The sequence below is a fragment of the Lissotriton vulgaris genome, chromosome 7, assembly GCF_964263255.1.
Source record: "Lissotriton vulgaris chromosome 7, aLisVul1.2, whole genome shotgun sequence".
Classification (NCBI taxonomy): Eukaryota; Metazoa; Chordata; class Amphibia; order Caudata; family Salamandridae; genus Lissotriton; species Lissotriton vulgaris.
The window spans coordinates 1,305,277,881-1,305,422,059 of NC_141695.1; the positions used below are offsets into that span (position 1 = coordinate 1,305,277,881).

Sequence of the window (144,179 nt, forward strand, 5' to 3'; positions counted from 1 at the left end):
GGACTTAGCAAAAACCTCTGATGACAGCGAGCCCATGAAAATAAAAACCCTATGAGGACCACTTTCTTTTTAAAAAAAAATCTTTTTATTAGCAGTTTTTACATAATAAACACATTCCCACCCATCCCTACCCCATCTCCCTGACCAAGATCATGTCATAAAAAAATAAATGACTTATTACATTCATAAATCTGAAATTAATCCATTATAATTCGTCAAGCATATCCTGAGAAAAAAACTGTCTTAATAAAGAAAATGGACTATAAGTGGATCTGCAGAAAAAAACAGTCATAAGTTACCTCCTATATACCAACATTTTGCAAGTGTTCTTGACAAAGGGAAAGCTACTGCTCTTCCTCTGCATCGTCCTTTTGACTGTAGGATTGACCTTCAGCCGGGTGCACAAATCCCATGCAGCCAGATGGAAGCCTTAACCGAGAAGGAGACTAAACACCTTCATCAGTACCTTGATAAAATGCTGGCTATAGGCTTTATACAACCATCTTGGTTCCCAGCTTAATCTCTGTTGTTCTTTGCCCCAAAGAAAGAGGGAATCTCAGGAACTGTATTGACTACACTGCTTAAAATAAAGTCACAATTAAGAACAGGTACCCTCTGCCCTTGATCTCTACCCACATTGATCAATTCAAGAATGCACGCAAATATACAAAACTGGGTTTGCAGGGTGCTTACCATCTTGTAAAAATCCAAAAGGATGACAAGTGGAAAACAGCCTTCAGAACCAAATTTGGTTCATATGAATGCCTTGTCATGCCTTTTGGACTCTTCAATTCACCCTCAGTCTCAGTGTTTTTTCAATAAGGCACTGTGGAACTTACATCAATCAATGTGCAGTTGCTTCTATTGATGACATACTGATCTACTCTACCCATCTTAAGACCATTCTACAAATATTACGACAGCACTGACTCTTCGCCAAACTTGAGAAAAGTAGCTTCCATACCCAAGAAGTGGAGTTCCTTGGTTACATACTGACTCTTGTTGGGTCCAAATGGATCCAAGAAAAGTTGAGGCAATAACAGAGGGGAAGGCTACCCAAAATGTCAAGGTGGTGCAAAGATTCTTAGGCTTTGCCATCTTTTACAGGCGTTTTATTGACCACTTCTGCATGATTGTCTCTCCAATCACCAGATTACTGCATAAAGGAGTTACGTTTCTGTGGAGAGAAGAAGTTGATCAAGACTTTCACCTTCTAAAAAACAACAGGTTTAGTAAGGCCCAAATTTACAACACACAGACACTACACAACCATTCCTTGTAGAGGCTGATGCTTCCCAGGTAGCGGTTGGAGGTGCCTTGTCGCAGCATGATACCCACACAGGCGAGTTACACCCAGGGGCTTACTTCTCACATAAACTGACTCCAGCCAAAGTAAATCATTTAGTAGCACATCGTGAATTGTTGGCCATGAGGAGAGCCTTTGATAGACTTGAAATATAATACTTGTTATATTACTCATATTTTACCCAATGTTATGTTAGCATTTATATGGCTAATACATTATATTTGCATATTGTGTGTAGACATGATCAGTAAATACAGATGTTGCACTAGTTAGGTTGACATCTGTGCCACCATTTTAGTTCTTGTAGACACCATTTTGTATTATCATCAAAACTTGTTTATTTACGAGAAATGGTCCTTGGTAAGTTTAGTTTCTGTATTGTTAAAACTTGCTCATTAACGAATGCCTTTTCTGGTACATAGAGGACTTCTCACACATGTCTAGAGAGGAGGAAAGGCCAGACGACCTTGGATAGTAAATAGCTTGAGCCAGGCTCCAGGAATCGAAACGTATGTTCTGTATCCCTATTGTATTACGGCCAACCAGTGCTTTTTCTTAGCAGGTGGATCTTATGGGCTCTGCAAAATACATAATGTAACTTTATGCTTGTTAGAGTCAGTCCCTTGTCAGCCATCATAGGAGGCTGGTCTGATTGGACTCCACTGCAGTGTACTTTGTGAATAAACTAGTTTGCTTGCATTCGCTACTGCATCATCGACTCTTCATTTCTTGAAAGGCTAGAGGAGGTACAGAGTGACCCGGGTGACCTAGAGAACCACTTCCTTTAGTTGGCGCCTAAACAGGAACTTTACCAGGTGTCCTATCCTGCCCGTAACCGGGTAGTGTGGTGTAGGGGTTGCGTCTGGTCGGATGGGTGGATCTGGATCCCCATATGATAGAGCTTGGTTCTCATGGCTGCCCTGCCTGTCTGATCGGGTGGCTCCTTGTCTAGTGGTTATAGAGGCTGGGGTCCTGAAATGGTGAAACCCTTGGATCTGTTCTGCCAGGCCACTTGTTGAATTTGGTCTATTCTTGAAAAGGCCTGGGGCTAGAGCCTGACTTGTCTTGGTGCAGTCTGAGGACTGATTTTTCTTGGTGCGGTCTGAGGACTGCTTTTTGAGAGCTCTTGGTTTGTCTGTGTGTGGATTGCATGTGTGTGTGTTGATCGGGTGAAGAGTGTATGCGCCTGATGCTAGAATGCCTTATTGGAGTAAAGCGTTGTGCTTGAGGTGCCATTGTTGTTCTGTTGAGCATCGACTGGAGGAAAGGCAGCCTGCACCTCCAGAGGTACTCCATGTTTTGAGATGTATCAGAAGCACAGTATTGGCCCTATTATGTTTCGTAAATTATGGCACAAGTATACGAGGGACAATACTGAGATTCAATGGCCACTGGATGGTACTTTTGATGAAAAAAAAATTAATTATATGCAGGACAAATTTTTGCAAGGAGAAGTAGGCAGTTGATGTTTGATACCTTGCAGGTATGGCAGCAGGAAGATAAGCAGCGGCGTATACGAGCTGAAAAAGAGTCTAAAAAAGAAAGCAATGCAGACAGTGGTTCAGAAAGCTGTAGCTTATGTTAGAGAACAAAGAGAAACTACGAGGTGAGGACACCTCTTGCCCGCTCCAAACGCACTGCAAAATGCCCACCATGGGGGTATTTATATTTTCCATTTTCCATTTATATCCATGTACGTCATATAAACCATATTCTCCACTTCAAGCTATCGTATTCTTCTTTACTTGACCAAAGAAGAATGATCAAAAACAGGGATATCACACAAAGGGGCATTATCAAAATGGGCTTCAAGATTACTCCCAATATTTCACTACCCAGATTTCCAAACCCATGACCCAGAGCAGACAATCCATTTCTGATAGTTCCCAGACTCCTTAGCATTTAACCTTTCCAAATCCTTCATCAACCCAGAAAGTTTCTGGATATACTTATCGAGATCCTGACTCCCCTCAGTTATATAAGTACAGCATTGTTGAACTTTGAGCATCCAAAAGACTCTGCCGTCTTTTGCACGCAGAATGTCTAACACAAATTTATTATGATTAGGGCTCCCGATTTTATGGCATTTATTTTTTGACATTTCTGTCTGTATTCATCCATATTAATTTTTTGCTAATTTTATCTGGATTTATCCATATTTATTTTGGGTTTTGTGAAAAAATGAAGTAGAAATATGGATATTTCCAGGTTTATTTAACCAATAAATATGCACTCATGCTTCAATGCATGCCAGATTTCAGTGATATGGACTCCCGCAGAAGATTAATCAATGCACTTATGTGAAATATGCACATTTCAGTATCAACCTTGTATATATCTACTGGTGTTAAAGCCTCTATACTAAAATTGCTTTCTTTTTTTAACACCCTCACCTATCAATTCACACAGCTATTGGCCTGGCAGTCATAGCAAACAGTATTTAGAATTACTCAAAAACCAACACAATTTCGGTTTTTATCCACATTTAAAAATAAATACAGAAAAGAAAATCATTTTTTTCTGTCTGTATTTATCTGTATAAATCAGTAAAAACGAAAAACAGGGAGCCTTAATTATGATGAACCATTGATCTACTTGAAAACATTTCTGTATTTCTGAGTAGTAGTGAATTAGTGGTCAAGTAGCTAACTTAGCCACTATCGTGGACAGCTTCCTAATCTTCAGACTGTTCAAAATCATATCTACAAATAGAATGATGGCATAAAAAATAACACCTACCACTTTGGTTGCACTAACATTTTGTTTTGTCTTGTGTTCTTTCCCATTCCGCATTATCAAAATACTCCAAATGACAAATGATCGGGAAAATCATACCAAGATAGCATGTGTCATGCCATCTATATGGTAATTTAAAATATGCTTGCTGGGGGCGTGGCCAAGACGGCGACGGAGTAAGACGTGCCTGCGAGCTCCTCCGGCACCCCGAGCCTTTCATAGCTTTGTGTAGCTGCACTGGGGCGATTTCAGCCCCGGTCTTGACTCTCCTGGGGTCACTAAGGTGCCCTGAATTCGTTTGACCCTTCTCCCGTCGAGCTACGACCTAGAACGGCGGACTTAGCCGAGGTGTTGGAGTGGTGATGCACGAGCGCTGGAGCGGCCTACGGAGCTTCGCCTGGGTTGTATCGGCTCTTAGCACGAGGGGATCCTGAACTCTAGCAAGTTGACTAGTGAAGCGCTTGCTTTGCGGGTTCCCCCCACTGGGATTGTAGCGAGCCTGCCTGGTGGCCCGGCGACCCATCTGGCTATTGACGCCTGAGCGGAGGTGATGAGGAGGCGCCGATTTGTCTGGCGGCTGCTGGACAGCGCAGAAGGCTGTGGGAAGAAGAGGTGGTGCCATCTTGCCTCTAACCCTCTATGCCCTGGGGGCGATTCAACGGGCGTTGAGCGACACGGCGAGTGCTGCCTTTTGATCGCATCGGCCCCCCGGTGTCTACGGAGCGGAGATCGCGGAAGGTGTGGAGGAGCGTGGCTTGCTACCCGAGACGCTCTGGGAGGTCGCGAGGAGCCTAGAAGTAGGCTGAGGCGCCACATCATGACGACGAGGAATCGCACGAATAAGCCAGGGAAGGATGGTCCTGGGAAAGGGCCGTCCGGATCGCCCCCCGGCCCTAGCAAGTCCCCGGCCAAGGATGACGGAGAGGGCCCAGTCACGAAGGCCTTCTTGATTGAGCTTTTTGCATCTATCAAAGACGATATCACAGAACTGAAATCGCAACTGGCTTCCGATCTCCGCGAGGTCCGCCGGGACGTGGACGGCATCGGTGAACGGGTTGCGACCCTGGAGGACCACAATCTAGGCCTCAATGGTGATATCCATCAGCTACAGCAGGACTTGCTCCAGCTGCGCGAGCAAAATTTGGATCTTCAGGCCCACTGCGAGGATTTGGAAAACCGGTCCCGCCGTAATAACATTCGGATCCAAGCGGTACCCTGGGAAGGAGAGGGTGAGAACCTGCGGGAGAACGTGGAGGCCCTGTTTCTGCAAATTCTGGCAGAGGACGACCGCACGGAGGTCCGCATGGACAGAGTACATCGGGTTGGCCTGCCGCGTGGCGCGCGCTTGCCGCCTCCCGACATTCTTGTTTGTGTCTATGATTTTCAATTGAAGGAGACTATCCTGCGGAAGGCGAGGGACACCAACAACTTGCTTTTTCGTGGGCACAACCCTCAGCTTTTTCAAGACCTGGTGGCTTCCACCCTGCAAAAACGACGGGACTTCCGCCTGATCACAGCCTTCCTGAGGGAGCGCGGGGTGTCCTACTCCTGGGGTCACCCCTTTCGGCTCATTTTCAGGTGGCAAAATAGACTGGTGCAAGTGAGATCTCTAGCAGCCGCCAGGGAACTTCTGGGCATGGAGGAAGCAGCCGCGTCGGCAGGCGCCAGCGCCTCCCCAAGAAGACGTCGCCGTTCCCGCTCCCCAGCGTGGCAGAGAGTGGGTCGACATGGTGTGGCGGAGGGTCCGACTCCATCGGCGAGCCAAAGTGAAAGGGGAGAAGTTTTGGCTTCGCTAGCCCTGGTGACTGAGTCGAGCCGGGTGGACAGCTCATCAGCGGCCTAGGCTCCCCCGACGGCGGCCCGTGGGGGCCGGGGGGACTCTACCATCTCAGGTACTCTGTGAGACGGTACTCCACTGGAGGGTTACCCCGACCCTGAACTCGAGGGGGACATTACCCGGGTCTTCTACCCCCGACCCTTAAGGTCATGTCCGACTTTCATTGTTCCTTTTCTAGTTCTGACTCTTTCTCTCTTGTATATTGTTTTGAGGCTCCTTTGGATTGTGGGAGGGTTGTTTGGGAAAGGGCCCAGTGGTGGCGGCTGGGGATTTGGTGTGACTGCGAGTATGTTTGGTTTGATTCTGGCATTATGGGGGGCACTGATTGGAGCGGTGGGGGGGGCGTTGGCTAAATGTTGCCTGTTACGATAGGCTCCTGGAATGTTAAAGGCCTTAATTCTCCTCAAAAGCGTCAGAAAGTGTGGAAGTATATTCTTGATAATCATTTGGATGTGGTGGGTCTGCAGGAGACTCATTTGGCCCGTAAAGATGAATCTAGACTCAAGCACAGGCAATAACCCCTGATCTACAAATCCTCTGCCACTACTAAGCACCGGGGGTGGCACTTCTGTTCCGTTCTACACTTCAATTTCAGCCCGTGGGGGTGCGGGTTGACAAGGAGGGGCGGTGGTTGATGGTGAAGGGGATGCTCCTGGGTAAGCTTTGCACGTGGGTGGTTGTCTATGCACCGAATGCGGGCCAAAATGGGTTCCTTGAGGCCTTTCTGAGGGTGGTGGGGGACTTTGGGGAGGGAGCGTTGATAGTGATGGGGGATTTTAATTTGGTTTGGGACAAAAGTCTTGATTGCTCACATCAGCAGAGGACGGAGGCGGGAGGCGGGTCTCTTCTCCCCTGAATTGCGCAACACTTTGCTCAGTCTGGGCCTTATTGATAGCTGGCGCTCCCTCCACCCCCGCACTAGGGATTACACGTTCTATTCCCATGTTCACCACACATATTCACGTCTCGACCACATTTTTCTACATCAATCTTTGCAGGGCGACTTGCGGGACAGCAAAATATTTCCGCTCTCGGTGTCTGATCACAGCCTTTTGGCAACGTGCTTGACCTGGGCCCCAGAGTCGTCCCCTCACCGCAAATGGTACTTCCCTATCTCTCTTACGTGGGATGAGGAATCCTGCAAAAAACTTAGGTCAGCCATTGGTGAGTTTTTTGAGCTTAACAAAACTGGAGACACCTCGGTCTTCACCCAATGGGACGCCTTTAAGGCGACGACACGGGGCACGTGCATTGCGCTGAACTCTGCCCTGAACAAGCTTAGGCGCGAGGAGAGGGAGGTGCTGGAGGCGGAACTGGCGACACTGGAAACTGCGCATAAGCAGAATCCTTCTCGAAAGACCCTTCGCCCTCTTGCTGCGGTGCGGGGGAAACTCAAGGCCCACTATAATAATCGGGCCGAGTATACCCTCTTGCGCTTACGGCGCCCCTCTTATGCTCAAGGCAACAAAGTGGGGAAACATCTGGCACGGCAGCTCCGCGATAAGCGTGAGAGGGAAAATGTGGGTGGCATTCGGACGCCCTCCAGCGCTGTGGAACATAGGGATGCGGTCAAAGCCGAGCTTTTCGGCGACTGTTATGCCGCCCTCTACTCGGCAGACCACCTGGCGCCGGCCGATCAGCGGGAATACTTAGAAGCTTTGCCACTCCCGCAGGTTTCCAAAGAATGGAATGACCTCTTGGAGGCCCCCTTCACTAGGAGGAAGTGTTGACTGCCATTCGGTCCCTTAAACCGCAGAAGGCACCGGGCCCGGACGGCTTTACGGCTCCCTTCTATCAGACGTTTGCGTCTGAGCTGGGGGACTATTTGGTGACGCTTTTCAACAGCATGAGGGAGGCGGGCCAAACTACGGGCACCATGGCGGAAGCAATGATCTCGATTATTCCCAAAGCCGGGAAGGATCTCTCTAAATGTGAATCGTACCGGCCCATATCCCTGTTAAATGTAGATGCTAAATTGTACTCTTCTATCTTAGCTGCCCGGCTCCAGGACCTCATGCCGGCCCTCATTCACCCCGATCAATCGGGCTTCATAAAGGGTCGCCAGACCCATGACAACACCAGAAGGCTGATCCATCTGATCGAGAAAGCTAATCGCTTTAAGATACCAGCGGTCTTGGTCGGCCTCGACGCTGAAAAGGCGTTCGATCGGGTGGATTGGAACTTCCTCTTTAGTACTTTGCAGGCCTTTGGTTTTTCCCCTAAATTTATAGATATGCTTCGGGCCAACTACCATGGTCCACGCTCAAGGGTTATGGTGAATGGCCATGTTTCACCCTTCTTCACACACTCCCGGGGTACGAGGCAGGGCTGCCCCCTATCTCCTCTACTTTTTGCGCTCAGCATCGAGCCTCTTGCCCTTAGGGTACGGGAGGACCCGGATATTGTTGGTCTCCCCTTTTCTGGGGAACAGCACAAAATATCTCTCTTTGCTGACGACGTCCTACTGTCACTAGCTGACCCAGGGACTTCCCTCCCACGTGTGCAAGATGTGCTTTCCCAGTTCGAAACGGTGGCGGGTTTTCGGGTCAATCCTGGCAAATCCTACACCCTCAACCTCACGCTGCCGCCCGCTGAGGTGGTTCGCATCTGAACGCTCATGCCCCTGGCATGGTCTAGCCCCTCCATACAATATCTTGGGGTCCGGCTGACCTCGTCCGTCACTACCCAATATGCGGCCAACTTCCCTCCCCTGCTGACCCAGATACAGACCGAGCTTAATCGTTGGAAGCCCATGTTTATCTCCTGGTTGGGACGCGTGCATGCCATTAAGATGACGATGCTCCCCAAGCTCTTGTACCTGTTCCAAGTTCTCCCTATTACCTTGGAGGGTTTTTTTTTAGGCGTCTTAAAACTATGATTCTGCGCTATATCTGGCAGGGAGGCCGAGCTAGACTTTCCTTTCTTGCGCTACGCCGGCCATTGCGGAGGGGCGGGCTGGCCTCCCAGACATGCATCTTTATTATAAACCGGCGCAACTCCGGGTGCTGGCCGAGTGGACCCAAATGGAGTCGGAGAAGCATTGGTTACATATGGACAGGAGTGTGGCGGGAAGATCAATATGGGACCTGGTTCGGAAGGCGAAGGGGGATCGGCCTCGCAACGCCTACATTAGCACCCCTACTAGTACCACTCTGAAGGTCTGGGACTCGGTCTCTGGTGACGAGAGGTGGACCTCCTTCCCCTCCCCCTTCATGCCTATCCACTTTAACCCGGCCTTTCCGCCGGCTCTTGTTGAGGGGCCCTTTGATGGGTGGAGGGCGGGAGGTTGCCACGCACTCACACACCTGTTCCATGGGTATGAGCCGCTCACCTTCCATAATTGCATGCGTGATTACGCGGTGCCACCTACTGAGCGTTACCGACACGCCCAACTGCTTCACTGGGCATTGTCACCTGAGGTACGGGATGCTGCGACGAGGCCTCCCACAGATTTTGAATCTTATATCACCCGCACATCCTCTATGAAGGGGGTGATTTCATTCCTCTATGATTTGCTATTGACCACTGCTATCTCGCCTCGCCCTAGATACGTGGGTTTGTGGGAGGAGCACCTGGGGCGAGATATCTCCGACGAGGAGTGGTCCCGCCTCTGGCGTGATCTACACAAATTCAATCACTCTATTGATCTTCGGGAGGCCCATATGAAGACTATGCTAGATTGGCATCTGTACCCGACCCGATTGAAAAAGATCTTTCCCTCTGCATCAGATAGGTGTTGGCGGGGCTGTGGTTTCCTTGGGGACTTTCGCCATATCTGGTGGGACTGCCCCATCATACGCCCCTACTGGGAGGAGATACTGTCTCATATCAGGGAAATGCTGGGCCACCCGATTCCGGATTCCATAGGCTTCGTGCTCTTGGGTCTTCGGGACCTGCTTTTGGAGCACCAGACCAGGGCAGACAAACAAATCCTTTGGCTCTGCATAGGTGCTGCCAAGTTGACCTTGGCTGCGGCATGGAAGAAGAAGGAGGCCCCTGCACTTTCCCTCTGGTTTGCTAAGTTGTGGAAGCTGTTGAGTGTGGAACGTGTGGCGGACATTTTCAGAAATGACTTTAAGAACTTCATTTTCAGGTGGGGCCCGTTAGTCCGCTTTCTTTCTCGAGGGTTGCCGTTGGCGGTCTGCCCACCCACCATACGCGCCTTACATCTGTTTCAGGTGTGAAGACTGTCTGAGCGAACGCCTGATGCTAGGCTGCCACCACTGGGAGGAGGGGGGTTGCTAAAAGGTTGGAGCCTCTGGGGGGGGGGGATTTGGTTGGTTTTTCTTTTTCAGACGGGGTGGGTTTTTTTTGTTTTTTTCCTTGTTCGACCTCGCTGCAATGTCTATCTCATGGCCAAGACACAAGGAGGCGTTATTGGACCTGGTCGACTGAGGGGGGTTCTATGCTGTTATGGGCGGACTTATGAGCCGTATCAGCTCTGCTTGTCTCAGGGTATCGAGAAACTGGCGTAAGTGGTATAGGTGAGCTTCCCAATTGGGACTGTAGACAACTATGTCATCTAAATAGTCAACAGCATAATCTTGGTGGGCCCTGAGTATTATGTCCATCGGCCTTTGAAATGTGGTGGGAGCATAGTGAAGCCCAAGGTGCATCACTTTAAAGTGATATAGTCCGGACGGTGTGGAGAAAGCTGTCTTTTCCCTAGCTGTTTGTGAAATTGGAATTGCCAATATCCTTTGGTCAAATCATTTGTTAACATCACTGGGGCTCTCTTTATTTGTTCCATCAGTTTGCCTACCCATGGTTATCAGATATGTGTCGAATTTAGAGTGGGCATTTAGCTGAAAACCGATGCAAAAATGACCTATCGGGTTTTGGGACGAGTACTACGAATGAGCACCACGTACTCTGGGATGGCTCTATTATGTCTGCCCTTAGCATGGCATCTATCTCTTGGTTTCTATCGCTTATTCGATGGCGTGACGTTGAGCTGCTTGGATCCTACACGGTTTTAGTTTGATAACCTGGCCTTTTTTGCTAACACTATCATGGGTTATCAGAGAGGTTCAGAGAGGTTTCCCCATGCAAGCTAGAGCTCACACCTGGAAAACTGTCTAACAGCTGTAGTATTTATTGTCTTTGCTCAGGGATCACTTTAGGTCCCAATTTTGGCAACTCTCTGGAAGAAAGTGGAGATGGTTGAGGAAAGATTTCTAAGGCTTGAGCAAGGTTTATGTGACTTATCTGCACTTTGTCAGGGTTCTCTGATTTTGGAGGTTCCTCCCACTTCTTTAACAAGTAAATGTGGAAGACCTGTCCTACCCCATGTTTCGGGGGGACTACTACCTTATATGGTACTGTTGTCTCTTTTTCCATTACCCTGTAAGGGCCTGAGCAGGTGGGCAAGATTTTCTTTCTGAGCTGGGTATGAGGACTAGGACTTTGTCTCCAACAATCAGTTCCCTTAAAATACTCCCCCTGTCATGGACAGTTTTCTTGGGCTTTTTCAAGATTGTTATGTACTTCTTCCCATATGGTGGCTAGGGTTTCCTTTAAGGAATCACTATAGGCCAAAATTGGTTCCCCATCTTCTTCGGCCCATTGTTTGGCTGCCATGTGAAGTACATTTCTGGGCTTCCGAACGAACAATAGCCCTAAGGGGGTGAACCTGGTCGATTTTTGTTTGTGTGTTTGGATAGCAAGCAAAACAAAGGGTAAATTCCGGTCCCAATCCTTTCCATTCTCTGCAACTAACTTCTTTATAGTTTTATTGTACAATTCCACCAGTTCATCCATTTGCAGGTGGTTTACTGTGGTATGGATCTGGCATACCCCTAGGATCTTACACACCTCCCTCATCAGTCAGGACATGAATGGGGTGCCCTGATCGGTTAAAATCTCATGAGGAAATCCTACCTGGAAAACGAAAAAGATTATGGCTTGTGCCACTGCTGATGTAGTCGTGCTGGAGAGGGGTATAGCTTCAGGTGTCAGGTGGCATTATCAACGAGCACCAATATATATTGGTGCCCTTGTGTTGATGGGTGTAGGGGGCCCGCCAGATCCTTTGAAAAGGGGTCTCAATAATGGGAGCTTTCTTTAGTCTAGGGGGATTTATGAATTGACACCTAGGACAGGCAGCACAATACTAAGCAACTTCTCGAAATACTCCCGGCCAGTAAAATCTCAGCAACTAGACCATTCTTGGTGGAGAAAAGGGTGCGGCCGATTGTGAGTCTCTGTGAGTTCATGACCCCGGATCACAATGCCCTTGTAAGAGCAATCAGCTCAGCCACTTCCGCCGAATATATGTCTGGGAGCCATGAAGTTTCTACTACTCCTGAAACTGTAAAAACCACATAAGCAATTTGCAAATTTCCTTCAATGGTCTCACAAACATGAGTCATCCATAATCAATGAAAAAAAGCAGATCCAGGTAGTGGCTCATCTAAAATATCAGGTCTCTGCTTTATGCATAGTTCAGTGACATTAAGACAGTCATGTGCCACTTCATTTACATCAACATCAGTATCAAGAATGAGTAACAAAGTGGCAGGATTTAAAACAGTACATCTTTAATGGTACATTTTCAGCTGCAAGTACGGCTTGTTTATACCGGGTCACGTCAGCAATATCTCCACAAAGTGAGACACCTGTTAATGCAACAGCTTTAAGGCAGCCAGACAGAGCCTCTGCTACTGGGTCCAAAGTAGCAGAATAATAGGGTAAAGGCCTATGAGCATTTCCTTGTGTTCGTGTTAGTACTGTGAGAGTGCAACCCTCCTTCTCACTACATAAAAGGGAACATGCTTTATCGTAATCAGGCATTCCTAGCTCAACAAAGCTTTCTCTCAACTCTAGGAATGCAGCCAAACAGGTATTGTCCCAAGGTAAAGGATCCAACACATCTGTAAGGGCTTGGCCACTAGAGAAAAGTTGAGTACCCACTAGCAACAGTAGCCCACCATCTCAGAAACATCCTGACCTCTTTCTGTCTTGATGGCAGTTTCATTTGCAGAACCACCAAGATTCTTTCTTTTAACACCTTTCTGACTATTTTCTAATATGATGACCAAGGTACTGAACCTCTTTCAAACAGTAATGCAATTTTCCAGGAGATACTTTATGTACATTTTCAGCCGAATTGTTCAGCAAGTCAATGGTATAAATATGACATGCTTCTCCAGTATTTGATGCAACCAACTGATGAATATCATCCTAAACCAGAACAAAATTGCAAGGCATAGCTAGGGACTCCAGATTCTTTTTAAGAATCTGGTTAAAAATTAAGACACTCTCCATATTGCTTTGAGGAACTCGGCATCAAGCCAAAATATGATTTCCCTGCCGGAACACGAAAAGGTAATGGAAGTCCTCTTGCCAGGGTATGGAGAAAATGCTTGGCCAAAATCAGTAACAGAGAACTCTTCAACCTCACATGGAATTTGAAACAAAATTACAGAAGGAATCAGTACCACAAGACAACAGGAAACCACTAACCACTAGGCTTCTGTAAACCCATAATGGGTGAGAGACATGGACTTCCCATCATCTCCTTCAATATTCCTAGTTGAATCTGACGTTATTCCAGCAATTGTTTCTGGGGTCAAATTATATTGTGGGGTTCAGAGATATTCAGCATTAGGCTTTATCTGTATGCAAGCAGGTTCAACTCCTTTAATAAGTCCAATAACCTTTCCTGAACTAAATATTGCTAATACATGTGCAGTCATTTTTAAAGATTAAATGCATTTCCCACATTTATATTCCATTACACATCAGAACAAAACATTTGCTTATAAACAGACATATAAACTATAACTCATTATTGCTATAAACATTAGTAGCACACAAGTAAAAATATCATGAATACAGTACATGTGCATGTCACGTGTAACTTTAAGTGAACTTTCCTATAACAGATTACATACATTTTTCATGAAAGCATGAGCCCATAATATACATTTGTGACCTAAACCATAATAATAATGAGGGTAGAGCCAATTTTATGCTACTCCAAGTGCAGCAGTATATACATAATCTTTGTTTAAGGTTACCAGACTTTATCACAGGTGATGACGTTGATAAGATTGGACTCAATGTGGGAAGTGGATGTTGGTCATCATTATGAATCACAGACATATGTGTACACACTTCTTAGTGTATTTATGTGCTGTCACTGACTATTGATGATGTAGATTAATGCCAGCATTTGACAACACGAATGGAGATGCAAAAAGCAGTAAAATGGAAATGAATAATGAGAAAATGCTGAGTTATATAAATCATTGGAAACCCATGAGTAATAGCATATTGGGATAGATACAAAATGGACGCTGCATTATTACAGGACACCCATTTGGAGTCTGAACGTCCCACACAATTTGCCAGTAGACGAGGAACTTAAAGATACTTTTCTGCTTATTATACTTTCTCTATGGAATCTCCAGTAATGGTGAACTGGTGAGGTAAGGCGCACAATTGAGGCCCATTGATATTGCAGCAGATAATGAAGAATATTTTGCCATAGTACAGGGTGGGGTTGGAATACACCAAACAACAATAATGAACATATATGGAGCTAACTTCAATGCCCTAAATTATTTGAGGAAGTAAGGAAGAGACTGATTGACTGTGCACTACATACTCTCCTCCACTCCACACTACGCTGCTCCACTCTATGAAACACAACTCTAAGACACTCCACTCTATGAGACTCTACTCTACCACACTCTACATCACTCTACTCCAATTCAACTACGACAGTACAATCTACTCTATGCCACTCCACTGTACGGCACTCCACTCTACTCCACTCCCTAACACTCTATACCATTCTATGACACTCAACTCTTTGCCACTTTATGCCTCTCTATTCTATGAGACTCTATGTCACTTCATGACTCTCTATACCCCTTCACTTTAGGCCACTTGACTCCACTCTACGACACTCCACTCTATCACATGCCATGCTACCACACTCTACACCACTCCACTCTGTGACACTCCCCTCTATCACACTCTCTGCTACTACACTCCAGGACTCTTTCATCCACTCTGTGACATGCCACACTACACCACTTCATTCTGACACTTTGCTCCACTCTACGATACTCCACTCCATGACACTCTATAACATTTTGCTCTACGATGCTCCACCCTACGACAATTCACTTAAGCCACTCACTCTACTCTATGCCACTCCAGTCTACTCCCCTCTCTCCACTCCACGACACTCAACTCTATGATGCTCCACTCTACAATACTCTGCTCTACGACACTCAACTCTATCACACTCCACTGTATCATACTCCACTCTAATCCACTCCACTCTACAGCACTATAGGCTACTCTATGCCACTCCACTCTATGACATTCTATGTCACTTCACTCTAGGCCACTCTACGACACTCCTCTCTACCACATGTCACTCTACCACGCTCTACGCCATTCCATTCTATTAAACTGCACTCTGCCACACTCTATGCCACTCTATGCCACTTTACTCTACTAGACTCCGCGCCACTATACTCCAGTTTAGGACACTCCATGCAACACCACCCCACTTTAGCATTTTATTCCACTCTACTCTAATCCACTCCATGCTACTCTATAACACTCTGCTCTGCACCACTCTATGCCACTTTGCGAAACTCTACTTTATGCCACTCCGTTCTATTATGTCCCATGCCACTTTACTCCACTCTATGCTGCTCCACTTATGCACCACACCATTTATGACACTCTACTCCACAGTATGCCACTCCACTCTATGACATTCCACTCCATGCCATTCTTGTTTATGCCACTAAGTTTAGCAATGGTAAACAGCAGCCACAATGATGTACAACATGACTAAAACACCTTGGCAAAGCCAATAGCTTTTGCCAATTGTTGTTATGATTGTTCTTCACCCCCCCTTGAGAATGTCAAAAAACTGTTTTAATTTGGAAAGCTTTAGGAATAGTTTTTATATTAAGCAGTTCAAATGTTTTAAATGTACTTACATATAATAATGAAATCTGAATATGTTCATGTTATTATAAGGGAATGCCTTTTTCTGTTAAAAATACACTTCTGCATAATCTAGGTATAACATTGCTTTAGTTCCTGATAGAATGTTGCCCATGCCACAATATAACACTAGTCTCTCACTCTCACTCATTCATTATCTAAAAAATATATTCGATGGGGCAATATTAATATTTAATCAAATGCAATACAATACAAAGACTCTGTATTTCTGCTACAATTAAAATGTAACAATAGGCGTTGATGCCTCCTGGTGCTTGCCAAAAGCGATCAAGTGTTTTTTTATTGTTTCGCATTGTTTTGCACCATGATTCTTAAATTGTTAATAAGAACCAAGTAGCAATAGTGAAGTATTCAGGAATTTGAAACTGACCCAAATTACTTTTAGCAATGTTTATGAATCCACTAACCATGTTTAGACCCAAAAAGTCTAAAGTCAATAGCTTCAGGTCAATAAGGTTTTGTTTTAATAAATAGAGATGAGGTTTGTCTGGATTAAAAAATATTTGCATAAACACAGGGTTAAGCAGCTTTTACTTTGAAATGTCTATAATTTCTTCTGCTAGTGTGTTTCTGGTGAGCAAAGTGTGTTTAAATGCAAAGTGTGTTTAAGATTGCATACTGCCTCTTGGCTTCAGGGGCACAGCTGAGCAAAAATATAACATTCTTAATGAAACACCGGTCCCCACAAGACATCTTTTAAAAAGTTGTAAAAATTGACACAGATGTTCCTTAAGTGATTTTTTAAATCATTTACAAGACATTACCTTGTGGGGACCTCGGTTCAGGTCCCCACAGTGTATTTAAGTTCTCACAGTGTGAGTGTGTTACACACCCAAGTGTGTATGTGTGTGTGTGTGTATATATATATATATATATATATATATATATATATATATATATGTATTCTCACACACACACACACACACACGCACACGCACACACACATACACATATACACCACACACACACTCTCTCTATCTTTCTCTATCTCTCTTTCTCTCTTTTCCCCTCTTTCCCATGGTAGGCTGTTGTTGCCCTGTTATTAGGGCATTGGCTGCTATTGCATCCTATTTTGACCTCTTGGGGTTATCATTTCCAATTGGTTCTTGTGATATGATATGATATTGTATGATGATATATAGTAAGATATGGTTTGTGACCAAAAGAACAGCTTATTTGTTATTACCTATGTGCTAAATATAGACACATATTTGCAATCGATGCACCAAAGTATTTAAAATCAAAGTACCACACATGTACAATTGTTAGCATTTTTACGTAATTTTGAAACTTTTTGATTTGGAAATTAAATACTCTTTCTTGTTTCTTTCCGGTCTCCAAAATATTATGAATACTTTGGGGGCAAATATACAAAAAAGAAGTCCAGCACTAGAGGACAAAATGGCAAAAACCTCAACAGCAATCATGTACTTTCCTTTTGTGCTGAGATACGCTGGAATGAATGACAACCAGACACTGACAAACACTAGCATGCTAAATGTGATGAACTTAGTCTCGTTAAAGCTGTCAGGTAGTTTTCTGGCTAGGAATGAGATCAAGAAACTCGCACTAGCTAAGAGTCCCATGAAGGCCAACATGCTGTAGAACCATCCAATGGATCCCTCATTGCATTCCATAATTATCTCTTGCATGGCAAGGTTAGTGCTAAGTTCTGGAAAAGGAGGGGACACTGTCACCCACGCCACACCAATAATCACTGGAATTAATGTGCAGGTCAGAACAAAAGTATAGGCAATCTTTGGGCCTAAGAACTTCTTGAGCTTGCTTTTGGGCTTGATGGCCTTGAAGACAATCACCACAGTGATGGTTTTAGCAAGCACACAAGAAACACAAAGGGAGAAGATGACGCCGAAGATTATTTGCCGGAACATGCATGTTACTTCCATAGGGCGGCCAATAAAATTTGTGGCACAGAGGAAGCACAACATGAGCGAGATAAGCAGCAGGTAACTGATGCCACGATTGTTAGCTTTCACCACTGGAGTGTTCCGATACCAAACAAAGATTCCAAAGACACAGGAGGCATTTAGGAAGAAGAAAATAGACAGCAATACTAATATTAAACCAAGGGCTTCTTCATAGGATAGGAAGCTAATAGATTTTGGCATACATCTGTCTCTAAAGTCATTGGACCAGTGATCATAGGAGCACTTCATGCAGTCTTCAGAATCTAGGAAAGACATTAAAAACTTAGGTCAGATGATCATCAATACATGAAAAACAATGTAGTGTTATAGATGTCCTAATGATTCTTAAAAACAAAAACACAATATTCAAGACATAGTATGCAGTTACTTTTTTCACAGTACCGACTGTGCGGTTATAATTACATCATATTCCCCAAAGGACCAATGTGTTTGAATTATTATTCACTTAGGCAAAAATGTCCAAAACTTTTCGAAAGTTCGCTTTATCAATATTGACTTGATTCTGAAGAAACTTGTGAATACTTGAAATGGGGTTATAAAGTGGTGTGAGGGAATATTCCAAAAGTCCTGAACACCCTGCTATTTTCTGCTACAGTTAAAGGTGAATGTATTTTCACTAACTTGAATGTGGTGCGGTATAATATAAATTGAAGATACTTTTTGGTTTCGTAAAAAATCTCTTCCACCCTTTTTTTGCAAAAATGCAAAGTTCTATGGGTAAAAGATGTCAGAAAATATAAGAATATCTTGACAGTTAGGGTGCCACAATGGATCTGCCAAGCAAGTCAATGAAATTGGCAAATCAACGAATTTGATTGGATAAAAGAAAATATATCCATTTTGCCCTATGCAGGTTCACTCATTCTATTCATGATCGACCACAATGTTGAAGTCCAAGTGGGTTGTAATTTTCACCAGAACCCTAGTTTTCCATATTTATTTTCCGGCAGTTATCTCCCAAAAGACATGTTTTTCAAACATCAACCAAACAGGGAGTTAAATACTGGCCTATACTACTTAAACATTTTCCATATTTCAATTGAAATATGTGTTTTCATACCAAACATTTATTACATATCTGTTGTGATGTAATAAGGAATATCATAAAAATTCCTTTTGAGATGTCATTGACAAAGTCATTTGGACAGTCATTAATTATGTAATATATAAGGCCATGAGTAATGCATGGAGGAGAAAGTTGTGGTTTGTAAAGAATACCCTAACTGGCAACTTTCAGTGTTTTTATATCTTGTTGGGAAACAGTAGTCCTGATTCACAAACTGCAATTTTGAGTAACTTTAAACTTTTGAGTACATTTTCTACTTTTTCAGTATTCAAAAACTGCTCTCTGGTAGTAACTTACACTTTTATAGTACGTCAAGCACCGCAATGGTACTACAACACTCTCCTTTAGAAAGTAATGGAGGTTGGGATTTAAAAGAAAACACCATCAGAAATAATGTTACATTAAATTACATTATAAACAAATATACATTAATGTTGAAAAATATTTGAAAATAGTGTATATTCATTATGGGCATATAAAATATATAATACCCTATTTGATTTGTAATATAAAAATATAAAACGTTATAATTAAATAATCAATATGTGCTAATGTTACATTTTTTAATACTCATTTAATATTTATTTGTATGTTTAACTATTTGCAAGATTTATTTTAATATAACATTATGCTGTATTAGGTTTATTTTAAGACCCTACCTTCATGATTTTCTATGGGAATGTCTTGTAGTACCACTGGGTGGCCATGTGTAGTGATGGACTTACTAAAAAAGTGCAGTTTGTGAATATATGAAAATAGTAAATTTACTAAAAAGCATGTGTTACTTTGGTGAATCTGGCCAATTACATTGTTTATTTTAGTGCAATATTTCTGTTTGTTTTTATTTACAAATAATAATTCCTTCTGAGCAAAGGTAACTAAAATGCACCTTTAACAACTTTTTTTCCGATTAATTATTAAAGATGTTTATGCTATGATGCATCCAGCACCCATGCTGGTCTAATAAAGCATTCAGAGCAGTCATTTATGTGCAGCCAGTCCCTGCAACAGTCCACTTTCCATGGCACCCATTTGGTATATCTTTCAGGTAAGTTCTTTGGGCTCTGTGTGCAGGGCCTGTCTGACCTGCAGCCATGCTCTTCTTCACCCCTGCATCACAGTGTCCACTGCCCACAGCCTTCGATGTGTGCAGCGGGATCCGTGTTACCCTCGCACTACTTGTCCCAATGCACACAGCCTCCTTTGGTGCACAGTGGGCACAGGACATTGCCAGCCCAAATGCCACCAGACACTCTGTGCATGGCATTTTGTTCTGTGCAGTGGGCCTGACCTCTTCCAAGACCTACGCCCTGATTCCATTATGGGGTCCTGTGTCCTCAGCCGTCGGGCATCTGCAGCAGGCTCTGGGTTGAGGCCCTGCACCAGTGTTTGTGCCAACCACAAATGTGCTTTAGCCATGAACAGCAATCACCAACCACAGGGCCTTTCCTACAGCAGGGCCCATTATCGGGCACTGAAGCATGGATCCTGCTGCACACTTTCTTTTCCTTCGCACAGTGGGCTTTAGATTCAGGGCGTGGGCTGTGTCCCACCAATCCAACTGTGCTGGGCCTCCGGCCTAACACAGCAACCTCTGAACTGAGTGGGTGGGGGCTCGGGGCAACATGTGGTGAATGTGCATGTAATGTGGAAGATCATGCGCATATAGAGCTCAAGTCTGCCATTTTTAAGCAGGTTCACTGAATATAGCATCAACGTTATTAGCAATTCACAGGCATTCCTTTGGTTTGCTAAAAACGTTGGCACCGTTTGGAGAATCTGCATGCCATTTGGCACTCACTCAGTTCATCCATCGTGTTTTGGCATTATAACATTTCACTTTAACCCAGCATGCATAATGTTGCCTTTTTTTGCAGCAAAATGGTGCTGAATGGAATTACACCGAACATAGGATAAAAGCAAGACTTTAGTATTGGGTGTCAATAAGTCAATCATTTCTGAGATATGTGTGGTTGATGAATGTTGTTGGTGGGCTTCAAAGTATTAAAACCTTTGTGTATTTTTGGTTAGTTTTGCCGACATGAAATGGCAAGTCTGAATTTTTAGCCAGACTTTTATTCTCTTCCTTCCCACTCTTTTTTCTTCTCAGGCCTTCTCCTGTCCCCTACCTGTTCTCTCATCAAAACATCCACCATCATTCACAAACACACCTATCGTCAGGCGTTCATTGAATCAACTTCACATTCCAATACACTGTGCATCCTATCATGCCACAGAACCAAAATATATGTGAAGAAAATAACTGCTCAAGTATAAATAAAGACAAACTCAGAAGTGTATGACAGAGAAAGAAGTATATGAAAGAGTACGGGTGAAAAAGAAGCAAAAGAAAGTTTAGAAAACGTATTGAAAAATACGTTGTTTTTTAAATTAAAGTACTTCTCCCACAGTCAACTTGTTGGCCCAGAAACCTAACTTTCATATGCAAAGTCAGCCATCATTATACGTCTGCACAAGCAACATGCAACACATATGTGCTCTCACTAATATGCTGTCACACACACAAAAAAAGAAGTAAAACAATTAAAGGACATGATACAGGAACAGAAAAACACAATTACGGGTATAAAACACAAACTGAAAAGTATGGATTACAGAAAAGTTGGATGTGAAAAAGTAAAGTAAGCAGTTGATAGTAAGGAGTGAATGAGAAGGGGGTCACCTAAAAAGCAAAACAATAAAACCAAGATAGGCCAAAAAAACTAATTCCAACGGTATAATAAAAGTGAGCGCCAAAACCTGACCTACACAAGATTAATTGGAAAAATGGTGGGTGTCTTAGTGCAATGCCACCATTTAACTATATCACAAGTGTGTAGGACTGTAATTGCAGTTCCAATCTTCTTTTACCTGTGTCAGGCGAATGCACATCATATTGATGATGCAGAGGTGGATTTGTATGAGGTGATTAGCCGGGTTGGTTGTGTGTAAGAATACATCCTTGGCTTGCTATGTCTCAAAATAGCCTTGCAGAGACTACACTGAACAAATGTACATTCACAAGACCCCTGTGACTAAGATAGCAACAAACATTTTCATTGTTGGCATTGTTGCATTAAAGCTGTGTTATTTAGCATGCCTCCTTTGTCTGGCCAGTGTGTGAATGTGTTTGTAATGGTTTGCCAGCATTTGCCTTGGCTGAGCCCCCATGTGTCCAGAGGCCATTTTGTAAAGTCTGTGTCCGTTTAGGCCTGCTTGAGTTAATTGTTTTCCAGGCTTCCTGCTCATTGTTGTGAGTGACCATGTGGCTGGTGGCCATTTTGTGGTGGTGGTAGTTAGTGTGCTTGCTTTTGTCATAGACCTGCTTGTGTTCTTTCCTTTGTTCCTCTTGGCTTATTGCTGCTTGTTGTGGTAGCCTGGCCATATGGCTGGTGGCCATTTTGTGAAGGCAGCCAGTGTGCTTTCGCCATAGGCCTTCATTATCTGTCTTTCCTATCTTCTTGTTGTGGCCTGGACATGTGGCTGGTGGCCATTTTGTTAAGGCAGCCACTGTGCTTTGCCATAGGCCTGCATTGTCTGTCTTCCCTTTCTTGTTGTTGTGGCCTGACCATGTGGCTGGCAGCCATTTTGTGAAGGGGCAGCCATTGTGCTTCAGAATTAGGTGTTGTTCTTCTTTCCTATCCTTTCTGTGTGTACTGTACACAAATACACCAACCATGAAATCCCTTGTTGCTGTCAAAGTCTCACAAATGACTACACTGTATTGTTATGTTTTTTTAATGACTGAGGTAATACATTTAATAATATTATCAACACTAACAAGTGTGACCACGCATTAAGTTATATATTATATTTGTTTGTTTGTACTAGTAGTAATTGAACCACAACAATGAATACCACGCTTCACTGATGTTCTTCTTGCTTCTTTGCTATTAGGTGTACAAAATAGGAGGAGGCGTCATCATCAGTGATCACCCATTGTACTGCCTGACAAAAGTGCTGCTGTGCACAATGTCACGTGACGTGTGACCACAGACATCTATTCATCTTGTGCCACTGTGTGCTGCTGACATCTGAAGGTGATGGCCCCAAAGAAAGGTACCAGGTCCTCCACTACCAAGAAAGTTGACAGTGAAAAGAAGGAACTGCCACTTACCTAGACTGGTGTGACGCCCACGGTCTTTTTTGGGAATACAAAAAGCGTGCCTGCAGCAGGGGTGACAGGGGAGCAAGCTGGGAGCAGCACCCCAGCACGAGTGGATCCATCCCACCAATCCAGGCACAAGCCCATGTCCGTCATAGAGGCAGCCAGTCTAATCACGACAACGCCAACAAGCGGTGATGTTGAAATTGACTTATTGTTACGGCAAAGTAGTACCAAATCAATGCAGGAAACTCAGATAAGAGGACAAAAACAGCCGCACACTGCCCACAATAGTAGTTGTTCCTCCGAAGTAGGGCCAGTTAAGGAAATCAAGCTTCCTGCAGAGGAAGAAGAAGAGCAAGAAACTCTTTTAGAAGATCCATTGTCTACCAGATGCCCAGCAAGGAAAAGGAGGGTCAGTCCATCAAATTCTTCTCAAAGTCCCCCTTCTGATAATCTAGACGCCACTTGGAAACCACCACCTCAGTCTAAGAGAGAGACATGCCATGAGACAAGGCTAGGGAGAAGGAAGGTTCCAGAAAGCCTTAGAGTTATGTAGGTAGATGTAGAAGAGGAGGATGATGTTGATGATGAGTCAATCAGCATGGACATTAGTCCCGCCCCAGTGGAGACCAACATTACCCTATCTCAAATTGCTGTGAGGGATATGGCACGGATACCACCAACACAGATAACACCACCTCTAGCTTTCATATTTGCATTTTCAAAGGCCCAGCAGCGACCAATATCCTCCACAACCACTGCATTAGAAGAAAGTACTGCAGAGAATCAAACTCCACGCCCCCCTACCAGTTAATCTGGCATTGAAAGTGGCACAAGCAGCTCCAGAAAGTTCAGCTCCCCAGTTTTGGACTTCTTTTCGGTTAGCAGGAAGGAGGTGAACATTACGATATGCTCCATTTGTGGACAAGGTATTAGTTGGGGTAAGCTTGGTACAAACTATGGTACCGGAGGCCAAACAACCCATCTGAAAAAACATCACTTGATCTAGTGGGAGGCGCACCTTAGTGGCCAAAAAACTGCAGCCATTGTTGTTAGTGGGGATGAAGAAGTAGAAGATCTGATCATGGTCGAAGGTGAACAAGAGGGAGACATTTTCTCTGGTACACAATGTAGCCCTGTCCCCAGCAGTGCAGTGGTACCGGCCAGATCCGCATCAGCAACATCGCAGTGGCACAAGAGTAAGAGTCAGGCTGAGACACCAAGGGGTCCCAGGCAAGAGATTACCGCAACAAAACGTGTTGAGCCTAACAACATCTGGCATCAAAAAGTTGTCACCTGCAACAGTGGCACCAGAAAAGAAAAAAAATCTAGGCTTCCAATGTCAGCATGTTCGGGTCGGAGGGACAGTATGAATGCAACCACCCAATTGGAACGTTTGAACAATGCGAAGTTGGCTAAAATGTTAGTACTCTATCTTCTCCCTTTTTCTCTTGTTAAAGGGGCGGATTTTCTTGAATTTGTACCAACCATCTGCACAAAATGGAAGGTTCCCAGCTGGTCCTATTTTGACAGAGTTGCTGTTCCCGCACTACATCACAACATGCTGGAATTGCTGGACAAGCTTTGCAGCAGAGTGCTGTTCACACTATCCACCTGACAACAGACATGTGGACCAGTTGCCAAGCCACTGATTACATATGCATCACTGCATACTGGATCTACTTTGGGGGGGTTAGAGAAAAGATATCTGCAGGTGTTGACACTGCTGAGATTTTTAATGCCACTCGGAAACATGCAACTGTAGCCATGTTGTCCAAGGAGAAATCTCATAGTGCTGCAAACATGTTGCAAGAGTTTAACACTTAGGTCTTTGAATGGCTTCACCCAAGAGGGCTTAACATTGGTTTTGTTGCCACAGACAATGGCAGTAATATAGTTAAGGCCATGTCTGATGGTGGCTATTTCAGGGTCCTGTGTTTGGCGCACTGCATTAACATCATTGTTCAAGACTTTCCGACAAAAGAAGACACAGTCAGAAACTCACTGACTACCTGCAGAAGAATCTGCACACATTTGAGCCATTCTTTTAAAGGCCGGAAGCAGCTGAGAATCATTCAAAGTGCTCGAGTCCCAGTTACAGCACTCATCTAGGAGGTGCCAACATGTTGGATCTCAACTTATTACACGCTTGAACATCTGTTTGAGCAGTACAGACCAATCAATGAATATGTCATGCAAAGAGGGGATGCTACTGGGAATGGCATGACCGTTGGGATGGACCAAGGGGGCCCAGTTAAGTGCATGACGGAGAAGCATACTTCCTTTTGAGCTATTCATAAGAGAAGTCAGCAAGGAGGACTGTACTATGGCCTAAGCTATCCCATTGTTGCACATGCCACGGGAACAGGTGAAGGGGGTGTCTGCAATGTACGCAGGTGTGGAGAAAAAAAGAAGCATATGAGTTGGTGGAGAGATTAGCCCTTCACTTATCTTAAAATACAAGAGTGCAAAGAGGCATTGTGTCATCCAACCATTACATTTCTGCCACAATTCTGGATCCACGTGACAAAGCAGTATTGAACACTAACACATTGATTGCTTTTTCAGAGGTGGATGTTGCCAGGTACAAAACTTGGATAGCTGTGGAAGCCAGTCGCTTAGAAAAAGAACAGCTGGGAATTAGAGGCCCGCAACTCCAGCCCACAACAAATACTGCAGGGCAGACGAAGTTCAACTTCAGAGCCTGAGGACAGTACGGTTGGCTCACAGCAGTCAAAACCACCAACAAAACCAAGAACAACATCAAGAACAGGATCATCAGCCCCTGTAAAATCAGCAGAGGAATGTTATGTACAGCAAGGGCTTGTTAGATCCAGTGTTGAGGCAAAGGTAAAAGAGGCCGAGCAAAGCGGAGCACCCCTGTGCATTGAGCGAATGGTCCAGGCCTATCTGAATGAACCAACAGAGGTCTACATTGATCAAAACTCATTGCTGTATTGGTATAGGAAAAGGGGTCAATGGCCAGTGCTCAGCAGGCCGGTGATAAATGATCTGGCTTGCTCTGTAGTAAGTGTCTCTTCTGAGCGTGTTTTCAGTGCTGCTGGTGCAGTTTTAATAGTGAAAAAGTCTCTCACCCCAAAACGTGGAGAGGTTAACCATGATCAAAATGAATCAGCACGTTATACCACCAGATTACACATCCCTAAGTGGAACAGCAGGATGATGATGACAGCGACTTAGGTCATGGAAGTACTAGTAGTGTGTTAGATGGCCTACTTCTGGGTGAACCACCAGAAGTTGAGGACAAGCTCTACTTCCCTGAAAACTAGGCTTTCAACTTGTTAAACACTTTATTGTCTTCCTTATATTTGTGGGCGACTCTGTCTTTCTGGTTCGAATCACAACAAATCCATCACCACCGCCCTACTCTTTTATTGCTGGACTGGAGTTGAAACTGTGAGCAGTCATTCAAGAATTAAGTCCACTCCTCTGAGTCCTGCTCCATCTTGACTCGCCCAAAATCCATTTACCTCAAGCCAGACATTTGATGGAGAATATTAGTACAAGAAATGTGTGCCTGCCTTGTCAAGACCCTCCAAAGTAAGAACATGACTATAGCTATCCTCCTTTCAGAGCCGAGAGGGACTGCCCCTTAAGAACTGTTAATGATGATGGCATGCATTGGACACTGACTTTGTGTGATTGGTGTTTGTGTTATTGTTGTTGTTCATTAAGTGTACTAGCATTTATTCTTCTACACATAAAACAATGACTCAAGTCAATGTTTCCCTTCTTGTTGTTTAATAACAAATTGTACTTCTATTGTTGGAATCTGGACTCAGTCGGTGTACTACAGGGTTGGACACATACATGATGATGACCATACTATACTCATCACAGTCAGGCAGTAGGATCAGAGATGACTAATTGAATAACTTGGGGCGCTTCATGAAGTGGCCTAAAAGGTAGACACAACAACCACAGCAGACCTACATGTCTGTGTAGTGGGGAGGCGAGTGTAGTGGTATGCCTGACAACGGTGCATTCATTTAGTTACGTAATTTGAAAAATGCTATGTTGCTGCATATGTGTGCTCTGTCTTGCTCAAAACAATCTAAGCTAAGAGGAGGTTAGGTGGGCGCTGCAGGCCTGCTCTGTCCTGTTGTTGTTGTTGTAGGTTAATGTTGGAAACAGAGTAGACATGGTTTATCCATGCCACCGCCGAAAGTGATCTCGTTGCACTCCTCCATAATTTATGCATTTTTTACTTTACTTTTCTCCTTGATTTTTTTATACCCCTTTTCTTTTTTCATCTACACTTACAGTTCGGCCTTTACCTTGTGCTATACCGGGAAAAACAACTCACACTTGCCTTACCAATCCGCATCTGCCCGGCAGGCAGTGACACCCAAGATTGCCAGACGGAGCGTTCATGGAAGGAAGGACCAAGAGCAATGCTGAGATGCAACTCCCAATTTGAACCATAACACAGTAACTTTTATAGTATTGTCTTCTTTTATTTCATTTGATTCAAATCATTGTTATTTTTCAATCTCATTTTACAACTGTGTGTGTTTTTGTTTATTATGTTTTCTTTTGTATTTGATCCCTACAGCTATTTTTAAATTTTCTTTGCTAGCTTTAAAAGAAAGCCCAGTACAACAGAATATAAATGTATGTAAATGGGTTTCTCTGGGGGCAGACAGGCAAGGTAATTGCATAATAATATTAATACTAATAATTAATAAAATACTGCTGCCCTGGCCTGTACTATGAGTCTAGTACTACTCATCATTAACCATGAAGTCATCATCATGCATGCATTTCCTTTTTCTCCCTTAACAGATTTATGATGGTGGTTGTCTGCCAATATTATGTGTTGTCCATGTGTAGTGTTTGTCTTTGTCAAACCTTCCGCTCAAAATCCCCTTCGCAACCATTCATCATACCCTAACCCTCTTCCCCAGGGCTGTGTGATTTATTGAGGTGTGACTAAATTGATCACACACTTGCTGGGACGAATGTGGTGAAAGGAATACTAACTCAAGGCAGGGCGAGGATCTTCTTCTTCTCTTTACCCACCCATGCTCAGTATTTTCAAGTCAATGTTTTTTACAGAGGAACATAATCCATCATAATATTTAATTGCCGGCATCGATTCATTATCCTTACAGCACTAAAGGTTACGCTTGACCACTTTATAGGTCGAGTCAACTACAGTTTGTAACTTGTACTAGGCTATCCCGGCCACCATTATGTTTTACTTTACTTTACCATTGCTTATCATCATTGTTTATTGTTTGGCAGTCTTCTTGTGTACTTACTGTACTTCATTCTACTACTCCTTCCAGAGACTCCCTCATATGATTAAGTGTCGCATTTTTATTTGCAAATGCTACTGCCAGTGTCTACTACTACTACTACCACCACCATGGCATCATGGGAAAACAAACCATCATCACCATATAGCCATCAATTTGCCTAAGTTTAAATGAACATCAATTACAGGTAAGAGAAGAAGTTTGGGGGAGGCATAATTAATAATATGGAAATTAATTCATTAATTCATACACCCACACCCTTCCGTTGCGAGCCCACTAGTAGACTGCATAGACTGGGATGAGAGACTGACAGTACTAGCAGGTGACAAGTGAGGGTACTGCATCAATCTTTTCGTTATTACACTATCAGCAGATTCATTAAAATATAAACTGGTTTTGGCCCTGCAGCAACAAAGGATACTATGTGAAGTAAAATAGTAACCCCCTACAAAACAATTACATTGCATTTCAACTTTAATTATAAATATTGTGTCACCCTAACAAAAATCCCACAACACCTGACCCACCCTTCTCCCTAACCCCAACCAATGTCTAACAAAAAAAAAGTCCAATCAAGAATTAATGTCCACTCCAAAGTCCATTGTCCATCATAAATAATATAAACCCTAACTTTTCCAAACGCCCAAGTTTTACCCACCAAACAAAAGATTGAAAAAGGAGCAATGCAACGGAGTTCTCCATCAGCCGCCTTGCTTTTTACCTCCCAGGACCTTTATCTGCTCCTCTAGGCACACCATCCATTGGAGCATGCGGCGCTGAAATGCTTTGCAATTGCATCCACGGAGGGGGCAGCAGTGTTAAATGAACCGTGGCGGGTGGCTGCCAGACCGTGGTACTGGGCCACTAGGGGGGGCCTGTCTGGGGCTCGGGGTATTGGAGGAGGCTGCAGCTGCTGCTGCCTCCTCCTCCTCCGCCAGAACCACCAGCCAACGATATTCCTTGCAGATGGCCTCCAGTTTCCAGGGTGGGCCATGACTGCCAACTCCTTCCTGTTTGGTCCTTTGGTTTTGGTTGGTCAGGAGTAGCTATATCAAGAAAGAAAATAGAGAATTGTAATCAATACTCTTGGCAAAACAGTAACACAAAATTAATTCTACACATAGTGGCACAGTAGCACTAACAAGCACAGAAATTAACATTTGTGGTATCCTCCCACTTACTTGGTCTCTAACATTTGTGGAAGTTTCAGGCATTACTACTAGGCACTATGGAGTAGACAAGTCTTCTTCTTGGCACTGGTGGTGGGTACGCCTAGAAATAACATTACACATATTTTAGATGCCATAAACACCTCCCCCTATTATTCTTTTTCACTAGCAAGATTCAAAATAGTTAATACAATACATTCATACACCACATACATCACTAGAACAAATCAGGTACTAGAGTAGAATAGACAGTAGTAGTATGTCCTATCATATTAAAAATAGTAAAATATATGGTAGGCATTTTGTTGGTGGCAATTGTCGAAAAGCATCTCAAGATTAAGAAGAGGACAACCCAAAGGACTGGAGTCAGTGGCTAGAGCTATTGGTGAATCTGAGTTAAAACAATTTTAAAATAAGGAGTGGCCACAGGGCAAGCTACAGACAGACTAATAGTAGTAGTGCAGAGCAAGAGGCAGTTAGAGGTAGGGATAACAAGAATTTAGAAACAGATAGATCGAAGAAGATTTGGTAAAAAATAGAATTAGGAAATGGAAATAACAGTTCAGAAGAAATAAGGTGCAGTAAAAGTTAGGGAAATATAATTATTAATATTACCAACAGGGGGACTTACTGGGACCAACAGCAGAGTCAAAGTAGAGGAGCGGTGCTGGCCCTGGGAGGCATCTCCAGCTCTAGCTTCAGATTCCATCTTCTTACCCCGGGATGCTGATCATGTAAGATACAATAAAGAAAAAGAGAAACATTGATGATTGGTGTTAAACAAATAAAATATTTTTAAGAAATGCTCTATAAACATTTTTAGAAACAACAATTGCAATAATAACACATTGACCTATCTAATCTGAATGACTAGTAGTATCGCCGCATTTGTGGGCCGTCTAGTTATTAGTTACTAATCCAGTGTTCCATTGTACACCCTGACCTAGCACACTTATTTCAAAGACATAGGAAATGATTTGCCAAAAATATATTTGCTTCTTCTAACTTTCATTCTCATTCAAAATCATCTATGAATCAACACCCTTTGACAGGACAATTGTTCACTAAGTCTGCATTTCCATTTAGTCCTCAAATATGGCATAGATAGACGCATACATAAAATTGCATACTCCAAATTGTTGGTTGGTTAATGCTGATGACATGCTGGTGACTTAGTTGCTATATTACTCACTCACTAATAAAGTACAAAAGGTTCTGCTAAGGACTGGGGTAATCACTCAGCAGCATGTGAGTGAAAAAACAGAGGACACATCACGCAGACCACTACAAAATTACCAACTAATACTAAGTAACTAAACTACCTATTAATCCATCACTTTCTTAGTGACAGGAGGACAATTGAAATTACTGGAGTCTATCTAGCATTACCTAGCTTAAGTTCTCTAAACTGTCTTACATAATGATCAGACCAAGCAAGCACAAGATTTCAAACAAGTAAGATTAATATCGCCAAGCACCTGTCTAGTGTCTAGAATAACAATCTCATGAGATTTTTGAACATACCTTACCTGCATGTTTGAAGCTGCATTCTTGTTATTTGGAAAACAAATAATATTTGCATTAACACATAAACACACAATACTACTATAATTAGCTGCTCACCAAGCCCCACAACCTCAACTCCTAGCAGGTCCAACAGGTCCTGCTCCCGGTCCAAGATGTCTAACCACCGGTGAGTCAGCTGGTTATGGGTGCGCCGGAGCCCAGAGCATCGGAACACTGCTCGGCATGCCCTCGCCTACCGGCGGTGACGCTCCTGGCTAGCGTAACCAGTGCTGGGCCTGCCGCCTGCTGCCAAGGTTAAGGGGAGTTGGCAGTGTCCCAAAAAAAAAGGGCGGCCAGCTCCGCCTCAGTAAAACGGGCCCGGGACTGCACCCCTTCCGGGTGCCGTCTGCTGCAAGGAAGGCAGCTCCTGGGTGCAGGCGCCTTCCCCTTCCCCTTAGAGCCACCAGAGTTTGGCTAAGCAATAGTTCTGGGTGGAAACGGGGCGGAAAAGAAAACGTAGGAAAGTCAGGAGAAGAAGTAGGAAAGTAAAAAAGCAAGAAATATAAAACAGTAGAAAAAAGTAAAAAAAACACAGTAAATGTTGAAATAAAACATAAAATATACATTTAGGGATGGGGATAGATAATAAATAAAAAAAAGATCAGAAAAACAGTGTAAAAAACAAAGGATTGAAAAATTAGAGAGGTATTGTGAAACAGGTGCTCAAACCATGCAAAGATTAGGAAACAAGATGGCCGCGCCTATTGGCGACCGCGTGGTGAGGTTTGCGTGATATTTCCCCCCGAACATGCAATCCGCGTTGCCGAACGTCAAATACATCTTGCAAACATACGTGAGCATGCGAAATAAGCGCGTAACTCAGCATAGAGTTACAGAGTTTTTACTGCTTTGCGTGGCCTTGCGCAGAGTGGCTACGCGAACTTCCTCCAGGGTTATTTAATTCTATGCCCGGACGGCAAACTCTGCTCTGCTCGAATAGGTTGCAAAATTCAGGCACTCCGCAAAAAGTGCAGAGTTCCTGAATTTCACCTTCCGGGCAAGAAGCATAGTTTTGTTTCCATTCACACTCTCAGGATTTGTTTTTGTACTCACTTTCGAGCACCATGATACTCTCAGGACATTGGTCAGCATGAGCAAGACTTCATTCTTGCTCCCACAAGCTCCAAGGAGACTTCGCGCTCAATCACACGCCTTCCTTACCGCGACGGAACAAACGATGTGCCGATTGCGGTCATAAATGCAGCCATCTCAGGTAGCTTTTGTGCTCGAGAAGCAGCTACAGAGGATTTGTCGAGTGGATTTTCTTCTCCAATATGCTGTTGGAGGTTTTTTTTGTGCAAGGAGCCTTTTTGTCAAACTTTTTTTTCCAGAAAGGAAGGAAGTTCCCTAGAGATCCCAGCTTCCTGTTCCTGTCCAGCAGGCTCCTCCCAGTGCTATGTCCATATCCTGGTCACATTTCATTTGAATTTTGACCTGAAATTATCATTCTCCATGTCTGCTGCATATATACCATTTGATTTAAGGTCTTTGTATTTGACATTTCACAAGTTCAAAAACGCTTGCATAAGGGTGTTGTTCGTTTGATAAAGGTAATTCACCAGTATTTGTTTGTACTTTTATTCAATTTTTCAAAGTTATTGTGATGGGTGCCCAGCATTTTTTCAGTAGGGACCTAATTACATTTTTGCACAGTTCAGTACATTTTCTCCATGTTTGGTAAATGTGCAATATTTATTTATTTCACTATGTGCCCCAGTCTGCCTGGGTTTCTTTTTGTATTTCAAATTTTTTGTGTACAAAAAGTGTATATGTGGGAAAATATTTGATGCCTCGGGAGGATGTATGTTGTTGTAAAAACAATTATATAGCTCAGTTAATTTGAATTTTTGGCATTACTGAAATAATGGTAGTGTTTTCCTCAGTGTTACCATGCCTCCTTTGTCTGTCCTGTGTGTGTGTGTGTTGGCCAGCATTGATTTGTCTTTGTTATCGATGCCATGTGGACGGGGGCCATTTTGTGGAGTCTTTGTCCATAGGCCTAAATGTGTTCTCTTTGTTCCCCATGCCTCTGTGCTTGCTGTTGTGTTTGGCCATGTGGCTGGCAGCCATTTTGTGCATTCTGCCAGTGAGCTTTTGACATAGGCTTGCATGCGTTCTTTGATCCTCATGCCTCCTTTCTTAGTGTTGTTGTTTGACCATGTGGTACTGACTGGCAGCCGTTTTGTGCATCCAGCCAGTGTGCTTTTGCGATAGGCTTGAATGTGTTCTTTATTCTCCAAGCTTCCTTCCTCGGTGTTGTTGTTTGGTCATGTGGAACTGACTGGCAGCCATTTTGTGTATCCAGCCTATGTGCCTATGCCATAGGCTTGCATGGATGGATGTGATATCAGTATAATATTATGCTTGAGGATCATTGTAGTATGTGCACTAAGAATATGTTTTGATGAACACTGCTTATATATTACAGGCATTTTTGGTATTTTATTTTATTTTGCACAATTATTGATAGTCCATCATCCTCTTTGGTATCGCTTTGTTTGCCCTAAGTTGCCAGGGTATGCCCAGACGTGGGTCCCTGGCTCACTTTGCCACTTTATTCAAGCTAGCCCGCCTGATGATGGCTGATTAGCCAGAAGCGGGTCCCAGTATGCTTGTTTCCGGTCGAGGGAAAACATGGCTTGGCAGTTCGGGCTAGACTGCCCCCATGAGGCACAGGGACACACAGATTTGCATATGGCCATGTCTGAACTGGGGTGGTGGAGTGAGCTAAAGAATGATGATGGATTAAACCCAGAACAGTTGACTGGGGGTGAGTGTTTGATTTGCTCCAATGCTCCGTCCATCATCCCCTTCAGTAACATAGCAGATGGCCATAGCCATGGCATAGCCATGGACATAGCAGATGGACATAGCCATGGCAGACAGTTGCTATTTGTGTTTGGCTAATTGCATCAACCTGGTGGTGCAAGGGCTTGTTCAACCAAGATGGCGGATGCACTCTAGGAAGGCTCTGCCGACAACCCCCAAAATCTACTTACTATCCTACTGTCCATCGCCCTTCTGCAGTAATAGGACCCCCCGGCTGACGCCCGACACTACGGCATGTTGAAAGTGATGTTCCCAGCCCTGGAGCTTGGCACTGTGGACTGGAGTCGAAAGGGGTCAGCCTAGCCCTCCCATTGCATAGGGAACTGTGGCCTGGTCTGGACGTCCCGGAACCCAGAGCGGAGGAAACTGCGACCTGGTTGCTGACCTGCTGGGAGGACCTGCGGCGGGCACTGGTGGCTGTTGCTTCTAAGTACGAGACTAGAGTGCTCTCCTGGGTGCAGCGATGAGGCTGAGGAGTATAAAGGAGCCTGATGCCTCGGTGACCCATCGCTGTGTACTTCCTACCTGGTGAGTCGGGCATCCATTGTTGAAGAGACCGGAGAGATGGACTCGGTACATGATGACATCTCTGCGGTGAAACGTGCTGGTTGTCTGGCCCTGGGGGAGCTGCGGGTGCTCCAAGCAATCAGCACGGCCCTGCATGGGCATGGGGGCCTGCAGAGAAATGGTGCAGTGCCTCCGCCTTCAGATTCTTGAGGCACAGCAGATGAGGCTCCTGTGAAGGACAGGACATATTCCTGTAGTGGCTCTATACGCTGCCCGTATCCTGATGCGAGTGTGAGTCCGGATCTCTATTTGATCACGCTGGGGGCCTCCCCATTTTCTCTTTAACATTGTGCCAGCTGAGTGGGAGTCTTGGGGGCTGGCCCTGGGTCAGGGCCTCAGTGCATCCCTTAGATACTTTGACAGCAAACTGGTTGTAACCACAGCGGGGGCACAAATTCTCACTGCCGTTTAGCGGCACACCTTGTGGAGAGATTATAACTGGAGTCCCCTCTGAATGTGAGTGCTACATCTTTAAGAGTGCCCTGACTATGCCAGTATGACACCCGCCATTCTCCCGAAATTCAGTCATCCATGGAAAGTCACTGTCTGCTCATGCTGTGGTACTCGTGAGAGACCCCAAGCACTCACAAGCGGCCCTGGGTAGACCCGGGGATACAGCCCCCCTGGACCCACACACCATGGGGAAGGATAAAACCACCATACCGACACAGTCTAACAAAATAGAAAACTATATGCATATGTTTACTCTGGTGGGGAATGCCACTGGAGCCCAGATGGAGACTGTTGAGCAGCAACCCATAGACACCCAGGTGGGTGAGCACAACCAGCCTAATTTAATGGTATCCATCCAGGGTACACTAACAAGATTGGTCACCAAAGTAGACATTTTTGCCATTGATGTCAATTTGCTAGAGAAGATCCTCATGGAGAGGCGGAGCGCCTACCATGATGAAGGCGAATGTGACCTACAAACTGAAATAACAACTCTACGCGAGGCGGTGTCCTCTTCACAGAAGTTAACCATCCATCTGGAAGATCGCACTGAAGATGCAGAGGGCCGGTCCCAGAGGCGTACCCACGATATGTAGGCTTTCATGGAAAGTCGGAAGGACAATCAGCAGTACTGTTCAATCAGGATTGGATTGGTAAAATGATGAGCCCACAACTGTCATCCAAGTTTTCACGATTGAGCCAGGGCACAGGGCCCTGACCCGGACACTGTGCCCGGGTGCATCACCAAAAGCCATTATTGCCTATCTATTTGATTATAGGGACAGAAACACAATCTAGCAGCACAAGCGAGTGAAGGGCCTGCCGAACTTTGAGCACTACCCCATGTTTATTTTCCCAGACTACAATCTAAAAGTCCAGGAGCAGCGGCAAAATGTTTTGATGGTTAATAAGAGGCTCTGTGAACTTGATCTATGGTATAGCCTGATGTTCCCAGCAAAAGTCGTTGTGGCCTACCGGGGAAAGGTGCACTTCGTTTTTTATGGCATCTGAAGCTTCTGAATTGGTAGACACCTTGCCGGGTGCTCCTTCACAGAAATTGGACGAAACTATGTCACTGACACCGATGGTGAAAAGAAAGTCCTCACAGCACCAGAAACAGTCCAGGAGATGTACAGAGGCTGGTTCCCAGACCAGACTAGATCAGGACACATAGTGGTGTACTCGGAATGGTACACTGCAGGATTCAGAAACGATGTTGCTGCAAAATGGCCGACGGGATGGAGGCTCAATCCAGGAGCTCCGAGGCTTAGGATAGCAATTCTTTGCATTAATCCCGAATTAGCCAAGGAATGAAGCACAATTTGAGGGAGACAAACTAGGAGCAACACACTCACTGGCGAAGCGATTAGAAGTCAATGGCGAGCACAGAGAGCAACCTACAACGGAGGACAGGAGATCGACCATCAGACAAGTAGAGGGCAGAAAGTGTCTCCATTTCAGTGGTCCAGGTCCCGAAGCTCCCAGTAATGACCGTGCATCACTCCAGAGGTTGAGACGAGGCACGAAGCGGGAAAGGAGGTAAGCGGCACAGCAGGAGCACAGAGGGCTGCTCTGATTTCCTCACCAGACCCCAGCAGCGCCCGGGAATCTTCCAGGCTTTCCCCCACGCAGGGACGAGAAGTGGTCCAGTCCCCGAGGGTCCCAGCAGTGAAAGGAGGGAGCCGGTGGCAAGAAAGCAAAGGGAGGATCCGCTTGACTCTGCAAACCCCCCCAGCATCTGTGAGGCGATTCTGACCGCAGACGCCTGCTGCGCCCAGGAGTTACCAGGCTAGTCTACATGCAGGCAAGCGGGGGAGAAAACGAGACCCAGGGGACAAGGAGAAAGCTAGAGGCAATGAAATAATAATAGTACATGCTTCCACCCGGCCCAACACTCCAAAGACAAGAGGAGAAAAAGCACTCAGAAGGATATTAAGGAAAGGCGACAAGAAAGGAAATGAACATACACATAGGAGGTATTAAAGGACAATATTAAAGGAAAATCAAAACACTAATAAAGCAATAGTACAATAGAGAATACTAAACATACAAATAAAGTGGTGGTGTTTACACATCTGGAAACAAAGGACTCAGGGGTCGGAAAAATAGTCAAACCAGGACCCCCTGAAGACAAGCCACACCGTCAAGGATAAACAAGCAAAATAAATGGCCGACAAACAATAGAAAGGGAAAGAAGTCTTAAGACTGCTGTCACTGAAACTAAAATAGGACTAAAATAGCAGGATATGCTTAGCTAGCAAATCGGCAGCCAAATTGGAATTGGCAAATGATCTGAACAATCAAGACTACAGAATCAGTCAACAGGTAATGACCACTACATGTTACGAGAGAGGAAGAAATAGAATAAGAACAACCAGAAGAAAGAATAACAAGAGATAAGTATAAGAGAGAGAGGAAAAAGAATAAGAACTACTAGAAGGAAGTAAAGAAGAAGAGAAAAAATGGGAGGATACTGAAAAGCAGCAGGAAAGAAATCTCACAACATTATTTACCCTCCCAACATCTCCATGAACGCATCTAAGACTTTTAAGCACAACCTAATGAAAACAACACAGAGACACTGATCTCAGACCCTTACTTCAACATAAAAAAGGGCATATTCTTCACAAGAAAGCTGTCAAAATGGCACTTGACCATAACCAAACTATTGAACACACAAGTTATTAAAAAAATTACCATACGGCGTCAAGCTTCTAATCGCTCCCTCGCAGAGACTAAGAGCTGTTCCGAATATAACAATCTATAAAAATGGTACGGTACTCATTCAAGCTAATGACAAGGATCTAAACAAATTTGATGAATACTTCTCCACGCTTAAACAAAAAGTCTATTACTCCACTTGTACAAAGAACCAACAAAACCTTGGTGCAAGTACAATTACACTCCACAATAATGCAACAACGAGAAAGGAATGTTAGAAGACAACGGTCCCACAGAAGTCAAACCTTTCCCCAACAAATGCTACAGAGCCGAACAAACGCTGCCCATAATTAATGGGCCAAGTACCGAAGTTCACGGGGAATCCTTCATCAACATCCCTCAATGAAAGGCAAAGTCCTGCACAATGAACAAACATGTCAATGTCCATGCCAGGAGCCAATCGCCACATTCAGCAATAAATAGTGGGAAGAAAGTCAAGAAAATCTGCTATGCCACCCCATTTAGGGGAATATTCTGCAACATCCACCCAACCACCAGTCAATGCTCTGCGTACATTCAACTCGCCAGACAACAAGAGCCCAACTCCTATTCTATTAAAAAGCCTGCATATCTCCCCCTGAGGTCGTATCCCAGGTACTCAGAAGCCAAACTCCAACAACCTTCTACAAACCATTTACAAAGCTATACTGGATCTGAAAAATATTGCGCACCTCACAGAAAACGCATTCTCCAAATTCAAAAATATGCAAGAGACAGTACTCTCACTACATAAAAACATAAAAACAACACCAATGTCTCTATCAACAGACATATTCGAACTACCTTTTTTAACTTCACCTTTTTCCCACACACCCCCGCCGTCTCACACGCATGCACCATATGGCCGGAACAAAAGATCTCTGATAAAGAGCCCCGGTTTCGGGAGCCCGTCAGACATTGCAGCGCCAGTCTGACGAGGAGCAGAACCCATATGATGAAGCATGACACCTAGCTTGCTGGGTGTGTGAGGGTTTTAGTTCCAACAAGGGGATTCCCCCTCCTTCTAATACACGCACTTCTTCACTCTTCCCGGGGAACTTTGTACCCTCTTTGTGTTACATCTACCCTTCCCGATCAGACAAATGCCTGCGATGCAACGCAGCAAAGACATACCTCCTCCATGTGCTGTTGAATTGTTCAATCATAGAGCTCTTTTGGAGAGAGGTACTACAGAATATGAAGATGGCCATATGGTGGGGGATCGAAAACATCTCTCGAGTAGGGTTGCTGGGCCTAATCCTGTCCCCTGCAAAAAATATACTTAGCCGTAAATTTCTACTACTGGGATTAGTGCTGGCAAAAAGGTGGATAGCCATTAAATGGTGAAACCCCCAACCACCTGAATATAAAGAATGGCTGTGTGACATGTCTGAGTGGGCAGTGGCTGAGGAAGTCAAGAAGAATCATGTATGACTCGGGCTGATAGATTGGAGGACTATTTGGCAGCATGGAGACAAATGCTTATAGATCTACGTGTGATTGAGACTGGTTCAGTTTTACCACAGAGGATACATGAAAAATTTGAAGTTCATAACTTACATACTGGGACACCAGATAATACAGGGTTGCCATGACCATGGTCGAGACTACTCTTGGTTACCAAGTTAACATTATAATAAGTAATAAGACTTTGAAACCGCCACATCACTACAATCTTTTGGACTGCATTTGTTCTATCTTTTACTGATTGAAAATCCAATTGTTTTATAATTTTATATTTGGTGAAGTTGTATCTGCCTTTTTGTAAGATTTTAATTAATCAAACAAATAAATAAACTTAACTTGCAAAAAAAACCCTATCTTTTACACTCTATCTGTGCCATATGTGGAGAGTGGGTGTATTTGGGAATGTTCTTTGCATTAAGCAATATTAATCTAATTTGGACACTTCTTGTGTGAGGTGTCATGTAAACGATGGCTATGCAATGTATTATTCTAAAAACCTAATAAAATATATATTTTTTACAAACCTGTTGGTGCAAGACTCGGCAACATACTGACCACCTCCAGAAGAATTTGCACTATGTTCAGCCATTCTTTCAAAGCCCATAAGCAGATGCAGATTATTCAGCATGCTAATAGAGTAACAGTTCAAACCGTGATACAGGAGGTGCCAACATGATGGAACTTGACCTATAAGATGTTTCAATGTCTGTTTGAGCAGTACAAACAGATGTGATGCAGTTGGAAAAGATATGACAGTGGATGCAGAGAAATGGGGATCAGTCAAATGCCTGACACAGATGCTACTCCCTTTTGAAGTTTTCACACAGGAAGTTAGCAAGGAGAACAGTACAATTGACCAAGCAATCCTGTTGTTGCATCAGCTACAGGACAAGCTAAAGAAGGTGTCTGAAAGGTTCGCCCCTAGAGGTGTGAACAAAAACACAGAAGTGCATGTCTCCATTGAGAGCTTTCGCTTATGATTTGCTTCCAATGCGTGGCTGCAAGAGAACATCACCTCATCCAAAGAGTACATCTGTGCCACACTAGTTGATCCATTGTACAAAAAATCCTGCCCACTTTCATTCCTTTTTCTGAAGGGGATGTTTCAAAATACAGAGGTGGATTGTTGACTGCCAAAGACCTGGTAGAAGAATAGTTGTAACTTAGAGTCACACCCTGCAGTCCTAGGGTGCCGCCTTCATTTTCCAGAGAGGGCAGACTTTTCTCACATCAGGCAACAACACCATCAACCAGAATACCGGCAACAACAGCAACCGAAGGACCAGACCACGCCTCTGCATTGTAATGATTTCAATCAGCAGGGCTTAAGTCCAGTACAGAGACTAAGGCAAAAAAAAGGCCAAGCATGGGGGAGCACGAATGACAATCCAGAGGATGTTCCAGGAGTATCTGGATGATCCAAAAAGAGAGCCAATGGCCAGAGCTCAGCAGGCTGGCAATAAAGTATCTGGCTTGTCCTGTAGCCACTTTTCTGCTGAGCATGTGTTCAGTGCAGCTGGTGAAGTTGTCACAGTGAGCAGGACCAGTCTCTCACCTCTCATGTTGAGAGATTGATTGTGACAAAAAGGAACCAACATTTCATATAACACAATTACACCATTCCAGAAACAGCACAAGAGGAGGAGGGTGACTGATCAGAATCAAGTGTGTTAGCTGGCCAACGTCTGGGTAAACCACCTGACTTTGAGGACGAACTCTACTTCACCCATTCAGTATGCATGTGCCACTATAGAACGTTTTAGTTATTTCTTGTTGAACTTCGTTCTTTGCAACAAAAAAGCAGCTATTGGAACATTATGATTGTGTCAGATGTATATGCTGCCCACCATTGTTTAGTGATATATATTGCCAGATTACAGTTGTACCAGTGTGAAGTGAAGAAGACTCCACAATTCCTTCATTACGTTGGAGACAACGCCCGCCTCCCTCGTATGCCTATCCATAGCAGGGCTGCCCCCGAAAATGGTTAATTTGCAAGAGTGCCAATACTCAATTCCAATGTGTTGCCTACATCACAGATGCAATTGTGTCCCCACTACCTAACCATTTCATGCTTGGATTGGAAAAGGTAACTACCATTGCAGCAGTGAGTGAGGGATTCTTAATGATTGATGAGCCATGTGGTGGCAGACAGTGAGGGAGGATCTTCAGTTGTAATTTGGGAACTTGTTTGAGATGATTTGCAATGTTTGGGGCCTGAATGATGGGTGATTATTTTTTTCCTGGAGGTGGTTGGACTATACAAAGTTACTTTGTGAAAATTAACCTGTACTGTCCACTCCCATGATCGTTCTATTTTTTCATCACCTAGGAGGGCTGCCCCTGATGATCATTTGATTTACAAGACTGTCAATTCCAATCTGTTGCTTGCATCAAAGAGGAGATAGTGGACCTACCAGCGTGCTTGGATTGGAACAGGAAATCATTGCACTAGTGAGTGACTATTGAGTGATTGCTTGTGAGTGATGATTGATAATTCATGTGGGGGTTGACAGTGAGGGAGGGTGTTTAACTGTAATTTGTGAACTTCATGATTTGCAAATTTTCGGGTCTGAATGATGGGTGATCATTTTTGCCTGGAGGTGATTGACCCTTTCATACTAACCAGATTTACTTGCAAGGTCCACTCCTTTATTCTAGTTCTTCAGAGACCAAAACAGTCAGACCAGTTAACAAATAAAAACCAATACAAAATACTGCAAATTTGTTTCTCTACTTATTCTTCAATAGCAGTGCACTACATGTCTTTCTTGCGTGGGTTATGACTAGGACAGAGATACTCAGAGTCAGGAAGAGGATAGAAGAACTCAGGGCAGTACTACCTCATCAACAGCAAAGAGCAAGAAGTTATTTACCTCAAAGGAAAACCATGAGTCTGACGCCCAGTACTCAGCTATGTGGAATGGAGAGAGGTATATTGATTTGTGAAATGCTGCTGAGTGTGTATGTGTTGCACTGGTGACAAAATTGAAACTCTAAGTTCTCTTGTTTTTTTGCTCTGCCTTTGAGTCTTCTTGGTACACTCCTCCTGAAACTTACCTTCCTTCTGTCCTTCTTAGTGACTCTAAAATACAGTTTCTGTTTTGCAATCCGCAGGCCTTCTCATCCCCTGCAAGAGCGAAAGGCAAAAGCTGAGCTCAACACTCCTGCTTACCTACCAGACCAGTTCAGACAGGCACCCAAGAGTGATGGGCATTCCTGAGGGGAATGCAGATGTACCACCTAATTTTGTAATACAGTGTAATTTTTCTTTTAACAATCATATTAGGAGAACTAGTTGGATGGGTTCACTCCGCAATAATTTATTTTTTCCAACCTAGAAGACAGAACATTTGGATATCTGATAACTTGGGTCTCTGGGGCAGAAGAACTGTCTGCAATGCATTTAACTGTACTATGTCATAATCATTTCTTCCTTTCCTTCCAAAACAGATTGATGACAATGATGTGCTGCTCATCGCCCAGATGAATGTTATCCTTGTTTAGTGTTTGTCCTTGTCAAACCTTTCCCCAAATCCCCTTTCCCATCCATTCATCAAACCCCTAATTCTCTTCCCTTGGGCTGTGTGATTTATTGAGGTGTGGTTTAATTTACACTATCAATGGATCACACACTTGGTAGGGCGGCTGTAACAAAAGCAACACCAACTCACTGCAGGATCTTTTATTTACTAAGCAATAGCCCACACTGGCTCCATTTACCTACAGGCACATACAAGTGATACATATTTTATATATAGAACAAAGCACATCAGTCGTCATCATCATTCAGGCCTTGTGTTCTGTAACTGTAAATGTCTAACCTTGTCCACTACAGACTATGAGTACAGTTTTCATGACTCGAGGATTTCACAACTTTAGTTTTAATTAAATAGTGGCTCCCCATTGCTCAGAAGTTACTATTTCTATGTTTTGTTATTTTATCACTATCAGGAATTCTTTGTTCTGCCATGTGGTAGTCTGGTCTCTTCTTTGTTAAGCTTTGATATAATTTATAACCCACTAACTCAGTGTCTATATTTGCATTTAGTTGCCTGCGATGGATAATCCTTCTGATTAATCCTACAGTTGTAGTTCACATGGGTGGGAGTGGGACTTTGCTTGTGAAGCTGTGATGCTTTCTCTGTTATTACGTCATCTATATTCAGGTAAGGCAACTATGGAGCGAAGTGAACTAATTAAGTTAGTAAGTAATTAACTAACTGCTACTGCAAGTAATCATTTTTCTAGGTTTCTGTGGACAATAATTGCATAACTTTGGATACTATCCAACACAAATCCTGATTTGCGCTTTCTAGCAAATCCCACCATAACACTTTGGGCCTCATTAGGATGGCGGGCGGACTTTGCCCGCCCGCCATCCTCATGGTAAATGGGACACCCTGCCATAAGGGCGGGGGTCCCGTAGGGGGTATTAGGATGTGCCCGCCACTGTTTACCTCTGCACCGCTCACCACAATACTAAAACTGCTTTGCAGCATTTACATTAAAAAAAAAGGCAGGCACCGCGAGGTGCCTGCCGCTTTGTTTATGTAAATGTGGGGGGGTACCACAAGTACCCCCCGTGTGCATGTCCCCACTCTGTTTCACTCTGGGGGCCCGCATTGCCGCAGCGGAAAAGCATGAAACACAGCCCATGTTTATATGGCTAGTGGTGTCTAATAGACACCGCCACCATATTAATCGTTTTCCGCCCCGGCCGCAAGGCGACCGGGGTGGAAAACAGGCGGGCGGTGTTTTCTCCCGCTGCGGTCCCCCCCGCCATTGTAATATGGCGGGGGGAATTCAGGGAAGGATGTCTGGCGGATTGGCTCCCCTAGGCTGGCGGTGGTCACCGCCAGCTTGGCAGAGGCAATCCGCCAGACATCCTAATGACCCCCTATGTGTCTGGTTTACTTTACAAATGTGATGCAAACCTGGAGCAAAGCAGTAAAAAACTTTGACCTGAGTGCACGTATGAGTGAGTAGAAATGAGTACAATTAAGAGTGAATGAAAGTATTTGGGGGAGAATGAATAAGGAGTGTAAAAGAGTGTGAGTGGGAAAGAATGAGTGAGAGTGAGTGAGTGAGAGAAAGAGTGTGAGTGAATGAACATGAGTGTGAGTATGAACGAGAGTGTGATGTGAATCTTGCAAGTTTTTCCTTGACCCTGACATGTTGGATGTAATTGTTGTTTGTAGAAATACCAGGGCAAAATATTGGTGCTGGTAAACAATTGTTTGCATGACAGACACTTATGATAAAATACTTATACACTGGAAGTAATTCTAGACTTGAAGGGCATCAATGGTAAAATACAGTTACTGGCATATTAGAGCTAATTCAAGACATGCATGACACCCGTGGAAAATACTGTCATGCTTGAGAAAAGCACGTGGACACAAGTGGAACAATGCTGATGTTAGCTCAATTAAGGTCATTCTTGGAATAAATGTGGAAAACGTGGCATTTGGGAGGGTGACAACCATTACAAATTACTGTCACTGAGGTAACTTTTGATATAGGGTTTATCTGTGGTATATGGACAGCATAAATTGCAGAATAACTCTACTGGCATATTTTATGCCATACTTTGATATAAGAGGGCACCCACTGAACATGGGAGCACCCGTGATAAAATTCTGGCCCGGGCACAATTTAGGTAAATGTGACATACAGGGCACTCATACCACATTTTTAAAAAATGAGGTGAACTATTGGGGAACAGCAGGATTCATTGGCTTGGCACATCATAAAACTATTTCAATATTTGATTATATCAAGTCAGCACCATAATGTATGTGGTATCTAAAATAGATATTTGTCTGTTTATGCTGGTATACTAATCCTGCAGTTATTATGGAACTTTCACGTCAATCATTGTGAAATTACGGTCATGTAGCCTGACTTTTTTTTCAACGTTTTATATGGAGCAAACGTCACGAATTTATCAGAGCGCTTTACATGAGCAACATTTTCATTACAGATGGACACATTCATATTTTTTTGTTAGGCACAGGGAGATTAGGTGTTTTTTTTTTTGTCCTCATATATGCCACCAGAATTCGTATGCTCTAGATGGGTCTCGCTGTTGCCTCTTATACTGGTATTTTCGAGTCCGCCCTGGAAACAGTATCATAGCAAACAGGGATGTCCCAGAGGTAGGCTGTTTTCCTTATCCTACTCCCCCTAGCCTATTTTGGGAGCCCTAAGCCAGGGGGAGGACAGGACCGACACAACCTCTGGCATAATCATCGGACCGTTTACTTGTTTAGCCAGACCACCAATTTAGACCAGACATTTTCAGTGTTCTCATTACGTCCAACCATGTCCATTTAACATACTTCAATTATATATTTTAAGCATACTGCAAATCTGGGGGGAGCTGTTGACTTCCACTCCATACAGAGTTGTCTCCTAGCAATGACTACTACGTAGAAGATAAACTGGGTATCTAGACTATTAATGTTATAGTCTTTCAATAAACCAAAGAAAACATGTCTGGGTGAACATACATTAGTTGTTAACAGTACATCACCCAAAAAATCAATTATCGCTCTCCAGTAGTCCTGAATAGCTGGACAGTCTAAAAAAATATGAATATCGTCAGCTGCACTGTGGTTACAACGGGGACAGTAATAATTATTATGTGTTATCTTGTGCAATTTGGCCGGGGTCCAATATACTCTATAGGCTGTGAATAGATGGTTACGTCTTAAATTGGCTGGTTTAATTAGCCTCTGAGAAAGGAAAAAGGAGTCTGACCACATTTTACTAACTTCTTCGGGAGGATCAGCTATACTGTTTTCCCATAATTTTATCACCTCCAAGTCTAGTTTGTTCTCCTCATCCTTAATTATCGATTTATACCAAAACGATACTTCTTTTATCCATTTCCCCCCTCTACCAACTGCATCAAGAATATCTGGATCTTTTTCCCGTTGCAAATTCTGACTTGACCACCAAGCAGATAGTTGATAATATTTAAACCTAGTCAGCTGACCATTTGTGAGTTGTATTAAAGAATTCCAATTCATAAGACCTGAATCTACCCAAAGATCTCCCCACTTTTGTAGTCCGGCTGTTTTCAAGGGTTGTGAAAGTTGATCTTGGAGACATAGGGGTGTACCCGGGGAATCCCAGATTGGGGTGTGTGTGTGATAGTATGGAATATCAAACACCTTCCGGATAAACCCCCAATTTTTAAGTGCAGTCTGCAGTATCTTAAGTCGAATTTTTTTTTTAATTTCTGGTCTCCGAACTTGAATGGAAAGTAATCATGGTCATAAGGTAAGTCATTTAATAAAGCTTGAAACAAGCGGCCCTGTGATGATGCGTCTAACGTGTTCGCAAGTAGCCTAAAGTTTTTAAAATGAAACGCATGACAGTATGATAGTAGATCCGGAAGGGCTAAACCTCCAATTTTTAAACCCCTTCTCAATTTTTTCCAAGCTATTCTCGATGACCTACAGGCCCATCTAAATGATCCGATCTTACCCTGTAAAGTATTGATATCTTTTGGAGAAAATGATAAAGGGATGCAATTATATAAAAAGGTCAATTTGGGAAGAATTGTCATTTGGATAAGGTTAACACTGCCATAAATATTTAAAGGCAGGTTCCCCCATCTTGTTAGAGTTTTGTTAATATCTTTGACCACAGTCTGACAACTAAATGATGTTATATTTTTTAGTGCTTGAGTTAAATAAATTCCCAAGTATCGCATTTTATGTTTTACGCCCTGTATGTGTATGTTATTATTCCAGCCCATTATCTCCGTTTTCTCCTTATTAATCTGATAACCTGACATCTTCCGAAATTCTTCCGATAAAGAAAATAACCTAGGTATTGCCACTGAGTGATTAGAGGTATACAAGAGAAGGTCGTCTGCATACAAAGCAACTTTCAGTGACATATTACCAAGCTTAAAAGGTTGAATTATATTATCATCTCTGATTCCACAAACAAAAGGCTCCATGTAAACATCAAACAAAAGAGGGAATAAAGGGCAACCTTGTCTAGTACCTCGGGATATGTCAAACCAATCAGATAGTATTCCGTTAACTAATACCTTTGCCTTTGGGTTATAATATAGTGATTTAACCGCCTTAATAAAAGTTAGAGGGAGCCCAAATGCCGACATTGCGGCCAATAAATACTTCCAGTTGACCTGATCAAAGGCCTTAGCCGCATCAATAGCAACCAAGGCCAACGGGAGGTTTTTATCGTTGGCATAATCTATGGCACCTATCACTTGGAAAGTTAATTGGTTTAATTGTCTTCCTGGAATAAAGCCTCTTTGATCAGGGTGGATTATAGATTTTATAATCTTCGATAGTCTGGTAGCTAAAATTCCGGAATAGATCTTCATATCTGTATTTAGCAGTGAAATTGGTCTATAGGACTCTATTCTCTTTGGGTCTTTGTTAGGTTTTACTATAAGCGTTATAGAAGCTTCTGCCCAAGAGGGGGGAACAGAGTAACCATGAATTAATAAGAGATTAAAAAGTTCCCTAAGTGTAGGTATTAATTGATCTTTATTATCCATATAAATCTCCACAGGCAACCCATCTGAACCTGCAGCTTTCCCTCGTTTCATTCTCTTCAATTGATTTAGTATTTCCCCTTCTGTGATCTCACTTTCCAAGTATACCTTATCCCATTCAGACAATTGAGGTAAGTTTTTTGATAGCAAACAAGTTTCTAAGTCATCCCCCTTAGGGTCTTTATCTTCCGTATAGAGGCTTCTCATAAAGGACCTCGCTTCCTCTCTAATCTCTGCATCTGTCTCTATCAAGTCTCCTGTCTGCTTTTGTAATAGGGTTTTAATATTGTTCCTCGTTCTCTCTTCTCTAGATTTCCAAGCTAAGAGGGCTCCACATTTTTCTCCGTATTCGAAGTTTTTTAGTCTACTGGTCTCCCACTTTTCTTTAAGAATTTTCTCATCCGAGATTTTAAGCTGAAGTTGTAATACAGTAAGTTCCTTCTCTATCAAGTGACCTCTCCTGGAGTTAGTTAAAATTGCGTTTTGTAGCTCTAGATCCTTTCTTGTTATTGCCACCAGGTCTTCCCTTCTTTTTGCTTTCATACTCTTTCTCTTGTAAGTCATTAAAGAGCCTAAGATTCCTCTCAGAAAGGCCTTATATGCCTCCCATACTACCTGGGGAGTAGAAGTACCTGAATTTATTGTAAAAAATTATACTGTTTTATCTTTGACTTCAATTTTTATTTGATTATCTAATAAGAGTGATCTCTCTAGGGTCCATCTTGTTTTTAAAGGAATTAAGTTCAGTTCAATTACCATTTCCAGTACTGCATGATCTGACATCCCTGTCGGTAGAAAGGAAAGGTAATTGATATCTGTGAGAAGATGCTGGTCAACTAAAAGCTGGTCAATCCTAGAATAATTCTTATATTTCTTACTGTAGTAGGTAAACCCTGGTAAGGTTCTTTACTTTTTTCTCCATACATCTAAGAGACTGAAGTCCTTCATTATAGCGTCTAGGGTAGCGAGTGATTTCGAGGGGGCGTGATATTTGGCTTTAGATGTTCTGTCTAGCTTTTGGTCAAAGACCAGATTAAAGTCGCCTCCCAAGATTATTGAGCCGGTTGTCCCTAATAATGCTATCTCTAGCTTAGATAGTGGGCCCGGGTTATCATCATTCGGACCATAGTACGCTGCCAGTGTATATGGGATGTTTTGAATGTATATTACTGCTACCAACCATCTTCCTGATTTATCTGTCTCATATTTTTTTAGACTTATATCTCTATTTGCTCTGATTATGATGGAGACTCCCCTTGTAGTACCCGATTGCCTGGAACAGATTATTTCCTGGACCCACCTTAAATTCTTAAAGAGAGAATTGCAGTTATCTGCCTCTAAATGGGTTTCTTGTAGCATTATAAGATGTGCTTCTGAATTTTTTAAAAATTCACAAATTCTATTCTGTTTCCTTTTTTCCCCCAAGCCGTTAATATTCCATGACAGGACTTTAAGCTTATATGGATTACTCATAAGTCTATTATCCTCTCATACCCATCCATAGCTATGTACAAAATGTGTATATGAGGATTTTTTATTTTTTCCCCTTGCTCCCTCCACTTAGTGAACACCCTCCCCCCTGAGGAACCCCCCCGACATACCAGATGATGGCTTCGCCTTTCGGAGCACCTAGGTGAGTCCCCTGACCAAATCAAATATGTTATAGCAAGTGAAAATTAAATCCTTAAAGAAGTCGTGTCCCCTATACTGTTGTTTAGTGTTTCCGTGCTTCAATTTACTCTCTCCTTTTTTTTTTGTAAGGAGTAATAGCAAAATCTGCCCTTTATTGATCTTCCTGATCACTTCTCATTCGGTCTAAAAGATTATCGACCTCTTCTGGCTGAGAAAAACTATAGGTCTTATTCTTCCACATAATCCTGAGCAAGGCAGGAAATCTCATCTGAACGTGCGCCCCCAATGACCTCAAGTCTGGCATTCTGGTGCCCAGCTCCCATTGTCTCTGTGCAGTTATTGCACCTATATCAGACCTGATAAGATAAGGACTGGACCGATAACGAAGATCTGTTTTTGAAAGGCATCTCCCCAGAATAAGCTCCTTGATGCTTTATGTTTGAAAGTTTACTAATATTTTTCTAGGTGCTTTCCTGTGTGTGCGTCTCTTATAAGGATCTCTATGCACCCTTGAATTTCGGCTTCCAAGTCTATGTCTGGGCGATCTTTTAAAACGCCTTCTCTCAGGAGTTTACAAACAAATCCCTTTATGTCCTCCAACTCTTCCCCCTCTGGTATTTTCAGAATCCTTAAATTGTTCCTTCGTGCTTGAGTCTCCAATCTCTCGATGTCCATAGCCAATGATCTATTCTGGGCCTTCAAAGTATCTATTTCTTTTAAATTTCCATGTACAGTTTTATTCAGTGCAGCTGCTTCTGTTTCCAGATTCCCTGTACGAAGAGTAACCTCCTCTAACTTAGATTCCAAAAGGTCGAATCTATCATGTATTGTTTTTTGATTATTTTCTGATATCTCAAATTTTGACATCATATCGCTTCTCAAAGATCCAAAGAGATCCCCCAAGCGATTGTTCTCTTGCTCACACGAATCTTCAGAGCCTCTCCTCGTTCCATTAAGAGCTGGAGCCGGGTCTGATTGATTAACCTTATTAAGATCCTGTCTCCTAATTCCCTCACCTGCTCCCTTTGAACTACATTGTGCAGGTTTGGCTGTTACCGGCTGACTCTTGGGTCTAGTGTCCTGCTTTCCTTGCACTTTATCACCAGAGGGTGCTTTATTTAAATTAGCAGTAGTAGATGGTGCGGGGGGTACACTTGGATTTTTAAACTCAGGAAAATTCGACTGAGCCTGTTGCTGCTCTAAACCATCTAATTTCAAAGTCTCCGCACCCCCCTCTTCCTCACATGTCACTCCACCAGCATTTTCCATGTTACCCAAGTTCTCCAAGGGCCCAAAACGATTTTTTAGAGATATAGTGCTAGTACTATCCTGCATTTGCGCGGAGGAACTCCTAGCCTGATCTAGAACCTTAAAGTAGGATTTGAGTGAGGGGGTGCTCTTCACCACTTGATTTTCAAGGGTAACTCCCTTAGATTTTTTTACTAAGGTAGTTTTTTTCTTTTTTCTTTTACAGGGGGTTAATGGCATAGGTCTTTCCCTCTCTTCAAATTCCAAGGCACCTCTCTCTTTTAACTCTACCCTGGATCTCAACTGATACCTATTCCTTCTTATTGGAGGGGTGTTCCTTTTTCTTACTGTATTTGAAATTATATCTACAGTGACAGGCTCGACTGCTGCAGTTAAGGCAGTTTCCGTTATCTTTTTTGATAACTCAACAGGTTTCAACAAAGCCGGCTCCTGTACTGATCCTATCTTCAAAAGTGCAAAATTGGTTTTGATAATTGGAGCCTCAGTCTGCGTTTGATCCATACAACCCTGCCTCCCAAAGGAAACCCCGTGATTTGCTACTTGCCCCCCTTTCTCACCACACCTTACCGCAAATGGGTAGAGCTTCTTCCCAGTCTCCGTTTTGCAAGGTTTTAGTTTAAATACATTAAACACCGGACCTCTTAACTTGATTTTAAATAGAACGGAGCGGAATCTGCTCCATAAACACCGCCGACGTTCTTCCAGCGTGAATGAGAATGTAGGTGGGCGCGGATCCGTGCAGGTCCTAGCGCCGTCTTCTTCTTTGTGTATCCAAGCCAGCCGATGCCTCGAAAAAAGGAAAGCAGAGCGAGGCCGATTTAGAAAGTGTGCGGGACCCTCTTGCGCTGCAATATTCACATCTCACCTCAAAGCAGGGGACATAAAGCTTCAAACCCTCCTCTCGCGTAGAGCTCGTTCACACTCCATTAGGTCTACGGAGATCCCTAGGTGCGTCCGCGACCGGCTCTCAGCCTGCCGCCATGTTCCTGTGAGTGATTTGCCCAGAATCTCAGGATGTTCACTGTCATTGCCGAAACTCAAACCTGGTTCCCAGGTATGAGGTCGACCGACCTAGCCATTAGGCTACATATTCTCCCTTCCTGGAAAAAAATTGGGTCAAGGGACATATGGTGCCAATTCCTGTGACGTTGGTAAGGTTAAAGGGATTGTGGCGTCACTTCCATTATCCCTGGCATTCTGGCGATAATTACATGTAAGACTAATGAAGCAGAGGCATGGGAAAGAAGGGACAGAGATGAGCTGTTACGTAGGTACCAGTGATGGAAAAGGGAAGAGAATGCAGAAGAATGACAGGTGTGTGAGATAGGAAATAGATTTCAAAGACAAAAACAGAGAAAGGGAAAAAAAGATAAGTACGAGGGACAGTGAAAGAAAGAGGAATTCAAGGAGAGAAAGAAGTGAAGAGAGGGGGGTTTTGACAGAAAAGAGAGACAAACATATAACTAGAAGGAGGCGACAGGCAAAGAAAAAGCATGCTATGAGAAAAAGAGCTCACTAAATTGGAAAGAAAAGATAAAAGGAAAGGAATAAAAGAAAGAGAAGGGAGCCAGGAGTGAGTAAACAAGCATTTTCTCTTACAAAATTATATTCAAAGCCTGGAACAGATTCATGGCTAAGCACGTTTTCCGATGTTTTGACAAGAGGGGTGCATTTTATCTAGGGTTTCCAGTTTTGGTTACAACTGATCGTGACTGTGAAAAACCCACCAATCCCTGAAAATCAGCGTCTCAGCTGAAAACAGAACAAACAGGAAAATATGGATTTTTGCTGCACTTATTCTGCTTTAACACTAGAAGGCGTCAGTATTATTGACATTTGTAAACTGAGCACAGTTCCATCAGTGGATTGAATGTAATTCTGGTAAGCAGTCACAGAAGCTTGGGAAGGGAGGGTGACTGTTGAGCAACAGCAGCTCACATTTTACCCTTCTTTTTCCGCAATCCTTGTGCTGCGTTAACTGGGTATTGTTTCCCACACCTCTCATTGTAACTCAGTTTTGTGCCCAATTTATATGATGATGAATGACTGCATGAGGAGTGAGGGGCTGTACAACACTCTAGGGGCATGTATTTCCTGCCATACTAATTAAGTCAATGATGCTTAAACCTATCTAAATGAGCATTGTGGTGTAGTCTGGCATGTCTCTGTGTGTGTGTGTCATATTGGCTGCATTAGAGAAGCTGCGATTAACCTTTAAAGTGTGGTGGTCGGCCACTGGCCGATGAGCGTATTCCCTTACCAGAACATCTGCCAGTCATTGGCTAACGCTGAGCAGAGCTTTAAAGGACCCTTTGGTTGCTGCAAGGGAAGACCTATCCCAGCATCTCAAATTTTGTTTTCCTCTGAAATGACAAACAGTGAGCTTGGCACCCTAATTTAATTTCACTGAAAGTAAAAGAGCCGATTGGTTGATTTCACTTTCAGTGCATCAGTGTGTGGGGAATTAATTCTGCTCCCACATGCACCGATATTCTTGGGGGATTGGCAATGTTCCCCTTCCAATGCTATTTCCCTCTATTGGATCCCTGCTTGGGGAAAGGGGAGGCCGCTCGGCCCCCACGAACATATGGCTGGGCCCCGCCCTTCCCCTTTTCTCCTGGTACCCCCGGTGATGGGGCGTGCCCACCCCGGGGGCACCCCATCACTGATTGGTCCCGGCCCCCCAGCGTTGACCCGGAAGCTGGGTAACGCTTCTGGGTCAAGGGGCGGGGGGCCTAGCATGTTAAAAGGCCAGGGGAGCGAGGGAAGCGCCCTCTTTGGCACCCGCGCTCCTCAGACCTTGCTCCTCGCCTCCGCCCGGGGGCTTAATAATTTTCTCCCTTTTTGTTTCAGGTTCCTGGTCTTTGTCGTTGTGCGGTCCGGGAGTGCCAGTGCTTCGCTGGTGGGCGGAGAGATTCTCGTCGCGAGTGGAGCGGTGTGCACCAGCGGAAACGAGAGATCCGTGGGACGAGCCTGAGGTTTTTCCTGTTGAAAAAATAAGGCGGTGAGGGCAGGGTCGGGCGGGCAAGAGCGGTCCGGGTGTGTAATCACGAGCGAGCTCCCTCTGTTGCCGACGCGGTGGTTGTAAGGGTCGGTCCCCGTGTGAAGAGTGGGTGTTCAGGGAGTGTAAATAACTGCATCTTGGCTGATCGTAAAACAATAGTGCCCTCATTTCAAGCCCGGGCTGCTCCGTTTGACCAAATCATGTGATCTCAGGTCCAGCGTCAAGGGAGGCGGGGAAGACAGGGTCGGGCTGACACGAACGGTCCGTTTCTGTAACCGCGAGGGCGCTCCCTCTGTTGCCGACGCAGTCCCCAGAGCCACAAGGCCCGCGTTGTTTTGGGGGAAAGGGAAAGGCATAATTGGCAGCAACAGCGCCCGGTTCTTTTAAAGCGAGCAATTATCAGGGCACGCTCGGTTTTAGGTAATTGCAAACTGCGAAATAAACAGGCGAAGCAGGGTTGGACCTCGCTAGTACCTGGATGGGAGACTAATTTTAGGATACATACAGTGCTTCACAAATTACCAGTAAGGTGCTGTTTTTAATAGGGGTCATAAATTCAGTCCCACAAGGGGGTATTTGAGCCATTTTGGTATATTTGAAACCTATTTTCCAGGAATCAGGGAGATTGTCTCAACAAATTGCTGTGCAATCAGGTGGATTGTTTAAATGTTATATACCATGCACGCTAATGTGGTTTGACTGGTCAGGCTCGAATATACAGAGCCCAAGTAAGGAATATCCAGTAAATTTGTTGGCGTCTAACTTTCCTCTCACCGTAGGTTGGCATTCGTGGGCACAGCTGAACAGACTACCAGGCAGCACACGGCGGACATCAGGAACTGGGGACACGGGCAGGCCTGCATTTCACTGCTTCTGGCAGGCCACCGGGCTAGAGTACGCTCTCCCAAGCACCCAGGCTAGCTGGTGTGTTGCGGTCACAGTTGCGTGGTGCTTACGGCCGGCCTGTGAGGCTCCAACTTTTGTGCAGGTACAAGGCACGCAGTGCCCTTAATTAACGTTTTGTGCAGCGTAGGTTGTGATTCACTGTGAAAAAATGTCCGGTAGGCGGGGCGCAAAGGGGTCCCAAATGGAACTCATGTTTCAGACCATAATGCGCAGAATGTCAGCGATGGACAGGAGATTAGGGAAGGTGGATCAGTTGGGGCGGACCGTGGCAGAAATGAGCGAGAGGCTTGAGGCTCAGGCTGGGCCATCAGGGAGACCCAAGCGTGTAGTAGTGCCCCCTAAACCAAGGGGTGAATTAGACGCCTTACCTAGGCGTGTGCGGGCCAAGAAGTCTTATGGGCGGCAGCCTAAGCCAAGGGGGTGAGGGGGGGCTGAATGGGACTGTCCCTGGTTTTGTGCCGCCGGCACCCGAGGCTCCCGCACCATCCTTTCCATCCCCGTCAGGTGTACCCAAGGGCCTAGCCCCGCTGGGGGTCCCCCCAGTATGCCCGGACATACCCCCAGGGCCTTCCATTCCAGCACCCATCCCGGTCAGTGAAACCCTTGGGGCTGGTTAGGTACCCCCAGAATTGGCAGCGCAGATAGCGGCTGTACTCCCATGGTTGGGGATTGGGGGGGTTTTACCCTGATCAACTGATCCCTCAGCGGAGAGGCAGAGACTGGTAGCTAAGATCATGTTGCCTAGGGGTGATGGTGAAGGTCCAAGTGCACCAATTTCTCCCCTTGCAGGTGCTGCCAGTGATACGGGGAGAGACAAGACTTTAGAACCTACGCGTGTCGCAGAGAGTGGTAAACTAGGTTGCTTTGCCGGTAATGGGCAAAGGTGCTATACCTTCCCGGGGGAAGAACCTGGTGCAACATGTGTCACAAGCTGTGAAAGAATTGATTTGGGTAGACATGTATGTGAACATATTCTCATTGTTGATCAATTTTATGTTGCCTAGCTAATGGCGGTCTCAGTTGACTAAATTCAGGTTGCTGGAGACACTGATTAATTGGATCACAGCCTTCTCAGTATTTGCAGCTGTTACCGCTGAACGTTCACCCAACCTGCAGGCAGAGATGGCGTGCTATCAAAGCAGAATTGCAATGTTCAGCGAGAAGCATGGATGGAAGGAAAATGACATTTCTTTCAGGAAATCTAGGGAGTTTAACCGCTCGTTAGCCTGGGACAAGGTAGACTCCATCTCTTGGCATGGCCAGTTTTCAGGTGGGCAGTCCACGGGGGTTGATACAACCTGGAACAAGGGCTACTCGCCCAAGCCCCAACAGCCCTTTTAGCCAGCGCAAGGGGGGGGGGGGTGGTTTCAATAAGCCCAGAGGCAATGGGAGTGAAAAGGGCGTGTGTTTGGACTTTAATAGGCGCACATGCACCAGGGCAGCGGGCACCTGCAAATTCAGACATGCATGCTACATATGCGGCCACTTATTCCACCCAGAGACAGCATGCCGTTCAAAGGTTGGCTCCTCAGGCAACAGGGGGAAGAGAAAACAGGATTAGTGAGGGATGCCTACAAACCGCAAGCTCACCCATCAGTGTTCTTGCTATGATTCCTTGGCTGAACAGGTACCCTGACCATGCATCCGCAAGGATGTTGCAAGAAGGATTCACACTTGGTTTTCGAATTCCAACGGGGGGTACACCGGGACACCGGAATGTAGGAATCAGTTGTCAGTTAGATACAATCCTGGTGTGGTGGCACCCAAAATATTGAAGGAGCTACGCCTGGGTAGGGTGGCGGGACCTTTCACTGAGATCCCAGAACCTGATTTTGTTTGCTCACCCCTCGGGGTGGTCCTGAAGAAAGAAAAGGGTGAATTCAGGCTCATACATAACCTCTCGGCACCTAGGGGAACATCTTTGAATGATGCAATTGACGAGGGCATCTGCAGCGTCAAGTATGCGTCCTTTGACCAGGCAGTAGAAATGTTGAGAGTGCTGGGTCCCAGGGCATTGATGGCAAAATCAGATATTGAATCAGCTTTCCGATTACTGCCAGTGCATCCATTGGACCGACACCTGCTGGGTTTTGCCTTTGAAGGCAAATACTATATGGATATGTGTATGCCCATGGGTTGCTCCGTGTCATGTGCCTATTTTGAGACATTCAGTTATTTTCTAGAATGAGTGATGAGGCAAGTAACAGGGCACCAACATGTGATGCATTACCTGGACGGCTTCCTTTTGCTGGGGGCAGCGGGTTCTCAGGAGTGTGCGTGGGCATTGCAGGACTTTTGCGTGCTCATGCGGGCTTTTGGGCTCCCGCTGGCGCCAGGTAAAACAGTGGGTCCGTCTACATGTTTGGAATTCTTGGGCATCGAACTGGACTCTGTGGAAGGTTGTTTCAGCTTACCAAAAGAGAAGATTGTGAAATTCAGGACAGCTTTACAACAATGTTTAGCGAACTTTTGAAATTGAGAGTGATACCTATGGCACGTCCATTTTCCCGCTCAATTGCGCAGGCAATGAAGGGCCTACGGGATAAGCATCACCATGCCAGGCTGTCAGTTGAGGTGCGCCAGGACATGCAAATATGGATGGCATTCCTGGAGAATTTCAATGGCAGGGTGGGGTGGTGCGGCCCCCCCCACCATGTCGGCCAAATTAGGTCTATGGACCGATGCTGCAGGCAGTCTGGGGTTTGGCGCCATACTAGGCAACAAATGGGTGGCACAAAGGTGGCCAGAGTGGTGGGAAGACAGCGGTCTGACAGCAAACATTGGTTTTCTCGAGCTCTTCCACATATGGGTGGCACTCACTGTCTGGCCTGAGCTGCTGTCCAACCAGTCGGTGATATTCTGGTCAGACAACATGACTGTTGTGGAATGCATCAACCAACAGGCAGCGCGGTATAGGTTTATACTCCGCCTCATAAAGGAGATTGTGCTAAGATGTTTGAAATTGAATGTGCAATTTAAGGCCAGACATGCCCCAGGGGTCTTGAATAATGCAGCTGACGCCCTTTCTCGCCTTAAGATGCAGCAATTTAGGGAACACTTCCCTGCGGCAGAAGCTTCATCAGCAAACTTCCCAGCAGCACTTTGGCAGATTGGTGCCCCCAACTACAGAACCTCATGGCAGCCAGTTTAGCACCCAGGACCAGGACAGCTTATGAAGGGGCGTTCATGTCTTATTGCAATTTTTTGGGACAAGCATGGGAAGTAAAGTGGGGCCAGGAAGTACATTTTAACTCATACAAGAACACACTGCACGGAGAGGGGCGCTCAGTAGAGACAGCTAGCAGACACAAAGCGGCTGTCTCTTTCTTTGCGCAGTTGAAAGGTGTCAGGGACCCCACAAACAGTTTCTTGATGCGGAAAGCATTAAAGGGGTGGCGACACCTACAGGCAAGCCCCGCTGATCACAGACGACCAATAGGTTTGGAACGGTTGTCCAAGGTGTTGGATGCCTTAGCTGACACATGTAGCTCCCCAGTGGAAGTACTCTTATTTAGAGCTGCATTTGCTTTGGCCTTCTATGGGGCATTACGGGTAAGTGAAAAGTGGCCAGCAACAAACTTGACAGGCTGGGTGGTCTACAGCGGGGGACGTCAAGTTAAAGAGTGATTCCAACTGGTTAACGATAAGGAAATCTAAAACGGATCAGGAGGCCAGGGGCGATAGCTTGGTACTACACCGGGAACCGAACAACCCGTGCTTGCCAGTGGCACATGTGGAAGCATACCTCAGACATCGGGTGGTCGGTGGAATGGGGTCATTGTTAATACACGCGGATTGTACCCTATTGACCAGGTTTCAGTTCCAAAGAGTTTTAGCAATGGCGATCGCCAAGGCGGGTCTTGACCCCAAGGAATTTGGAACACATTCTTTCCAAATAGGTGCGGCCACTGAGGCAACAGCAAGAGGTTTGCATGCCACCAGTGTAAAGAGGATTGGGAGTTGGTCTTCCAAGGCTTATAAGCGCTATGTGTGGAAGCACATGTTGTAAGTTCGGTCAGGCCAACCTGACACCTGCCTTGTTGTTGTTTTCCTTTCAGTTTCTGGAACCTGTGACGCAGGGCGGAAACTGTTACCCCAACGAATACGACCAACAGCAACGTGGCAACATCAAGACAGCAAGAGGAAGACGCATGTAGTATGGGTTGTTGGTCACTCTTATATAAGACGCGCTAAGCCAATTTTCTTTGTAGGTGATTGTGTACTAAGTGCAGAGAGCAGGGATTGTCAGGTCTCATTTCATGGTAGGGGGGCTCTGCCTAAATCAATTAAGGGACTTCATCTCAGACCTGCTTGACAGGCACACCCCGCCGCCCTCAAGTGTCATCTTGCATCTTGGGGGTAATGACTTAGTGACACTGGGAAGAAAGGTCCTACTAGAAGAGATTATCGCAGCGGCGGGTTGGCTGGCGAAGGTGATACCGGGTTGCACCATAGTGTGGTCTCAGTTAATACCGAGGCTGCAGTGAAGAGGGACGGAGTCAGTTAGGGCGTTGAACCACTCGGTAAAGAGAGTCAACAACAAGATTGAGAGACTGTTCAGGACACCACACTTACAGAGTATTCCGCATGGGTGCATTTGGGGGGACCACTTATACTTACAGGATGGGGTCCATTTGATTGAGGCAGGCAATCACGTATTCACAAACAACATACTGGCATGGTTAGAGGGTTTCGTGAGGTAGGTATGACCTTTCAGTGTAGGAGGTTGGGGGGGGCAGATAGTCGGTCAACTATGCTGGCCTGTGGCGGTAAGGTCATGATCGGTGAGCAGCAATTAAAGGTCCTTAGGGGGCGGCACTATTCTCGAATGGGGTAGCCTAGGGGGAGGGGCCAATGGTCTCTCCTAGAACTTCAGGGGCAGGATATCCGCATGGTCAGAAGGCTGCGGGGGAGGGAGTAACGCTTTCCTTGGGCTGATAGCCACCTCGCAAATACACTATGATGTTATAATGTGGCACGAGTGAAAGGGCCCTCCTCTTTTGGTATAATGAAGTTCACGGAGCGTACTGGGTAACCGGGAGAGGTACGTACTCTCCCGGTAACCGGGCCTGCGGCGCTTGCGCACTCATACATGATGGCGTAGCTGGTAATATGGATCTGACACCGGTCAACGACCTTGCCGTAGGCCCAAAATTGTTAGGATGCATAATTCATACGTAGGATGTTAGATTCGGTAGGAACACGCTGTATTAGACATTTGTTAAGGTTAGCCCTTCCTACCTGTCTACGTTGATGTAATCTAATGTCAGAATTTTGCATATTAATGATTGTGTTAATAATGTTTATTTTAACAATTTTAATTTGTTTTCATATTTTAATAAATACGGCCGTGGGGTCCCGAGACCCCCTGCCTTCCAAAGAAACCCGTTGCCTGCCTAAGTCTAAGGTACTAAATGTATTGGTGTGGTTGTCTTGCGGGGAGGGGGTGGTCGGTATTCCCAGGCCATAGGGATCGCAACATAAGGGTGATCCCCTGTGACTTTTTTATGGCAGAATAGTTGTTTTGGGGGTGGCCGCAGTGTCATTGGCCTGTGCCCCACCCCTCTTGTCCTGGGCCCACTTAATTTTTCTGTTCCCCCCCAGGAGCTGATGGGGGTTCAAACCCAGTCAGCCCCCGCAGGGGTCAAAAAGCCCACTAGACCATCATGAACTATGGTTCCAAATAAATAAGGGGCCTACCTGAACAAGAATCGGTCTGTTACTCCATCCCAGTATGCACCCAACAGTCATCCATCCGCCCAGGGGTAGATTGAGGGGGATGACCTCAAATCTGACCCATGGGAAACATAAAGCCCATAAAGCTCACTAGTCAGCAGGGTTGTATTTAATTGTTGTAGAGAAAAATGGGAGTTGGTGTACCACCTTGGTGTTGGACCTATCCTCCAGCCCTAAAAACCCACAGTCTTTCTGTACACCTGGGGTGAAGATCCCCATCCCCATGGCAGGCAGCTTGCAATAGTAAATGGTTTCACTATTCGGATCCGTGCTCTGCCATCCAGGTAAACCAATTAAACCAAGGCATTTGAAAAACTAGACACTCCGGCTACTCCAGGGTGGTGTGCCTTGCATGGATCACACAATGTTTTCTTATCCACATGCCATGCACACCTCAAATGTTGCCTAAAATCATACATTTTCCTGATAGTTATATGAAGGGAGGTTCCAGAACCTGTGGGGACAAATTCCTACTACCAACCATTTCCCCACTTGCCCTGATGAAAAGGGTACCCCACATGTGTGGCTGACCCAAACACTTGCAACACAAAAATCCCCAAAAAGCAACATGGAGAAATAGGCAATAGGGTAGCTGCAGTATTTGGACCTGGGCTGGACAGCCAGCAAGGGAAACCTGCTAACTCAGATATATCTGAAAGCTAGATACCCAGTGGAGTCCAAGGGGGTGTGCTTGTATGTATCCCATGATGGTTTCTTACCCACAATGCCCTGCAAAGCTCAAAAACTGTGTCTAAAAATCACACAATTTCCTTCTATATATGTCATGTAAACATTTGGAAATCTGCGGGGCTGTCCTAAATTCCTACCTCCCCTCATTCTCCAACTTGTCCCAAAAAAATGCTAATCCACTTGTGTGCCTGTGATAGGAACCTATCAAATCAGATCGATTGTCTGCTGAGGGGAGAACATGTACTGATGAAGGGACAAAGGAAGTGCAAGCAATTCTTCCAGTAGCAGTATCTTGGGCTCAAGGACGGAAACTCTCCCACAACTACAAGCATACAGCAAAAAAACACCATAGATCTACACTGACAATGGAATCATCATTCACTCACAAAGAATAGATCAGCATCAGACACCCAGAGCAGCAGACTTCCACCAGTACCAGACAAGACGTAGCATAAGAGCAGATTCTCGCACTTCCTCTAGGAGCAAGCAAATGAGGCACAATTGGGATACCATGTGATCCCACATGCCAACGAAAAGAGAGACAGTTAATCAAAAACTATCAATCCTTTTGCACTAATGCCTTGCATAATTCAATGAATTGTGTTCATCATTCTTCAAATATCTTAAATATCTTAATATGACACACCTGTTTGGTTGGAAATGCTCCCTTCCGAACATCTGATACATTCAAAGCAACATCTGGGCTTCCCTTCTATGGCTGATTTTCTATAACCTGGTGGACAGGGTTCACTGCAGATGGAGACAGGTACCTACAGGACAAGGAAATGAAAACAAGTGAAGATAAGAAATATAATGTATATGGAACAGACATATTTCGCTAGTGCCAAAACGCAACATTATTTAGACGTTTTAGACTTATGTCCTGAATAGTCATTAAATGCTGACACGTTCACAAAAACAGGATCAGCATAGGCTTCTATCTCAAAATGCCACCTTCCGCAGGTGTGCCATGTCATTATTTGATTTGCTCGTTGTGCTTTTCTGAGACATGCAACACAAGAGGTAAAGACCTACAACATCTCAACATTGTCGTCATTCACCGGCATTTCATTTTCCAATCATTTCCAACAACTCTCTGCACTTCTAAACTCACACTTGTGCGACCAAGAAATAAATGAGGCAGAAAGTGTGGAATGATTAACAGAGCAGTAACATTTTTCATGACATTAACAAAGAAAAAACAAAGCCTTGAAATGAAAGAATAACTTCCATTAGAAGATAAAGGGGAACACAAATATTCATAAATATCTGCAAACTGCCTACACTCTGAAGTATCTAGATCTGTAGGTTTGGAGGATATGGGTATATGGCAGGGACAGCATGCAGACTGTAAGCAATTTTGCAGGCAACAGTGCTGAGTGGAAACAATTTCCGGGAATTCCTTCTGACCCTGCAGTCTTTGACCTTTCACATTCATCAAGATCGGTGCTGGTGGCACAATATTTTATAAGCATCCAATAGAGGCCTCAATACATCTCTCACTCCTTGCTGTCTTACATCCCTAGGTCCCCTGCCCTCCCATGTGCCACTCAGAGTTTATGTTATGAAGCCACATCCTTGGCTGTTTAGTGGATTGTGAACTGTCATAGTTCATGGATAAGCATAGAAATCTGTCCTTTATAAGACCGCTCCATGGTAGACTAGTGGCACCAGTAAGACCTCAGCATGCCCCCCCAGGTGTTTGCATGTTCTGATGATGCTCCGTACTGTACTTTTTTCAAATTTACTTGTACCACTTAGCCCAGCTGATTCAATAAGATATTAACAAAAAACTCATGTGGTCCATTTAAGGTCGGCCTGCCTACTGGCGCTCACTTGTGTTGTGTTTTTGACTGCGAATAAGAAATAGACAAGCATTTGCAATGCAATCGGTCTCACATTTGTGAAAGTTAGAGGTATTGGCGTGGTAAACGATATTGTATTTTATGTATTTTTGTTTTGTTTGTAGAGGTGGAGAGTGTGTGGTTTTTTTTAAAAACCTTATGGTAAAGAAATTGTGTTGAAAGACCTGAAGTGAACCAATATGAGAAATGCTGAATCAGTGTGCGCATGTGCAGTTGAATTATGTGGCTAGTAAGTATGTGGCATGAAGTGTTGTGGACTTATATGAAGTGGTATTGCATGTCCTGGAGTGGCATGTATTGAGTGGAATTATGTGGCATGATGTGGAAATCTGTGGTGTGGATTAGATGTATGTGGTGTGTAATGGAATTGTGTTGTGGACTTGAATTTTGTGCCATGGAATTATGTGGAGTTGAATTGCGTTGCATGAAATTATGTGGCATAGAGTGAAATGATGTTGAGTGTAATTATGTGGCATGGTGTGGAGTGTATTTATGTTGAGTGTTGCTATGTGCAGTGCTTAATTTGAGCAGGTACTTTCAGGTGCTCGGCACCTGTACTTCTTTCACAGGGCCGGGGCTACAATTTCTGAACCTGCAGGAGGTGGACTCAATATTAATTGTTCAATTCAAAATAAATAAATAACATACATTGCATGGTGACTGGCTGGTAAATGTTCATAGGCAGGCCGGAATATGCCTGTCCAGGCAGGCATGATTATGTATCACCACGTTAGTGATGATGTCATAACACTGATCACAAAATCAAGAAGTCATCGACAAACTATGGCTTGCATTCTATTCCCCTAGTCTGCTGCACCCTGTCACTGCCTGAGCCTAAACCTCCCATTGGATAATTGTAGCTGGGGGCTGGCTCATGACGGAGTTGAGGCAAGGAAGCTGCAAGAGCGCATTTGGAACTTGGGAGTGAGGGCTCTTCAGAAAGAACAAATTAAAGTTAGTGTGGACTTTCCACTTGTTGCGCAGCTAAAGTATCATATCCGGCAGCCCTGCATTGCTGCTATCCTCCTTGTACTCAATACGGCTGTGGCCCAAAACAACTTTTGTGCACCATGGCATCACCAGTAGAATCTGTGCACTGCACCCCAGCCTGGTAATTGCTCAGCGTGAGTGAGTCCAGCAGGCACCACAGGCATACTTACCTGCATTGGAAGCAAGCTGGGGACAATGCCTGTGTTGTAGCAGGCAGGCTCACAGCAAGCTGAGCAGTGGATGCCGATGCCGTTGTCATCCCTGGACCTACTAACTACACGCAGCACTAGCAGTGACATGACCTGCTGTGCTCTAGCAGCCGCCTGTTCCGCAATAAACCCAGTCATACCACACCGATTAATATATGCAAAAAAGCATTTTCATTTGGTGTACATTTTGTTTTTGCACTCGGTGTAGGTAAGAAAGTAAAACATGTCATCTTCCGCTTCTTTAGGAATGACAACAGGAAAGCAGAGTTCAAAATAGCAGGGACATGTACAGGCTGACGACAGGGGTCACAGGCAGCAGCAGTGTTAGAGATGAGAGACAGCAAGAGTAAAGAGGAGAAGAAACAACAAGAGAGGAGAGAGATAAAATGGAGCAAAGTAGAAGAAGAGGAGGAGAGCAAATCAGATACAAAGAGAAAGCAGCCATGATGTGAAGAAGAGAGCATTAAGAAGACAGAAGATAGAATGAAAGAATGTGGAGGACAGGATAGAGGAAAAAAGCAGACAAATGATAAAATGGAGACACAGCTAATCACTGCTAGAGAGTGATAGTAAAGAGCCAAGATCGAGGGGAGAGAGAGCAGAGCATGGATACAAGTGAAGAGAGAAAAGGGCAGGGCTAAAATGAATAGAGGGTAAATCAGAAATACAGGGTGTGACAAAGGTGATAGAAAACAATTAGAGAGGTGAGAGGATAAGACTCTTAGAGCAAAGACTTAGGGGACAAACAGCAAATCAAGGTTAGAAGATAGAGACTGAGGCAGTGAGAGTGTTGAAAGTGGGGCTCACCGGAGGAAGACGTGAGAGGTGGCCCCCTTGGCAAAATTTTCAGCACCTGCACTTCTTTTTTTACAAATTAAGCACTGGCTATGTGGCATGGAGTAGATTTATGTGGAGTCTGGAGTGTAATTATGTGGAATGGAGTGTCATTTTGTAGGTTGGAGTGGAAATATGTGTAGAGGATTTATGTGGAGTTACATTGTGTTGCGGAGTATAATAGAATTATGTTGCAGGGGAGAGCAATGTGTATTTTGTTTTTTGGGGAGCGAACAGCTGGGAAGACTGCTTTGGTTCGGAATGTGCACGGATCGATTTTTAAGATGTTCTGCATGCAGGAGTATTCCTTGGCTGTTGAACTGACTGCTGTTTTAAGGCAATCATGATATTGGATTTTAATGGTCCGGCCAGAGATTTTATATCTGTGTTAGCACCTGAAGTGTGCAAGGCTTAGGGAGGAAGACAAATAGTCAAGCAGCTGGGAGGGACATGAGTTTGTGTCGTGTGAGGATGACAGGGCAGGTAAAGTTAAAAACAAGTTTCACAAAGTGACTCAACATTTTGTAACAAGGGTTGCTGTGCCTCTGTGTTAAACAGACCTGTCTCTTTCAGGCAAACATGATATTGGATTTTACTGGTCCTGGGAGAGATTCTGGTCTCTACAGATGAAGTGTGTAATGATCAGGGAGGAAGACAAATAGTTGAACACGCATGGACAGGCGGGAGGTGGTGTACATGACAACCTTTTTCTTGCAGTGGAATGATAATTTGATATACCAAAAAAAGTTACTTTCTGAAAAAAGTGATTGTCAACGGAATAAACAGGGAAAATCTAATGTGTGAAAGTATGGGAGTTCTGCTGTTATTGAACAATTTTTAAAGAAACCCTGATGTCTGATACTTGTGTAAATATATTTTTTTAAAACAGCTTGCCGGAAGCAACAGGCAAGTGGGAAGAGCGTGAAACATAAGTCAAAGTAAAACGAGGTGGAAGGGAAAGTAACGTGGTAGGGACAGCCGGTATGTGGCTGTTAAGGTGCCAATGATTTCAAACGCGTACATAGTGAAGAAGAAGGAGCTTTAACATACCTTGTCTCTCCTACTCAAGCCATAAACTCTTTAAGCTCCCCAGCTGCTTCGCTTCATTCCAGGGCATGGTACTCACCGTAGTGGCTGTGTCTCATGCTGAGAGTGGGTGATAAACATATCTATTGCTCGTTGTCAACAGAAACACAAATGCCCGCCACTTATCAGTTAACAATTTTCAGCTGTATAGATTGTGACTTAAAACCAATCCTGGATCCACGCTTAATAATTAATTGGAATTACTCTGCAATTACTACGTCTGCATGCGTAGGATTAAGTAAAATGCAGCCTTAACAAAGCCCACAATAAAGAAAGCCTTGATGTCCAGGTACACATCTCAGAGTGGTTGGAAGATTTGCGGCTTCAGCTTAAGAGAGAAAGACACAGGAAGAAACAGAGATGTTTCTGTTTGTCACAGCCTGCTTCCCGGTAACAAAATAAAGGGGAGGGGGTGCCTTATTATTGCTCATGGGCTCATACCTACCGGCCCCGACCGCACAGTAGAGGAAACCAGAAGATGAGCAGGAGCAGCAGAGCCAGAGCGCAGCAGTGAGCAAGGGACACAGTTGCACGTGTGACTCTCAGCAGTAGCAGCACCAGATCCTCAGGGCACAACCCGGTCTGCGTGCGCACAGCCTGCTGGGAGCTGGAACCACATTTAGGCGTAGTTTGCATGACAAAAGTAACATTTTTAACTGTAATTGACATAATGCGAGAGAGAGCATAGAAGGACGAATTGCTTTTTTTACTCTATGTGCTGAACACAGCTTGACAGGAAATGCGTGTTTCCGGTTACAGTGCCGGGAGTATGTGTGAATAGGCAGCAAATGTTAAGACTAGTTTGAAGGGCTGAAATACCTCCTTCCCTCAGCAGCGCTCCAAGGAAACCTGTTGGAGTGAATAGAAAAGTGTGTTAAATAACTTGCGCTGGATGGGAGCAATTGTGGGCATCCCAGATAAAAATACAGCTTGTGTAAAGTCTGTGAATGCAGAATAGACGTTAAGAGTAGTAGGAGGGGCTAAAATGCCTCCTGCTCTCTGCAGTGCACAAAGCAAACCTGTCAGAGCGACTAAAAAGATAAAGTGCGAGCGGGATTGGTGAACGCGCGAAGGCAACAAAAGAACACATTTTGATAAAACGCAAATGCCGTGGGAAACATGAGCGTGCCTTGCTCATACACAGTGCGTAAGAAAGCCATCAGCAGCGCGCAAGACAAAAAAGAAGTGCAAATTCACCCAGCAAATCCACGATAAACAAACGTTTGCAATGCAATAGGACTCGTATTTACGCAAGACCTATTGCATTGGAAACATGAGTGCAGGCCTCCAAGAAAGCACAAAGAGGAGTGGGGTGGGGGGTGAGGGGAGTTGAGAAGTCACGGACTGCAAGAGGGGGCCAGGGGGGACACAGGGAAGAAAATAGTGTTGGAGTAAAGGGGCCAATAGCCAGGGAAGGATACAAATGACAACATGGCCAGGAGGAGGGGCTAACAAGACTAAAACCAATCAGAAGGCAGCATTTATGATCTAAGCCAATCAAAAAGATGGGTGGAGTGGGTGGAGCTTCCAGGAAGCTTCCACGCTTTAGAGTATACTGTATGCCTCGCAAAGTGGGCAGCGCATGCGCTGCAACGCCCGGCGGCGAGACCAACAAAACACACAAACAGGAAAGAAAAAGCGAGACGAGAAAATGCGCACACAGGAAAAAAGCAGGGTGCAGCAGAAGTGAGATACAGAGGCAGGTAGAGAGCATCTGGTAGTGGATTACAGATGCCTGAGGGGAATTCAACATTACGCAGCCTTGGTATTGAGAACATGTAATTTCAGCTAAGTCCCTCGTGTAACAAAGGTTTTCAGTACATGACAGTGTATGAATACTGAATATCAAAGTATTAACAACTAGACATAGAAGCTGCACTGACACACATTTTAATTGTGCACTTGCTTGTATTTCAAAGTTCTCCTTAGGTGGTATTTGAATTAAAATGTATGTTTACAAGAATAAAGTTGTTTCAAATTGTTATGTCGCTCCTAGATTAACAGAATATGTTGAAACCATATTGAATTTCTAATGATTAATGAATTAAAAATGCATGCAAAACTGTGAGAAATGTACTTCTCTGTTCTATTTAATGAAATGCACCAACAAAGTTTTTTGCATTTGGAATAAAAAGTATTGCTCATATAAATGAAATATTTTACAGCTGAATTCATAAGTTTTCATATTATTTGTGCTTTATTAAAATGTATTATTACATGTATTGTTATAAATCTCTTGCGTCAGTTTAAGTGAGGACTGCAGAGCTGTATTCGCAGTCACATGAAAATGATGAAACATAAGACTTCTTGCAGATTTCGTTCCCATGAGAAGCAACCTTTTTGTGACAGACCTCATTGTTCAAAAGCATAGAGATGTACCCATTGGCCTTGAATGTCATTCGTTTTTTTTCACCCCTCCCATGACTCTCACAGATGGAAAATGTTCTCGTGGAAAGCTTGGGAAAGGATGAGCATGTGTCAACACCGAGTCATGTGATTTATTTTATTGGATGGTGTCCCTTCAATGAGACATGGACTGATACTTTTGGGGAATCAGAATGTTTTATGGTTTTGATATGGCAGTGTTCGGTTGGAATTTAGACAGATAGTGCTTTAATTTCTGGCCCAGACACTGTGCAGATGAAGAGTCCCTGAATGCAGCACCCATTAGGGAGCTATTTTCCGCTCTGCTTTTGCCCTTGAGGTGCCCTTTTGAAATTTAGAATTCTTTACCTAATCCCCTTCAGACGATTCTTGATCTAGCTTCTGATATGCTGTTGCTCTCCTTTTTATCTATTGTTGTCCTCACCTTAGTTAGTAGTTCACATTCCGAGATTATCCTTTTTGCCAATTTTATTTTCCTTCTGTGATTTTTATAGTTTGCACGCCTGTGTCTCGCCCTACACATGTCAGTCAGTCAGTCAAACAAGCTTTATTCGACATAGTCATAAAAGCACTACATATAAAAATGTATATAAAAATGGAATTAAAATTTATACAAAATTTAAAACAGATAATTCATTGTAATAAAAATAACCAATTTTAAGATACATCAAGTATTCATTGATAAAATGCATTTTCAAAAGCCAACCCCTTTACATTTTTTACTTCTAATAATCCAGGCCCATCCTAGATATTTTGCCACACCTATATATATTACAGGGCTTGGGTTTGTGCAAATGATTCTAATAGCCACAGTTCCACTCTGAGTACCTAATAGTTTAGCCATAGGTCGCAGCCAACCTCTGCGTGGGGCAGAGTAGGCTGGGCACACAATTAGTAAGTGGCCAACTGTTTCTTTGATATCTGGGCAAAATGGACAGGAGCTACTTCCACCATTTGACCATCTGGATGTAAAAGATCTGATAGGTATACTACCAATTCTCAATTGAAAATAAAGTTTTCTATCCAATGGCTTTGTTATGTCGTCCCAGAATGTCTCGAAACGAGTTTCATCCTTGAACTCCATAAACACCCCTGTTAATGAAAGTGAGGGGACGGTCCTGAAGTGTTTTGAAGATATCATCTCCCAATACAAGCCCTTAAGGACCTTTTTTGATGGAAATACAGCATTGGTTGGGTCATCCCATGTTTCCGCCTGTCCCAGCTCTCTGAGAACCGCTCTAAATCCAGAGAGCCATTTTATCTGGTGAAAGACATCACATTTAATAATGTCCAGGAGTCCCACTGCAAATATTTTCAGCTCAGGCGTTACCCATATTCGACGCCAGTACAATACAGGACGGAGATTTGCAATGATCTCAATTGGTTTTATGCCTAGGTCCTGTAGAACCGGGCCCATGGGGGTACTGTGAGGGAGCATAGCAAGATTTCGTAGGAACCTGTTTTCGGAGGCTGTTAGCTTACTTAGGTTTCCCTGTCCCCACATCTCAACCCCATAAAGTGCTGCACTCACGGCCTTTGCATTATAAACTTTAAGTGCAGGTGCCATCGGTTTTGTCATGGATTTTGCATGTTCGCGGGTCAGTGCCCCTGCGATTTGCCTGTGCTTGAGGGTAGCCAGGTCAATCTGTTCATTCCATTGTAGGTCATGTTGGATGGTAACACCTAGATATGAGAACGATTTTACTTGCTCTAGTGGTAGGTTATTCATCAAGACCTTTCCTTTGAATGACTTGTGTTGATTAAAAGACATAAATTTGGATTTTGAGACATTAATTTCCAGGCCATGGTCAGTACAATATGTTTCAAAAATCCCGAGTGCTTTTTGCAGACCTCTTGGGGTCTTAGAAATAATAAGACAGTCGTCGGCAAACATTAGGATTGGTATCTTAGCGCCTGCTAGGATCGGTGCATCAACGTTTGCCTCCAACAGGGTCTTTGCTACATTGTTTATGTAGAGAGAGAAGAGGGTAGGCGCTAACACGCAGCCTTGGCGCACTCCTCTCTCTACCGGGAACTGATTAGTAACATATCCTGGGGAACCCCATCTTATCTGGGCGTAATTATGCTCGTGTAATTTGATAATCATAGAAAGAAGGGTGGGGGGCGCCCTACACATGTATCTTTCTTATTTAGTTGTAGGGTTTTCCACTACCTAGTCTAAATTATGACTGTGCTGAATTTGAATTGACTGATGATTGCTAATTCTGAGCAGCAATTGATTTCTGTATCTCAAAATTATTTTCCTCGTATCTTTATTTTGTTAATGCTAGCCAGTCTGAACTTATTCTGTTTGTTTGGAAAACCCCTAGTCATTATGAATTTTTATAATTTGGCATTGCGTACAGTCTTTATGGCTTTAAGCTTAAGTGTGTAATAACACTCCCTAACTTTATTCCTGACTGTAGATTTCTTGTATGGCCTAATGTGTCATACTGTTTAAATTTAAATTTAAATTTGGTGGGTTTTGGATTATGGTTCCACCACACTCTATTTGTTGTTGTCCTCATTTTACAGAATGCTCATGGGTTTGGAGAATAAAGCCAGTTTAACCTAAATACTTCAGACCACTGTAGAGTGGAAAAGGAGAAAAAATACCCAGTCACTTCTCAAAGAAGGAAGAGCTGATCAGACCCCCGGGTATTTATCTACAGCAGAATTTTTCAGTAAAAAAAAAGGCTCCTCCTTATATATAGGCCTTTCCCATCTAGCATTAGCTACTTTTCTGTCCTTTCGGCCTTGCGAGCAAATTTGTAATCATTAGACCAAAAAGGGAAGGACATCATGCCATTAAAAATCCACAGTGAAGAAGAAAGAAAAACAGAAGACAATATAAAACCAACCTAGGCGGAGGCAAAAGATGTAAACCAACTATCCCATAGATCCCAGAATCTTGTTTTTTTACCCCGTTTACTTACTCGGTCAAGAGTTGAAATGCGTTGGACTGAACTTATCCATTCTGATTTAGTGAGTGGGATAGGTACGACCCATTTAATACAAATTTCCCTTCGTGCCATGAGAATTAGGACAAATGTAGTGCCTTCTGGTCTCTTGAAAAAACTGATTTTCTGTATCATTTACACATACCCCAAAAATTACTGTGGATATAGTTAGCCCCACAGTTCTACCCAAAATTTCAGAAATAATATTACTCATTTGATCCCCGAAGAGCTTGATCAAAGGACATTGCCAAAACATGTGTACCTCGTTTACATTGATGTCACCACATTTCGGGCATTTCCTTGCCACTCCCTTCCCCATTTTGGAAAGTTTCGAAGGTTTCCAGTAAGCCTTATGGACAGTAAAAATATGGTTTATTTTCACTCTATTACTGGGTCAAAAGATTCATACGGCCCTCAGTAAATGTTTGATGCCCACGAAGGGTGAAAAACGCCACACCAGCATTCAACACACTGATCTTTAATAGTAGTGCTGGAGCAGAGCTTTGGGCACAGGCACTCATTGTTCTGCAAATAAAGCACTGCACACTAGACCAATCGGCCCCACCTGATACTTTTTCACACACAAAACCTAAACCTTAAATTACATGCCTGATCCTAGGGGGCGATCCACTGGCATTAATTGCAGAATTTTCCGGGGCTCCTTTTCACCTACATAATAAGGATAGCAAAATATTTTCACATTTATTTTGAAAACCCATGTTGAATGGCTAAGATTTGTCATTACGCACATGCATTAAAAGAAAATGTGTGAGGTGGTGACTGTTAGAAATGGAATTTCTGGTTGGCTAAGGTTTGCACAAAAGCCAGGCAGAAACCACCACTCTAGTCAGGATAAGGGTGGTACACTCCTAAAATAACCCCTGCTCACCCCCTTGGTAGCTTGGCACGAGCAGTCAGGCTTATCTTAGAGGCAGTTTGTAAAGGGTTTGCACATAACCAACAGTACTACAGTGTAAGCACTACAAATGGACACCACACCTGTTTAGAAAAATAGCCAATATTTTATATACTTAAACAAGACCAAATACGATAAAAATCAACAGTACAGTACTTCAAAAATAGATGTGTTTCAAGATGTCTTTAAATTGCAAAGATACATTGAAAAAACAGTTCCTTGATGTCAATAGCTCCGTCCGGGGCTATCACGGCATCGTGAACAAACAAATCCAAACAGTTCTGACTGACCGCGGCTCAACTGCAGTGACCGGGAGACCCGCAAACAGTACCTTTCACAGATGCAGGTCGTCGATGACCTCTCATTGTCACACCCGTTGCAGGTCAATCTCCTCTCTGATGGAATCAGGAGCGCGAGCTTTGGCAGGCATCTGGTGATGCGGTGCGGCGTGCAGTGCCCCCAGGACGCGGTGCGAGTAACGGCATCAGCAGGCGTCGTCGGTGAGACCAGGGTCGAGGTGTGGCAGTGCCCTCTGCGGTGCCTTCAGGAAACAGCATCAGCAGTGGCATCGTAGACTGCGTCGGGCTTGAAATCTTTGCTGTTCCTGAGACTTCTTGAACAGGGGGCAAGCTCTACTTCAATCCCTTAGAGATACTGATCACAAGTAGAGAAAGTTCAGTCCAGTCCTTTCACGGCCCAAGGCAGGAGCAGCATCTGCAGGCCAACCCAACAAAGCAACAACACAGCAAAGGGGCAGTACTCCTCCTGGCAGTTGTTCCAGCTCTTCTTCTTGGCAGGTTCCTTGATTCCAGCAAGTTCTGAAGTTCTGGGTTTGGGTCCCCCTTTTTATCCTCAATTTCCCAAAGAGGTCTTTGCCTAGTCCAAACCAGTTCTTTTCAGTCCTGGAGCACTTTGTTGACAAGAACCCGTCTTTCCTTTCACAGTGTAGGCCAGGGACATCAGCGGCATCACAGGAGGTGGTGCCAGCATTGTGGAGGGAAGGCCCAGCCCTATTCAGCTCCCAGGTGCAACTCCTCCCACCCATCTACATGCAGATCTTGCTATTCAGCCCTGTGCTGACTCACCCTGTCTCCTGGAATCCCCCAACCCCTGTCACTCAAACTCCAGACAAGGAATACACAACCTAGCAGAGGCAGGCTTGATGGTTAGACAAGAAAATACCTACTTTCTAAAAGTGGTATTTTCAAACACAGAATGTTAAAACCAACTTCACTAAAAGATGTATTTTATCATTCTGAGTTCAGGCATACTAAACTCCAATTTCTACCATGTTCCCTGAGTCGGTTAGTATTATAGAATGTAATAATCAAACTGCCCATTCTGGCCTATGGGGAACAGGTAGCCTTGCAATAGTGAAAAACGAAGTAGGCTGTAATTCACTATCAGGACATGCCACACACACACACCAGGGCATGTCAAACCTTTTACATACAATGCACCATGTCCATGGGGGTACTTTAGGCCTACCTTAGGGGTGATTCACATGTAGAAAAGGGATGGTTGAAGAACTTGCAAGTGTGTGCACTTGCCAATTCGACACGGCAGCCCCAGGCCACGCACAGGCTTTGCAATGTTAGGCCAGAGTTACACTTTACGTGCTGTTTGCGTGAGTGGCACAATCCAGTGCTGCAGCCCACCAACAGCATTTGATCTATAGGCCCTGGCACTCATAGTGCACTTTACTAGGGACTGACACATACATCGAATAGGCCAATCATGGAAACACCAATCCATAACACAATTTATACAGGCACACTTGCACTTTACCACTGGACAGCAGTGAGGAAAGTGCGCAGAATCATTACACCAGCAAAAACAGAGTCAAAAAGGGGAGGTCAGAAAGCAAAAAATCAGGGGAAACACTCCAAAAGATGCCAAGTCTACCAGTGACTATATGACCATCTACAAGGCAGTGAGAGTTATTTGGAAAAAGACCACATAATAGAGGCTTTCTGCCGGAAATTGGATTTCTGAGAAGTCCAATTCCAAAAATATGGCCAGAGGTTAAAGAATATATCCTAGTTGGACTCCTACCCTCTGCTCCAAGTAGATGACCTAATTGAAAGTCTAGTACAACACATATCTATGTCCACGTAAGGCCTAGCTAAAGGGGATTGATTTATGTCTAATCATCTGAAAGATTTTAAGAAAATAGCCTTTCCCCTCCTCCTGGCAGTTTTCAGTTTCAGGCTTGACTGTCCAATTTAGCAAGGGGCTCCAGCAAACTTCTATGGGGGAACTTCTCAAACATCATGAAAGTTATGCAGCTACCTACTTGTGTGCCTTGTCTGGAAAAGCAATTTAAATCATCTTCCATCTTCTTGCATCACATGACCGCTATCTTATGCCAAAATGAGGCAAGAATTTTTGCCAGCAAGCAGTTCAGTACGTGGCAAATTAAGGGCCTGAGTACTGGTGCCTGTTAAATTGTCATACTCACAAAATGCCTACATTAACATTTTTTGCATAATTGCAAATATGGCTCTAGAAGGTTTATTTAGGTCTAGACTATGGTCTATAGTTAGGACCTCAAACCAAATAAAAACAAACTCACCTGGATTATATGCGCAAGGGCCTGATTTAAACTTTGACAGACAGTTTACTCCATCACAAATGTGTTGAATATCCCATCAGTCATATTATAACTGCTATTGGATATAATGTACTTGTAATACTGAAGACAGGCTAGCCATCATGTTTGTGGCAGAGGAACCTCTCCATCAAACTCTATATATCAGGCCCTAAATCTCCCCATCTTTTTAGGAGTCGCTCACCCATGTCATTTGTTGCGGTCATGGCTTTTAAGAGAATGATCTTAATTTTTACTTCCATCCTTTAGGCTTCTAAATATTAAATCATGCTCACTAGCAATGAAGGACTTTTTTTAATCCAATTGATATCCCTGTTTTATATATCTTTTATGCAGTATTGGCGAAATTAATAAAAAATAAATAAGCAATCTCTTACTCTTGAACTAGCACTTAATATTTGCGGTTTCTAATAAAATTGTACAACCCCATCATCGTTCAACAATTAACAATATGGTAAAGTAATGAATTAAATAAATGAACATTTTAATTGGGCGATTGCTTAAAATCATTACAATTTCCCAATTAGTACAATCACAATGAGAAAATAAAATAGAGTATAAAAACATACTATTACATTCATATTATAGCTATATTATGCCAATTGCACTCAATACCGTCACAGTGTTAAGAATGAGAGGCGTAAATAAAGGCGCAATGACAATACATTTCCTTGAGGTTTGTCCTTTTTCCGCTCGATTATCGCGTCTGACCCCTGAGACCACGAGGGGCTGGTCGGCGATTAGCTGGCTTGGTCTGCAGATCTATCGGCAGTTTTCTTCTACGCCGGCGGAGACAGAGTGTTTAATGATGGCACCGAAACCCCCAGCAAGGAATACTCGGACTACAGCAGGAACGGTGAAACAAACATCAGCGTCAGTCCCAACAACTTCCAATTCCAGCAATCCAGCCTCTCTGGGGGGGCCTGCTAATAATCTTTTGATTACTACACTGGAGGTGAGCAAACAACTCTCTGGTAGGCAAGAGAAGCCGGGGGTACCCGTGGGAGGCATAAAAGCTGATACTATGCTATCAAAGGTGGGTGTTCAGCCCGCGCTGCTTGAATCTATATGCAATGAGGTTGATGTAAATAATCTGGACATTCAGGACATTGCTACAATTTCCAAGATACCTACAGTTTTCACTATTGAGGCTAATACTGGCTCTCCTGCTTTGATTAGTCAAGATAAATGTTTTATAACTGATACCAACATAGCCCCTACACAACCTGACTCTATCAATATGGAAAATGCTTCAATTATTCAAGTGTTACCTAACAACCTGCCTACTGACTTAACTGCTAACATAGCTGAAATAGGAGTACTAGGGGCTGAAGGTGGCGACAACGCCGAAAGCATTGAAATGGATGAGGAGTATCTTGATCTTTATGAACATGGGAATAATACGCCTTCAGGTTTGATTAAAGATAAAACTACTAATTTCAAGAAACTCAGAGGAAAAACTAAGAATAAAACCAAAAAGGTTATTAGCAAATCCAAACCAAACACTATGAAAGTTATTGCAGAAAACAGCCCTATCAGACAATGGGTTCAAGCTAAAGGCGGGGTTAAATCAATGGCATTGAGATTATCAGGTAACAGTCCCACTGATGGAAGTATGTTAAATAATGATGCTAGTTCCTCTATAGAAGTGATCAGCGTGCCCGGACCAATTGGCTCTAGCCAGCGACCAAATGTAACTAATGGTCAGATTGTAGATGCGGAGGCTCTCATAACGGAAAGGCAGGAACTACTTTCCTCTGGCTCTGGCCACAAAGCACTAGAGGAACTCTCCTCTTCTCCACTGACAACTCTGCACGATACTATGCACGATACTATGTTAATTTCATCTAACAATATCACCTCAGCAGAGGATACAATAAGCACAGGAAGAGCATCAAAAGGGGGCAATGCATCGGCTTCAGCGATAGAATCAACTAAAGAGAACAATTCAGAAGGACTGGCACAACCGCCTATTCTATCAGCCGACTGGACCCTTCAAGGGGAGGTGTCCGCTTCATTTCAGACAATACTACAGTTACTTAATGAACAGAAACAAGAAGCCAAGATCCATTATCAACAGATGAGGGAAGACAGCAATAAAACTCAGGCTTCTTTGCAAGATTTGTCAGGTAAACTGGGGGCTGTATCCCAAGAGGTGGAAGAATTACAGCAGAGAGTGGTTCTAACAGAGGAAAAATCACACCGGTCAGAGATTGCTGTAAATAAACATTCTTCTCAAATTCTTCAGATGCAAGCAAAACTCGAAGATTTAGAAAATAGACAACGGAAACAAAACCTACGCGTTTTTGGTATTGCCGAGGGAGCCGAGGGAGCTGACCCTAGGGCATTTATTGTCCGACTGTTTCAGAAGGCTTTTCCTGATTTAACAGATTGGGATTGGGACTCTCAGATTCAACGTGCCCATCGGCTTCCCATTTTTCAAAGGAATAAGAGCGATACATCTTCTCGTCCAATCCTGTTCTGCCTTGGCAATTATCTGCTTCGACAAGCCATATCAATAAAAGCTCGACCAAATAATCCAGTTACTAGTGACTCAATTAAATTTTTTGTTCGATCTGACTTAAGTAAACTCTTTTTGGAATTTATCGATCCAATTAAGGAGATGGGCTACCAAGTCTTTTTGCAAGAACCAGCAAAACTGAAAGTATTCAGAAATGGTCGCTCTTATTTTTTTCTCGAAGAGAATGAGGTTGAATCTACTATTGCTAAGTAGAGACTGGAAAAATGAAGTCGATATTGACTAATGCTATGCTTTTCCTATTGTATATTAGTTACTGATGTCTTTAAACACGGTTTTTCTTTTGATTATTGTTAATGCCCGGACCCTATAGGCAGCTAAATCCGCTAACTGGTTGCCATTCTAGCGGCAGCCGAACTCAGGGGGGGACCTGCAGGTAATTGTGGGGTGGGGGGTGGGTGGAGCAGAGTGTGGGGTGGGCAAGGGGAAGAAATGGTTTGGGGTAAAAAATGCATCAAAGGACACAACAATGATAAAAAAACTAAGAGGAAGCACAAGGCTGTTATGATTTATTATAGAGGTCATATTGATTGCGTTATATATAATTTGAAATGCATTTAATTAAATGCTTAACCTGGAACGTGTCAGGCTTAAACAATAAAATAAAGCGGCGTCTTGTATATGAGGAGCTTAGGATGTATAATCCTCAAATAGTGGTTCTTACTGAAACTCATATTGCTTATAAAGATAAACACTTGCTTAAACAACTAGGATATGATATCTTAGTTTGCACTGACTTCAATGCTTCAATTCGGGGAGTAGCGATCTTAAAACATAAAGGACTAAAATGTGAGATAATCAAGACATTAACTGATAAAGCTGGCAGATGGGCGATAGCACAGATAAAGCTAGAAAGCCGTAAATATACAATATGCGGAGTTTATGCATCAAATCAAGATGAGCTTATAATTTTTGATCAGATTAATATGGAATGACTTGGTTGGGAGGGGGAATATATTGTGTTGGGTGATTTTAACTGTATAATGAACTATAACTTGGATATTACTAGGAAAAACTCTTTCCAGAGAATGAGGAAAACTAGAGCTGCAATTTTGGATTTAGCAGCTATACATCTCCTAAAAGATGTATGGAGATGTTTAAATCCTGAATTAGCAGGCTACACATTTTACTCTGCCGCGCATAAGGTATGCTCACGCATAGATATGATATGGGCTTCAGACTTGATTCTTGGTAATTGTTCAATGGCTATACATCCAAGGGTAACCTCTGACCATAACCCGATTTCTTTAACATTTGCATTAGCAACTGAAGAGGTTGCCCCTCGTTTCTTCTCATTTCCTCGATATTTGTTTACTGACATGGTGTTTGTAACTCAACTTAAAGAGCATATAAAAGAGTTTATTGATATAAATATACAATCCAGCTTACCCTGGATAGTATGGGATTCCTGCAAAGCAAGTATACGTGGATTCACTCAACAATACATTTGGTGACAAAATAAAGAACTTCGAAATTTAAATGAGGGAAGGCTTACTGAAATCCGTGACATTGAACTTCAAATATCTGATGCTATTTGTAATGGCGCTTTAAATTTAGAAGAATTAAATTTCAAACTAATTGAGCTTAAAGCTGCATTAAAAGATCTTCTCAGGGTGAAAAGTATTAATAAATTAAAAAAATATCAACTAGATCAGTATGAAAATGGTGATAAGAGTGGTAAACTATTGGCTTACAAAGTTGCTGAAGATCGATCTCAAAATATGGTTAAAGAAATTAAAGGGGATAATAATCAACTATTTTGTGACTCAAAATCGATATTACAACAATTTGCTTCCTTCTATCAAGTTTTATATACACCAGAAGCTGCTATCTCAGATGATAGCATCAATAATTATATAAACCTAAACAAAGTCAAAAATTTAGAGCCAGAACAATCGGCTCAATTAGCGGCCGACATTACAGGAATAGAAATTAGGGATGCTATCAAATCTTTAGCGAAGGGCAAAGCGGTAGGGGAAGATCTTATTCCTGTGGAACTTTATAAACACTGCATTGAGGAACTGATACTATTATTTACTGACGTGATCTGTGCTATAGGTAAAGGGCAACAAGCACCCAGATCTTGGAATTTAACACAAATCATTTTCTTTTTAAAAAAAGGTAAGGTACCACATGAGAGAGGATCATATAGGCCAATTTCACTTATTAATAGTGATGCAAAATTTTTTGCCAAAATATTGGCTACTAGGTTAGCGCCATTCATGTCCCAGCTTGTTTCTCCCGAACAACACGGTTTTATTCCAAAGCGCGACACCACAGCACATATTAATATGGCCATATCTGCCTTTGATGCAGCACGGACTAAATCCGCCCCACTCGGTATGATCTTATTAGATGCTGAAAAAGCATTTGACCGGGTGGGGTGGGGTTTCTTGTGGGCAGCTTTACAGGCATTTAGCATCAATGGTCAACTTTTACGTTGGATTCAATCGTTATATGATAACCCCATGGGTAAGATCTCGTATATGGGGAAATACTCTACTATGTTTTCAATTAAAAGGGGGACAAGACAGGGTTGCCCTCTATCACCCCTGCTTTTTGCTTTAGGGATAGAACCTTTTTTAATCGCACTTCAATGCCAAGCTTTAATTTGTCCTTTTATTAATGGTTCAAATAAATTAGATATTACTGTATACGCTGATGACATTGCAGTTTTTTCTCCAGATGTCTCTAAAACCATGAAAGGCATTATAATAGAAGCTGGTATATACGATTCTGTTTCTGGCTACAGACTTAATACCACAAAAACTCAAGTTGTTATGAATTATCAGTCAGCTGCCCCTATTTCTGGAACGTGCTGCGCTGCAACCTATTTAGGAGTTAAAATCTCTTCTGATATCGACTCTATTATAGTATTAAACTATGAACCTTTATTAAAAGAGACCGTTATGCAACTTAAGAAATGGCATAAATTGCCAATTAGCATGATTGGCCGAATAAACTTAATTAAAATGAAAATTTTGCCTAAGTTTTTATAATTGTTTCGAGCGATTCCCTTACGGGTTGACAATTCTTTCTTTCTTAGATTAGAAGGTATCATTAGCAGTTTTGTATGGGGATACAAAAAAGCCCGACGCGCCGTATCATCACTTAAACTCCCCTTTAGTCAAGGGGGACTGGCGCTCCCGGACTTCAAATTCTATTATTGGTCAGCTTTTTTGATTCGGCTACGTAGTCTGACAATTATTGATAAATGTTTGTATTTTCACAGGTTCTTACTAGGACCGGATGCTAATATGTTTCTTTATAGGCTGAATGACCCTAATTACTTCAAAAGGGTTAAATTTAAGACTATACGCGATAATGTGAGTATTTGGCGATCCATTATGGCTAAATGCAACACTTCTCTTTTACACTGTAAAACACCTCTATGGGGCAATCCTGGTTTTCCTTTAATTTTTCACGATTCAATCTGTCGGCTATTGTTAGATTCTGGTATTAGATTTTTGGGAGATTTATTTGACCATCAGGGTTTTATGTCATTTGATAAAATGAAACACTGTTGTAATTTATCCGAACTGGCAAGGTTTAAATGTTACCAGATTAAAGACTTTTTTGTGAAGAAACTAGAACTCACTATGGTATTAGATTCTGAGCTATGGGATTGTATTTATAGAGATGTAGACAAATCGATGATTAGCTAAGGATACAAGCTTTTTTCTGACCTCAGGATTAGTGATGTCATAAATTTAACAGAGAAATGGAATAGAAAATTGGCTTTGATTGTACAAAACGGATTTAATTACTACTTCTCTTAAAAGTCTAAATTCATCTGTTCAATCTTCTAGTCTAAAACTGCAAATGTTTAAAACTGCTTGTCAACTATACCATACTCCCGACAGGATCCTTAAATGGGCAACGAATAATAATTATTCTGATCGCACGAAATGCCCTAAATGTGACCTGAGTGGTGCGGATATTATCCACATGTTTTTTTCTTGCCCACGTCTTAGCGAATACTGGGAAGGGATAATTAAGGTGATTACTGATAGACTGGAACAACCCATTTCATTATCATATACTGATGTGTTGGTGGGCATAAATGGGGGTAATTGTGCGTTCAGAGATCTGCTGAATATTCTAATTACATGTGCAAGATTAACTATTGCCAGAGCCTGGATTCAAAAGAACCCACCAATAGTGTTGGAATGGTGGAGCCTAGTTAAGGAAACATATAATATGGAGACTGCTATTGCTAATTCAAGGGGTCTACAGGCCAAACGAAAAACTGATAGAATTTGGGGTTTATTCATGTCTTAATTACTTTCTTCTTAAAACTTATGTTTGTATGACCTTTTTATCTGCCATGGCCTATGCAATGTTTTATTTTTTTTTGCTTACTGCATTTATTGAAAATTCGCTTTATATCTTTTGTAAATCAAAATGTTTTATGTATGATTTGTCTTGTGTGCCCATTTGATGCAAATAAAAAATTTCTAAACTAAAAAAAAAAATGAAGTTGCATATTATCCTAGCTTGTAGTGTCTATCTTCCTAAGTGACTCTATGCAAATTGTGTGTAAAGCTTTTAAAAAAGCTTATGTTTGTCAACAAAAAGATTTTAAAACTAAGTTGTATCGCTCAGACACTGTCTCGCCTGGTTAAGCATTACTCAAGATGTGTCCTTAGTTGTTATAGTTTTGCAACTTGCCGGCCTTTAAGGTGCTAAGTCCTTGTGAAGTAGGACTAATCTTTGCTAAATGTATTTATGGACCCTGAGCTACCCGCCCTAGAGAGGTGAGCAAAAATAGCAAAGTAAAGTGCTTAGTGTCCCTCTTATACTTTTGTGATGTTGCTGTGAAAAATGGCAGTGTAAGGTGCTAAATGATTCAGTCCAAAAACAGTCTGCTTGGAACATCAGGGTGTAATCGTCAGCGTCTACCAGCTGCCTGGGGCAAGTCCCCCCTTCCCTTATCTTTATTGTTGCAGTGTCACTTTGATTGGCTCCGCAGATATCTTACTTCTGACATAATTATTTTGAATTTGGCCAAATCAGGGGGGAGAGGAGTTGGAATAAAGGGCTGATACTCAGAGGCATAACGAAAGTCGAGGGGGCCCCCCTGCAAGGTACACGGAGGGGCCCCTGCTCTGGATTTCATCCAGTGCTCTCAGGCCGGAATACTGTGCTGAGGGGGCCCCCTGCAGCTCAGGCAGGGGATGCAGGGGCCTGTGTTACGCCCCTGGTTCAGCCACACCACTCACATGCACCTTGCGGGGAGCTACACCTCACAGGGCTACACCAGAACAGCTTTTCTGCTCTTCCATGCCTCAGTGTCTGCAGAGTTCATCCTCACCAACTGTCTCATTTTGTTCACGGGTCAAAGAGCAGCAAACACCCTGGACTGGCTGTACTCAAGACATAACTGTATCCTCAAACAACTACCCATGCTTGTGAGTAGAGGCAACCTGTGGGGAATGTGAATCATCTAGCATCCCCTATGGAACTGCTCATAGTAACTGGGCCCCACCATTATTTTTGGTGAACTGCCTGGGTCCTATGGATGTGTCTGCAACCTGACTGAAGATCCTAGGTTTAAATCCTGCAAGATTAAACTAGCATTTTAACCCACCAACCACAGAAGAGACATTCACAGGTTTTATGTTTGTTGGGCCCACTTTATATTACAGTCGTAATGCAATTTGAAATATCTGAACAAACTTGGTTTCAGTTATAAAATGCACGTTATTTTTACTTGAACAAAAAAACACAACTTATGCTTTAAAAAAATTGCCAAGGAGTCTTTCACCTTACAAGGGAACAGCTGTTCACACTTTTTCTTTTCAAACACACCAGTGAGCCCTGTAAGGACACCAATACAATTGCATTTAATTCCCAGTTCAAAGAAGGCCAGCGTGTTTGTATTCACAGGTCAAAACCATTTGAATTCCATCCTGTTCCTGCTTTCAGTCAGTAAATCAAGTAACCCAACCCGTCACCTCACTCTAAAGAAGCATATTGGCAGGGCGCGTCAGTGGCATTGTGGAACACATGGTATTTCCCTTGGGATGACAAATCCAGTTGTGTTTTTTTCTCTTCTTTACTCATCACAGTGAGCCATATTTCAGTTTTTGCTCCCTGGACAGGGTGTGCCAAGAACCCTAAACCTGTTTGCTTTTCATTGAGTTTATTATAATTTCAAAGCTTGCCACGTACCTAGTGGCTGCTTATGACAGTCCAACAAGTGGTATTTTCGTGTGCTTTTGCAGTAGTCATCTTCGATAACTACTCCTCGCTATCTATTAATTCCATCCAGGCTGCACCAAATCCAGGCACGGGCTTTATACAAAGCTTGGGGGGTTTAAAACACACTGCCTGACATAGCTTGCAGCTATGCCTCCTTGTACCCCGGCCCGCTGTCACATGTAATGTGAGCAGCGAAAGCAACGTGCTCCTGATGGAAAGAAAAAGCACACTTAAAGCGGGAGGTTCTATACCAGTGGGCACATCTTGCAAGATCCAGCTTCATAAAAAGCATCATGGAAAGAAAGATACAGTACTAGATTCCTTCTTTTCTGAAGATCCCTGCTTCAGCGCATGCTGGGAGCTCTCTCCAAAGGATACTCCTTAGATAAATAAGTGCAGAGAGTGAGAAAAAACGGGGGCTGCAACACAAAGAAATTGTCATCACAGCTGCCAGCTTTAAGCGCCAAGGAACAGGGTTCAAGTCTCCGCCTCCACTCGACATTCTGTGATTCTGTACAAATCACTCTATTTTCCCAGTGCCTAAACGTGCTACAAAAACTTATAGAATGTATGTCGAATAGAAAATACTGGATCCCCAGAGCGTGAGGACGTGGCTCTGCAGTCAGATCTTCAGACTTCGGACCTGGGGAGGCCTCCCTGCACAATGCGCAGAGAGGCCCCTTCCGGGTTCATCAAGGAGCTCTCAGGCCAGAGTGCAGTGCTGAGGGGGCCCCCTGGAGCTTAGCCCCCCTCCCGCACCGCGGGGGCATGAAGGGGCCTGTGTTACGCCCCTGCTGATACTGCTTCTCTGCATGTCCGAACCCCCTTGGACAGGAAGATCAGTTTTAGTAGCCTCCATCGTTGTTGTAACAATGATGGGCAGCAGCATACCAGGTGTAACAAGGACTCTTCTCTCTGCTTGCAAAGTCTGCATTTGATGATGTGTGATAAGGATTCACTATGACTTTAGATCTTTTGTAAACAGGGGCACCAACCTGGTCCACTGGATCTCTTGCATTCACTTCCCAGGGCCTGGTTCAGATACAGCTCTGTATTATAGGCCTAATAGGATGCAATGAGTCCTGGCTGCCCTTTATTGTACTTGTATCTGGCCATAGCCGCTTCTAGCCATAGCTGGTGGATTTGTTTGTTTACAGTGTTCTTTATGGCAGTGCGATTTGTACCATCACATGTCCAATTTTCCGTTGACAGGAATATTGACACTACCAACTTTTGCATATAGCTGTTCCAGAGGTTGATCTTTCCTTTGTAGATTGGTTTGAGTACTACATTCATGGATCCTGCTGGAGCTTTAAAGACCTAATATTAATATTTCACCTGAAACCCAACCATTTGCATTTTTGCTGTTCAAGGCCAAACTCCAAGTGAATCGGACTGCTATGCATATTTTTGGTAGCCTGTAGATGCACTTGTAGCCCTGGCCCTGAAATGTATTTAGCACAGCATCCATTTGGCCTGGCATTGCTTGTTATGCGTACCCGCTGTCACCAGTAGTTTGGCTTTTATGACCTTCCTGATTGGTACCATGGTTGGAGGACATAGCTTCCCATGGAATTTACATAGAGCATAGATTGTTGTTTGGCAATTAAGCTTCATCTAAAGTTGATGAATAGATTGCCTTCTCTGTGTTGCTGAGCCATACCCAAGGAAATTGTACTTTTTTGCAGTTGCTGCGTTCTGGGCTCCCAATATCCATGTGTGTGAGGCCTTTTATGCATAGTGGCCAAAAACCATCACTTTGGCGTTATGTTGGTTGGCCACTAAAGCAATGCATTAATTGTAAACATTTTGAGTGTCTACCCCCTTTTATAGATCTGTTTTTGTATGATGGAATATTACCAGATCATCTGTAAACTATATAAATGCACCTTTTGTGGCCCTATTTTTGGGGTGGCTAAGTGCTCTTTACAGGGCTAGCCCAAATCAGCCATATATAAGTTAAAACGCATTGGGGCTAGGACGCAGCCCTGAATATGTCCCTGGTCAGTGTAGAGACATTTTGGAAGGCTGTGTCCTTGACCAATTTTACTCTCACCCAGGTTCTGCTATATAGTGAGATGACAGATTTCAAGAGGTCATCAGGGATCTTTCAGGTTTTAAATTTCTTTCATAAGTTATCACAGGAGACCCCATCAAACGTGGTGGAGTAATGCACGGAGTATGCAAATATTGTCGCATTGTTTTTTTACGTTTGCTTGCTGTGCTATGCAGAATAGAGCAACTATGTTGTTAATTGGTGTTCTGCCTATGCGGAACCCGCTTCGGTAGAAGATAACATACCCTCTTCTTCCTCAATCCATCTGGATGGTTCTATTAGTAGAGAAGTGGCATACACTTTTATTTCTATATCCAGAAGGGCAATTTAAATATATTTGTTTGGGTCTTTGTTTTCTCCTTTTTTGAATATTTGCTGCAGCAAAGAGTCTCACCATTAGTTTAGGACTGCTGCTTGTAGCCTGTATTCTGTATGCAGGATGGTTAGAGCTTCTGCCCAGTATTCAGGCTCCTGCTGAAACATACCACCCAGAAGACCATTGGGGCCGGAGGCCCTATCTCTTCTTATCTTTTTCATGATTTTCTTGACTGACAGCTTGCCCTGTGCTTTGCACCCTTTTTTAATGGGAGACTCATTATCATTGTTTACTCTTTCAATGGATGGTCCGTTAATATCACCTTGTGGTGTCACACCAGATTTTTTTATATATTTATTTGCTACATGGGTGAACCATGCTTCTACGGTCACAGAATTTCACCTGTCAGATTTATCATTTTCAAGGTGGGAAATGTAGTCCCTGAATTGTTTCTGTTTACTGCCCTTGGATGGCTCGTACACTTTAATCCATGTGAGGGGTTTGCAGTCCAGGTTAAGTTCTTTCCACATTCTCCCGTAATGAAGTGTACCTGCTTTCTGGTAGATTTGTTTCACCCACCTTGACTTGCGGGTGCAGTTTCTTAGGCTTTCATTGTATTTACAGTTCCTTGTATATGTGCTCCTCCTGCCTTCACCCAGGAGGGTGGTGCATAGATCCATGATCCATTTGCCCCAATTGTATTGTAGGTGTATATTTTGCATAATTTCCTCAATTTCTTTGGATGTTCTTCCACTCCCCCAACTGTGCTGCATTGGATTCATTCCATCTGATCCTTCTCACTAACATCTGGTCCTCTGCTCTCTTTGTGTGGCTGCTGGTCTCAGTTTGTTCTTGTTGGTTGACCTGCAGCTCAAATTCCACTTTGAGCATTGTGTGGTCTCTTATTCCATATCGGTTCATTGAACAGTCTGACATAAATTGTTTGAGGTTATTGCTTACAAATGTGTAATCAATTGCTGTGCTATAATTGAAATAGAACGTGCTAGGTGCATTGGACTGGGATTCCTTGGCCAGGTTCTCTGCAGATGTAAATTTGAAGGCTTGTACGAAGGTATTGAATGTTCTTTCTGCTGGTGTGCGTCTCCCTTGTCAGTCTTGACTACCCCCAGGTTGTGAAGATTGAAGTCCTCTGTGACTACTGTGGCCATGGATGGATGTGCACACAGTACCTCTTACAGGGCAGCTATCACTCTTCTGGTTGTCTCTAGCTTCGTAGGCCCTGTTAACATTGAGATATACATTGATTTTTAACAGTGGCATATTTCCTTCTTTGCCTCGATTTCCTTCCACTGTGGCAGCCTGAAGTATGTCTGTATCCTCTTAAATGTATTTAATGGTGAGGTCAGTTGCATGTTTTACGTATATTGAGGTGCTTCTGGACAACCTTCAAAAGAGGTACAATTCACTCGCTGGTATGTGTAAGCCTGCAAAGCCTTCCGTATGTGTTGTTTTAGCCACCCAGATCTCTCGCTGGCAGATGATAACAGCCTTTTGCAGCTTTTTTGATTATAAATGTGCCTGATTGGATAGTATGTTGATGTGCCTGAGATTGCTCTTGTGTTTTGGATTGTCCTAATGAGGGGGCTTGTATGGGAAATTTCCTGGGGTTCTGCACTTCTGTCATACGTTTACTGGTTGGTATTTTTTACAAAGATTGGGTAGAAGTTATGATGTTGGTTCGACTGTATGGCGTGGCATAAGACAACCCCCTGCAAAACACAATACAATCCCAAAAAATACATATACATCACACTTAATCAAAATATAAGTAACGTAACATAACATAGCATAACATAACAATACATTACTAAAATAAAATGTGAAAACACAAAAGTAAACAATCAGTGAAAAATACTACTATTCATTTATCTAAATATACAAATAAAAGTCACAAACAACACTATAACTGCCTTCTAGATCTTCCCCTAAACACCCTCTATGCTCAAAACCCTTAAAAAATCCTTTGAAAAGGACTAACTGGTTCCAACAAATGGCAGCCCCTTAATGGGGCATGGTTCCAGGAAAATAGAATAAAAATAACACAAATAGATTTCAAAGTAGAAGGTAGTGGGATAAAAAGAATTTTAATGGGAATAATGTAAAAATGTTGAATAAATGTCTGAAAAATTAAAATAGTTATTAAAGATGTCAGAAATACTGCAAAAAATGTTTAAAAATTGTAAAGTCTATTTAAACAATAGTATAAAATATATCCAAATAATTAACATATTCTGAAAAACGTATGTTGAAATGATGTTGGAAATATGTATAAAAAACAAATTAGGAAACATTAAAGAAAGTCTTTAGCAATGAAAAATAAAAGGGGACAAATGTACTACATATAATACTATTTAAATATAATTTACATTTTTGATTTAATAATAGCAAAGAATTAAAACAATTTTTTTACTTAACTATTTATAAATGCTAATTTTTAAGTTGAAATACATGTTTAAAAATGTTAAAATGTACATCAAATAAACTCTGAAAACATAAATAAAATGAGAAAAATGTGTTACATGTCTTTATTCTGTAAAAAAATATAAAAAATGATATTATTGCCTACATACATCCAGCTAACTATTTTTGTATTATATTCCTAAACACTAAAAACACTAATGAAATAACAAAAACTATTTCTACTACATACAAGTAAAATTTAAACAAAGGATTTCAGACTAAAATTATAAAATTAAATTTTCAAGAAAGTGTTGGACACTAAAAGAGTGTCATTTACTATTCCCACTCCAACCTAAACCAATTTTGGGAAGGTGTTGGGTACTAAAAGGGTAACATGCACTATTCCCACTCCAAACTATACCAATTAGAAGAAGGTGTGGGACACTAAAGGGGTGAAAAATTGTATTACCACTCCAATATAAACCAATTTGGGGACAGTGTTGAACACTAATGTGGGGACATTTACTATTCCCACTCCAATCGAAAACCAATTTGGGGAAGGTGTTGGACACTATAAGGGTGTCCTTCACTGTCCCACCACCAACCTATACCATTAGAAGAAGATCATGAATGCTAAGCAGGTGAAATCTACTATTTCCATTACAATCTGAAACACTTGACACAAGGTAATGCAAATTAAACATTTTATATACACATTCAGAACTTCATACCCACACTCAATTTTTAACTATAAAATAAACTAAAACTTAATATAAAACACAGTAACTAAAAACTACAAACATATATATTTAAACATTAATGTATACAAATAGTTGTATTATTATTATTATTAATCAACATATTTTTCTTTTTTATGTTTACTACCATTACTAGACTTTAAACCATATAGTAAAACATAAAATCATAATCCAAAATTTTCAATTATAAACTTAAAAATTAGTAAACCCTTGTTATATAAAAGATACATATATTTTAATATAAAATTATATTTGTAAAACAAAAATTACACCTGTCATTTTTAATTTATATATAAAAATGTCAACATATATTACTTTATTAACATCATTTTTATATATCTCTAATGTATAAATTGTTTTCATAATTCTGTTGCAATATTAAGATATTTTATAGAATATATATATTTGAATTATTTTTAAAAGAACATTTATTAAAATATTAATGCAACAAAATACATTTTAAAACTGTAAAATATTAACTTGGATATCATTTAAATAATTAAGATAAAATGTGCTTTAAAATATACACTTTTTAAAAATCACCCCACCCATATCATCTAAAAACTCAATATCCTGCTACTAAAAATAAAGTATAACACCATTATTTATATAAATTCATACAACTAAAAATACAAATTTCAACTATTTCATAACTAATAAATTATCTGAGCTGATGGAGAATTATAAGGATCTTACAATCATGCACGCTCACAGAGTCCCTAGCCACTAGGACCCTAATGCAAAATATCCTCAAACAACTTTGGTTAATTTTGGAGACTTTCTCATTAAGGAGCAGATCCTCAATAAAGTAATTCATGCAAAACAGTTTCAAACTTCTGAAGGTTACTTCTTTAGGACTTTTTCAGATAGGTCACTGGTTACAGCTCGTAGGTGTAGAGAATTCAAGGACATGATTGAACTGATTAAGAAAGCAGGTGCTTGAGCAAGGTTGATCCAAACTGAAAGTGATTTATAATGGCATATAGCAGGTGTTTTCTTCAGTGTGACAATCATCCCAAATTTTTGAATTTATAAATTTTTCCAGGCTCAGAAAGTTACCATTGGCAACTTCCTGTCAGGGAGATTAAAGGAATACTTAATTTTGTCTAACATCCCTGCGTAGGACAGCAGAACAAGATGTTGGGGTTTGGCGATTCCATTATCTATGTAAGCAATCTTGAGTGCACTAGTGTAGCACTCAACTTGAGTGGATAGGTTTTATGGGTGGGTTGGAGGGAGGAGTGAGGGAACATGCTTTCTAGAGTGGTGACACGTGTGGTTCAGGAATGACTTATAGGGTGGAAAGGGGGTAAGTCATGAGAAGCTGGAGCAAGATCACCACCGACCAGCTCACCAACTCCCTCAGCCAGAACCCTCCCACCAACACGAAGGACCCCAACGAAGCAGCCCGCAACCTCACTCAGTGGCTCACCAACTGGGCCGATGACCTCGCACCGCTGAAGAACCCTCCCAGCAGACCCGGCAGCAAGAGGGCCTCGTGGTTCACCAACGACCTCATAAACTCCAAGAAAACCTGCCGCACGCTCGAGAAAGCATGGCGCCACGACCAGACAACAGAAAACATGTCAGCCCTCAAGGACGCCACCCGCAACACCACCAGCTGATCCGCACTAGCAAGAGGACAATATTCAAAGAACTCTTCAGCATCGTTAAAGAGCTCTCCAACCCCAGCACCGGAAACAACGACATCACACCCTCGCAAGACCTCTGCGTCTCACTCGCCTCGTTCTTTCACAGCAAGATCACCGACATACACAACAGCTTCGGCGCACAGTCCACGCACCCAACCACCGAACCAGCGCCCCCACCACCACCCTCTGCGCCTGGACCCCGGTCAGCACCGAAGACACCACCCGCATGATGAACACCACCCACTCCCGCTCCCCAACCGACCCCTGTCCACACCACATCTTCAACAAAGCAGACACCATCATCGCACCCCATCTCCGGGACATCATTAACTGGGAAAGGATTGGGTGTTCTCAGCTGACATTTATTTAAAGCTGGAATAATAGTGATATGGCAGCAATTAGCTAATAATCACAGAAATATCATCTCCAACTTATGGATCAGCAACCTCCCAATTTGAAACTTCTGTAATGGTTTTAAACAAGAGCCTAATGAATTAGAGCAATGCGTAAATAAAGCTTTTTTGTGACACATCTCCTTTGTGTAGGTAATTGGTACCACATATTGCAGCAGAAGTTATATTAAGATGCGGTGTCCCCACTTTTAAGCAAAATGACAACTGTTGCTAATTGTACGATTGATTCAACATTTTGGATTTTTTATATTAAAATAAGTTGCAAAGCAATTTGAGCTTCTAACTTCAAAAGGATGTCTTTACTATTGCAAACAGATGCTGTCATATGGTTACTGCATTTCTATATATTGTGTTAAGTTAGCATGAGTTTATTAAATGTTTAAACGACATATTTTCCTTCGGCTTCAGTTTGCACACGACACCTAATTGTTATTGTAGCTTTCAACCTAGACGAAAGATGTGATTTATTTGAGAATAATATGTTATTGCTCTGATATCAGTCGTGTTTGGTACAACTGTCTGCACACTGAGAACTGCACCCTCTAAGAAAAACCTAACACAAGGTTGCTGAAAGCCTGATCCTCGCACTACATTAGACATAACACAAATAATGTTGCTGCCAACATTGGGCTCTACGCGGGTTTAAGATAGAGTTACAGGGAATGAATAGACACACTTGATGCTTCGCATGCAGAGAGCTGGTAGCTGTTGATGTGATCTACTCCTACTGAGAATTAGAAGTATGGGCCCGCCCTGCTAGAACCCAAACGAGACCTTCTTAGATATAATATAATATGCTAATTAGGGTGCGCGAAATATAGGTGATACAGAATTCTATAGAGTTTGCATTATAACATGCTATCACCTTTTGCTTATTATGGATTAGTGACTATGCTGCTAACTCTGATTTTTATAATATGTATGTTGATATTATATAAGATACTGCGTTTGAGAACTTTGCATTGAAAAATAAACATTTCAAACTTGCACGTGTGTTCTTTGCCTCCCAGTTTCGGTTTGTAATGATTATATAACGAAAGAGTGTTCATGTGTTCCACGATACCTGAGGTACCCTAAGTTCATGTTCTGGATTGTCTAAGTCATTGGTAAGTAATTACTACCGATGAGACACTGTAGCTAGCATGGTAAGGGGATTTCTGAAACTAAGGTGAGTTTTGCGTCACCCTAACTCACCCAGGTTCTAGATCTCTGTGCACAGTTCTGTGGGAGAACGGAAACCCTGCTACATGGCGCCCATATGTTGTTGGCCTTATATCATGACACTCGAGTAGTATATCATTCAAACCTTAACCCCTTCATTCCCGTTTCCGGAAAACGGCGGTGTCGGAAAAACCTACCTATTTTTTGAAATAGGTCTTTTCAAGCTTGAATCTATCTAAAACGGTTTCTTTGAATTACTACCCAGTTGTGCTACAAAGGAATCTTTGTTTTTTCATCTTCCAGTGCTAGCATGGCACAAGCCGTGGACATCCCGCAGCATAGTCGTATTGCGGTGCGTGACCACTTGCGGGCTTATAATGTCCCTGTGGAAGGCTTGGCTGTTGTTCTAGTGGTGAGTGCGGAACATGCTTACCTGTACTAACTATTTTATTCGTGGGTGACATTTCCGCCGGTGAACGCTAATTCTGGTGTTTTCCATTCCTACACTGCTTCAGCTGTACCGGCTGCGTATGCTCCATACAGAGCACTGGAGGTTCCTATTGATGCATGGCAGCGTGGAGTTTGGTTTGGTGGCGCCCTACCACACCCTTTGACCGCTCCGAGGTTAGGTCCTTTGTCCATTCCGGGCACACCTTGGCCCGCTTTGGCTGGATTTACTCCTCACCCTGATCGCGCCACTTGCAACGTGGCTGATCTGCGGCGGCTTCATGAAGTCGCTGTGGAGGTGATTAGAGCGCTTGTTCAATACACTGGCCGTAAAGTTCAAGACGCAGCCCCTAGGGGTGCACAGCTTCGTGCAGAACAGGTTGGTTTGAAAATCAATCCTGTCATGGTAAATTCCGTGATGGGCAAAAAGCCCCAAGATAAGGATGATTTTCCGTTCTGGCTGGCTGAGAAATTCGGCCAGCTAGAAGCTGTGTTTCCCAACACGAGTCCTGGTGATAAGCACAGGATTCTTACACTGAGTTTACCGAAAGATTTAGTGCCTGATCTTGTTGACTGTGAGTCCTGGGGTAGGACTTTTGCAGCGGTCTATTCGAGGTGCTATGGTACCACGTCTGTGACCAATCTGGGTGCGGTCCTTAAACGTGTTCAAGACGAACACGGACCGGAGTCGGCGGTCGAATTGGGTATGCGCCTGTGTGGCACCTTTGATATAGTTTGCGATCTGATCCTTGCGAATGTCAAGGGGGATGCGGTGAACTTTCAGGTTGCTAACGCATTGGCGTTGGTTCCCGAGAGACCGCGTAGGTTGGCAAGGATCATTGTGGCCGCTTATAAAACAGTTGGCCGCAATGCGATGGGGCTTAAAGTTTTTCCTGATAAGGAGAGAAAGCCCCAGGGTCAGTCTTCGGATACTAGTGGTCAACAAAAGTCCAAAAAACAAAATTGGCCTAAAAAGCAGAATCAGGGTAAGCAACAACAACAACAAACACAGGTTTCTGCTCCTGCGTCTCCGTTGCCTGCGCAGTCAGATCGGGTTTATGATTTGCGCGATCGCGCGATGATTAAGTCACCTGAAAGATTTCAGGCTTCTGGCCAACGCTTTCCTCGTTCCTTTCAGGACTCATCGGCTCCGTCAACCGGTGGTGGAGGGGGCGGCAGGGTGGCCAGCAAGGACGTGGTCAGCCCCGCCCATGAGCCGGTGGAGAGCAGCAGGAAGGCGCTATGCCCAGGAGACCACAGTTTGCCACGAAGAAAGTCGCCGCCCTGACAGCGCATCGATATGCCCCAGATAGTGAGAACGCAGCTTCGGAATCTGACTTGGGCTCTGACCGTGCTGGACAGCACAGCAGAGATTACCATAGTGAGAGAGGCCCTCCGTCCACTGTTGAAGGTGACAGCGACTGACACTTATGTTGTGATTGAAACTGCTGATACGCATGTTGCTCCCCCTGAACGTCTTTTTGAAATTGTCCTGTTAATTGAAGGTGACATGCAGCGAACTGTAAAAGGGGTATTTTGGAAAAATCTCTCGTCTACGTATGACATTTTGCTTTCGGAGGCTGACTGGCCCCCACCTTTTGTTCTCGCAGCTCCGCGAGGGGAGGAGGTGATCCTCCCCAGTTTCGCGCACACTGTATCGAGAGTGGAAGCTCTGCATTTTGCAGAAGAATGGGCTCTGGCGCTTGCGCCGGCTGTGTATCGCAATCAGTGTGGCTGAGATAAATTGTCTCCAAGCCACGAGATTCCGTTGCGGTCTCAGCCACAGCCTCAACCTCAATATCCCATACGGCGTGAAGCCAAAGCTTCAGTCGCGGCTATCCTTGAACAATTGGAATATCAAGGTGTAATTGAAACGTGTGTGTCACCGATGAATAACCCCCTCTTTACTGTAAACAAGCCGGACGGCTCATATCGTTTGGTTTTGGATTATAGGCATTTAAACTCGCATTGCCGTAACTGCGCAGTACAGAATACTCATGGCTCTGCTTTAGTGAACAGTCTTGAGCGTAAACGGTTCAAAACCACGCTTGACATTTCCAATGGTTTTTATGCCCATAGATTAGATGGTCTAAGTTCCCAATGGACCAGTTTTACATGCGGCGGTGTGCAAAAAATGTTTCGGCGTCTCCCAATGGGCTACAAGAATAGTCCTGGGGTATTCTCCGCCCGCATTGTCTCTCTTCTTGAGGGCATCGACCCAGTTGCTTGTTCGTATGTGGATGACATTTATGTCACAGACGACGATCTTTGGGAGCATCTGTGTCTTGTAAATAGCATTATCTGTAACTTTGCAGACATAGGTTACAAGTTTAACTTTGCAAAGTCGCACATTGCAGAGTACACAGTGTTGTTTCTCGGCTACGAGCTAAACAACGAGGGAAAGGGTTTAGCACCTCCCTTCCTGAAGAAATGCGCACAGCTGCGCTCTCCGACAACACTGAAAAAATTACAATCTTTACTGGGCTTTTTGAATTTCGGGAGAACTTACATTCCGGAATATGCCCAGCGTATCAAGCCTTTGTATGCTTTGATACAACCATCTTTCTCCAAATCATGCTGGCTGCCTGAGCATTCAGCCATTCTGCAGTCTTTGCAGGCTGATTTGCTGGCTTCAGAATACTTACAGACTCATGATAACCAGACCAACCTGGTGATAAGAATTATACCTGGGGCGGTGGGTTTCACGTACCTGACTTTTAATGAGGGAGATACAGTGCCTATTGCTTACAAGTCACACTTGTACACTTCGGCTGAATTGCGTTTTTCCTCTGTGGAAAAAGTTTTAACTGCTGTACAGATGGCGATTCTTAAGGAACGTGCCCTGTCACAAGGAAAACGCATGTTGGTTGCCACCCCGTGTCCGGCCTTAGAGGCGGTTACGAAAGCCAGTGTACCTAATTCCAAAGCTTTGCACCCTCGGTGGATTCAATGGGCTGCATCCTTGACGTCCCAGGATGTCACGTTTATTTTTGACGCCACTTTACGGTCTCAGGAGTACTTACAGTATGAATTTATTCATCCTGCTCCATTAGCGATGCGGCCGTTGGAAGATTTCCATTGCATCATTTACACTGATGGTTCGGCGCAGGTTGCGCATGGCTCTAAACATGCCTACGTTTCCGCTTGCGCCATTGTGGTCGGTGCCATGGTGAACGATGAGTTCAAGTCCAGTGTCGTGCACACGCAGACGCTTGGGGACTGCACCGCACAATTAGCAGAGCTTAGGGCTCTGATGCTTGCGTTGGAGTACGCAGATCCTAGTGTGACAACTTTGATCGTAAGTGATTCTTATTACTGTGTCCAGTCTTACAATGAGAACTTGTTCTTTTCGATTCAGAATGAATTTCGTGATTCCAAAGGTAGCACAATAAAACATAAAATGATCTGGGTCCGAGTGGCGGAACTTAAAGAGAAGTTGCCACTCGTGTTTGTGATTCATACTCTCGGCCATCAGCGCGTGGGGGTCCACGCTGTTGGTAATTCGCTTGCTGATGAAGCAGCAAAGTCAGCGGTATCGAAATACTTAGTTGCAGCAGTCACGAGGTCCAAAAGCAAAATAGATAATGACATCTTGGCAGCTGTTGCTGCAACCGAGAAGGGAGGTAAATATCCTGCGGGGTTCCCTTCTAAATACACATACTACTTAAGTCCCGATAAGGTTCCTTATGTGAAAATTCCTGAAGTTGGTGAACGTCTAGTTCCCAACTCGGATCGCAGAATGGCTTTGATTACAGCAGCTCATGAAGGTGTGGCGTCTGCGCATGCGGGCGTCTCAGCCACTGTAACACAGCTACAACAGAGGTTCTGGTGGCGGGGACTGTACAAACAGACGTGCGATTATGTCCTTCAATGTGACGTTTGTCAGCAGATTAAACCTTCAACTGCTGCGCGTCCGCCTCAGACACAATTGTACATCTCTAATAAACCGCTTGGATGCGTTTATTTGGATCACTGCGGTCCTTTTTCTTCTGATACTGCATACAAATACATCTTAGTAGCAGTTGATTCATGCACACGCTTTGTGTGGGTATGGCCACATCGGAGCGCTGATTCACGGACTATCATTAAGGATTTGCGAGTCTTTGTGGGAATTTTTGCCTGTGGTACCTTCCATTCGGATCAGGGTCCGGCTTTCGCCTCTAAGGCGCATAAGGATGCTATGGTTTCGTTGGGGGTCCAAGTCAAGTTTTCGAGTCCTTACAGGCCCGAGGGCAATAGTGTAGTTGAACGAATGAACCGCGACTTAAAGCAATCTTTGACAGCTCGAGTTATAGGCACTGGCAGAAACTGGCTGACCCACCTCAATGGTGTGCAGCGTGCGCTTAATAATCTCCCTAGAAGGTCTCTGGGTGGGCGGACCCCGTACGAAATGCTTTTTGGTATCAAGATGTACGTCCCTGACCTCGATGGTTTAGACTGCAATGCCCAGGCCTCGGCCTTTGACATAGATGAACATTGCAATGTTTTACAGGATCTACAAAAGACCAGAGACAGTCTAGCAAAGGAACATTTGCCCTCCACATCGGATGATGCGTTGCAGATCCCGGTAGTTGGCTGGCTACCCCAAGTTGGAGAACTGGTTCGAGAGAAGATCGATAACAAGAAAGAGTTTGGTCCCTCATATCGAACACCGGTTCGGTTTCTTGGAGTGAAGGGCACAAGAACAGTCATTTTACCACCACTTCCAGGTCGTAAGGAAAAGAGATTTATTTCTATTGACAATGTCAAGACACACAGGGTGGCAGATTCTTCATAGCATGACACCGGCTGTATCCTGTCCTTCCATGGTGAGGCACTCTGTGCTAGCAATAACTTCTGGTGCAGAACAGGAGGTGTCCCTCGAGATGCCTGCCATATCCAGTCCTTTATTAAATACTATTCCTGTTACTAACATTGATGAGCTGAACTACACTTATCCTGCTGATTTATCGATGCCTGATTTACAGATCCGTTTGGCCGACCAGTCCAGATTCTCTTTTGACTCTGTTTCGGAACTTTCAAAGAAACCCTCAACTATCGCAAAATATGCCAAGTTGTTTAAAAAACATTTTTTAATTCCCCCATGGACATACATTTGGTTGATCCTATTTTCATTTTACCTTTTTATGTCAATTGGTTTTGTGTTTTATTTTTTCCGCCTGATCGATGGGCACTACGTTAAAGAAAGAACTGGAATTCGGTACCTAAATGGAACATTGGCCCCTCTTTCCTCTTTACATTCAGCACACAGACTGAAACGAAACTTACATACAGTCAACATTACTGCCTGGCCTGTCCTTGATGGGATTGTGTGGGATGCGGTTAGGTTTCAGATACATGGGCCTACTGAAGTGATTAATGTTCCGAATGTGCTTAGAGTAAACATGGGAGATGTGATTAAACAAAATATACGTTCTGATGATTGGGATATTCAGGCCGTAGAAGCATTATTCTCTGATTTGAAATACTATGCTGCCTTCGATGCTGAGGATCTGTATTTAGATTCTATTAAATATGGTGATTTGTTTTGTTTTCGACATTATGGTAATCATTTTTTGCATAAGACAAATTCCAGGAGGGTTGCTGTAAATTATACACAATGGGAACATTGTCCTGCTCCTTTAGGAGGCAGCTCCAGTACGTTTCTGAAAAAATACACTTATTTCACAGACTTTAATCAATCAAATCCTGAGTCATTTTATTTCAAAATGACACAAATGTCCATGTCCAAAGTTAGACTTACCGATACAAAATTGCTGTATTCGAAGTCCTTTCTAGACAGGTTGGCTGTAGATGGCTACGAGTTTTGGAAAGGAACAATTGACCTTAAATCGGTTTGGGGTACCAAAGATTGGCAGGTACAAGGCACTGAGGCTTTGCACCGTGCATGTCTCATCCCGAATCACATGTTGTTTTTAAATTCATCCATTTTCCAAACAACATGCTTTGGATTGGCTACTTCAAAAAAATTAAATACACCAGCCATCCCAGATTTAGAGGAATATTCAGGCTGGGGTAATTTTACTGAACTGTCAATTCATGAGTTGCAAGCTCTTTTGCACAATTCTTCCTTTAACGTTTCCAGTTTGGATTCCAAGGGTTGGCTGATGTAGCATAGAAGTGCTGATTCTTGCCAACGTAGTTTTCTGGGTTTGGCTGAAGGGTTCACAGAAGTCAGACCTGATCCCCGTTTTGAAGAAGATTATACTGTCACAACTTATTCTGTGGGGAAGCGGTGTCAGAATTGGTTACAACATTCCACGTTAGCTGCAGTTAAACTACATCTGTCTCAATTGACTGAAAATGTGGATTTGAACGATTTTATAAAAGGCCCAGCTAAAGGTAGATCTAAACGATGGATTTATGCGATTTACAATGAAATTTGGAACGTTTCTCAAATTGAGGCTGCTAAGCGCCTGAGAGCAATTGATCAAGCAAATTTAGAAAAAGTGCTTGCAGTTGTCGATAACAGTATTACCACGCTTTCTTCCCGAATTTACACGTTGAACAATATTGTATCTTCTGTTGTTGACATTGTACATGATGAAGTGTCCGTGTTATATCATGGTCAAAATCAATTGCGTTCTGTAATGCAGTTTGCTTGGACACTACAGACTCTGAAGTCTGGTCGAGTGCCTTGGAGTTATATGAACGTATCATCACTATTTGCCCCATTTAATTTGACTGAAAAACAGCGCATGCTTTCAATGAGAGATGCATCATTTTCTATGTTGCACATTGAAAAATTAGAATCCTTGCCCTTTTCTGTGGCTGAGGTGACTGCTGCTACATGGCTTATCCATGGTATTATTACCTTACCTTTTGCTCTGTATAAATTTACAAATTGTAGGAAATATATAGCTATAGGGCGATATGAACCATTAGGCAGTGCTTTCCTCCATGAGACATGGTCTTTACCATACACATACAGATGCCTAAAGGAGGGGAATGAAGTGAATCTGAATGGTGAAGAATGTACACAGTCGCCTGACCGCTCACTAATATGCAGACACATCCAGTTGCATGGTTCGTGTAATCAGGACAAGCATAATTTAGCCTGTGTTTTGAAAGGGACACCGGTTCCTGCAATAGTTCCCACATTCACTTTATTATCCAACGGTAGTTATTTACTTTTAAATAACGAAATGTGTTGTGGGTTAATGGTCGGTATCGCATATGTGGTTACTGTATCAGAACGGGTGGTTTGTTGCAAGAATGTGTTATATCCACCCACGCATGGGAATTCAGATGTTTCAATTTGGCCACGAATACCAACCTTGAGAATGGAGTTCAATGGTTTGAGCCGTATAAGAGCCCTATTGTCTCAGAAACAAGTGGCCCTGAGCTCTGCCCGCGAAACGTATGTCCTTCACATAGCTAAAAATGATTAGTTATGGGTCCCGCACTCTTTTTTGGGGTAATTGTTTAGAAAGTTGTTGAGTTGGGGTAATACTGTCGTTGGTGCAATGGGTGGTAATCTTGCTGGGCTTACCAAGATTCAGATATATCACCATTGAATTATGTATCCTGTGAACACAAGATGCATTCCATCCATGCACTCCTTTTCAAACTTTCATAGATTCTCGTGCAAATTTTGCTTTCATATTGAATGATTCATTTATTTCTCATTTTGTTCAAAATATGTCATTATATTCATGACTATTCAACATATTCCATGTTTCGAAAACGTTTTTTTCACTTGACTCTGAGTCTGGGAGCCTGTGCCTGCAGTGGAGCCATGAGAGGAGCAGAAGACCAGCGATGTGGCGGCCTGTAGGTCTACAAAGACGCACCCGGGTCCAGTTGTACATTTAAGTGACACGCCAAGAGACGAGGGGAAGCTTCTAATAGGCTATGAAAGCGGGACCGTGGTTCAGTGGGATTTACGATCAAAAAGAGCAGAATTAAGATTTTACTACGACGAGAGTTGATGAAGTCCCCTGAGGAAGGGCGTTATGCTTGAAATGCATTGGGCAATGTCATTAATGTGAAAAAAACGTTTTCGAAACATGGAATATGTTGAATAGTCATGAATATAATGACATATTTTGAACAAAATGAGAAATAAATGAATCATTCAATATGAAAGCAAAATTTGCACGAGAATCTATGAAAGTTTGAAAAGGAGTGCATGGATGGAATGCATCTTGTGTTCACAGGATACATAATTCAATGGCTTCACATAGCTAACACACGCACAGAGGTGCAGGCACTTTTAAATACTGATTTGCCATTTCATTTCTCCGAGCTGGTTCATCAAATCTTCAATGCCTCCTCCACAACCGGTCTGGCACATTTTTTTAAATTGGTTAGCAGTGGTCTCGTGACTACGTTTGAAAAAGTATTTGGTATTATCCCTGCGTTCTTTCATTCTATATTCGCAAGTCTGTTTGGCGGATTTCCTGTTTTGCTGGCTTTGGCGGCAGGCGTTCTGGTGATATTTTGCTTTCTAAAACATGGATGCCCATCCTGCTCAAGGAAACGCTCAGCCACTACTGATGCAGTTTCGCAACCGGATGCTTGATTACTATGGTTCCTTGCCGCTTGCGACTTTAGGCACGGCTTTTGGATTATCGTTCCGATTTTCCTATTTCACATGTGTCCAGCCTGTGTTTCATTGCCTGAGCTGTGATTTCAACTGGGCCATTGATTTGTGTCTCTGCTTACCGACTTCTCCTGACGTCGATTTTGATCAGCTAATGAGCCCCGTAGTTGCTCACGAGTTGGTTTGTTCTGGCGAAAGGGTTATGGCTGTGGCAGCGATGCATGGACTAATGGGTCAGTGGGACATATCCGCAGCAGCGCATGACTTTCTGGCGCATAGCATTCTCGAGAACCCACTGAGTTGTCCTCTGATGTTGCTAGAGGATTCAGTGCTGGAGGAGCACGTATGTTCTTTCCCATTGCTTAATTGGATGGCTGAACTGTTTTCGGATGATGACAGTGATTTCATGTTGGAAGCTGTAGCTACCTATTTTGCATATTCATTCAACCCATGAGTGACTTTGAAGACTTTCATTATTATGGCACGTGACTTTTTAGTAATTCTGAATGGTGCCTTTTTTATTACGAACATTCGACTTTCATTTGTTCTAGGCCTATGTACTTGGAGTTGGCCTTAAGTTCGAATTTTTACATTTTTGTGTGGCCACTATAGGCATTCATACATTTTTTATTATTATTGAAAAAAATATATACACTTACATACATTTAGCTTGGCTCAATATTGTTGAACTCTGCTACCATGTTTGGCCTCTCATATAGTATTGGCTTATATTTTCTTCCTTTTTTAACCGTCCTCGGATCATTGGGGGGGTGTCATATGGTTACTGCGTTTCTATATATTGTGTTAAGTTAGCATGAGTTTATTAAATGTTTAAACAACATATTTTCCTTCGGCTTCAGTTTGCACACGACACCTAATTGTTATTGTAGCTTTCAACCTAGACGAAAGATGTGATTTATTTGAGAATAATATGTTATTGCTCTGATATCAGTCGTGTTTGGTACAACTGTCTGCACACTGAGAACTGCACCCTCTAAGAATAACCTAACACAAGGTTGCTGAAAGCCTGATCCTCGCACTACATTAGACATAACACAAATAATGTTGCTGCCAACATTGGGCTCTACGCGGGTTTAAGATAGAGTTACAGGGAATGAATAGACACACTTGATGCTTCGCATGCAGAGAGCTGGTAGCTGTTGATGTGATCTACTCCTACTGAGAATTAGAGGTATGGGCCCGCCCTGCTAGAACCCAAACAAGACCTTCTTAGATATAATATAATATGCTAATTAGGGTGCGCGAAATATAGGTGATACAGAATTCTATAGAGTTTGCATCATAACATGCTATCACCTTTTGCTTATTATGGATTAGTGACTATGCTGCTAACTCTGATTTTTATAATATGTATGTTGATATTATATAAGATACTGCGTTTGAGAACTTTGCATTGAAAAATAAACATTTCAAACTTGCACGTGTGTTCTTTGCCTCCCAGTTTCGGTTTGTAATGATTATATAACGAAAGAGTGTTCATGTGTTCCACGATACCTGAGGTACCCTAAGTTCATGTTCTGGATTGTCTAAGTCATTGGTAAGTGATTACTACCGATGAGACACTGTAGCTAGCTTGGTAAGGGGATTTCTGAAACTAAGGTGAGTTTTGGGTCACCCTAACTCACCCAGGTTCTAGATCTCTGTGCACAGTTCTGTGGGAGAACGGAGGCCCTGAATCCGAGCTCGTTCAGAAAGTATTCCTACGGAATCTGTTCCAGAATGCTTTCAATCAATCAATCAATCAGGGGTTTATAAAGCACTCTACTCACCCGTGAGGGTCCCACGGCGTTGGGGGGAGGGAGTGGGGGGTTGCAGCTCCGTTAGCCAAAGAGCCAGGTCTGAGGGCATTCCTGAAGGAGTTCAGGGAGCGGGCGAGTCTGATGTCTGCAGGGAGCTCGTTCCAGGTTTTGGTTGCGATGTGAGATAGGGATCTTCCACCTGCTCTGGCTCTGCGGATGCGTGGAGTTTCGGCCAATGCGAGGTTGGAAGATCGGAGGTTTCTTTTGGGTACGTGGAAGTTGATTCTGTCTTTGAGGTAATTGGGATCCGGTGTTGGTAGGTATTTGTAGGTGTGGGTGAGGATCTTGCAAGGGACTCTTTTCTCCAAGGGGAGAAGTGTGGCTCACTGGTTAGAGGAGGCAGACCCTGATGCAGAGGTCAGACCCGGGACCAGGGTTCAATCCCCGGCGCGGCAGGGTCTTGAGCTCAAAATGTCCACGGACTCGATAATTCTCGCCTCGGTGCCTACTCGAATCATGGGTTCACACTCTGCAACTCTGGGCAATAGCTTGCTTAATCTCCACTATGGCCCCACCGCGATGGGATGCCTGGCCTTCACCTTGGGGATGCCCAGTAGGGGTTATTTCGCAGGGAAAAGCCAGGAAGGGTTCCCAAAGCAAGCGCCTTGCGACCTTACGGTGAAAAGGCGCTATATAAGAACGTATGATTAAGGGGAGCCAGTGGAGCGTCTACAGATGTTGGCTTATTTGTTATTGCCGGGGGATGCCGATGACAAGTCGGGCAGTGGTATTCTGTATTGTCTGGAGATTTCGGAGTAGGAACTTGTTCATGCCGGCGTATAGTGCGTTTCCATAGTCTAGTCTGCTGGTGATGAGTGCGTGGGTGATTGTCTTCCTTGATATCGGAGGATCCATTTGAAGGTCTTGCAGAGGCTGGGAAGGGTGTTGAAGCAGCTGGAGGTGAAAGCGTTGATCTGTTGGTTCATGGTGAGGGATAAGTCGAGTACGATGCCAAGGTTTTTGGCATGGTCCGAGGGGGTCGTGGGCTTCCTAGGGCTGTTGGCCACCAGGTGTTGTCCCATGTTGAAGGGGGTGTTCAGAGTATGAGGACTTCTGTCTTTTTGGCGTTGAGTGTGAGGCAGCTATTGGTCATCCAGGTGGCGACTTCCTGCATTCCGCTCTGGAAGTTGAGTCTGGTGGTGGCGGGGTCTTTGGTGAGGGAGAGGATGAGCTAGGTGTCGTTGGCGTAGGAGATTATGTTGAGGCCATGCTGTCGGAGATGCCGGTGAGGGGAGCCATGTAGATGTTGAAGAGGGTCGGGCTCAGCGATGATCCCTGTGGTAATCCGCAGGTGATTTCCGTGAGATCAGAGAGGAAGGGCAGTAGTCTAATTCTTTGGCTTCTTCCGGTGAGGAATGATCGCAACCAGTCTAGGGATGTTCCTTGTATGCCGGCGTTTTATAGTCTGACAACCAGTGTGCAGTGGGAGACGGTGTCAAAGGCTGTTGATAGGTCGAGTAGGATGAGGGCTGTGGAGTGGCCTTGGTCCAGGAGGGTGTGGATGTTATCTGTGGCGGTGAGTAGGGCAGTTTCAGTGCTGTGGTTGCTTCGCAATCCGGACTGGGAAGGGTCAAGGATGGCATTGTCTTCGATGAATTGTGTCCGTTCCTTGTTGACTGTTTTCTCTGCGACTTTGGCCGTGTAGGGAAGGAGCGAGATGGGTCGGTAGTTCTTGAGGTCGGTGAAGTAAGCTGTTGGTTTCCTGAGCAGGGGCCTGACTTCTGCGCGATTCCAGTCATCTGGGAAGGTGCCTGTTTTGAGGGTGGTGTTGATGGTGCATTGTAGTACGGGTGCAATGGCATTGGCGGCTCTCTGGTTGATGTGTGGGGGGCAAGGGTTGGTGGGGTCCCTGAGTGGATGCTTTTCATGGTTGAGGTGGTGTCTTCAACTGTGAACGGCTTCCAGGTTGAGATGGTGGGCTGGTCAGTGCATCTGTGGCGTTGGGTGGAAGGCTGATGAAGTTGTGGTAGAGATTTTTGATCTTGAGGTGGAAGTATGTCTCAAGCTTGTTGCAGAGGTCTTGGGATGGGGTGATGTCTGTGGCTTCGCTGCAAGGGTTGGTGAATTCCTGGATGACAAGAGTTCCTTGGGGTTGGTGGAGTTTGCAAGGATTTTGGTGTAGATGAAGGTCCTCTTGGTGGTTCTGATTTGGTGTGGTAGTCCTTCATAGCCTCCTTGTAGGTGGCATGATTTTTGGGTGTCTTGGTGCTTCTCCAGTTATTTTCTAGGTGTCTGTAGGTGCGTCTGGCTTCTTGGAGGTTGGTGGTGAACCAGGTGGCTTTCCTGGGGTGCTGTCTGTCAGGGTTGCGTAGCGGGGCGAGCTCATCTGCACATTTGGTGATCCAAGTGTGGAGTTCTCTGGCTGTGATGTTGGCATCAGGTGCCGAGGTGTGGTTGTTTCGGGTGAGGGCAGAGTTGAGTTTTTCGTCAATGAACTTGCTCTAGTTTCTTCATGGAGGGGGTGGGACTGGTTTGGGTGCCCTGGGTTTGTCGATGGTGAAATGTACGCAGTAGGGGTCAGTCCATGGGTGTTGTGTAGTGTGGCTGAAATGAACGCTGTTGTCTACTGTGAAGATGGGGTCGAGGGCGTGTTCTGCCCTGTGAGTTGGTGTAGAGACGAGTTGTTTGAGTCTGATGTAATGGATGTAAACTCCAACCAACATTTTCGGAGTCTGATTCGTCCAACCAATTCATCAGGAAACAAGCCCAATCCAATCGAATAGTATGGGAACGCTGAAACTTTGCATTGCGGGCATGAATCAGACATGGTTCAGCGCGTGAAAAGATGACGATGCATATGACGCGGTCTTTGAAACATGTCAGTTTGTGACCGGAAATGCAACTGAATAGTTTAGGAACGCTGAAACATAGCAATGCAGGCATGAATCCGACACGGTTCAACCCACAAACTGATGATGATGAGTACGACGCCGTCTTTGAAACTTGTCGGTTTGTGACCGAAAATGCAACTGGTAAATGTAAAATCTTAGGAAAACAAGCATTGGCCATGTTACAAATAAAAAAAAACTAAATCATTATCCACACCCACCAATCCACCTATATAAAGGGCAAAACAGATTACCATTATCCTTTGCAACAACAGAACTGACCAGAAGACACTAAAAGAGCCCCTGAGACACTGCTCCCTGACATACACACACATCAACCACCAAACAACAGCCACACATTTTTTGGGGGAGAAAGGACACCCTCAAACACACACTCCTTTACGCATTCACACTCACCCACACCTTCACACTCACCCACACCTTCAACGTCACCCTCACCATGCACCCAAAACAGCCATGTTTCACAGATACGGAGTTGGAAGTACTTGTAGATGAAATACTCAGAGTAGAGCCACAGTTATTTGGGAACCAAGTCCACCAGACCCCCATGTCCCAGAGAAATAGGATGTGGGAGAGGACAGTTGACAAGGTAAACACTCAAGCGCCTTGCCTGTGCACAAAGGACGATATCAGGAACAGGTACTGTGATGTACAAAGGAGGGTCAAGAATCTTATTGCAAGAGAACACGCCTTAAGTCAGCGGACTGGTGGTGGCCCTCCTGCATCACCTGTGAGCTCCACTTCCTGGGAGGAGAAGGTGCGTGCCATCCTTCCACCAGAGAGAGTCTATGGAACACCAGGATCACCAGAGTCTAGTCAGTACCTACTCAACAGTCCACTAATGTTATCAATTACACATCCACACACATCACTGTCAATGATGCATGTGGTCCATGGAGAATGTGACCTATTACTGTATGTATACAAGTCTGCATGGCCCTGAATGTGACATGAATCTGCCAAGCTTTTCTGTTTTCAGGTCACCTTTGCACAGAGGTAATGCTGACATATGTTAACATGTGCAAGTGTTTCAAAGTGCAACAGTTTATGATGGGCTTGCAGAAAATGTTTGTGATGTTCAGCAAGTCACCTGTCTCATCAGTACATCTTGGTACATCTGGATTTTGTATACATGGTGGTGACTTTGGACACAACCATGTACACAAGGTGTTGGGCCAAAGGCTAACATGTGACTTGATAGTGTTGGAGCCATTTCTGTGTCTCCTTTTGATCTGGTATAGCCTTGCCAATGACAAGCTTGCCACTGGTGGGCTTCTACTGTAGGGAATTTCCATCATGGCAGTGTGACCATATGTGACATATGCTGAGCCCATGGTGTGTGAGGTGAGCAGGAATCTTTCCCTGTTGCCTCCTAATATTCAAGTATATGAAGATGTTCTTGTTTGACAAGTTTTCCATGGTCTTACTAGTCCAGTGCTTTCTCATCCAAATGTGTGTGGTGCCATCTTGCTTTTGTCTGGATACTTCTTGTTGATGATGTTTTTTTGTCTATGCAAGCTTTACCATCGTGTATTCACCCACACACAATTTGTAATTGAGCATGAGATTTGTATATAGGTTGTAATTTGTGCTACAACACTAACGTTGTCCTTTTGAGTTATGCTTGATGCTGTGCCTCGTCTAACTGATCTGGGCTAGGGGTGCTGTGATGTATGTTTCTTGGCCCTGTGATACATGTGTTCAGATAATTGGACTGTGTGTGCGCAGATGTGTAGTGCGTCTTTCTGCCATGCAGATGCCACTTGAACCTATGCCTCAACTATGTTCTGCAAAGCCACACAGGGGAGTATGTTGAAATGTGTTTGTGGAACCTAACAACAGGTATGTTGAGCAATGTGATATTGCATGTGAGGAGCTAGCACACACAAGGGTAAAGTGGAGGGAGACTGGTGTAACATTACTTTGTGTGTAGTGTAGACTCCTATGTGATGGTGACAGTACCATGTAGGAGAATATCAGAGTGTGTGGGTTGTGACTAAAGTACAATGGCAGTTCTCGTGCTGGTGACATGGTGTGTTCACATTGACCCTATGTGAGTGCTTGACATGCAGGTGTGTGATTCAGAGTATGCAAGCTTGATTTCCTGCCTCCATACTGCACAAAGTATGGTAGGAATGTGTAGATGTGATAGGGGACTATCCAGCTGGACAAAGTTCGATTTTTGCAGGTGATGAGAGCTGTGGCACTATTGTTCAATTGGGTAGTGACATTGCATTTTTTTGATATGTGAGGTTTTTCGACACTGTACATGAGCCCGTGGTGTTCTTGCTCATGGAAGTGTTATGTGGATGTAACTGGGCCACATTGAGACAAGGTTTAAAGTGCATATGTGACAGAGTTGACAAGTGTTTGTGAAGGTATGTACACCAGCACTGTGATTAATGGTTGCTCGATGGTGAAATATGAGGTGTTCTAGGGTTGTAGTATGTTGTGTTTGATTCTGAGAATGGATCTTTTACTCAAGTGACACATGGTTGGACTTGTGAAGATATGAGAGGGTATGTATTGATATGCAAATGACTGAGTACACATCCATTTAGCTATGTATGTGCCTTGGTTTGAGATATGGTGATGTGTGGAGTGTGCATGTCAGGGTGTGCAGTGATGCTGCACGTTGTGGCATGAGTGTGCTACTGGTAATGGGAGTTGTCCCTCTGGCATGTTACGTTTGACGTCTGCTGAGGAGGGGATGTGCACTGTACATTGTGTGCATGTCATGCATTTGAAAGGTATTACGCACATGCTGATGGATAGTGGTGCTGCCAGTGTATGTGTGGATTAGGTGAGGGCAGCGCACATGTGAGTGAGGATGACTCAGATAATTATGGTTTGTGTAGTGTGCCGGAGCTTGTTTCAGACATGCTTTTACATTCAGATTAAACAGAGGAGGCTCATGACATCTTTGTGGGTCTGTTAGTAATGAGAGTTGAGCATGTACCTTGACCTGGAATTTGGAGGGGTGATACCTGCATATGTGGAGTTGATGCAGGCCTTGTGTTGAAGTTGACATGTGCATATTTGTAGATTATGTGTATGTGAGTATGCAGAAACAGGAGCCAGAGTGAATCTGTGTATGTGTTATGTGTTTGCTGAAGCTTGCTATTTCACAATTTATGTACCTGGATGATTGTTGTGATGGTCACTTTATGGACACTGGTGTGTGCTAAATTAATTGCATCACAGGAAACAGGAGGTACTAGCCTCCAACTAGCCTTGGCTTGTGTGAGTCGTGTGTGGGCATGAGTGGCAAGTTACCCTTTGTAGTCAGTAGTGGTCACTGATTGGTCAACAATGCCCTTGTATGATGCCCTCGGATGAAGGTGGTGATTGCTTCTGATGTTAAGTCATGATGCTGGAACATTGTTTGGCATTTCATTGCTTATGGTCTTATTGGCACCTCAAATGAATGTGCAGGGATGTGAGTTGTTATGCCAACTTTGCTCAAACTAGTCCAGACACACATCCCTACACTTGCAAGTAGACTATACACATGCAGATATTCATGGCATTCTGACTTGGAATGGCCAAGATGATGGGGCACCAAGGGAGTGGACTCATTGTGATGACAACACTCTGCACTGTGAGCACACTCACAAGTGACACTGGACCGGTTCACACATTTCATAGATGTTGGCATTGTCACTTTCTTGTAGCTATCATCTGGTATGGCAATGGTGGGGCTTGTGGGTGTACATGAGGGTTCCAATCATAAATGTGTACCCTGCCCTGGAGTTTGAGGTACATATGTCTTTGTTGTGGGTCTCCTTTACGGATTAATGGATTTTGATACAGTATTAAAGTACAAAATGTGTCCAACACACATTTCATTCTGCACATATCCACCATCCTCACAAGATGTAGCCATTTACACTATCTCGTAAATAGCTATATGTATTGCGTATGTGACCCACAGATTGATCCCCCCCCCCAGCATCATCAACTGGGCTGTCACACTCTATTACACATTTGGTAGCGCATTGGAGCCTCCAAAGCCTGTTGGTGTATCCTCTTTATGGTGACTCATTAGTCAGCCAGGATTTCTGCAGTACACCATCTGCATTATCAAAATAACATTAAACATTAGCTGCACAGACTTCAGCTTTTGTAGTTTGGTGCAGACTTGCTGTGAATGACATGAAACAAAGGTGACAGTGTACATGTTCTGAATTAGAGTTGTGTGCAGCACCAGCAGGCCACATATGGTGACTGTCTCTGACATTTCTGTTGGTCATAAGATTTTCCCCATTGCAAGTAGGAATGTAGTCCACAGATGTGGCTCTGACAACTGTGACACAAACACTTCTGGTTTTGCTGTAGTGGTAGGTTCATAAATTATTTTTTATAGTTTGTATACTTGTGTTCTGTTAGGTCTGGTATCCTCTGTCCTTCAGTGTACACATATTCATCACAATGTCACCCTTCTGTGAGTATGTGTACTCCTGTTGCCCTGCAATGTTTGGTTGTGTGTTGTGGTAGACAGATGCTTGGGATATGTGTCACATACATATGTGTAGGTCTGGCACTTCCTGTTCCACCATCAAATGTGTGTTCCTCCTAGTATGTAGTGTTCTGAATCTACCTACCTGATGCTGACATTCCCTCGTTTGTCATACTCAACATGCTATGGACCCATGGTCAGATTTGAATCACAATGATGCCTGGGCACTCATGAAGTTCTTGCCATACATTCCCTAATCTTCACTGTCATGGTGGCACTTGCGATGTCACCTGTTAATATTGTATTCAATGAGGCACAATGCTGCTGATCAATGGGGAACGGAGTAGACTGTCCAAATAGTGACTTTGCTCCTTGCAAGGCCCCTACCTCCTATACAGCCTCACCTGAACCTGCCATGCCCTGGAAGTCATGTTTGGGTGTGTGAGAAGACACTGCTACTTGCAAGGCATGTGTCACAGGCCACAACAGAGTGTCTTCTCTGAAGTCTGGCCCACATCATCAATTTGCACCACAGCTGCTCAGTGGACCGGATACTGGCACCACAGTGGCCTGATGGGGACTTGAGAAGTGAGTCAGTCTCTTGTTGTGGTTGTTGGAGGCCACCCACAGCGCAGGCTGCAGGTGACCCTGGTGCACCCACTCATCGATAAATGCCTGATTTCCCACACTATCCAGGCCACTTCCTGATTGGATTCAAAACACATATGGAACAGTAGAGTTCAGCAGCCCCGTTGTGTGTGTCAGGCCTAGCTGTCAGAGCTTACACACACACATGTTGAAATTGATCTGATGTTTGTGTCTGGCCTGTTGCCTTTGTTCATTAGCACCAATGTATTTCACCTGCATTTGAGGGGCATTGAGTCGATGTTAGTCTTTGTTCTTTTTTCCCCTAGGCCCTAGGCTTAAAACATCTCCACTCCAGCCATTCTTTAAGCTTGCCAGTAAACGTTAATGCCACAGTGTGGGACTGCGTTTCATTAAAAGTGAGAATTGGCTTAGAATATTGGGTTTTTGCAGCAGCTTGTATTCCAAATGTGTGTATTGATGGTTTTAGACAGTAAAATGATACACTGTCCAATTACACATTGCTGGGAGTGTTACCCCCCAAGCACCAGATGGGGCTACACATAGCTGTTTGTATGTAACCTCCTCACAAACAATGCTGGCCTGTACGTTGCTGTGGGCATTTGGCCCCCGATACACAAATAATCTCTAACTTGCGGTGGGGCTTTGCCCCCAACTGCCATTATGATTATGCCATGCTGGGGGATTTGACCCTCACACACCCCAGATTTGACTCTGCATTGCGGGAGGTTTACCCCCAAAACACAATTCTGTCTCCACATTGCTAGGGGCTTACCCCCCAAATCCCATATTGTCTCCACATTGCTGGTGGATTAGCCCCCCAAACACCATATTGGCTCCACATTGCTGGGGGACTCACCCCCCAAATACCATATGTTATCCACATTGCTGGGGGGCTTACCCCCCAGAAACAATATTATCTCCACATTGCTGGGAGTGTTACCCATCCACCACACTATAGGGTAGACAATGCTGGTAATGTTAGCCATTCACCCCCCTATGTGCATTATATTGCTGCTAGTGTTAGCCATCCACCCCCCTATGGGATAGACAATGCTGGGAGTGGTAGCCATCGACACCCGTATGGTGTAGACAATGCTGAAACTGTCATCCATCCACCCCCGATGGGCATAAGTTTGCTGGTAGTGTTAGCCATCCACCCCACTATGGGCATTAGATTGCTGCTAATGTTAGCCATCCACCCCCTAAGGGGAGACTATGCTGGGAGTGTTAGCCATCTACCTCCGTATGGGGTAGACAGCGCTGGTAGTTTTAGCCATACAACCTCCCTATGGACATTAGATTGCTGGCAGTGTTAGCCATCCACCCCCCTATGGGCATTATATGGCTGCTAGTGTTATCCATCCAGTCCCCTATAGCAGTGGTTCCCAAACGGTGCACCGTGGCTCCCTGGGGAGTGGTGAAGTGCAGCCAGGGGAGCCGCGCACCAAGCTCTTTAATGCATTTAACGTTGAAGGGGTTGTTGGTTTCAGTTGAACTAATTAGACTTAAACATATGATGTTTATGATTTGTAAGTGACATGCCTAAATCTGTAAACGTAGTGGTTAATTGATGGCATCTTGAGAGAGATGAACTCCATATTTCACTGGATCCCCACATTCCAACACTCCCAAAATAGGCAGAAGAATCCTGATTTGTTTTGTTAGACTTGTTAATGGATTCATTTTATTTCAAATGCATTTTACACCAATGCAAGTTATCCGGAAAGTACAGTTGCCTTTCTATTAACCACACTAAGTATTATTAAATATTGACATTTGTACTTGAATCATAGGTACTTCCAGTACACATTTCTTTCAGTACACACACTTACATACAGGCCGGCTCTCTCCTTGAACACAGGGAAGTAAAATGCCATATGTGGCATAATGCCAACATTTGAAGCAAGAAAGAGGGACGTTTCAAAAAAAAGATCTGAGGAATTTATTTTACTTGCATTGATTTGGAGGCAATTTTAGGGAGGAGATGGCAAAAATAAAGCTGTATGTGGTTTAAAAAAATGTGAGTCACCATGCTGAGACAGGTGTGTTGGCACGTATGACATGGGTAGAAATGGAAATGCATGCAAATATTCTTCAAGCGCAGAAACACTTTGGCAATTGGGTCTACATGCATAGGGGTGCTTTCTAGCACTGTAAGTGGGATAAAAAAGTTTAAAATGGTACTCTAAAAAAGGCATGAGCATATAAGTGTAGTTAGGAATATTTATTAGAGGCGCTGCCTTAGTAATACAAAACACCCTGCATATATGATTATAATACATTAATCAGCTTCATCCCAATTATTTTCAGGGAGAAAAATGCAAGTACTCCTGAGGCCGGGCTTACACCCCCTCACCCTCCCAAAAAAGTAACAGTAGGGAGCCGCGGGCAATGGGCAATGGGTCAAGGGAGCCGCCTGTCAAAAAAGTTTGGGAACCACTGCCCTATAGGGTAGACAATGCTGCAGGTATTCCCCCCACCACAATGGTGGCTGTGCTTCCTCCCAAGCTGTGTGTAATGTTTTGTTTCACAGGGTCGTGGCATTTTTGTGTGTGGTAGGTGTCTGACTTACCGTCTGTGACAAACGATCGTGTTGTGGCCGGCTTCGGACTTGAAATACTGCTCTTCCGGATGCTCTGACATGTGGGTAGTGGTGATGGATTTGGCGTATGGGAAGTATGGATCGTACTTAGCCGGTCGTAAATGGGCTTGAAACGTGCCTCCGTACGACTCCATTCAGCGTTTAGGAGGGTGTCTCGTTGATAAAATGGAGACGGATTCGAAGTGACCGAATCGTTAGGGATTTTGAGCATTGTACTTCGTCATTTGGAAGACGCAGCTTCCAGTACGAGTTGGTCGGAGGCTACAGCTCTGGGCGGCTCTGGGAATGCCTTCCTTATGGGATCGGAATCGACCCCTTTGTAGTACATCAATAAAATCTGTCCTTCAGTCTCGTCACCAAGTTTTAGATGCTCAAGTCCGAATTGTGATTGGTTACATATTTGCTTTACTTGACCTCAGCTTTTTAAATATTGGCAAGTGATCCTTGTATTTATTAGGAGGAAATTCCTGCTAACTATAAAATCTGATAATTATGTCACTCTATTTGGTATCATTGCACAAAGGAGGGACCTCAAGGTCACACAGCAACAATTTGTTCATGTTGCATTGCTCATTGTTAGGTGTGGGCGGAAAATCCGTTCCGCTCGCGGATTTTGCGGATTTTCGGGAAATCCGCAATCCGCGAGATTTGCGAATTTCCCGCAAAATCCGCAAATCCGCGAGCAGCGGATTTTGCTCGCGCTGCTCGCACTGTTAGCGTGAGTTCGCGCCCCGCGAATAAGTGCGAAATTGCAGAAATACGATCTTGGCAAAACTGAAAGTAACTACTTACCAGGTTCAAAAGTTCAGGCACATCATTAGTAGCCATTTCCTGTAGGGCTTCCTGAGGGGCCCCTCCAGAGTTCAGTTGCCAGTTGAAACTATTATGTGACCCTGCTCTGAACCTCAGAATAGTTACACATATGCCACAAAGGTCCTGAATTACAGCTAAGGGAGACAAGCAGGAGCCAGGCTGGAAGTTAAAATCCATTAATCAGCCCCTAATTCATTATTGTCAGTTGGGGCAGGGCAGGTGTTGTAACTAATTTTGCAACAATGAAAGCACTTAGCAAGTGCAAAAGATCACTAATCAGGGCGCACTAAGGAAGCAGGTGCCAGCTAAAAAAATATTCTGTGACACATTAATCAGCCCCAAATTAATTCAGGTCACTTGAGGCAGGGAAGGTGTGCTTTGCTTTGCCGAAAATAATGTACACTGGACAACCAGAGGGTGTAGTGATGAAACAGAGGGTGGCATGGGTGGGCCAGAGGGTGGCATGAGTAGTCAGAGAGTGGCAGTGGTGACAGAGAGTGGCAGTGATGAAGAAGAGTGTCCCAAACAGGCTGGACACGTAGAAACAACAAGTTCGCAAAACTTGCGACCCGACAGGTAAGTTCGCAAATTGCGAAATTGTAAAAACCCTCGCGAACTGGCAGAAACACGGGCGAACACAAAAAAAAAAAAAATCCGCAAATTCGCGGGAATTCGCGGATTTTGCGGATTGCGAATCCGCAAATCCGCAAAATTCGCGGATTGCCAATCCGCAAAATCCGCTCATGCTTACTCATTGTAAGATCTCTGATATTACAGAAATTGAGAATTGTATAGATACCCAATCTTAACCATAGCTGATTGATATCAGGCAGGTGAAGCTTCATGAAAATGTGCACACGACAAGACCTTAAAAAGATTTAACAAGATATGGAGACATATTGAAGAGTGAGTTGGGTGAGGAAGGGTCATCAAATTGTTGTTTTTAGTCCTGAATGTCAATAATGCATGTATAGGTTGGAGAGCACTTCTTTCCTTTTTGTAAAAGGAATTGCTTAGGTTTGCTATTTTTATGCTTGAATAATAATTATGGATGAATATGTTTCAAATCATATCATGATGTTCAATGTAGGGGTATAAAGTATTGATTGTAGTATCAACTTTTCTGCTTGAATAAAAAAAATAAAAAAAATAAAAAAAATAATTGTCTTATTAAAATCAAATAAAAATGTACAGAATAAAACACACTATGACAAATTACATATTAAATAAGACAAACAAAATTACAATATTTTCTACATCAATATTTTTTACAACTATATTAAATACAATGATATTAAATTCAGCATTAAAACTATGAGCATCTCAGCTCAGTTACATCATTCTCTCCCAGTACCGCTGCTATCCAGCCCTCATGTCTGGGGGATTCTAAGTAGACCTTTCCACTTCCTCTGTGATTATTGTGGCCATAAAGTTGTCACATTCTTTGTTCTCAACACAGGCATAGTTAAGTTGCCCCAGAAGTGTCAAGTGCACTAGTCCCTTGGGTTTACTCCATAGATAAGTCTGCATTGTAATTCAAGAATGTTCCTTGTTTCTCATTCTTTGACTTTTTTACCTCCCCTCCTTAATCACAACTTTTGCTAACTTGTAGCTCATCTACCTTGCAAACCTTTCGTAAAATCAGTGTTTAACATGAAAAGTGCTCTTTTTTAACATTCAGAAAGCAGCAGACTAATCAATCCCCACACCGTTGCCATTTCCCTCAAAAATCAAGGTTTTTCACTATGTTTCTGTTCATTTCACTTTAAGTCAGCTTCCCGTTTTTAGATCAAAACCCACCAGACAGCGCAGTTCTCTGATTGTGAAAAGACTTCTTGTGGGTTTTCTGAAAGCTTCCCTTGGAATGCATACCGCCATTGCTTACCAATGGCTGTATGGTTCTAACATTTCTAACTTTCTATCTGCTGACTTTATTTGTTCTAGGCTGTCCAGCATGTTTTCGTGCCTCCTGTGGAGCATCAATTGTTTACTGTATTCTTCCATAACTGCTTGCTCTCTGTAAACCGGACCTTACATCTTGTTCTTATCTTGTCACATTTGCTGTGCATTCAAAGACAAATGTTAAATGTCAGTCCCTATCTTCTGAGGGCGCTTGTTGTTTACTTTTATTTCTATGATTTCAAAGTGAGAGGATCTATCTGACAATGTTGCTGAGTACTGGAAAAGAAAAGGTTCCTAGCACCAAAAAATTTAAATACCTTTAAATGAAAGGTGCAAATATTTCAGAATATATCAGAATTATCAAAGCACAAATGAAGCACAGTTTTTTGTAGTTCTGAAGTGGGGTGGAAACAAATATTTAAATATGATTTAAACACATCAGTACACTAAATGATGCCATTCCACACATTATTGTGTGTGCACGGTACAGTATTATCAGTAAAACTGTTATACGGTTCCCACTAGAGAACCTAGGACTGCGTATTAGAATGACAGAACTTCAGAATGTAGGTACTGAGTCAATCTACACCATCAGAGACTTTTGGTCCAACTCCCAGCTCGCTTAGAGTGCCTCACCAAAGCTCCTAACTTTTCTGTGGTGGCAGGTGATTTTAACAATCTCAAACATGAAACTCTGATCCCCAAGGGAATCATGGGAACAGATCTTACCTATTTCATTGTCTGCTCACGCATGCCCTTGGTAAACAGAAGAAAGACACAAATAGAGTTTTCAATACATTTATTGAAACAGTTGTGCTCTTGCACAGAGACAATGAGCTGCAATTATTAGCATGGGCATCAATTTATCAAATTGCCCGGGGTAGTGGTAGTGACATCACATGCCCTTTGTCCCAGATGACATCATACGAAGTGAAATTATACGATCTTCCTCATCTGTCTCTCTGTGGCCTCTATTGCCTGTCTCCCAGCCATGTCCCACTCCATCTGTTTCTATATCACTGCTCTATCTCTCCACACCTCTCTCAGCTATCTCTGTCTCTTACTGTTCCATCTCTTTATCACAGCTTTTTTCCACTGTCTTACCCTCCTTGCCATTGGTTTCTTTATTGTCCCTCTTTTTCACCAGTCTCTCCCCTCTTTATTCAAATTATCCCTCACACCAATCTGCCTCTTAATCACCACTCTCACCACTTCTTCCCTTTTCTCCAAATTCTCTTTCTGACCTATCTGCTGTTTCTCAGCTGTCTCTCTCGGCCATCGGTCTCCCTATCCATTTTTTCTCACACTTGTCTGAAACGTATTCTGTCACTTTTACTGTGTCTTTCTCATCTGTTATAGTCTGTGTCTTTCTCACTTCACTCATGTGTCTTAACCTTTCTCACACCTGCGGCACTCTATTGCTCTTAGATTAGGCTCCTCTCTGTTAGATGTCTCTTTATTATCTCTCTCTCTCTCTCTCTCACAACCAAAAAAAACAAACTCAGCAGCTTTTGTCTCTCACCAATCTGGCACTGTGCAGTGTCTTCTTCCTATCTTCTCTTTGCTTCAACTATTCTCTCTTCCCATCTCCTCTATCATTCTCTCCTGTCCTCTCTCTTGATTCTCCTGCACGGATTTTCTGTTTACATTCCCAAAGAAAGACAAAAAACTGGAGACACTTTTTTGCTGATATTTTGTTTCACTGTATCCCATGTTCCACTACTGAACGCATGTATTGGTTAAACATTCAGAGGTCTGTGGTAACTGCAATGCTACAGAAAGTAAACATGGCTCATGAGAGCCCTTCTTAACTTGTTTTCCTTCCACTGCCTTTAGGACATAGGGGTTTCAATAGCAGTGGCAGGGGTAGCAAAGGGCTGGCTATGGGTCACAGCTGTGGCCCATGGAGGTCTCTAAATGATGCTTATGGTTATTAGGCAGATAAAACAAAGCAATGTAACCAGCAATATGAACATGGTGAAGAGGATAAACAGTTCAACCACGGCAGTCTGATTTCCATATATGTCTACCTATCACTACCCCTATTCTGAAAACATAGTGGGTGTACCCTATGCCAGATCTTTTAAGTTACCCTGAGACCCCATACCTGGCGGACTAGATCTGGTGTTGAATTGGCAATCCATTTCTGCAGGACGGAAGATCAGCGCTAGCAGAGCTGCATGTTGAACACAGCTTTAGTTCTACGGCCATTGTGGCTGGAGTACCCCTCTTACCCGTAAAGGGACAGTGCACTTTTATATAAAATAACTACTGTGTTAGAGATACAACTGTGGTGCAATGATGCATTTAGATATTAGAATCTGTCCCTGAACGGGCACAGCAAGCACTAGGATATCTTGTTTTGTTCCTAGCTTTGAACAGAGTGTGCAGATTGTGTCGCTGGAGAGGCTTTCTAAAAACAAGCAGCCGGTTGTTACAAGAGGTTCTGAGTGACATTACATAGCCAAGGAGGGCGAAACTTGAGTGGTCTATCATCACTTAGATCCCTAAGCTGAAAAACATTGCTGTTATTCACAATTATCCATCCATAATTCTATGTTATGTATGACCTATCAAATCATCTGCTCCCTCTTTTAAGTACTATGCATGGAAAGACTTGTAATGGGGAGCATACATTACATTGCCTTTCCTCCCTGTTGTATACAACAAGCTTGGCTTCATGTCAACCACCACCAACGTCCTCTGTGCATTCCTTCTTCTTCCTCCCCCCACGATGTGCTCTTTTGTTTGGCAGTGTTGTTCTGACAAGCATTGTGAGAGAGTCCTACCAGAGCAGCCTGGAATTCCATTGTGATGTAGAGACAGTGGGTAACAGCTTTTGACAACCATTGTTGGTACGCCATAGCAGTTAATCATCAGATTTAGATACCTGTTTTACTACTACCCACCCCACTAGCTCTCTGTATCTTCCCATCTATCCACTCCAGAAGCTATGCTCCTTGTTCTCAGGTGCTTCTCTAAAAGGCTCTCAAAGATGCTTGTCAGAGCAGCCGTAAAATATTTTATGATGTAGCAACAGTGGGTAACAGCTTTTGGTAACAACTGTTACTACATCATAGCAGTAAGTTACTGGACATGAATCCAGTTAATTGCCCTAGTGTCTCTAGAAGAGCCATACATAGCAAATATGTTCACATATGGGCTGTTTCCACCAGCAAGTTGCATTTTCACAGTGCTGTAAATTGTTGGTGATGCAGAATAAAGAGTTGTATTTTGGAAACCTGTTTTCTCTTACTGTATGAAAGTCCCAACCCCATTCAATGGCACTGCTGTTGATGATGAGCTTCTGGCCCTTTGGTGCATCAGCCTCATAGGTACCCAATTTCAGAAACCGGCTTGTGTCATTCGAGGTCATCTGCCAGTTGATAAAATCGACAAGCGGTGGAGCATCTCCATTTTTGTCAAAAAAAACCTCTTTGCCAGCTGAGTTCTTTGTCCGGACATTCTTCAAGTAGTGTAGAAGCTGAAAGGAAACATTGACTCTTCACAATAATATTATGGAATAATCATTCAATGACTGTATTTCCTAGTAAACCATAAGTAAATGAGTAGCCACTAAAAACCAACACAGTTCCTACATCACCTATCTTCCTTGTATCCCAATAGCGTGTTGTGTGTCAACCGAGTGTTTAGCACCAGTAGCTTTCTTTGTCATCAAGAATATTTCTGTGTCGCTGATGCTCATATAATAGATATTATTTCTGTGATTTTCCTTTCAGAGATGTTCCTTTTTACATTTCACTTAATGGTGTTTGTATCATTCCTGGCAAATTATTGCATATAATATACAGGAAGGACCTTTGCCTATTTGAATTTGATGAGTGCAATTGTTGTGCAAGAATCTGGTAAGGAGATCCACCTTATCATATTCGATTCACCTTATCACATTCTTTCTAATATGTTTTGTTTTCTTGTGTGACTCATTGGCAGTGCTAGGAACTAAGAACTAGATGTACAGAGGTTTAGTGATTTGGCAAACAGTCACAAACTGGTTACGACTGCTAAAATTGGATTTTCTTATGATAGAACACCCTTTTGTCTCAAATTGTTTGCACACCAAATAAAAACGAAATTGCTAATATAGTGCCTAAAAATAGTGAATCGTTATAGCAATTTTTTTCTGTATGTATGACGGATTCGTAATTGGGACTCGTTGCAGAATGATGATTTTGTGCAAGTAATTTAGCACCAAATGGAATCAGGTGATAATCAGGTGCAACCTATATTAACAGCCCCATAATGCATCATGCCCATTCATAATAGCTATTTTGTATGTGATGGCATGGAGGATGCAAATGTATTTTCATTTTAGTTTATTGTTGTTAATAATAAAGTATATTTTAGCAGGGGTTTGCTGGGATTGTACAGTTACAGGATTGGAAATTAAGTTTTAAACAATTTAAAATTATTGTTAATTGTTTCTAATTATAATTTTAATATTCAATTGATTGTTAATTATATAGCTAGTTCATTAGTGATTTATTTAATCTATATGTTATTAGCAGGTTGCTGCTTTTTATAGGGGAATAGGGTGGGAAGTTGAAAAAAATGTATTTAATTTAATGCTATTTACAAGAAAGTGATTATTGATCATGTAAATTACTTAGCTCATTCATTATTGTGGAATTGTTGTAATGTTTTATTTCTTTAACTTAGTATTTTAGTTCTATGTTTAAATGCATTTTTATTGAGGTGAGAATTCTGCCTTGAAAATAAATATATAATATTTCTGTATTATTTGATATTTGTATGTGTTTTATTAAAAGTACCTAATTATGTATAATATTTTTTTATATTTACATTTTTTTATTTAATTCATTTAATGGTGTTTGTGAAATTTAGTTTCTGTGATAATTGTTGTGTATATTTAATTTGTTTAATACAAAAAGATTGAAAATAAATAAGTAATGATTTCATAATTTGGTTATTTTTCCAGTTAGGGAAGTTGATATTATTAAATGTAATTTTATGTTTTTCATTCGTTTTTAACTTGTATGTTAACATTTTTGTTAATGAATATATACATTCATTTCTGCATTCTGTAATTTAAGAATATTTTCTATTGTGTTCACACATTTTTACACATTTTTACTAAATTAAGAGGATTTGTTTTCATTGATGAAATCCTTATGAAGAGCACTTTCCCTGCTGTAGCTTAGACTGTAGTACTGCTAGTAAATATAACCCCTCTGAAGTCCACTACTTTCCATACTGTTGCTTAGAATGGAGTGGGAATATTAAATTTAACACCTCCAAAGTCCATCACTTTCCCCCTACTGTTGTTTCGACTGGAGTAGGAATAATAAATGTAAACCTTCTGAAGTCCAATACTTACCCTATTTTTCATTACCCTAGATTGGGGATAGTTGTTCTAAAACCACTGAAATCCAACACTTTTCTTACTGCTGCTCAGGCTGGAGAAGAAAAATTAGTCCAACCCTCCAAAGTCCAACACTTTACCTACCGCTGTTTAACTTGGAGTGGGAATAGTAAATGCAACCCCTCCCAACTCCAACACTTTCCCTACTGGTGCATAAACTGGAATTTGAATAGTAGATCTAATATTTCCAGAGACTTTTTCTAATACTAGTGAAATTGAATTAATTTTATTATCTGTTTATCTTTTGTATATTAATGTTTATAGTATTTTTAGTGAATTATTTTTTTAGGGTATTAACGTGTTAACATTTTATATATTTGTTAAATTAATTAATATATTTGGTAATCTTAATGTTTATATTTTATTTTGTTTTTGATTTGTGTATGTATTTTTGGATGTTAGGAATCATATATACTTTATATAGTACTATATTTGAAATTTAAAAAAATTCAACATAATATAATATTAAAGGCAAATGTTTTATTAATTATGATATACAGTTTTACTGTATTTATGTGTGTATATATATACACATACAATATATACATATAAACAATTATACATATATATGTGTGTGTTTATAAAAAAAAATATATATATATAGTACGAAATAATTAGTAAATTGTATTTACTTTGCATTATATTAATTGTATATAATATACAATACATTTGCTACGTATATGTATATAAATTACAAAATCTATATTTTTCTATATTTTTGGATGATATTACTGCCCATGATATTTTTTTCCTATATTTTTCCATTCCTATTATAAGTAGAACAACTCAATATTGTGGGAAATAATATTTTGACAATGATATTGATTACCACAATACTGTGTCATTGAAAATTTCTGTTGTACAACAGAGCATATGTTTGTGTTTGAATATTTTTATTCGGTTTTGCATCAGAACCGATTCTGGAGTAGACATAAATATAGGTCTTGCAAGACATTTCACCCTTATATTTCACAATGCAGTTCGAACTAAGACAGAGGTCCATAATGTTTCATGTAGGAATGGAAACAGAAAAACAAAACGCCCATAAAGTGGTATAGAATATCATAAAAAGTTAACATGCATGTATCTGCACACCTCGAGAAAGAGCCTTGGCTGTTGCTACAAAAAGAACAATACTTCTCCCTCCCATTCCTTATCAAATAGTAGACTCTTTCTTAGTAGGCTCATGGATGTCTAGCTAACGTAAGCTCCCTAGATTCAAAGAATGAACTTAAAGTCTGTATCGTGAGTTGTGCCATAGATAAGACCATGTCCATTCATGCCTTTCAAAGCCCACATGGTGTTGACAAGGAGTTGAGGAAAGTGGTCCATATATCTTCAAAGGCCAGCAGTTAATAATTCAGTTTATAGATCATCCTCTGACTGACTGACTGACTGTTCTTATAGAGCGTACCAATGCCGAGGTGTCTTGGCGCTGACCTCCAAGTGGAGGCAAGTGCACTCATCACATCCGACCATTTTGCCATCATCATCACAGTGTTTTTTTTTTCATTTCCACAAGCTGCAGAGTTTCACTGTTTCTCCAGACAATGCTTAATATCTCTTCCCGTGGCCATATTGTCAAGATTGTCAAAGTTACGCAGGACACACCACAGCTCTCCATTGGACTACCACTGTTGTGTTCACTTCAGCTACAAAACAACCTCGACCCACAACCCCCCACAACCTATTCCTCGGAGAAAATGGAACAAAATCACCACCGACCAACTCCTCACAACGCTCAACCAAAACACACCCGCCCTCTCATGGACCTAAACCAAGCTGCCATCAAATTCAAACAATGAACCACTCACAGCGCTGACGAATTAGCACCCTTGAAAAACCACTACACCAAACAAGACAACAAAAAGGCCCCCTGGTTCAACGATGACCTCAAGAAATCCAAGAAGCTATGCCGTACTCTCGAGAAAACATGGAGAAAAAACCCAACCACCGACAACATGACCACCCTCAAGTCAGCCACCCGCAAACACCACCAGCTGATTCGATCCACCAAGAAATCAGCATTCAAGGATCGACTCGACAACAACGCCCATAACAGCAAGGAACTCTTCAACATCGTCAAGGAATTCACCAACCCCACCGCAGCCTCAAAAGACATCACTCCGTCCCAAGACCTCTGCGACTCGTTATCATCCTTCTTCTACAACAAAATTGCCGACATACAACACAGCTTCGAAAACAACTCGAACTAACAATCCTCTCCACTACCCCCAGAACATAAACCGCCCTCCAACCACCTCAACGCCTGGAACCCAATCACCACTGAAGGCACCATCCGCCTAATGAATTCCATTCACTCTGGCTCACCAACCGACCCATGTCCCCACCACATCTACAACAAAGCAGACTCCATCATTGCACCCCATCTCCGTGACATCATCAACTGCTCCTTCAACTCTGCTACCTTCCCAGAAAGTTGGAAACATGCCAAAGTCAGCGCCCTCCTGAAGAAACCCACAGCAGACCCCTCCGAACTTAAAAACTACCGCCCCATATCCCTCCTCCCATTCCCGGCCAAAGTCATTGAGAAAGCCATCAATAGCCAACTCGCCACCTTCCTGGAATCCAACAACTCCCTCGATCCATCATAATCCGGCTTTCGAGCCAAACACAGCACCAAAACCGCCCTCATTGCAGCAACAGACGACATCCGAGCACTACTGGACAACGGAGAAACAGTGGCCCTCATTCTACTCGACCTCTCCGCCACCTTCGACACTGTCTGTCACAGCACCCTCATACAACGCCTCAGCAACATTGGCATAAAAGGCAAAGCCTTGGACTGGATCATCTCGTTCCTCGCCGGAAGAACGCAGAGAGTACGCCTCCCCCCATTCAAATCAGAGGCCACCGAAGTCATCTGCGGTGTACCACAAGGATCTTCACTTAGTCCCACCCTCTTCAACGTCTACATGAGTCCACTCACCCACATCGCGCGCCAACACAACCTCAAAATCATCTCCTACGCTGACGACATCCAGCTGATCCTTTCCCTCACCAAAGACCCCAACACAGCCAAAACCAATCTTCACGAAGGCATGAAAGAAGTAGCCATATGGATGAAAAACAGCCGCCTAAAACTTAACTCAGACAAAATGGAAGTGCTCATCCTAGGATCATCCCCCTATGCCTGGGACGACTCATGGTGGCCTTCGGACCTAGGCTCCGCACCCGTACCCACAGACCACGCACGCAACCTAGGCTTCATCCTAGACTCCTCCCTCTCGATGACCAGACAAGTCAACGTCGCCTCATCCTCCTGCTTCAACGTACTTCGTATGCTCAAAAAAATCTTCCACTGGATCCCCACCGAGACAAGAAAGACTGTCACCCACGCACTGGTTACGAGTCGTCTAGACTACGGAAACACCCTCTACGCCGAAATTACAGCCAAACTACAGAAAAAACTCCAACGCGTCCAAAACGCATCGGTGAGACTCATTCTGGACATCCCTCGGCAAGATCACATTACCGGCCACCTGAAAGACCTCCACTGGCTTCCCGTCAACAAGAGAATAACATTCCGTCTCCTCACCCACGCACACAAGGCCCTCTACAAACTAGGACTCGAATGCCTCAACACTCGACTATCCTTCTATACACCCTACCGCCAACTAAGATCCTCCAAACAAGGCCTCGCCGCAGTCCTGCATATCCAAAGATCCACCATGGGAGGTAGATCCTTCTCCTAGGTAGCGGCCAAGTCCTGGAACTCACTCCCCACTCACCTCCACCTCACACAGAACCACATCTCCTTCAGAAAAGAACTTAAAACCTGGCTATTCGATAAATAATGAACCCCCTCCCCAAGCGCCTTGAGACCCTCTGGGTGAGTAGCGCACTATACAAATTCTTGAACTTGAACATGATTTTGAACTGGTCCACGGAGGGTTGAATATGTGCCATCCCAGTCAGGTTTAATGAGAACCAGACAGTGGACTAGCACGTCGGTAGTTTGAGGTAGGACCAAATAATATGCAATGGTTCTCCTCCCATCTCACCACAGCACCACATAGCAAAGACGGTGCAAGGCATGCCTTGTATAGGTTATGAAGTGACCAATGCCTTTTGTGTAGTAAGGTGAGTGACCAGAATCTCCAACCACACTTCATCCTCGAAGTCCATTTGACAATTATTCAACCAGGTTCTGTGTACCAGTATTTTGGTAGGCTAAGAAAAATGTTTTCCTAATATTAGGGAGTATAGGCAAGCATTAGGTTCCTCTAAATATCCACTTTGTTGGTAGTCATATACCAAAGAGCATTTGGGTAGGCTTGATGGGGGATGCCTAGGGCCTTTTCCAGATAGCTGCTCAACTGTCTTTACCTTCAAGACTGATTCCGTAGGAGTTTATTTACATCTGATAAGTTGTGGAATTATGTAATTGCTTCTCCCTGGAAAAGGTGGCCTATGTGGTGAATGCATAACATGACAGAACACAGCCCTGCATTGTACTTCTGCCAATATACACATTTGTTCTAAGCAAAGGGTGAGATATGTAATGGATGTACCATGCTGAGAAATTTGGGCCCAAATCCCATGGCCGAAAACAAGTAACCCCATTCCACTCGATCGAATACCTTTCCTGTATCGAAGGAAAGAGTCACTTTATCATCTTGGTCTTTAAGAACCTGCCACAACAGTTGGAGCAGGATTCTCAAGTGTTTCAGTGAGCAGCATCCCAGGACAAAGCCAACGTGGTTTTTGTGAATGAGCTGGGCCATCACCCTGCTCAATCTGATGGTTAGGACTTTAGCCCCGATCTTTACATCACTGCTCAGCATTGATATAGGACTGTAGCTGGAGGTGTGTAATGGATCTTTATTAGGCTTCGGCATCAGAGATATGAAAGCCTTGTTGAATTCTGGGTACAATCGGTCAAAAGTATCTTCTTGAAATACCTTGGTCAGGAGAGGTATCATCTTGTCTGCCGGGAATTTGAAAAAGACCATCTGGAAGCCATTGTCTCCTGGGCCCTTCCCAACTGACATTTGTTTAATAGCTGCCACAACCTCCTCTTCTGTAATCTCCTGCTGATGCTGGGCAGGGATACTTCAGACATAAATGTTTCTTCTGCTGGAGAGTGGTTTGGGTGTTCCAGCATTGAGAACTGAGTATCGTAGGTGGCAAATTCTTTGGTTATAGCCAAAGGATGATATAACAATCATCCAGTAAGAGAACCTATGGCTCACATCTCGGTATTGTTTACTCTCGTTTCAGCTGTAATGCAAGTAGGCACACACCTTCTTGCCCTTCTCATGGTGGCTATACCTAAGGCGAAATAGCACTTTTCTGCCACTGTGAAGTACATGATAATATGTTTTCTTTGCCAAGCTGATCATCTGAAGGGGAGAGCTATAGGCGTGCTGTAGGGCATGTATTTCTTGCTCAAGCTTGTCTAGTGAGTCACAGAACTCTCAGCACCGTGCCACAGTGTGTTGTATTATCACTCCTCTGATATATTCTATTTCAACTGCCCACAGAGTCTGTGTTGAAGTGACAAACCCCGCAATTAGCTTAAGAAAATCTTGGACCTGTCAACGTAGAGTCATTTTATTCTGAGGTTGTCTATACTCCAAAAAAGGCACTCACCAGGTTCTGGGGAGCTGAAGGGTAAGCTAGTGATTGAGTAGGATCGACTGGTGTGATATCCGACAAGCCTGAAGTTTTAATTGTACATTGACAGATGTTCAGTAGTAGAGTAATATTGGTAAAGAAGTAATACATTTGCATCTCTGTGCCATGCATGCATATTAGACTTGGCATCCCCAGTGTGGTTTACCCAGACTTTTTGCCTCTACCTCCTGTATTTTTGATGCTGTGCTGAATTTCTTTTTTGCTGGCTTAGATGCTTTGGGAACTTTGCCACTGATGATAAGTGCTCAAAGTGCAAGTGCTCCCTATTTAAATTGTTATTGCAATTGGTTCACACTCTACCAAGTAGGAAAAAGGGTCTGAGCGAGATTTAAAAACCTGTGCGGATAAGACCCCCTACCATATATATCAATAACGTAGAATCTGCTGGTCCCTAGAAAAATTATATATCAACAGACAAAAAAGCAGCACAAACCAACAGGACCCCAAACATCGGCGGAAGTCCTATTTAAGAGGATGGAATCCCATCACCAAACCTAGGTGGCATGCTTCATCATTTGGGATCTCCTCTTGGCTGCACCTGGTGCAGCCAAGGACCTACAACTCCTTGCTAGTGTAAAGGAGGAGCTTGCAGATGTTTTAGTATAATCTGAGGACTAGATCTCCTAAAATCAATGGAGCATGAAACAGTGTGGTGAAAGTATATGGTGCAATGTATGAAAAAAGTGAGTTAAAATTGACTACCAAGAGAAAAAATCATTTAATAAGTATCCCTTTGTGTCAAAAGTTAAAAGCAGTAAGGGCACGGTCTGAATGAATGTGCAAGCGCACTAGTGAAAAACATTGGAAGGTCTACATGTTTCAGCCAATCTTGATCCTGAATTGATCATGGCTTTCTTCAGGACTTAGTTGTTACTACTGCAGAACTAAGTGAGTGAATACTATCACAAAACAAAAACAGGATATTAGGAACGATACAACCAACAGCATACCCGTGTAGTACTTGTAGTGGAAACTACAGGGATATGTGGAGAAGAGAAAAACGGGCTCAAGTATGCAAACATGTTACTCGTCTGTATATAGAAGAACATTCCAATCAATGTAAAATGCTACGTCTCAGAAATAATGAGAAAAGGAAAAATATTAACCACCTCCTTATTAAATCGTTAGGACTACCCACCGCTCCTGGTAACAACTCAATGCTGGCTCCACTCCCTGTGGCCATACTGCACCAGTGAGGACAGAACTGGTTTGGACTGGGCCCAGAAACCCTTGCAAAAAGTAGAGCAAAGACGAAATGGGGTATACATAATGGACCTTAAACCCCAGAACTTTACATCACTTCTGGACTCTAGAGGAACTTTTGCCAAGAAGAAGAGCTGGAGAGCTGTGAGGATGAGTAGTGTCCCTATGCTGTGTGCTGTGTGGTGTGGGCCTGCAGTTTTTGCTTTTGCCAAGGAAAGGACAAACACTGGAACCTTTCTAAGAAACCGGCTTTATGAGGAATTTCCAGGGCCTTGTGTGTGCTGGCCTTCTGTTCTAAAGTCTCAGGGACACAAAGACTTCAACCCCCCGCTCCCCTGAACGCTACTACTGTGAGTTCTGACCAGCCAAAGGGGGGCCTATACCAGTTTTGGGCCGCTGAAGGTTAATCCTGATGTTAGGAGCTGGAAGAAACTGCAAAGAAGCAAGAAAAGCAATTTCCGACACCGTCAGTGCTGCCTCCGCAACCTGCACCAAGGCCAGGGGCACAGCTTGTGAAGTGCACAACGCACCACCCGGCCTTCACAGCTGCTCCAACGCCCTTCAACGCCTGCTGTTATTGCCCTTCCCAATGCCAGCACTCACACCAATGCCATCACCACCAGTGCCTGCATCCTGTTCTCACAGCACCAGTAACTGCCAAGGGTGATGCCACAATCGCACCAACTTCACACCGCCTCACCTGAACTGATGCCTCACCGCCAAAACAACAAACTTCATCTATACTGTAGAGTTGTCAGAAATCATTCAGCAAGGGTTTTCCTCCCTTTGCTTGTAAATAAAAGAGACAACCCTGGTATCAGCGACAAGTTGTTGGGAGTACAAAGTAAGGCTGTCCAATGTGCTGCGGAAGCTAACAAATACTCATCATATACAGATCTTCCGGAGGGCCAAACGGTTCGCCGCAACAGTTCAGGGAGGGGCCGATCTCTCCTTATGATTTCTTCAATCTGTGGAGTGAGACCCCCTGGGGGGCTGTGGAGGCCTGGGTAGGGGGTCGCACATTCCCCAGCTTCATTTGTAACCCCCTAGATTCTACGGTGTTAGAAATGCTCAAATTAATACATTGGCGCATTGTTTTTAAAGCTCATTAAAGCTTATGTTAATTGATTCATTGATGAATCTCCGATCTACCCATCAGTAAAGTTCTCCCAGTATGCACAGAGGTCATCTGGCCTCCCTTTTCCTGTACTTGGCACGTGCCCACCTGTGGTGCCAACATAGATCATACGCACATGTCCACACATAAACAAACGGGCACCCATACACGAAGACCAACACACACATGCATAAAGGCTGCCAAACATACCAGTACCCTTGCACATTAACTAGCATACATACAGACACCGGTGTAGACAGGACAATGGGCATTTATGCACACACGTGCACAGGTAAATAAGCAACCAAAATGAATGCAGGCAGCCAGAGAAATAAACACAGAAAGACTCAGGTACACAGGCCACATACAGGCACCCATGACAGACCAGCATATACACAGACTCCATGCTCACAGTTCAGTAGGCATACAGAAACCCTTACACACACACTACAATACACACATACCCTTGAACATAGGCCTAGAGACACACACGTTCCAACGCACACACACTAACTGATAGTCAATGATGCACACGGATCGTGGTTACCCAAAGACCTCCCAGTGCTACAAAAGTCTACAGTATTAACATTTTACCTGTCACACATACAATCACCAAGCAGAGTGAACAATATACACACAGGCTACAATGCGCACAGGCATCCAAGCACAGAGAACAATAGACATAGAAAAACCACTGCACAGACTACCACACAGGCATCCTAGCACATAGAACAATAGACATACAGACACCAATGCACACAGGTATCCAAGCACAGAGAACAATAGACATGCAGAGACCAATGCACACAGACTAACACACAGGCATCCAAGCACAGAGAACAATAGACACGCAAACTTCAAATTGCCTGTAGCAAAATGAAAGCAATAAAACAAACTGGCAAAACAAAGAGGCCCCGGAGGCCGCACAGGGCATGCTTCCATGTTACAGGCTAAGCTTGTAAATAAACGTGCATTTGTCTCACTTAAAGTGCCTTCTCAGTGTAGGAAATGTATAAATAAACACAGACTTTTGGACTAGAGTTAAGTACACTATCTAGCTGCACCTCTCAGGATGTAGGGAAGGGAGCGCAAAGAGGACACGGATGCCGGCCTGGCTCTAATAGGCTCACCAGTGGCATGTGAGCTGCATCTGGTGAGGCACACTAGTTTTCAATCTCTTATGATAAGTGGTTATTGTGGGGATTAGGATGGCTGGTCCACTTAGGCCTGGTGAGGCATGCTATTCTTTGATCTCTTACAATAAGCGGTTGTGGTAATTTGGTTGGCTGGTCCAGGTAGGGCTGGTGGGGCATGCTACTCTTCGATCTCTTATGATAAGCGGTTGTGGCAATTGGGATTGCTGGTCCAGGTAGGCCTGGTGGAGCATGCTACTCTTCGATCACAGCACTTAGTACCCCTAAAAGTGCGGTGAAGGGACAGTTATGTAAAAAAGAAAATTGCACCACATGCGCTCTGGTATTACTAAAATCTACATTTTGGAAGCACCATTTTGTTGTAAAACTGTTTGCATGTTTTGCAACACTATCTTACACTGTGTGTAATGCAAGTATAATTGTAAAGTAATGACTTACACATTTACAGGGCTTTCTGTCATAGGCAGTGACCTCATAGCACTAAAAATACACGTCGCTATTCTCCAGTGCACCATTCAAAATGTAATTCTGTGGCTCTCTGGTTACACACAGACCTCTGCAGAGCATTAACTAATAGAGGTTTCATAATGTGCTACAGTGCATTTCCCACTAAGTAACAACTTTTGTAATTTATTTTTCATTTAAGCTGCCCATTATTTTCTATGTAGATACCTGACAATGAAAGACCTAAAAAAAAAGTACAGAATATTTTGGGGCTTATTTATTAGAGGCTTTCATCGCTAGAGCATCACTTTTGTTGACACTCTGGCTACTCAAGCGTCTCAACCATACCTATGACGCTGCGCTACGTCACCCTGATTGGTTTTGTATGGCCTCATAGACATGGAGTAAGACATAGCACAGCAAGTCACTTAGTTGCCTTTCTCTGTGTCAAGGAGGTGTTCAATGGGCTTTGCATGAGGTCCCCATGAAAAACCCGTGGATTTTGATGCTGCCCCATATTTACAAAATCCTGTAAACCTGGGAAAGCTCCAAAAACAGAAGCCTCCCCAGCAGAGACGTAAAGATATATCGGGGCACTGGTTCAGCCATTTATGTAGCCCACTATGCAATGTAATAAGCGTAGAATGCTCAAGACCCACAATTACTTAAAGTAAGGAACTAAGGATACTCAGAATACACCCAGAAATGTATATACCTGAATGTGTGCCTACAAAAGGTATATGATTGATACACTAATGCATTTTACACCCAAAGGAACGTGAATATAACTGACTACAATAAACAGCAAGTCGCTGATATTTCCTCCTTGACACTTGCTGTTTGGTTTGAGGAAAGAATAATACTAAATGTATGTCTGTTTATTCCTCATTCCAGATTTGTGTCACTAAATTGTATTCTGAATTCCCTCCCTGTTTCTCAAATAGAGCCTAGGCCACATGGGCAGACTATAAGATAGACTACATTCCAGCTTCTGCAGTTGGTCATATCTTTGAGGGCTCCCTACCGACTTACATAGTGCATTGCTCTGTTACTATCGCCGCCTCACAGGCGTGGCAAGTGCCACAACAAAGATTTCCTTTGATTTGTTTTCTCCCATCAATTGTCATCTGTTGATCTCTAAGGTTTCCTTTCAGGTGAATATGTACCAGGTGGTCCCTCAAATTCAGGTTCCGCCTGTAAAGAAAATATTGGGTTTTCCAATTTGCTATCTTGGTCATTTGTGTTTAAGATCTTCCAATTACGCTCCAATATCCTCTTCATCTTATACTTTATATTGGAGTGATCGGTGACACAGACTAGTTTATCCTCGCTTCTCTTGACCGTTCCCTCCAAGAGGGCTTCTCTGTCATAATACTTAGCCCGTTTGAAGGCATGATTGACTAGTCGCTTTGGGTAACCTCTGGTATAGAGTCTTGTCTTTAGACCTTCGCCATGTTGCATGTAATCCTTCATTATGGTGCAATTTCAGCAACTTCTCAGAAATCCCCCAAATGCTATGGAGTTCTTTTGGCTATTCGGATGGTAACTGGTATGTTGCAGTACTGTATTTCATGCCATAGGTTTCCTATAAAGACTGACTTGTAGTTTTGATTGTTCAACTGGGAGCCAACTATCAAGAAATTCAACCTTATGCTCACTGAAGTTTGCAATAAATTTCAAATTGCTGTCACTGGAGTTAAGTCACTGGATAACTAATTATTTCAGAGTATCCTGTTCTCCTAGTCACACAAAGAAAATATCATCTATGAGTCAAAACCAATACTTGACATTTTCTTAGAATGGTGCTTGTTTATTGTAGATATGTTGTCGCTCATATTCCTCTAAACAACAAGAGAGGGATTTTCTTTAGAAGTACTCTGAGCGCCCCTGGTAATCTATTCAAACAACAAAAGAGTGAACCTTCTTAAACGAAGAGCAGAGCAAGTGAAAAGGAATCAGATTTGATTCTTTAGAAAGCCCTTACTCACCAACCAAATTGGTGACATGCTTCATCATCGGGCCCCACCAGGAGGGTCGAGTACCTCCCCGGTGTGCTTCGACGCCAGATTTACTGTTGAGCTGGTTCATTTTGTATAATGTGAGAGTGAAGTGAGTTAAAAGTGTCTGGGTTGTGTCCAAAAATTATTTATTCCATGGCCAACCAGGCACGGTTAAAAAGGAAGTGAGTGATGGATGCCGGCTAGATGGTTCTGCTGTGTCTCACTGTGGGTGGTCCGGTGGTCAACATGTTTGCCTGTGTTTTGCAACTAGCTAGGCATTCGTCAGGACCAGTGTGTCGACCCCGGCGTTATGAGCGCGCTAAGGCTCACCCTAACCAGGAGGTCAAATGTGTAAAAAACAGGAATTTTTTTTTTCAAAAACTGTTATGCATGAGGGAACCTGATCTTTATCAGGAACCCAGCAGTTATATGCGGAATGATCTCTAATCACCCCATGGGTCTCGGGAGGAGGGTGATGGCTAGTAGGCACACCCACAGCAATGCCCGGCACCCGCTTAGTACCTGTCTAGACATTCCACATTGAAATCACCTGGTCTATTCCCCGGTGTCCTCTCTAAAAGTAATCTGACCACCTCTTTTACTCCTTTCTGGGGAATATTAGTATAAAGGGCCTCACTGTCTAATGTCACCACGAGTTCACTCTGAACATTAAAACATCTCTGTATTGTTTACTCTCTCTTTTAGCGGAGTAAGCACACACCTTCTTGCCCTTCTGATAGTGGCTAGACTTAATGCAAAATACCACTTTTCTGCCACTGTGAAGTACATGATAATATGCTTTCTTTGCCAAGCTGATCATCTGAGGGGGAGAGCCTATAGGCGAGCTGTAGGGCATGTATTTCTTGCTCAAGATTGTCTAGTAAATCACAGAGCTCTCAACACCATGCCACAGTGTGGTGTATTATCATTCCCTTGAGATATGCTATTTCAACTGCCCACAGACTCTGTTTTGAAGTGACAAAACACCGCATTTAGCTTAAGGTAATCTTGGACCTGTGAAATCTTGGACCGTAGAGTAATTTTGTCCTGAGGTTTTCTATACTACAAAAAAGGCATTCACCAGGTTCTTGGGAGAGGAAGGGTAAGCTAGTGATTGAGTAGGATCAACTGTGTGAGATTCAACAAGCCTGGAGTTTTAATGGTACATTGACAGACGTTCAGTAGTAGAGTATTATTGGTAGAGAAGTAATAAATTTGCATCTCTGTGCCGTGCATGCATATTACACTTGGCTTCCTTGCCGTGGTTTCCCCAGTCTTTTTGCCACTACCTCCTGTATTTATGATGCTGTGCTGAATTTCTCTTTTGCTGACTTAGATGCTTTGGGAACTTTGCCACTGATAATCGGTGCTCAAAGTGCAAGTGCTCCCTATTTAAATTGTCATTGCAATCAGTTTCCCATAATTGCCATATTTGATTTGCTGGTAAGTTCCTAGTAAAGTGCACTGAGTGTGCCATGGCCGGTAAATCAAATGCTACTAGTGGGCCTGCAGCACTGATTGTGCCACCCACATAAGTAGCCCTGCAAATTTAACTCAGATCTGTCACTGCAGTATCTGCGCACAGTTGTGAACTACCATGTCAACCTAGCAATTGCACCCACTTGTCAGGCCCTAACCCTCCATTTTCTTACATGTAAGGCACTCTTAAGGTAGGCCCAAGGTACCCCCATGGGCAGGGTGCAGTGTGTGTGAAAGGTAGGACAGGTACTGGTGTGTGTTACATCTCCTGATGGTGAAATACTTCCAATTTCTTTTTTCACTATTGAAAGGCTATCTGACCCATAGGATAGCATGGTAGATAATTTGTAACATCTTGCAGGTATAACTTCCCATTGGGACAAGATGAGGCAATGAAGCTTAGGTTCTTTGAACACAGAATTTAATAACACATTATCCAGTAAGGATGGCTTTTAAATTTTGTGTTTTAAAATGAAACTTTTAGAAAGTAGGCATTTTCTTTTTTAACCATTCTGTGTGCCTCTACCTGATTGTGTATTGAATGTCTGGTTTGGGAGTAAGAGAGGCTCAGGACGAGTATTCACTGTAGATAGCCACTGGGGGGTTGAGGTGTACCTAGCCCCTCCTGGATGACTCAGAGCTGAGGAGAATAGACCTTGACAACATTTAGAGTAGTGGGAGGACTTTTTATTGCACCTGAATAGGGCCTGTCTCCCTTGCACAATGCTGTCTCCACCGCCTGAGGTCATACTGCACCAGTGAGGACAGAACTGGTTTGGACTGGGCTCAGAAACCCTTGCATAAAGAAGAGCAAAAACAAAATGGGGTATACATAATGGACCTTAAACCCCAGAACGTTGCATCACTTTTGGACTCAAGAGGAACTTTTGCCGAGGAGAAGAGTTGGAGAGCTGTGAGTAGGAGTCCTGGCCCTTTGGTGTGTGCTGTGTGGTGTTGGCCTGCAGTTGCTGCTTCTGCCAAGGAAAGGACAAACACTGGAACCTTTCTAAGAAAACGGCTTTAAGAGGAATCTCTAATGGCTTGTGTTTTCGGCCTCCTGTTCTGAAGTCTCAGGGACACAAACAGTTCACCCCCAGCTACCCTCAACGCTACTGCTGTGGGTTCTGACCAGCCAGGGGGTGCCTATTCCAGTTTGGGCCTTTGAAGGTTAATCTTGATGTTAGGAGCTGGAAGAAACTGCAAAGAAGCAATAAAAGCAATCTCCGACACCGTCAGCGCTGCCTCTGCGACCAGCACCAAGGCCAGGGGCACCGCGTGTGAAGTGCACAACGCATCTGCCGGTATTCACAGCAGCTCCAACGCCCTTCGATGCCTGACGTTATCACTCTTTCCAACGGGCCATCACCACCAGCGCCTGCATCCTGTTATCGCAGCACAAATTACCGCCAAGGGTGACTCCACGAACTCACCAACTTCACACTGCCTCACCAGAATCGATGGATCACCGCCAACACAACCGACTCCCCCTATCCTATAGAGTTGTCAGAAATCAATCATTTAGCAAGGGTTTTCCACCCTTTGCCCGGTATCACAATCTGGTTCAGCACAACGGTTCTAAAAAGACCCTGGTATCAGCGACAAGTTGTTTGGAGTACAAAGTTAGGCTGTCCGATGTGCTGCGAAAACCAACAAATAGTCATCGTATGCACATCTTGCGGCGGACCAAACGGTTCGCCGCAACAGTTCTGGGACGGGCCCATCTCCCGTTACGATTTCTTTAATCTGTGGGGCGTGAACACTAGGGGGGCCGTGGAGACCTGGAAGAGGGTCGCGCATTCCCCAGCTTCACTTGTAACTACCTTAGCCTCTAGGGTGTTATAAATGCTCAAATAAATGCATTGGCTCGTTGTTTTTATAGCTGGTTAAAGCTTGTGTTAATTGATTCATTGATGAATCTCTGATCTACCCATCTGTAAAGTTCTCCCAGTATGAACAGAGGTCATCTGGCCTCCCAATTCCAGTACGTGGCATGTGCCCACCTGTGGTACCGACATAAATCACACGTACATGTCCACACAGAAACAATCGGGCACCCATACACAGAGATCAACACACACATGCATAGAGGCAGCCAAACATACCAGTAACCTTGCATATTAACTAGCATACATACAGACACCGGTGCACACAGGACAATTAACATTAAGGCACCCACCTGCACAGGTAAATAAGCGACCCAAATGAATGCAGGCAATAAGAGAAATAAACACAGAAAGACTCATGTACACAGTCCACATACAGGCACCCATGACAGATCAGTACGCATTCAGAAACCCTTACACACACACTACCATACACACACACCCTTGAACATAGGCCTAGAGACACAGACGTTCTAACGCATACACACTAACTGATAGTCACTGATGCACACGGATCGTGGTTACCCAAAGGCCTCCAGAGCTACAAAAGTCTATATTATCAACATGTCACCTGTCACACATACATTCACCAAGCAGAGTGAACAATATACACACAGACTTCAATGCACACAGGCATCCAAGCACAGAGAACAATAGACATAGAAACACCACTGCACACAGACTACCACAGAGGCATCCAAGCACAGAGAACAATAGACACACAGGCTTCAAATTCCCAGTAGCAAAATGAAAGCAATAAAGCAAACTGGCAAAACAAAGAGGCCCCGCAGACCGCACAGGCATGCTTCCACATTACAGGCTAAGCTCGTAGATAAATGTGCATTTGTCTCATTTAAAGTGCCTTCTCAGTGTAGGAAATGTAGAAGTGAACACAGACTTTTGGACTGGAGTTAAGTACACTATCCAGCTGCACCTCTCAGGAAGCAGGGGAGTGAGAGATAAGAGGATATGTATGCCAGCTTGGCTCTAATAGGCTCACCAGTGGCATGTGAGCTGTAGACCTAGGGAAGCACAGTACTCTTCGATCGCTTATGATAAGTGGTTGTTGTGGTGATTAGGATAGCTGGTCCACGCAGGCCTGGTGGGCATGATATTCTTTGATCACTTACGATAAGCAGTTGTGGTAATTGGGATGGCTGGTCCGGGTAGGCCTGGTGGGGCATGCTACTCTTCGATCTCTTATGATAAGCGGTTGTGGCAATTGGGATTGCTGGTCCAGGTAGGCCTGGTGGAGCATGCTACTCTTCGATCACAGCCCTTAGTACCCCTAAAAGTGCGGTGAAGGGACAGTTATGTAAAAAAGAAAATTGCACCACATGCGCACTGGTATTACTAAAATCTACATTTTGGAAGCACCATTTTGTTGTAAAACTGTTTGCATGTTTTGCAACACTATCTTACACTGTGTGTAATGCAAGTATAATTGTAAAGTAATGACTTACACATTTACAGGGCTTTCTGTCATAGGCAGTGACCTCATAGCACTAAAAATACACGTCGCTATTCTCCAGTGCACCATTCAAAATGTAATTCTGTGGCTCTCTGGTTACACACAGACCTCTGCAGAGCATTAACTAATAGAGGTTTCATAATGTGCTACAGTGCATTTCCCACTAAGTAACAACTTTTGTAATTTATTTTTCATTTAAGCTGCTCATTATTTTCTATGTAGATACCTGACAATGAAAGACCTAAAAAAAAAGTACAGAATATTTTGGGGCTTATTTATTAGAGGCTTTCATCGCTAGAGCATCACTTTTGGCGACACTCTGGCTACTCAAGCGTCTCAACCATACCTATGACGCTGCGCTACGTCACCCTGATTGGTTTTGTATGGCCTCATAGACATGGAGTAAGACATAGCACAGCAAGTCACTTAGTTGCCTTTCTCTGTGTCAAGGAGGTGTTCAATGGGCTTTGCATGAGGTCCCCATGAAAAACCCGTGGATTTTGATGCTGCCCCATATTTACAAAATCCTGTAAACCTGGGAAAGCTCCAAAAACAGAAGCCTCCCCAGCAGAGACGTAAAGATATATGGGGGCACTGGTTCAGCCATTTATGTAGCCCACTATGCAATGTAATAAGCGTAGAATGCTCAAGACCCACAATTACTTAAAGTAAGGAACTAAGGATACTCAGAATACACCCAGAAATGTATATACCTGAATGTGTGCCTACAAAAGGTATATGATTGATACACTAATGCATTTTACACCCAAAGGAACGTGAATATAACTGACTACAATAAACAGCAAGTCGCTGATATTTCCTCCTTGACACTTGCTGTTTGGTTTGAGGAAAGAATAATACTAAATGTATGTCTGTTTATTCCTCATTCCAGATTTGTGTCACTAAATTGTATTCTGAATTCCCTCCCTGTTTCTCAAATAGAGCCTAGGCCACATGGGCAGACTATAAGATAGACTACATTCCAGCTTCTGCAGTTGGTCATATCTTTGAGGGCTTCCTACCGACTTACATAGTGCATTGCTCTGTTACTATCGCCGCCTCACAGGCGTGGCAAGTGCCACAACAAAGATTTCCTTTGATTTGTTTTCTCCCATCAATTGTCATCTGTTGATCTCTAAGGTTTCCTTTCAGGTGAATATGTACCAGGTGGTCCCTCAAATTCAGGTTCCGCGTGTAAAGAAAATATTGGGTTTTCCAATTTGCTATCTTTGTCATTTGTGTTTAAGATCTTCCAATTACGCTCCAATATCCTCTTCATCTTATACTTTATATTGGAGTGATCGGTGACACAGACTAGTTTATCCTCGCTTCTCTTGACCGTTCCCTCCAAGAGGGCTTCTCTGTCATAATACTTAGCCCGTTTGAAGGCATGATTGACTAGTCGCTTTGGGTAACCTCTGGTATAGAGTCTTGTCTTTAGACCTTCGCCATGTTGCATGTAATCCTTCATTGTGGTGCAATTTCAGCAACTTCTCAGAAATCCCCCAAATGCTATGGAGTTCTTTTGGCTATTCGGATGGTAACTGGTATGTTGCAGTACTGTATTTCATGCCATAGGTTTCCTATAAAGACTGACTTGTAGTTTTGATTGTTCAACTGGGAGCCAACTATCAAGAAATTCAACCTTATGCTCACTGAAGTTTGCAATAAATTTCAAATTGCTGTCACTGGAGTTAAGTCACTGGATAACTAATTATTTCAGAGTATCCTGTTCTCCTAGTCACACAAAGAAAATATCATCTATGAGTCAAAACCAATACTTGACATTTTCTTAGAATGGTGCTTGTTTATTGTAGATATGTTGTCGCTCATATTCCTCTAAACAACAAGAGAGGGATTTTCTTTAGAAGTACTCTGAGCGCCCCTGGTAATCTATTCAAACAACAAAAGAGTGAACCTTCTTAAAAGAAGAGCAGAGCAAGTGAAAAGGAATCAGATTTGATTCTTTAGAAAGCCCTTACTCACCAACCAAATTGGTGACATGCTTCATCATCGGGCCCCACCAGGAGGGTCGAGTACCTCCCCGGTGTGCTTCGACGCCAGATTTACTGTTGAGCTGGTTCATTTTGTATAATGTGAGAGTGAAGTGAGTTAAAAGTGTCTGGGTTGTGTCCAAAAATTATTTATTCCATGGCCAACCAGGCACGGTCAAAAAGGAAGTGAGTGATGGATGCCGGCTAGATGGTTCTGCTGTGTCTCACTGTGGGTGGTCCGGTGGTCAACATGTTTGCCTGTGTTTTGCAACTAGCTAGGCATTCGTCAGGACCAGTGTGTCGACCCCGGCGTTATGAGCGCGCTAAGGCTCACCCTAACCAGGAGGTCAAATGTGTAAAAAACAGGAATTTTTTTTTTCAAAAACTGTTATGCATGAGGGAACCTGATCTTTATCAGGAACCCAGCAGTTATATGCGGAATGATCTCTAATCACCCCATGGGTCTCGGGAGGAGGGTGATGGCTAGTAGGCACACCCACAGCAATGCCCGGCACCCGCTTAGTACCTGTCTAGACATTCCACATTGAAATCACCTGGTCTATTCCCCGGTGTCCTCTCTAAAAGTAATCTGACCGCCTCTTTTACTCCTTTCTGGGGAATATTAGTATAAAGGGCCTCACTGTCTAATGTCACCACGAGTTCACTCTGAACATTAAAACATCTCTGTATTGTTTACTCTCTCTTTTAGCGGAGTAAGCACACACCTTCTTGCCCTTCTGATAGTGGCTAGACTTAATGCAAAATACCACTTTTCTGCCACTGTGAAGTACATGATAATATGCTTTCTTTGCCAAGCTGATCATCTGAGGGGGAGAGCCTATAGGCGAGCTGTAGGGCATGTATTTCTTGCTCAAGATTGTCTAGTAAATCACAGAGCTCTCAACACCATGCCACAGTGTGGTGTATTATCATTCCCTTGAGATATGCTATTTCAACTGCCCACAGACTCTGTTTTGAAGTGACAAAACACCGCATTTAGCTAAAGGTAATCTTGGACCTGTGAAATCTTGGACCGTAGAGTAATTTTGTCCTGAGGTTGTCTATACTACAAAAAAGGCATTCACCAGGTTCTTGGGAGAGGAAGGGTAAGCTAGTGATTGAGTAGGATCAACTGTGTGAGATTCAACAAGCCTGGAGTTTTAATGGTACATTGACAGACGTTCAGTAGTAGAGTATTATTGGTAGAGAAGTAATAAATTTGCATCTCTGTGCCGTGCATGCATATTACACTTGGCTTCCTTGCCGTGGTTTCCCCAGTCTTTTTGCCACTACCTCCTGTATTTATGATGCTGTGCTGAATTTCTCTTTTGCTGACTTAGATGCTTTGGGAACTTTGCCACTGATAATCGGTGCTCAAAGTGCAAGTGCTCCCTATTTAAATTGTCATTGCAATCAGTTTCCCATAATTGCCATATTTGATTTGCTGGTAAGTTCCTAGTAAAGTGCACTGAGTGTGCCATGGCCGGTAAATCAAATGCTACTAGTGGGCCTGCAGCACTGATTGTGCCACCCACATAAGTAGCCCTGCAAATTTAACTCAGATCTGTCACTGCAGTATCTGCGCACAGTTGTGAACTACCATGTCAACCTAGCAATTGCACCCACTTGTCAGGCCCTAACCCTCCATTTTCTTACATGTAAGGCACTCTTAAGGTAGGCCCAAGGTACCCCCATGGGCAGGGTGCAGTGTGTGTGAAAGGTAGGACAGGTACTGGTGTGTGTTACATCTCCTGATGGTGAAATACTTCCAATTTCTTTTTTCACTATTGAAAGGCTATCTGACCCATAGGATAGCATGGTAGATAATTTGTAACATCTTACAGGTATAACTTCCCATTGGGACAAGATGAGGCAATGAAGCTTAGGTTCTTTGAACACAGAATTTAATAACACATTATCCAGTAAGGATGGCTTTTAAATTTTGTGTTTTAAAATGAAACTTTTAGAAAGTAGGCATTTTCTTTTTTAACCATTCTGTGTGCCTCTACCTGATTGTGTATTGAATGTCTGGTTTGGGAGTAAGAGAGGCTCAGGACGAGTATTCACTGTAGATAGCCACTGGGGGGTTGAGGTGTACCTAGCCCCTCCTGGATGACTCAGAGCTGAGGAGAATAGACCTTGGCAACATTTAGAGTAGTGGGAGGACTTTTTATTGCACCTGAATAGGGCCTGTCTCCCTTGCACAATGCTGTCTCCACCGCCTGAGGTCATACTGCACCAGTGAGGACAGAACTGGTTTGGACTGGGCTCAGAAACCCTTGCATAAAGAAGAGCAAAAACAAAATGGGGTATACATAATGGACCTTAAACCCCAGAACGTTGCATCACTTTTGGACTCAAGAGGAACTTTTGCCGAGGAGAAGAGTTGGAGAGCTGTGAGTAGGAGTCCTGGCCCTTTGGTGTGTGCTGTGTGGTGTTGGCCTGCAGTTGCTGCTTCTGCCAAGGAAAGGACAAACACTGGAACATTTCTAAGAAAACGGCTTTAAGAGGAATCTCTAATGGCTTGTGTTTTCGGCCTCCTGTTCTGAAGTCTCAGGGACACAAACAGTTCACCCCCAGCTACCCTCAACGCTACTGCTGTGGGTTCTGACCAGCCAGGGGGTGCCTATTCCAGTTTGGGCCTTTGAAGGTTAATCTTGATGTTAGGAGCTGGAAGAAACTGCAAAGAAGCAATAAAAGCAATCTCCGACACCGTCAGCGCTGCCTCTGCGACCAGCACCAAGGCCAGGGGCACCGCGTGTGAAGTGCACAACGCATCTGCCGGTATTCACAGCAGCTCCAACGCCCTTCGATGCCTGACGTTATCACTCTTTCCAACGGGCCATCACCACCAGCGCCTGCATCCTGTTATCGCAGCACAAATTACCGCCAAGGGTGACTCCACGAACTCACCAACTTCACACTGCCTCACCAGAATCGATGGATCACCGCCAACACAACCGACTCCCCCTATCCTATAGAGTTGTCAGAAATCAATCATTTAGCAAGGGTTTTCCACCCTTTGCCCGGTATCACAATCTGGTTCAGCACAACGGTTCTAAAAAGACCCTGGTATCAGCGACAAGTTGTTTGGAGTACAAAGTTAGGCTGTCCGATGTGCTGCGAAAACCAACAAATAGTCATCGTATGCACATCTTGCGGCGGACCAAACGGTTCGCCGCAACAGTTCTGGGACGGGCCCATCTCCCGTTACGATTTCTTTAATCTGTGGGGCGTGAACACTAGGGGGGCCGTGGAGACCTGGAAGAGGGTCGCGCATTCCCCAGCTTCACTTGTAACTACCTTAGCCTCTAGGGTGTTATAAATGCTCAAATAAATGCATTGGCTCGTTGTTTTTATAGCTGGTTAAAGCTTGTGTTAATTGATTCATTGATGAATCTCTGATCTACCCATCTGTAAAGTTCTCCCAGTATGAACAGAGGTCATCTGGCCTCCCAATTCCAGTACGTGGCATGTGCCCACCTGTGGTACCGACATAAATCACACGTACATGTCCACACAGAAACAATCGGGCACCCATACACAGAGATCAACACACACATGCATAGAGGCAGCCAAACATACCAGTAACCTTGCTTATTAACTAGCATACATACAGACACCGGTGCACACAGGACAATTAACATTAAGGCACCCACCTGCACAGGTAAATAAGCGACCCAAATGAATGCAGGCAATAAGAGAAATAAACACAGAAAGACTCATGTACACAGTCCACATACAGGCACCCATGACAGATCAGTACGCATTCAGAAACCCTTACACACACACTACCATACACACACACCCTTGAACATAGGCCTAGAGACACAGACGTTCTAACGCATACACACTAACTGATAGTCACCGATGCACACGGATCGTGGTTACCCAAAGGCCTCCAGAGCTACAAAAGTCTATATTATCAACATGTCACCTGTCACACATACATTCACCAAGCAGAGTGAACAATATACACACAGGCTTCAATGCACACAGGCATCCAAGCACAGAGAACAATAGACATAGAAACACCACTGCACACAGACTACCACAGAGGCATCCAAGCACAGAGAACAATAGACACACAGGCTTCAAATTCCCAGTAGCAAAATGAAAGCAATAAAGCAAACT

The 144,179-nt window shown here is 43.4% G+C and overlaps 1 protein-coding gene across 1 annotated transcript; it reads right to left on the minus strand.

Annotated features, from left to right (window-relative positions):
• Positions 1 to 17,152: 17,152 nt before the first annotated feature.
• On the minus strand, positions 17,153 to 119,614 carry LOC147703551 (vomeronasal type-2 receptor 26-like). The gene is made up of 3 exons (XM_086928931.1): positions 119,495 to 119,614; positions 61,463 to 61,586; positions 17,153 to 18,069 (listed from the first exon to the last, which is right to left on the minus strand). Exons 1-3 carry the CDS (start codon positions 119,612 to 119,614, stop codon positions 17,153 to 17,155), a joined length of 1,161 nt encoding a protein of 386 aa, XP_086785057.1.
• Positions 119,615 to 144,179: the final 24,565 nt, after the last annotated feature.

Bases quoted from the DNA above. Each gene is read 5' to 3' on its own strand.
- LOC147703551 (XM_086928931.1), bottom strand. From the start codon at position 119,614: ATGACCTCGAATGACACAAGCCGGTTTCTGAAATTGGGTACCTATGAG. The intron at 61,587-119,494 runs GTAAGAGAAAAC...CTTGTCCTGTAG, and splicing joins GGGGTTGGGACTTTCATACA to GTACCTGTCTCCATCTGCAG. The intron at 18,070-61,462 runs GTGTGTCATATT...TGTCTTTCCTAG, and splicing joins GAGCATTTCCAACCAAACAG to ATTCTGAAGACTGCATGAAG.